Here is a 144179-nt window from a genome sequence, read left to right as displayed (position 1 = left end):
GATCAAGAAAGTTGATGATTAAGATAGTCGTAAAGATTGTCACAACCACAAAGACCAGGGAAGTGAAAGACACTAATGAGAACACAGTGAAGGATGAAGATAAATTCTATGGTACAACCACAAGCCAAAGTTTTGGTGACCATTAAAAGTGAGTTGAGTTATAAGAATGAATGTAGTTGTGATTGCCAAAAGTTACCAGTAAGAAGATTTAGTCACCAAATGTCATGAAGAGTTTCAACAAAGATAAAGTGATAGTAACAGGTCAAAGCATAGTAATATTTAGTTTTGAGCAACCATTGTCCAAATAAGATAGTCAAGTTGACTATCTTAATATGATTTGCAGTCATTGAAAGACCTTGCTGAGTCAAAATCATGAACAATAGAGATTCAAATCATTCCTAAAGCAAATAAAGAGGTACCAAGGAGCTACAAGTCACACAGAAATTGTTCATAGAGACAATCCTAGTATACAAGAATGTACAAATTGCAATGACTAGTAATGAGTAGTCATGAAGAATAAATAATATGGAACTGTCACAAGATTCACAATCCAATGGTAGGATGGCAGTCTCAGTCAACAACAATGGGCTACAAAATCATTACTTCATAGTTAGTACTCTTCACAACATAGTCTTCACAAAGCACCATCAATGAAGAATCATTGATAGAGGATCAAATACCAATGAGAGCAGCAACTATAACAATAAGAATCACTAGTCAAGAGCTATAGCAACCTACAGAGTTTTGCAAGCCTAATCAAAGTCACCAAAAAAGATTCAAAGAAGATAGCAGTCAAACTGATATGTGGAATTTTATGGGTAAGAATAACCAAAGATATCAACAAAACTCTCTTACATGTATTAAAAACATTCTTAATTTGCATCAACACAATAAAGGGAATTATAGTAGTCACAACTCCTAAGCAGTAATGAAAGTCACTATTATTGGAAACATGAAAAAGAGAGGTCAATCTAGATCAGTAAAGCCATAAGTCTGATCTAAAAATAGTTAGGATCATTCAAAAGAATCATTGTGGAGGTATATGCCATAGAATTACAATCAGTCATCATAGTGGAGTGACTTATGTTGATAATCATGATAGTGCAGCAAGCATAATGAGTCATTGTTACAAGTTCACTTTTGGTGCAGTCAAGATAGTAGTCAAAGAAAGGCAAAATCCTATTAACTACTATCACAAGAGTGATATAATAAAGATCATAGTAGCATACAGTAATAAGATAGTCACAATTCCCATAGAACGGTGAAAGGACAATATTTCCTCATCAAGTCTAAAGAGCAATGGTACAAAGGACTAAGTAGAAGAGAACATCCATGGCTCTCAAACCTACAAGGATAAAGGTCAGTCATCCTAGAAGGTAAAGACAGTGTCATGAAGGTTGACTACCATGTCAAAGATATTTGAATTTTCAAATTCTATTGTCATAAATGTAAAGCTCAAAATTCAAAACTCAGTCAAGAGGGGTCGCCAAAAGAGAAATCCCATGATTTGAGGGGGATTTTGAAGCAAGATCAATAGTCCTACCCCTAATTTGAAGGCCTCAAGGTGTGATTCATCAACCAGGGGGCGGTTTGGGAGTAAATCAACTCAAAATCTTCAGTCTTGACCCTAATTTTGTGGAATTTTCAAATGAGCTCGCCCAACACAATTGATTTTTAAATTCATAATCATTTAGCCTCCTGATTTCAAGCAAAGGAGTAGCTAGCACAACAATAACTCAGCTGAATCATCAAACCAAAAGGAGCCAGAATTTTAAATTCAAAATTGTAGGAGCTGCTTAAATAAAAAGGCATTTCTCACTCATTTGTAGAGTTAGTTCTTGCCTTTCTCTGTATGTATAACAGTGAATTGAGTATTGTAACTCATATTTCTAAAAAATTTCTTAGTTCTTCTCTAGTTTTAAATGCAATCAGCTCTGTTACAACTTATAACCTGCTTTTGATTGGAAATCAGAGTTGTAACTGCACTTTGTATGAGATTTTATTCCAGAAATCAATAAAAATTCTTGTTGCTCCTGCTTATATGTTTGTCTTTTCATAGTATTCATATGGTGATTTTAGAAATTCATTGTGATTACTTTAGATCTTTTGATTTCTTGCACATATGTGCAATGTTTAGACAAATATCCTTTGATTAGATTAGGGCATGTGTTGTGTTAATTTTATCTTTTTAGTTAAGTGTCATTGTATGGTCATTTCCATCTTTCAAGAAAATTGAAAATAAAGTCCTTCATATGTATTGTTTATGATCATCTTAGGAGGTGATGAGTTGTGAATGTAGTCAATTAGTTAAATCAGCTAGTAATACCTAAAACATTATTTCAAAACAAAACATATTGGTGTATCACCACTTGAGTATATTAGATTTTTATTTGCAGTCTGTTATTATGAGGATCTAGTAACTATTGAGAGGGGAGGTGAATGATTAGTTAAACAATTATGCAATACTTCAAAAAATAGTATCGGTAACTGCTCAAACATTCTGCTAAACTTATTTACCAAACCATTCACTCAAGTGTTCATCATTATGCAAACATAGTAAAGATATCAAATGCTCAAACCAATAATGCAACCACCACATGAATGCATAGATTTTTCACGTGGAAACCCAAATGGGAAAAACCACGGTGGGAATTAGCACCTACAAAATATTTGCATTCTTTCAGAATGTGCCTGATTAAAGGCCTAGCTCAGTTAGGACCTTACAATATGCCCGGATAAGAGCAGACCCTGTTAGGAGTCACCCGATCAAGGGATTTGCCTCAACCTTGTTAGGAGTAACCTTGTTAGAGGATTTAAAACTCAAGTTAATGAGCCACCCGGTGAAATGATTTACAAATAAAACATGTTAGGATCTACCCAGTTAATGGATTTCAAACTAATGTAACTGTTAGGGAACAACATGGCAAATGATCTTATTACAACACTCCCTTGCTTGCTAGTACAAATCCTTTTCAGCTCAACTCTGCTACACACATACAGACACTTCAATCTGGTTCGACAACACTTTCCCTCAAACTATCGACACACAATCTCTTCTCCAACTAGCCCTAAATACATTTTTTAGTTACAACGGCTACATAACCCTAACTACATTCTAAATACAATGAATTTACATTACAAATCATTACAACAAATTTCTAGACAATTTCCACCGTTGAATGATCAACTCACATTGTCACTTGCATGGGGGGAGAATACATATACATATACCTATATATGTATATGTATATGTATACATGCATACTCGACCCACACAACATGAGTACTCTCTCACTTGCATGGGGGGAGAATACCACGCCCAAGTAGCCGATAGGGCATTACGGCCAGGCTGAGACACCACGCTAGGCATCCAATCATCATGCTAGCCTAATAAGCAATACACCCCTCCATGGCATTCAATCCTATGATATATTTCATTGAACTTTAATGTTTTGGATGCTTGATTTGATTTTTGGTTTTTTTTGTCTAATATATTATATTAATTGTAATGTTTTGGTTGCTCGTATTTTTTTTATCTTAGGGTTTTACTTTATGTCCTATATTTTATTAAATCATAATGTCATGGACGCTTGAATTTCATTTTAGGGTTGATAGAGTATAGTTTTTCTTCCTAAACATTAGGAGATTAATTTCTAGGTTTGGGGCTTTCGTTGTCATTTCGTTTTGATCTGGATATAGAATTATGCACAATATATATGTTTAATTGTAAATTTGTCTAGTAATGTTTCTTAATTATATTTTGAATTAAAATTTAATGAAATTCAAATTTATTTATTAATATATAAAATGTTTTGGTTAAGTTCTTTATTATATTTTGAGTGAAAATTTTAATGTGATGTTGTCTATTTATTTATTTATATAAGGTATTTTGTAAAGTGTTTCAACCAGCCTAATTGGAACTAAACTTATAACAATGGACAATAGGTCTCTTGTATTTGCATAATTAAATAAATTTTGGATTAATGATAAAGTAATTACTGACATTTACTTTATATGTTGTAATATGGTTAGTTTAATTTAATTAAGTTTAACTAGTGTTGAGTAATTAGAATTGGGTAATAATTGTATATATATTCTTTAGGTAATTGGATTCTTCTATAGATATAGATAGATGATGATTAATATAATGCTATCTAAACTATCTCTTTATTTAGGTTAATTAAAACCATACCCTTGGTCAATAATGTTAATGCAATGTTAAATAAATCAAGGTGGTCATTGATGGTGATGTCTCTTAGATATTTTTGTTACATATTGAATCTTATTGCATAATTCAACAAAGTTTGTTATGATCTATAAATTGCCTTAGGGTATTATTCTTGATTGAGTTATAGTATTGTTAACATTATTTTCGGTTAAAGTCCACAGGCGAAATTTTGATCGGGGTGTCTTTTTCCTTCTTTAACTTTCCAGCTGCCCTCAACGTACGGGCCAAATGTCATCTCGGCATTGCCCCTGACGACCCGTGTTTTATGTTTGAAGTCTGAAGGAGCACGAAGGTGACAAATGGATCGGTTTTGGTGACTCGACATTTCTTTTGGGCCCCACCCTATAGCTTGAGAAAGATGGAGACACATGGCATCTTCGCGTTGTCGGTAATATTTATGTTGGGATTATTTTCCATGGAGGTTCCTCTAAGCTTCTGTGTGTTCTTCAGGGTGTGTTGTCTGCCAGGTTGCACTTAGCACAGACTTTTCTATTTAGGCGGGTATGAAGATCATCGCGGCTGAGTGGGAGTAACAACCTTGGGGGCCGTTTTGTTGGGTGTGAACCTGCGAAATGCCACGGCATGGGTTTTCTGTTTCAGGGGTGGTTGTGCATGACTGGTGGATGTTTGAGTTGGTAGCAGAGTCGTGGGCTCTATTTATGCATTATTTTTCCCTGTTTGAGGGGTTTGGAACTTTCAAGAAGAACAATTAAATTTTCGTAGATAGAATTTCAGCCTTTTAGTTGTTACTGTTTTCCTGAAAAAGATTAATCAAATTGTGCCTACGGCCTTTGTGATGCATCTTTTTAGTATATTTTGATGGTTTTTTGTGTTTTTCCCTGTAATTCTGATGACTTTAGAAATATATATCTAAGACTCTGCCGATTAAACTATGTTTTGCACTTTTTATCTAGTAGATGTGTGATTGATATTTCTTTATGTTGCAAAGGAATCTTAATTGTATCTTAATTGTGGCTCTGTTCGAATATGTAGATTGTTGAATGGGCTTTAAAACCACATGTCTTTGGGTTTTATATGTTGTTAATGCTTTTACAAAATACTCTTGTGTATTGCCTCAGTAGTTTAGATCTTGTTGTTTTCAGTTTTCTTCTTCCCCTTTTCTCAAAACCATAAGGAAGAGTCGGCTTCTTAAACCCAGAGGTTATTCAATGAGTCTCACGCAATTAGTCCCCCATCACTGAATTTCCCATAAGGCTGTCTGCTTTCAAAGTAAATTTTAGAGTCAACAAGTATCTCAAAGGCTCTTAGGGGTGCTTTGGTATCTCTATGTCTTTATCCTTATTTTGGATGTTGCTAATTGAGTATGATTGGATATCAGAGATGTGGCATAACTATCTCTTTGTGGTTTATCAGACCATGTGGTTATGGTATTGAAGCTTTACTATTAGGATAGTGAATTCCTTGGTTGATTTAGTTTTGTTTATGCCTAGATTTTGTCCTAGGTTTGGGTTAACCAGTGGGAAGGTTGTTTTGAGCCTTAGGGGGGAGTGGATCACAATGGGGCTCGGGGCCCAAAGTGGCCCATCAAGTAACCCATTGTGGAGTTACTTAACAAGAGATAACATAATAATGAACCGGGGTAACACATTAATCAAGATAATTAAGTATTCTCTTGCCCGTGTCCTGAGTGCTCGTATAGGCTTTGGATGGGTTGGAGAAGATGCTTGTCAGTCTATGTGACGTTTGAAGATAACATTGCTTGTCCATCTGTGAGACATATGGAGTTGGCATTGCTTGTCCATACATAAGACATTTGGAACTGCCATAGTTGACCGCCTTGTCTTCATGAAAGGTTATTGATACTGCATGTGTACCCTGGAAGGGGCCATGTGATGACACTCTTCCTCTAATGTATCCTAGCACCTTACCCAGAGTATTGTGGTAACGAGCCTTTGATGATAGATCTTGATGTTAGTGTTGGACTTTCCTTGGAATGGTTGGATCTTGATGACCTTAGAATGTCCGTTGAGACCTGGTATCTATCTCCCTAGCATGGTGGGGTGGACCTTCGGGTTCCACATGGTCGAGTGGTCATGGCCTACCTTTGGAAGTCAATTCCCATACAAAGCATGGTTGTGGTCTTCTCCAGTTGGTGCATCTTGTTCATGTTTCTAGTGGTGATGTTGATGATGTACCTATGATGATGTTTCATGTACTTTTTGTACGACTATAATTGTATCACTCCACTAAAGAGGAATATTGATGTAATTAGACAATGTAATATTAAACTATGTTTAGTGGATTTATATTGTGCAGTGTTGGTGTCAGCAATCCATTATGTGTTTATGAGTTATCCTTTTAATTCAATTGATATTCAACATTACATGGTTTAGATATATTAAACATATGCAATGGATTAATGTAGTTAAAATATAATACATATAAATACTTATGGTTAATACTTTTATGTTTCATGCAAAATTGAATTGTTATATGATATTGGGGAACCTCTTGGAAATTTATGTGTTATGAGCCTTAATTAATATTTATCATAAAGTGTTGTTAGTAATATTCCCAATTTAAAATAAAAATTACTACAATTATCTGTTATTATCTTTTACCTTGAGGTTCCTTGTCTGGGACATTACAACATATGCATCCAAGAGGTGCATTAACTCCTAGTCACCATAAAAAATGGAAGGTTTTATCTTCTTGGTAAAATGCCAAAACATGTGGCACAACCTCCTTACATGAAAATAGGAAAGGGGTTATGAAAGGCGACATAACAAGCCAAAGGAGGGTAAGAAACCCAACTGCCTAATAACCCACTTAGGAAATGATAAAATAATGGTTATGAGAGGTGGCACAACAAGCCAAAAGAGGGTGTGTAACTCAACTACCCATGTCTGGGAGAAAGTGACAAAAGTTACTAAAGTATTTCACCATGTGTCGTCATATTAATCACTCCTAATAACCTGAGCAGGCTTAAATAATGTGTATGAAAAATAAATACCCCCTAACATAAGGAAAATAAAAAACCTACATTGACAAAATGGTCATATTTATATGAGACAAAATCCAATCCAAACTTTATCAGCCATCCTGGACTCAATGTTGAGCTCAAATCTCCTCTAAAATGTGTCAAAAATAATCTAAAATCAAAAGTCTCTTATTTGAAAATAACTCATCTCTCAAATTCGAGAAGGATTTTACATGGCCATGGCTCTAATACCATCTTGAAATTGCAAACTTTAGGATTGACCAAGAAATATACCTTCCACAATAGATTGTCGCAACAATGAGATTTCTTGAATATAATGAGAAATGAAAATGATAACGAGATATGTTACAATGTACAAACACCTTGATTACATAGGCAACATGTGATGAGGTATGATAACTACCATTGATATAAACATTAAATGTTCAATGCAAATATTAAATGTCTAAGCGACTAAAATTAAATGAGGTGAACATGGCCCCATTATAACTAACTTCTAGACAATGACACCTAGGACCTAAGTAAACTTAACATGTGAATAGGTTCCCACAAATAACTAGTTATAAAATAACCACATTCACACTAACAAATATTACTTCATTTTTTGTTCTTTTCAACCATATGAGAATCCTATTCGGGTTTTCTATTTCTTTTCTATGATTCCACATCATGTTTCTCTAATTAACATCATTAGCTCAATGTACATGTTACTAATTTTAGCTATTTCATTCTAAATTGATATTCTTTTAAGCCTAAAATTTGAAATTTTGTAGTCATCATGCTCGTGCATTTTTTCCTATCTGCTATGGACCTCAACCTAGTTCCTCTTCTCTAAGGGTAGCCTCTACAATCACAAATTATCATATTTAAGTGTTTCTAGGGGCCTAAAATCCCTATTATTATGTGATGATCAAATGTTGATTTGGGCTTTCCCATTTTACAACCATGCCCAATTTCCTACCTTATTTTCTACTCTTAATTTTTTTCATTCCTTTCTCTTCTCTTCTTGTTGGAGAATGGTTAAGTCCTTGTCTAGATACATATGTGCATGCTTCTAAGAAATACTATGTTCTTTATTACCATATTTTTGTTCTTTATTTTGCACAAGAACTCTTAAATGCCTATCAATTCTTCCTCCAAATATATTTCTAATCCTATTTTCTTGATGGATATAACTCACCATGTACAACTGAATTTGAAGGGAATCTCTTTCTAGAATACCAATTTTATCCTTCGCAATAATCCTTCAATCTAATAATGATAATATTTACAACCTTTCCCCGAAAGAAAAGATGGCGAGCGAGAGTGGTGGCAGTAAATGAGTTTTTGGTGGTAGAAGCTTTGCAAAGCCAGGCGATCAGGAGCAGATCCAGCAGGGGCAAAACCTGCAGATTAACCACCAGTTTGATGGGAGGGGCGAATAGAAGGCAACTTCTTGGAGCAATGAGACCGATCACAAAATCCCTATGGAGTTTATCAAGGCAAAATTCAACAACAGGTGGTAGGCATATGGTAGTAATGGCCAGGCTTCGATGCACGGTGCCAGAGGAAAATTTTCAAATCTCGTCTCATCGTTGGATTAGTATAGACCGCAATGGGTCTTTGATAAGGGTCGTTGGGTCAACAAACTCTACTCTCTTGGTAGGAACAAGCAATTGACGTGTCTTAGATCAGGTCAGTTCTTAGGCCCTAGGCAGAGATACGACGACAAAAAGCCAAACTATAGAGGTTCCCCCTAGTCCAGGCGACGAAACCGTCATGGTCCCTAGCCTACCAAGCCCCCTCAAGGAGTGTGGTTGACCTCCTCGCAAGAATGGAGAGACAAGGGCTTCCAAAGGAGCAATAATATGTGGCTCAGGAAAATGTCGATCTCGAAAGCGGAGGCGACTTCTAATTGGAGAGCAAACTGGTATAAGGCAGGAACCTCGAATGAGCTCACCGACCTAAGGTAGGATAGTAGAGGCCACGACACTCAATCTAAGGGAGTAGGCCAGCTTCAAGGAAAAAAGCTTGAAACTGGTAAGATCCTCGCACCCCCCCTTTTAATCTCCATTGTAGGTAAGTTGGTCAAACAATGCAAGGCTTTCTTGGAACGAGTAGGGATCTTCATTAAGTGGGGAGGGTTTAGATGGAAAAGTCAAGATGAAATTAGATCATGGTGTCATGGTCAATGGGGAAGCAACATCATGATCAAACTAGTCACAAATGGTTTTTACTTGATTTCATTTACTTCCAATGAGGAAAAATTGAAGGCTTTGAACTTGGGTCATGTCTTCATGGAAGGGGCCCAAATGCATCTTTTTGACTGGAAGCCAGGTTTCAATCCCTGGACAGAATCAGCCCCATAAACTTCCATATGGTCTCGGCTCTATAATTTGCCGATGGAATTATGGGGGGATGAGATCATCAAAGATATCAGAAGGAAATTAGGTAAATTTATCTATTTAGATTGACCTATGGAAGACCAAAAAATGGGGTTGTGTTTCAGATTTTGTGTAAGTCACAATGGAGGCAAAGATCTCCTCAAAGATCGAATTGTTATCTAAAGTAGGGAATTAGACCCAATTGATTGATAGGGAAGACAATATGAGTTTATTCCCTCACTGTAAATCCTTGGCTCACAACCTAGAAATGTGCCAATCCTTGGTCTCGGTGAGAAGCCTCCATAGATTTGATATATCTTTTGTCAGCCTCAAAAAGATATACAATTGGTGTGCGGCACCACTTTCAAAGATGGAAAAGGACCTAATCGAAATGATCTATACAGAGAGATCGAGCTTGGAGGAAGGATAAAAATATGTGGATGGGAGAATAGAGGTTGAACAGGTGGGATCAAGCGAAGCCATAAAACTACAGGCTGATAATGGCAATAGCACCCCTGCGGATCATGCAGGGCAAGCTGAAGCAGCGGAGAGAACCACTAGCGAGCAGGTAGAACCAAATCAAATAGCCAGCAAGGAGGTTGGGTTTGTGAAAGAGGATCCCGAATCGTGAGGTTTTCCAAGCCTCTCAGAGATATCACTGTCAGGACAAGGAGAGACTATAGCCAAGTTTGTTCAGCCAACCAAGGAGGGAGTCATGGACTATGGAAGTCTTGGGAATATTCAAGCAGAGGATGAGGAGACTCATGTAATTGAGTCCCCTCCTAAAATTATGGAGACTGAAGAGGATCTCAACTCAGACTCAGATATGGATGATAGCTTTGAAGAATTCTAGGCTGGGATATTGGAGGAGAGAGGTCTTGAGCAGACTTCTTCTCTTCTGAAGACCCCCAAACTGAGAACAAATTGACAAAGGGGTAGACAGTCCAAGAAATCTAAATTGGCTATGGCCAGTTGTGCTAAAGGGTAAACCAAGTTCTTTTAAACAATTCTTAGAAATGGGAAGGAGTTATCCCTTCTCGAGGAGTCATGAGGATCCTTAGCTAGAATGCTAGGGCCTTAAATGCCCCTAACAAATGGCACCTTTTCAAGTGCCAAATTGATGCAAGGTTGCTTTAGTTCTAGTGCAGGAGACAAAGTGGAGCAAGTCAGAGCAAGAAAGTAAGATGAAATTTTGGAGGCAATGGGATCGTGTTTTTGTAGAATCAACAAGAGATTTAGGCAGTATTGGGGTGCTCTGGAATCCTTCCAAGGTTAGATGCCCTCTTGAGGTAGCTCATAATAATTGGATGAAGGTCAATTTTCACTATCTTCAGAACAATACACTCTAGAAGGTGATTAATGTGTATGGGCCTATAGCCACTTCAGCTAAGAGAGAGCTTTGGTAGGAAATTTCTAGGGAGCTCAATTCAGAGAGGGATGACAGGGTTATTATAGGAGGTGATTTCAATGCAACACTCAACAACTCAGAGAAACAAGGAGGCATTATGTCAAAAAATAGAATTTAGCGAGACTTCCAGGATTTTGTGGACTCCAACCACCTCAAGGAAGGGGTGTCAAACAATAGAAAATTCACTTGGACTAATAGAAGATAGGGATCCACTTGCATCAGAAAGAAGCTAGATAGATTCTTCCTCCATGGAGATTGGTCGAAGATTGCAGGATTGGTGGAGGCTTCAGTTTTACCCTATAGTGGGTCGAACCATTTTCCGATTCAACTTGTTTTCACCTTGGACCCATATTCGAGAGGATCTCCTTTCAGATTTGAGAAAATATGGATTAGAGATCCAACTCTTTAAGATCTCCTGGCTCAATGGTGGCAATAATGTTGGGTGGGAAATCACTCAAAGATGTACATTTTCCAAAAAAAGTTATCATACATTAAAACCAAGTTAAAGGAATGGAACAATGTGCATTTCAAGAACATTTTCTCAAAAAGGGAATGGATAGAAAGTGAGTTGAGAGCCCTAAATAAAACCATCATCACAAACGACATGAGAGATGAGGAATTCATGAAGGAGCAGAGCCTAGAAGCAAAACAAGTAGAAATCTTAGCTAGAGAGAAACAATTTTGGAGACAAAAGTCTAGGGAAATTTGGCTAAAGAATGGGGACAAAAATACTAAGTTTTTCCACAATTTAGCAATAACCAAAAGAAACAGAAACAAGATTTTGGAACTAACTAGAGAAGATGGGTCAATGGAAAGCACCAATGAGGAGATCAGTTCAGAAGCAGCTAGTTATTTCCAACACCTACTAAATCATAATAGCTCAAATTTAAATCAGAGAGCAATCAGAGAATATTTCCTTAGCCAAATCCCCAACATCATTTTATAGGAAGATAATAAGGAGCTCTCAAAAACCATTACTCTGGAGGAACTCAAAAAGGCAATTTTAAAAATGGCCCCAGATAATGCCCCTGGACCAGATGGCTTCCCAGCCAGCTTCTTCCAATCCTTTTGGGAGATTATCAAGGAAGACCTTTTGAAAGAAGTGGAGGACCAATCTAGGTGTGGTTAATCACACCTTTGTAGCTCTCATTCCCAAGAAAAAAGATGCAACAAGCACTAGTGATTACTATCCAATTACTTTATGCAATATTTGATATAAAATCATCACCAAAATCATGGCAAATAGACTCAATAAGGTCATAGACAAGATCATCTCCGAGGAACATAGTGGCTTCACTCTGGGTAGATCAATTGTAGAAGGTATTATAATCACTCATGAAGCGGTCCATACAGCTAGGAAACTCAAGAAATCTCGCATGATCATCAAGCTCAACATTCTTGCATGATCATCAAGTTGAACATTCTAAAAGCTTATGATATGGTAGATTGATGCTTTCTTCTAGAGGTTTTGTCCATATTTGGGTTTGGTAATCCCTGGGTGGATGCATTGAATCCCCAAGTTCTCGATACTAGTCAATGGGGTAGCCAAAGGGTATTTTAGTACCAGTAGGGGGATGAGGCAAGGGGGTCCTCTGTCCCCATATCTCTTCATCATCATGACAGACGCTCTTGGAAGGAGTACCACTCATGCTAGGCTAATGGGGAAATGGGGTGGTATAGAGATTACTCCAAACATAGAAACTGTCACACAACTGCAGTTTGCGGATGATACTATCTTATTCGGGGAAGATACAAGGTGTGAAGATCGAAACATCATATCTTTTCTAGATAACTACAATAGGGCTTCGAGACAATCCATAAACTAGTGCAAGTCAGAAGTCTTCTTCCTCAATGTTCAACCAGGACTACAACATGACATTGCTAGAATCTTGGGCCTAAAAGTTGCAAACTTCCTAGGAAAATTCCTTGGACTTCCTCTGTTTGGAGGTATCATCAAGAAATTTTATTGGGATCGACTGATAGAGAGCTGAAGACAATCTCAATCAAATTCTAAGGAAATCTTTCTGGACTGGTCCTCATGAGAATAAAAAACATACGTTAGTGGCTTGGGACAAGGTGTGCAAGCCCTAGGATGCAGGTGGAGTAAGGCTTAGGCAGCTCAACATCATGAACTTGGCTCTTGGAGAAAATCTTTCATGGATGATGTCCAAATCTAATTTGGAATGGGTCCTGTAATACCCTAAAAATGGTCATCTAAACCATGGGCCCCTAATCTCGGCAACATCACCAAGGTCCTAACCAAAGGCAATTAAATCAATCTTGAGCACATTATTGATTCTTTAATCATCAAATATCACATGGCAAATCAATTACTCAATATTAATTAAATATTCATTTAATTAATTGAATCATTTCCAAGAATATCATTTTGATCAATTATCCTATTTTAATTTATTAAATATCTTTGCATATTTAATTAATTAATAAAATTGCCATTTAATCATGCAAAAAGAATTAATTTATTACAAAAGAGGAATTAATCACAAACAAAGAGTTGAATTAAAAATTAAATAAAAGAATTGAATTGAGAGAGAAATCAAACTTGAGATATTATTTCTTTTTCTAAATTTAGAACTTGAAATCAAAAAAGCAATTAAATTGAATTATTGAATTATTCTCTAAAATTGAAACTCAAAGCTTTTCTGGAAAAAGAAGTTCAGTTGCATTGAAAAGACTCTTTTCTTGAATAAATAAAAGAATTATCTATTTTTATCACAAATGTATGGAATTGATTTATTATTATTTCCAATGCAACTTGGACTTCTAATTTGAATGCATTACAATTAAGCAATAATTGGAATCTATTTCAAGGTTAACTAAACCTGATTTCTCAATTATTTTCAATTAATCCTAAATTGAGCTTTTCTCTTGTGATTCTCTATAAATTCAGTCTTCAGCTCTCATTCCAATTTGCCCTAGAGATTTTTGAGAACACGTTTGGAGATTATTATCATGCTAATTTCGCTCTGGGTCATTGAAGATTGTTGTGCTTTTTAGATTATTTGCATCCATTTTTCATCCATTATTGCTTGAATTGATTTTTGCTTGAATTATTCATCCATCTTGCATCCATATAGTTAATATCATATAGATTAAATCCTTCGTCTTGGTGTAGTCTAGTCACTGCTATTGCTTATAACAATCTGAGAGCAATCTTATCCTCGCATCTTTTAGAAGGTAATTAGTCGCTTTGTTATGGTTTTTTTACTTATTGATTATTGATTACTAACCATGCATATAATGACTTAATTGAATTGTTGTGCTTGCAACTTACAGACCACTTTTTCACACACACACATATCTGGCGCCCATCGTGGGGTTCAAATGACATTTTTCGGCCTCCAAGACTGACTGCTTTGTTTTTTATTATTTTTCAGATTTCAGATTTTTTTTTCTTTTCGTCTGTACATATCGTACGACAATTCCCACAAACTGAAATGACAAACTGCAGGTGTCATACGAATTGTAATACTATCTCGTACGAGTTGGAATCTTGTATCGTACGAGTTTTTATACTGTCATATGACTATATTTTCTGGTTAGAAGGCAAATTTCATGATTTTTATTGATTATTATGACGACTGACCCTGACTGTTTATTTGTCTATCTCAGAATTTTTCACAGCCTAATCAATTTTTGTAGAATGCTTGGCAAAGAATATGCTTGTCACACAAAGACAATATGACTACTGATTCGTTGTCTTTGCAAGTTGCCTAAGGAGAATCGACTAAACATCGTGTATTCTTTAAATTCATTTTTAGGAACCTAACTTGCTATCTGGTTAAAGAACAAATCTGTATTTTGTGTTTTTAGAAGATTCTAAGAGGTAGGAGAGTATGCTCTTGTCTTTTTCTAGACAATCAGAAATCCAAACCCTTGAGGCTTTTTCTTTGTTTGAGATTTATACATCTTTAGCAGGCCTGCCCTCTCGAGGGGTTGAAAAACTCTTAAAGTCATTATGGCCGGTGTGAGGGGAACGACTAGACACCAAGTACTCCAACCCACTATAAAATAAACGTGATTTGATGAAAATCAAGTCAACGACAATGCTCGGGAATAGCTCTCCTTTGTACCTTTGGGTATATTAAACCTTGGTTTTCAAGGCTGGGAGACCTCTTAATTGAGTTTATACCTCGACGCGCCAAACGGATCCCTAACTAAATCCAATTCAAAATTAGAAGCTACCCGGTTCATCTCCGAAAGGGGGATAATCTTTGTGCAAGAGAGATAGTAACTCTCCCAAGATACTTGTCATTTCGTGCCCCCATTAGCATTTGGAGTCAGATAATACAACGTTGAGAATCCATTGCATGAGACTCAGTGGCCGTATTTTGATTAGCTATTGGGTGTGTACCTGAGTCTACAAGTAAAGGTTTTCTTTCCTCACCAAATTCCTTAGGGTTTGCATGTTGTGATTGGAGTCACTATACATACTACTTGTTTTCTGTGTTTTCATCCCTGAAACAAAAACTGAAATACCAAAAATTAGAGAAGACAAGAAATAACTCAATGATTTGAAACTCTATCCGTGTCAAAAACCAGTCCATCCTAAGTTGAAACTTTGTCCGTGTCAGAAACTAGTCCATCTTAAGTCGAAACTTTGTCCATGTCAGAAACTAGTCCATCCTAAGTCGAAACTCTGTCTGTGTCAGAAACTAGTCCATCCTAAGTCGAAACTCTGTTTGTGTCAGAAACTTGTCCATCTTAAGTCGAAACTCTGTCTGTGTCAGAAATTAGTCCATTCTAAGTCAGAACTCTGTCCGTGTCAGAAACTTGTCCATCTTAAGTTGAAATTCTGTATCCTGGTCCAAAATCAGTCCATCTAAGAATTGGTCATACTCAGTTATCATACTCAGCAATAAAAAAAACTCAGAATTTCTAGGCTCTGTCTTGTGAGCAGTCATATGAGTCTGATAATTTATCATGCTTCACCAAGTCTTGTCTCATACGAGTCTTCTGATTTGTCATCCTATGCCTGATTCTGTGTCATATGAAACAAAACTGCTCTGAGTCTTTTGTCATCCTGCACATACCCATCTGTCGTACGGTACGAGACAACAACTCGTACAAAACGAAAATTTTATCGTCCTGTAGCTACTAAATTGTCGTCTGGTTCAGAAAATCCTGTCGTACGAGTCTCTGGTTTTGCCAAAACAGAACAGTTAAACTTGCCTAAAAATAGCTTACAGTGAACATAATACTAGTTATCAATTTTCCTAAGCATAAACAGATCAAGACAGTGTACCTCTGCCATTTGCGCTGCATGATTTGGTCGATCATCTTTCAGCTAGTTCAATCAACTACCTATCAAATTTTAGTCACTTGGATAACGTTTTATACAGGATAGATCGTTCCTGAAACTAGACTGAATCTTACACTATGCTTAGAATCAACTTAGATAAACGTCTTATACAGGATAGATCATTCCTGAAACCAAACTGAATCTCAGTTGTTTCTCCCAAACAATACATTAACAGAACAACTAGCTCTGAAATTGATCTTGACCTCTGCATCACAAACAACTTTAGGTCGCACTAATCCATAAAAATGCCTATACAAACCAGGAGTTCTAGTAAGAAAGAAGCCAAAGGCAAAGGAATACCCTTTTCATACACTGACAATCCATTTTACGAAAAGGATCCACTGACATACCGTCGTCATCAGGCGAACCAATTTTTTATGAGCCTAAATCTCCCACTATATATGAGACAAAACACAATGATGGAAACAAGGACGATAATAACATTCCCGAAAATGATAATGATTCCTCATCATCAAGTGAGGCTGACAAAGACACTGAACCTCCAGAAAAAGAAATCCTTGACTGTCAAAAGGACAAAGACTTTAGAAAAATGATGAAAGCTATCATGACCCGAGAGAAGGAAGACTATTTCTTAGAACTAGCGAAACAAGGTGCTAAACTTCCTACTGGATATGATGTTCAGACGCTCATTACTAAAAAAAAAGAATCACCTATACTCATGGTACACAAACATTTACTAGCCTTACGGATGGAAGTCTCAGAACTGAAGAATAAGGACAAGTCCCCAAAACAATATTCTTTGGAAACAATAGGTCCCTTTCCATTTGACAAGAATCTATACATGCCTCCATTTCCTTCACGAGTGGAGATCCCAAAATTTGATAAGTATGATGGTACCTCAGATCCTCAAGATCATGTCAGAGAGTTTTGTGTTGCCTGTATGGAGTTCATGCACAATCAAACTTACCTCATGCGCCTTTTCCCGAGGAGTTTAAGGGGTCAAGCATTGGAATGGTTCTCAAGTCTACCCAAAGGAATAAAAACGTTCAAAGAACTAATCCAACTATTTTTACAATAGTATTCATACAACATTCGACATCTTGTGACTATGATCGAGCTTTGCAATACTAAACAAAAAACAGGAGAGCCTCTTCTTACTTTCCTCCAACGCTGGAGAAAGATGTTTTCTAGGTATTCTCAACCTATCCCAGACTCTGAGAAAATGGATATATTTGTCAATAACTTGGTCTCCTAACTGAAGTATAGTGTGCAAATGCAAGTACACCCATCATTTAACAAAATGGTAGATAATGCCATTCGAATGGAAGATGTGCTCATAAACAAGGGGGATATCACGCATTGGAAAGAAACACAACCAGGATCTAGCTCTAAAGAGAAGAACAAGTATTGGAAGTTTGGAAAAGACAATAACAAGAATGTTTTTAACGATGGAGTAGTAGACACTGTCAAAACCAACTCAAAATCCACAATATTCAACTTGGCTAGCGGTACACAAGCACTTAAAGTCGTTGAGGCTGCAACAAAAAATCCGCCAAAGAAAACAAAGGAATGGTTCAAAGAAAAGCCTTGGCTTTCCAAACCTAAGCGTGATTTTACTCCTCATATGAATCCACTTTCAAAACTCTATTGGCAAACAACTTGATAACACTACTAGATAACTCCAGACCATATGATCCAGATGTCAAACCAAGATGGTGGAGAGAAAATGAATATTGTGACTTCCATCGGAATAAAGGTCATAACATAATCAATTGCATGAAGCTAAAACATGAGATTCAAGATCTCATAGACGTTGGTAAAGTTGTTGTTGGGAATCATCCAACTAATGCAGATCATAAAGCATTTAACGACCCTTTGCCTGTTTACAAACAAGGTGATTCTTCAAAGACCAAAGGAGGTGCCAAAGTAAATTATACTTATGTCAGTCAGGACAACATTATCAACATGATTGAGCCTTCCCACTTGGAATATTGCAATGCGATTATAGTCCAAGATAAATCAAATGAATCACGTTATGCAAGAGCTCTCACCCGTTCTCATAAGAAAGTCACTCTCCAAGGAGCTAGTTCTTCCAATCCAGCTCAAGCAACATCAAACCCACCAGCCTAATCAAACAAACAAAAAGAATCAACCTTGGACAAATTTAAAAGGCTAACCTCACCATCATCCTCTAGATATAGTGTTGTTGAACAATTGAAAAGGACAAATGCTCAAATCTCAATCTTTGAATTGCTAAAACTATCATCTGCTCACAAAAAGATCTTAGATAAAGCATTGCTCACCACCAATGTTCCAAAAGAATTAGACATTGATCAGATTCAGTCTATGGTGGGTCATCTGACTTCACCTCACTATCTGACCTTTCCTGAAGAAGATGATAACTCACTAAATCATCCACATAACCAGCCATTGCATATTGAAGCCGTGATCCATAAACACAGAGTCAAACGTGTTTTGATAGATGGAGGAGTGGGGTTGAATATCTGTACTTACATTCTGCTTACACAACTAGGATTCTCTGAAAATATCATTGATCTTGGCAAGAAAATAACAATAAAAGCCTATGATAAAGAAGAAAGTTCTTCTAAAGGTCTGGTGTCATTACCAATCAGAGTGGGACCGGTAGAGAGAGATGTTCTTTTCCAGGTTCTTGATATTCCATTGTCATATAATATATTATTGGGCAGGCCATGGATTCATGAAATTAAGGCAGTACCATCAACATATCATCAATGCTTAAAGTTTCCTTATAACGGAGCTGAAGTCAGTATTCCTACTGATATGAATATCATCTGTAATGCATTGACAAAAGGTGCAGATACTTTTGTACCTCATAATAGGGCAGCCTCTCCAAATGCATATCCAGAAGCACTAATGAAAGACTTAGAAAAGAGATTGAAGATTACAAATACCAGCATGGATGGCTACAAGATAGAACCGGTACTTTCATTAGTTTCTCTTCCTCCATCACCAAAATAGTTGGGCAAGCCATCAAAGGATGTGAGAACACAAACTTTAGCTCCGAATACCATATATGATGGTCTCTTTGTACATTCTTCTACCTCCTTGGCGGATGAAATAGAAGAAGATGTTGTTCTTAACTGGCTCTTTAAGGAAGATAGTCAAAATGAGGAGGTACGACATTTTGAGATTTCCTCAAACCAATATGGTCCTAGCTACAAAATGATCCAATGCATGGGGTACTTAGGAACTGGTCCTTTGGGTAAACAAAAGGAAGGTATTACTGAACCAATTCAGCTACAAACCAAATCCACAAATGATAAGGCTGGACTGGGTTACGATCCGAAAAAGACATCAGACCAAAAACATGTTTCTAAGTCTAAGTGGCAGAAAAGAACATCGCCTTTAACATTACAGGAAGTAGACACTCAATAAACAAAAGCAGAGTGTAGAAAAGAGAAAGAGGAATCAACAGTCAAGAAAGAAGAAATAGTCAGTGCTCAAGCTTCGATGGTATCAGCTACAATAATATGGGAAGTTGAGGTCCCTGAGGATATAAGAGATGAAGTAGTAAGAATCAGAGAATTATTTGCACCATTAAAAGTTCCAGTCACATATACTGGCAGGCAGCAAGTAGACGATTTGGAGATTGATTCAAACGAGTATCAATGGGATCCTGACCACCTCTCAGACACATCCACTACAGAAACTCCAGAAGAGTCTAGCAGTGTCATAAATGATGCTCAAGAGCTGATGCGCATAAAACTAGAGAAAGAAATACAGGAAATTAGACAAAAGAGACAAGCAAATTATGAACAAGGACTGAAAGAAGGAATAATACCCGAAATCTTCTCATCTATGTACCCCTATCCTAAAACAGAATAAATCAGGTATAGCACTACACAAGAAGAGTTGGAAGCTACAGAACAAGAACCAATTATCAGTCCAAAAGAAGCTGAATGGAGTAGACGACAACAAATCACAGAAACAACAAAATCATGTCAACAGGTGTGTCAGATACAAGTGACAAATGAAACACAACATGAAGGAACTTCCAACATTAAAGATGTTGGTGTTGATACCATACATATGCTTACTAAATCACCTGAAGAAGACTCAAAAACTTCATCTGATGACTCTGACGACTCGGATGATAGTCTTATTCAAGACGATGTCTACTCAGCCTCAAATTTTGAATCATCTGATACAAACAATGAAAATCTATCTACTGGTCTTATTGTTGTTAAACCACAATATGAAGTCTAGTCTGGCGTAGTGAACGACGTTACAAGTATGTCTATCAGATTAGATCAATTAAATATTAACATGAACTTTAATAATCATGATCTGACTCTTCCTAGTCTCGAGACACTTACACAAGGTATCATTCTAGAACTTGACTTTTTGATCTGCGACTGTGATAACAATACCGTGAACACTCTTGAACCTATCCAAGATTTATCCTTAGTACATCCCAAATTGATTGACTGTACTATACAAAACCAACCCATGAGTATGCTTACTTTTTCCAATGACTATACATTAGCCTATTATCTCAATGCAGTCGAACCTATACACTCTTCCACCAGTGAACAGAGTGAAAATATGACTGAAGCAGATATCAAGTATCTTAGTCGCAAAAACAAGAAAAATAAAACTAAAAGATCTGATGGCAAAAACCACATTGTGGCGGTGTCAAAATCTAAAAAAGAGAAAATAAAGGACGTACCTAAAGGTGAAAACCTCTCTGAGGCGCCTGAAGGTGAGATACTTGATATACTACCAAGTCATTTCCAGGAAAGGTCCTCCATATTAATTGAGCCAACTCAGCCAGTGAACATTGGGAGTCAAGAGACACCACACATCATTCATGTAGCTCAATCACTATCAGCAGAAGAATTGAAGGAGTTCACTCAGCTATTCTTAGAAAAGAAAATAAATTTTGCATGGACGTACTCTGATATGCCAGGCTTGGATCCTGATCTCATTATACACCATCTTTAAATTACACCAGGAGTAAAACTAGTTAAGCAAAAACTTCGTAAGATGCACCTGCATGTAGCACTATTAGTCAATGCTGAACTAGAAAAACTGCTCAAAGTTGGATTCATCAGAGCTATAGATTATGCCAAATGGATTTCAAACATAATACCTATGTCAAAGGCAGATAAGTCTATCAGAGTTTGTACTGACTTCAGAAATCTTAACAAAGAATGTCTGAAGGACGACTTTCCATTACCAAACATTGATATGATAGTCGACATGACTGTTGGGTATGAAATGTACTCACTAATGGACAGATTCTCCGAATACAATCAAATCAAAATAGCTTTGGGAGATCAAGAAAAGATAGCTTTCACCTATGCATGGGGAACCTTTTGTTGGAACGTCATGCCATTTGGGCTAAAGAACACAGGAGCAATCTATCAAAGAGCAGTTACAACCATTTTTCATGACATGATGCATAAGAATATGGAAGATTATGTTGATGACACCTTAGTGAAGACTATGAAAAGATCAATGCATATTCAAGAGTTAGGTCTTATACTCGACAGAATGGAAAAGTTCAAACTCTGGTTAAATCCAAAGAAGTGTGCATTCAGAGTGACATCTGGTAAACTACTTGGCTATATCATTTCAAAGAAGGGAATCGAGGTTGATCCTAAGAAGGTCCAAGCTATAAGGGAAATGCCACATCTAAAGAACATCAGTCAAATGAGAAGTCTACAGGGACGTCTCCAATCCATCAGATGATTCATTTCTCGGTTAGTAGACAAAGCTCAACCTTTCACAAAGGTATTGAGAAAAGGAATAATATACAAGTAGGATCAGTAGTGCGAACAACATCTTCAGCAAATCAAAGAGTACCTATCGAATCCACCGATATTGATGCCACCGATTCAGGGTAAACCACTAATTTTATATATATTAGCAACTGATTCATCACTGGGGGCACTTCTGGCACAATAGGATGACAACAAAAAGGAACGAGCTATTTATTACATCAGTAGGACATTGGTGTCTGATGAAATTAACTACACTATAATAGAAAAAGCATGCTTGATGTTAGTCTTTGCATCACAAAAACTGAGACACTACATGCTAGCACATTTAGTCAAGCTAGTGGCCAAAATTGATCCACTCAAGTATCTTCTCAATAAGGCAACACTTACAGGAAGATTGGCAAAATGGGTTATGATCCTTACAGAGTTTGATATTGAATATGTGGAACGCAAAGCCATAAAAGGATAGGTAATTGATGATCAACTTGTTGAAGCTCTGCTTCAAGACTCTCAACCGCTTCATATAGAGTTTCCAGATGAATCAATAATGCACCTTACTCAACAACCTTGGAAAATGTTCTTTGATGGGTCCTTTACTCAAAATGGTTCAGGTGCTGGCATATTATTCATTACTCCTCAGAAGTATTCAATCCCAAAGTCTTATAAGATTTTATTCCCTTGCACAAACAACATTGCAGAATATGAAGCTTTGGTGAATGGGATAAAACTAGCTATTGAATGGAAGGTTGCAGAATTGTATATCTAGGGAGATTCTCAACTGGTGGTTAATCAAATCAATGATACATATCATACTCGAGATGAGAAACTGATACCTTATAAGAGAATGGTTGATGATCTTAAGAAGTATTTTGCTTTTGTATCATTCCAACAGATTCCTAGATCCGCAAACAGAGCAACAGATGCTATGTCTACCTTGGCATCTATACCTGAGTTACAGGAGTCCAATTTTCGCTTTGATTTCCTGGTGGAAGAGTTATATTACCCTGCTTATGATTCTCCTGAGACCCAAATAGTTTGTTTTATTATTGGACATGACTCATCCCGATACAGTCACATCTATTCCTATCTACAAGACCAAATTATCCCTGGAAATCTTACCCGAAATGAGAAAAGAAACCTAACTCGAAACGCTTTGCGATATGTTATCATAGCTAACGATTTATTTAGACGAGGTTTGGATGGTACATTGCTTAGATGTCTAGAAACTGAAGAATCTAAATGTGCATTATCAGAAGTCCATGAAGGTATTTGTGGATCTCATTCAAATGGTCTTACTTTAGCTCAGAAACTATTACGGGCTGGCTACTATTGGCCAGACATGGAAAAAGACGCCATCCAATTTGCTAAGACTTGTGAGAAATGTCAACTTCATGGAAATCTCATACATGCCCCGGCAAGGGACCTCATACCATTTATTACACATTGGCCTTTTCAACAATGGGCCTTTGATCTCATTGGTCAGATATATCCTGCTTCATCCAACGGGCATAAATTCATCATAACTGCCACTGAGTATTTCACGAAGTGGGTAGAAGCAGTTCCGCTCATCAAAGCAACTGGTAAACAAGTCGCCTTGTTCATCCTGAACTATATCATCTGCAGGTATGGGATACCTTCGTCCATCGTGACTGATAATGGAGGACAGTTTAAGAATAAAGATCTGGATGAGCTTTGTGAGAAATTGAAAATAAAGAAACACTGGTCATCAGTATATTACCCTCAAGGTAATGGACAAGCTGAGGCATCTAACAAAAACCTACTGACTATCTTGCATAGAACAGTGAACAAATCCAGGAAGGATTGGCATTTACAGCTCAATCCTGCACTATGGGCTTACAGAACAAGTATCATAACACCTACTGGGGCTACACCTTTCTCTTTGGTGTATGGGTCTGAAGTAGTATTACCTATTGAAGTAGAAATACCATCTCTAAGAGTTTCTTTGCAAGGTCTTGTTACTGATGAAGATCATAGAGTATCTAGATTGAAAGAACTCAAATTGCTGGATGAGCGTCGGTAAGTGGCATTTGATCATCTCAGAGTATATCAAAAGAGAATGTCTAGAGGATATAACAAGAAAGTTCGACAAAGAGAATTTTAGGTTGGTGACCTATTTCTGAGAGAAAATCCAAAAAATCAACAGTTTCATGACAATAAAGGGAAGTTTGAACCCAACTGGCTGGGTCCCTACATTGTTACTGCAGTATTCAGCTCTGGTGCCTATCAACTCTCAAACTCGGAAGAAGAACAACTCCATGAACCGATTAACACCATCCACTTGAAGAAATTTTTCACTTAGCATTCTCTGTGCCACCAACTTGTACAGCTAGAAAAAGTCCTGAAAAAAAATACAAAAAAAAAAGAGAAAAATCATCAAAAAAAAAAAAAGAAAAAGAAAAAGAAAGAAAATGCCCTGGTGAAAACCTAGTAAACAGGCACCTTGGTAAAAAAAAAAGAATCTCTTCCAAGCAGGTGAAAACCTGGCAAATAGGCACCTCTTGTACTCAAGCGCTCCATCTATCAACGCAACATTGGCATTTCCCGCTTTCATGCATCTTTGCTTTCGCTTGTACATAGTTTTCAATCACTTTCATGACATCCTGGTTTGTTGGAACCCTCATGACTTGAGACTGATCAACGTCCTAGTCTTAGGTTACCCAATAGAGCACATTACATATCCTAAGCAGTGTCAAACAAGTCATCTTTCCATCAGTGAAACCCGGTCATCCACTCTAAGTCAGTCACCTGTCTCCTAACTACCAACAAGTTTTTATCACTAAGTAAACAAGCAAAACAACATAACGGAAAAAAATCACTAAACAATTTGAGCCATGAAAGAAAATTTTCTTTGTGTGTTGTCTTTTATATTGGTTTTCGATTATTATCCCTCTGAGTGACTCAAGGAAGTCTATTGTGACTAAGAGGAGCAAGGATTGGGGGTATGATATTTTCTTCGTTTTCTGCTTGTAGGAATGATCCCAATGATCGGGAAACATATAAATTAGTTGGGTGTCTGTGATAAGAGCCTTCACAACATACCTCGACTCTGCTTATTTGTATGCTACAGGGAGGTCCATATCATTTCTTTGTCTGTTTTGAGGGAATTTCTTTATGATGCAATTCGGGTCCCTGCGAAATCTGTCCAAGGATATGAACAAAAAAAAGGGTCATTGCGGACAAGATAATTAATATTGCACATTGAAAAAGAAAGGAGCTCTAACTTGTCTGTTGTGTTCGTTATGCTTAGTGATGAATCTTAAGTATTTTAAATCTAGTGACTAGGTTTAGGATGCATTTTGCATATCATTTTGCATATCATTTTGCATATCATTTTTCATATCGTTTTGCATATCATTTTGCATTTTTGTGAATTTAGAGTGATTTCGGTATGATAATAATCTCTTTATCTTTTGAATGAGAGCTGAAAGCATCATCATTTCTTACACTAAGTGGTATCTTTATCATCATTTCTTCGATCGAGTACTTGTGTTTTGAGATGTTTAGTTGCATACATAACATTTAATATAGCTTCATACATTTCATTATTCACTCATCTGCATTCATCTTATTGCATAGAAAAATTAAAACATTGCATTACATTACACATTACTCATACTAATTCATTTATTTGCATATGAAAAGACACAAAAATAGACATCCATAATCATTTGCATTACATACATTCATATTGAAAAGAAATGCATACATATAGAATAAAGCATATAAAAGACATCTCATAAACAAATCAACACAATTACGATGAAGTCAAATCAGATCTCGTATAATGATATTATGTCAAGTATAAGTGTACAAAATGATGTCGAATGACATATACAAACTCCCATCGGAGCAAGAATCGCATAGGCTACAAAAAAATGGGTGTGTCTACAAAAAATATCTGAGTTGCAAAACAAAATAATCTAGCTAGCACCCTCTCCCTCATCGCCTGGTGGAGGAGGAGGAGCCTACTGCCCGGGATCCTGATGAGGTGCCCGAGCTCCCTCTGATCGTGCCATATAATGCGAGTAGGGTATCACCTGCTGCGTAACAGGAACTGCGACACTATATGTTGCCACATAGTAGGTTGCCCTACTACTCTGGAGAAGGACCTCCTGTCATAAAGCCTCTATCTATGCTCTCGAATCTGCCCTCAATGATGCGATCATGCTTGACCCTCACCTCGGCAAGCTATCAGTCTCACTCCGCCAGCTGAGTCTGAGCCACTGTCAACTGTGACTGCAACTCTGCAAGACGTGCACTCATCGATCGCCCTACGTCAGTCCCCTGCTCTCTCATAGGCTCTCCACCCCCATCTCCACCTGTAGCTCCACCCTGCTCATCCCGCCGCTGCCAGACCTGTCTCAGAGCTATTCGCTCCTCCTCAGTCCCACCCAATCTCACTCCTACATGCCCTAGGGATCCACCCTCACCCCTCTGCTGTCCAACATCAGCTGGCACCCTATTGCTGCTAGCACCAGGATCACCACCACTCCGTCGTGGAGCCTCAGCTCTCTATGCCTGTCCCTGCCTGTGGCCCTGTCCCTGCCCTTGTGCCAATGCAAGGGCATCATCCTCAACATCCTCAATATGAGGAGCCTGCTTTGTTGGATCTATGAATCGAGGGAATGGATGTTGCTGAAACCAATCTCTATACTGGGGCAATACCCCCGCATCCGCTACATCATCCATATAATCCCACCTCAGGCGATGTAAACCAGTCAGCTCCTGCATCGCTAAAGCATAGGACAACTATGGAGACCATCCCTATCTCTCCTCATCTGCATAACGCGCATACATTATAAACTCCTGCGAGATCCCCTAAGGTCGGCCATACCGCCTCATCACCCGCGATACAATGAACCACTCCACAATGGTCTGCGATCTCCCAACGAGAGGGCATGTAATAAAAAGGTCCTTGGGTACCATCTGCCAGTCATCCCATAGCTCCAAACCTCTGTATGGTCTCCATACAACGACTATCAAGTCATCTAACTATCGTCTCCAAAAATCGGTCTTGCCCAGATGGGGCTGCGTAATGTATCTGGCATACCTATATATAATCGGCTACTTGAGCTCTCTACTGTCATCCTACTTGAGCTCCCTACTGTCATCTACTATGGGGCGACAAATGGGAAGATGCTTCCAAGCCCAAACCTGTAAAATATATACACCTGCGGCCATGCTCCTCCCATCTTTATACATGATCTCATGCATCCCTTGATACATGTGGGCCAATGAACACGAACCCCATCCAAGTCTCTGAGGGGTCTTTATCAATCTCTCTAGCATCCGACCCCATCCGCACTGGAAACCCTGCTGCCCTTTGTCTGGCATCAGAAAATAGCCTATGAACCCTACTAGAACACATGCCAGAGGAAACTCCTCGTTGTACCTGCTCATCAATATGTCCCAACTAATGGAATGAGTCAAAATGTCAAGATCACTGAAGACATGCCTCACTGCCTGTAATCCTGGAAGGTGCCCTGAATCATAATCCACCTTATCCCCAGCAAAAGGGATACGGAGGATCCTATATACATCCTCGGGAGTGATAATCAACTCCCCCACTGGCAGATGAAACATGTTATGCTCTCAGTGAAAATGCTCAACCAACGTCGTGAGCATTCTATGGTTCACACGGATATCAAGTAATCTCAATAGACAAGTCAAGCCGCACAAGTCAATATGAGCCTGCTCAACCTTAGATAAATGTCGAACTAATGCCATAGTAGGAGGATAAACACATCTAAATAGTACAGGAGGTAATCGAACCTACAAAAACCCAACAACGAAGCATTAGAAAACATTCCAAATGAGCCTACAAGAGAAGTAAAACATCAAGAAAATCCAACTAAGTTAAATGCAAAATCAAAATTTCATGTTTAGACCTCCAAAAATGCTCATTGTCTCCCGAATGACAAAACACAGAGAGACAGAATTTCGTACGAGGCAGGAATAGCTCTAGCACGACAAAACAACCCCAAACAATAAACTATTAGCTCTCGCATGACAAAATGGTCTTTTAACAGACCTGTCATATGATACGAGGGTGCATCCCGAACGACAATTCTAGTGACCCTAAATGACAAAAGAAATTTTACCAGTTACTCGTACGAGACATGATCCTGTCTTGCACGATAAAATGTGAAACCCAACCCCACACATTCGAAAAACTTGAAAAATGAACAAAAAAATTCAAAATTGAAAACATAAAGAGGCTTAAGATTGATCACTTACCGCTGGCTCATAGTTTCGGGGTCAATTATGTCTTCTCTGGCGCTCGAATCGATGCTGACGAGTAGGGACCACCATTTTCTTCGCAGAAGGCTTTTTGAATTTTCAAACTTGGAGGCTTAAAATGATTTGAAAATGACCCTTTCGTCCCATATAGCCAATAACCTAATTTTTTAACTTGCTCCGAGGGACATGAAAATTGTACCCTTAGCTAATTTGCCCGTTCTGATTCCATTTTCGGGATCAAAATCGAAATACAAGATCATTTTCCTAGTCAATTTCACAATTTGAACCACTTAACGCTTTTTCATCAAATGCTCATTCTCACTTCAACTTTGCGCTCAATTTCTCATTAGTCAATGTTGAATCTCAATTTCATTCTACATATCAACTTTGCGCTTAATTTCTCATGAATCAACGCCGAATCTACAAAAATTACTCTGAATCAATTTGTGCTCAAATAATTATCATTGTTAAAAATTGCCTATAATCATCATGTACCCTCGCTATCTTTCGATTTCGTTCCCGAGGGGGCATACTCATAACCTCCTGATTCTTACATCTTCAAAGTCGAGAAAAATTTCAAATCTTCATCAAAAGTCGAGCAAAATATTTTCAACTAAAGAAAATGAATTCTTATTGCTAAGGGGCATCTCAGCTTCATCGCTTCACATCAAGTTGAGATCTCTCGATTATCAGAATTGAATCAATTGCTAGGGGCATATCAGTTTCATCGCTTCAAATCAAACTGATATTTGTCTTTCATCTTAATCAATCTCTTAACAATAATCAATTTCATCGCTTCAAATCAAGTTGATTATTCGTTTAAACTCAATCAAAACTTTAAAGAGTATCTTTGATCACACTCAATCTAATTAGGTGTTTAGTATTTGTTTCTTGATCAAGCTGGACAATTTATCTTCATCATATCTTGATCATTCAAGTTCAAGATCGATTTTTATCATCACTCACTGCATCTAAGTTCAATCAAGTTCTAGATCAGTAAGATCCACTTCTTGATCAATCAAGTTCAAGTTCGGTATCTTTGTTTTCTATCGTTCCTCAGTTCAATCAAGTTCGGGATCGGTATCGCTTTAATCAGACTTCATTCAACTTTATCGCTTTGAATCAAGCTAAACACCTTAATCTTCATCTAGTTCGTGATCATTCAAGTTTAGAACTGGCATCTCCTAGACATCACACATTCTTTGAACCAACATGCTACTCGCACATTAATTCAAAGAGGGGCAAATGTAATACCCTAAAAATGGTCATCTAAACCATGGGCCCCTAATCTCGACAACATTACCAAGGTCCTAACCAAAGGCAATTAAATCAATCTTGAGCACATTATTGATTCTTTAATCATCAAATATCACATGGCAAATCAATTACTCAATATTAATTAAATATTCATTTAATTAATTGAATCATTTCCAAGAATATCATTTTGATCAATTATCCTATTTTAATTTATTAAATATCTTTGCATATTTAATTAATTAATAAAATTGTCATTTAATCATGCAAAAGGAATTAATTTATTACAAAAGAGGAATTAATCACAAACAAAGAGTTGAATTAAAAATTAAATAAAAGAATTGAATTGAGAGAGAAATCAAACTTGAGATATTATTTCTTTTTCTAAATTTAGAACTTGAAATCAGAAAAGCAATTAAATTGAATTATTGAATTATTCTCTAAAATTGGAACTCAAAGCTTTTCAAAAAAAGAAGTTCAGTTGCATTGAAAAGACTCTTTTCTTGAATAAATAAAAGAATTATCTATTTTTATCACAAATGCATGGAATTGATTTATTATTATTTCCAATGCAACTTGGACTTCTAATTTGAATGCATTTCAATTGAGCTATAATTGGAATCTATTTCAAGGTTAACTAAACCTGATTTCTCAATTATTTTCAATTAATCTTGTATTGAGCTTTTCTCTCGTGATTCTCTATAAATTCAGTCTTCAACTCTCATTCAAATTTGCCCTAGAGATTTTTGAGAACACGCTTGGAGATTATTATCACGCTAATTTCGCTCTAGAGTCATTCAAGATTATTGTGCTTTTTAGATTATTTGCATCCGTTTTTCATCCATTATTGCTTACATCCATTATTGTTTGAATTGATGTTTGCTTGAATTATTCATCCATCTTGCATCCATACAGTCAATATCATATAGATTAAATCCTTCGTCTTGGTGTAGTCTAGTCACTGGTATTGCTTATAACAATCTGAGAGCAATCTTATACTCGCATCTTTTAGAAGGCAATTAGTCGCTTTGTTATGGTTTTTTTACTTATTGATTATTGATTACTAACCATGCATATAATGACTTAATTGAAGTGTTGTGCTTGCAGCTTACAAACCACTTTTTCTCACACACAGGTTCGGTTCCTCAAAAGAAAGTATTTAGACTTAGATGATCCAATCAACATCTCAAGGGTCAGAGATCCCCCTAAAGGGTCGGCCATCTAGAACTTCATTTGTGAGAGCAGCCCGATATAGTGTCGAAGCACATCACCTAGGAAATCTGCAATGGTATCTCAACCTCATTTTGGGAGGACTCTTGGGACAGATATCCAAAGTTTTATGTTAACCCTTCTTTGAGGAAAATTAGAGCAGAGACCACTAGAGTATGGGGATCCAAGGTATGCAACTATGGTGAAGTAGTCAAAATCAATGGGGTTGATAAATGGTGTTGGAAATCTTTGGATTTCATAAATGCCTCCCAAGATCAGAAGGATAGGCTTGCAAATATTCTCAAGGAGAGACCCATCCCAGTTGCTCAGGGAAATGACAAAATTAGGTGGTGTGCATCCAAGGATGGGGAATATAAGGTTAAACTTGGCTACTGTATAAAGGAAGCAGCAGAATCCAAGAACTAGTGACCAATGAAACTTCTATGGGGGAAATACATACTCCCTAAAGCAGGGGTATTTTATTGGCTCGTCATTCAAGACATAATCTCGACACAACATAGACTAGTCAAAATAGGTATGTGTAGCCCTAGTAGATGCTCCCTATGCAAGAGCAATCTGGAAACTGCAAATCATCTATTATTGACTTGCCCCTTTGCTCAAAAATGTTGTAAATATCTATTGGGGAAATTGGGTTTCCAACACGTGGAACCTCAGAGCCTGCAAGAATGGTTCATCTCATGGCCCAGATTTATGTACAAAGGAATGTTTAGCAACATTTGGCAGGTTCTTCCCTCAATAACAATTTGGGAACTCTAGAAGGAAAGGAACAAAAGGATCTTCAAGGATCAGGAACTGTCTCGAGAAGTTTTAGTGTCAAAAAAGAAAGCTTCAATAGTAGAGCTGGTCAACGAAGCGGCCAAAAGGAAAACAAAAAAATCTAATGTTTTCACTAACAGAGACAATGAGATGATGCAAAAATTTCATGGCTTGAGGATCCCAAAGGGACATGAATTGGCGCATCCCAAAGACTCTGCAAATTCAAGGGATGTCATAGTCTGGCAGGTCCCAAAAAAAGACTGGAGCAAAATAAACTTCAATGGTGCCTCTCTGGGCAACCCAAGGGATGCAGGGGCAGCCTGTGTGGCCCGGAATGATCAAGGCATCACAATAGGGAAATTGGTTGAGTACTTTGGAACAACAACCGATAATATAGCAGAATTCAGAGTAGCGTAGAAAGGAGTTGAGCTTGGTAAGAAATTGGGGGCAACAAAAAGACATCTTGAAGGAGAGTCTCTACTAATGGTTAATGTCATTAGAAGCAAATGGGCGGTCAATTGGTAGATTGAGAGATGGATTGCCCCCATATTAGAAACATTAAAAGGCTTCATCGAATATAAAATCAATCATATTCTTTGGGAGGGTAATGGGATGGCATATGATCTAGCAAAGCAATCAGCTGAACACAAAATCTCTTTTGAATCATTTCACATCGTAGCACGAGCTGGGGTTGATTTTTGATGGTTGAGGTGAAGATAGTGAGGATAGTTATAGTACCCAAGAATAATTTCCCACATGACCTGACAGGTCTGGATGTGACAAGGGAGGTCACATCACTCCATCACCCATTTTTGGAAATCTAGCCAAGTGGTGGGCTAATCATTTCACAACTTCCCAAGAAGAGGAGATGCTGAGTTGGAAGTGGTACTTTGCGTGATGGCAAAGTGCAAGGCCTCCATGTCACAATATTGTGATTATGAGTAGGATAGGTTTCAACTAGGCCTTTTATAAGGTCCAACTCAGATGGTGCAATCATTATGGCAAGTACTCATTTTACACCGCAACCTTCTCGGTGAAGAATTTATATACACAAAAATTATGGCAATAGAACCACATTATTTTCTTATATCTTCGAGTAGTCTGGAAGTGTTAGTGATGGACACTATGGTTCTCTTGGAAGCAACCAAGCAGTAGATGTCTTTCCTTGGAGAAGTTTTGGAAAATCGTCTGCATATGGTGATGGAGTGAAAGCATCCCCTGATTTTGCATGCAATAAAGAAGGTTTAGGGTTTAGATTTCTTTCGAGTAATGCATGAGTACAGATTAAACACAAACATAACAACTATGTTCTTGGTGATATGCATCCAAATGGGCATCTGCAAGCCCAGAACAAATAAAGTATGCCAAATGCTATTTTGACACTCATTTCTTGGGAAAATTGATGCGGTACTAGACAATATTGATGAGCAGAATTGCATTCTGTTTGACCATCAATACTACATGGCTCGGGATGCTTACTACATGGATTGAGATGCTGGGGGAGATGTGAGAAAATTCTCAATTGTGCAAACCATGGAAATGGAGAATTTCAATCACAGTCGTGTAGAGAAGAACATAAATCTGGTTTTTCTGCTCTTTGTGACAGATAGTCTAGCCAGGCCAAATTCATATGATTTGGGGAAGTTTGTGAGGGAGGAAGGATTGTAGGGTCATAGGGATAGGGGGGTGGATGATAATGGTGTGATTGAGGAAGGAAATGAATAGGCCCTTGGCAAAGGGAAACTGTGGATTCCGAACGACATGAGACTCATCAAAGAAATTGTTGCAAGGGAGGCACACATGGGATGTGATCGTGGCTGCCCGATCATTGCTAAATTTGTTGCAACTTAGAGCCTGTATGAGAATATCTTGGGCTCCTTGGAGAGTGAGTGACCTCGCTCTCTTCATCTCAGGTTATCAGTTTCCTTTTTGGGTTTTTTCTCATATTCTTGTACACAATATCTCACAATAGCTATGGAATCAGTATGGAAACTATAGATAGAAGTATAGTTGTAGGTAGATGGTACCTTTCTCTGTACCAAGATTTTTTTGGTTCCTTGGGTAGAAAAGGGCAGAGGAGCTCAGGTGGACATAGACTGCCCTTTTGTTTCCTTTTGGCTCTATGTCTATTCTTTTTTGGACAGGAGGGTAACGACACACAAGCACCTCCTCTAAATGTACCCATTTTTATTATCAATACAAGTGCTGGCCTATCCAACTATTTATTGACTAAAAAAAATATTTACAACCTTGCCCCACTAGTCGTTTTTTTTATTTGTATCTCAACTTGTTTCACTATTATTTCCCTTTATTTGCCCAATAATTTGCTCAATAATTTCCAGTTAAGACTTGACCTCTTTAACATGATGCCTTAACTATTTTTCTTCTATTTCTATGTTTTCAATTGTAGATTGGATCTCTTTTTTTTATTTGTATCTCAACTTGTTTCACTATTATTTCCCTTTATTTGCCCAATAATTTGCTCAATAATTCCCAGTTAAGACTTGACCTCTTTAACATGATGCCTTAACTATTTTTCTTCTATTTCTATGTTTTCAATTGTAGATTGGATCTCTTTTATTTCACTAGATTCTCTGTCAGGACAGTTAGAAGCCATATGTCCTATTCTATCATAGTTAAAACATTTTAAAGGTAACTTTCTTTTATACTTACCTTTGCCTCTCGGTAACCTTCTAGCTAATAATGCTTCAAACTCTTCTTGCTTTCTAATTTCTTCATATAGTTTGTGTACCTCTTCCATGTTTTTGCGAAATCTTTCACTTGCTCCATTGTGATTTCCTTTAGTATACTTATACATTCTATCATTGTAATCATCAGATTCACCAATATGAAAAGAACTGAATGCATATTCAACTTTATTTACCGAGGACCCACTGTTATCAAAATTACTTAACTCAAATGCATGCAACTTACCAATAGTAGCATCCAAAGAGACTGGCATGTTTGGCACAGACCTTAATTCATTGATTGCAGAGACTCAAATGGCATAAGTAGGTAGAAGTGTTCTAAGCAACTTACTTGTTACATCCTTTTCTTCAATAGTTCCTTGTGCTCCTTTGATTTGATTGATAGTTTCCTTTAACCTTGTATTGTATTGGGTTATGTTCTCACCTTCATTCATTCTCATGCATTCAAGTTGACCTCTTAGACTATCTACTTTTGCTCTCTGAACATGTTCATCACCACCATACACATATACAAGCTTGATCCACATCGCTTTGGCATCATTGCAGCCTTCTAGATCATTAAACTCTGAGTCGGTTAATGTGGATGTTATTTCAATCATAGCTTGAATATGTTCTTGCTTTGCCTTTATCTCTTCTATTGTCATCGGGTTGGTGCTAGGTGCTATGTAATCATTCTCTAGATAATATGTTGCATATTCTCCAATTCCTGATAAGTGCAGCTTCATCCTTTCTTGCCATGTGGAGAAACTTGATTTGTTCAACTTTGGTGCATCCATTTTATACATCTTCGGATCTTGCCTCAAGTACCTTTAAAATTTTCTTCCGAAGTCCAAAGATTTGATACCAATTGTTAGTTAAGATGAGAGGGGGGGATGAATCATAAAAAACACACAATACAATATATTCACCAGATTCAACCTTGGTAGCCTTTACTGATATGCAACTATGACTATAAATCATTCAATACTCATAAACAGATACACTTAAAATATCATAACACATTTAACACCATATTTAACGTGGAAACCCAAATAGGGAAAAACCACTGTGGGATTTCAGACCCACTAAGAAATATACCCTTCTAGAGTATGCTCGGTTAAAAGCCAATCCAGTTACAGATTACAAAAACACATTGCTAGATGTGACCCAGTTAAGGGATTTCCCTCAGACTTGTTAGAGTCTTGCACTTTGTTAGAAGTGACCTTGTCAAAGGATTTCAAACACTCGTTTAGAATGTTACCTTGCTAGAGGGTTTACAAATAAGACTGTTAAGTCCACTCGGTTAAGAGATTACCTATCATTTACAAAATAAATAATAGTAATAAAATATATTTGCAACTTCACGTCTGAAATGCTAAAGCAGATTCTATGTGCTCAAAACAATCTTGTCATAAGAATTATCTTGCTTCTTGTTGGGCTTCTCAATCTATTCTTCAATCAGATCTTCAATCTTCTGTGCTCGGTGATCACTACTGTAGTGTCACTGTTCTTCTATTTTGCCCGCATGTATTGTTCATCAACAATTTCTTATTTATGAACAATACATAACCGCTTAATCTCCTTGATCACATTTCCCATGATCAATCTTAGCCATCAGATCTTCATACGTGACTAGGTTCATTGTATCCTTCGATCTGAAAACGTTTTACCTCACCTTGGAACTTGTGCTAGGTTATGATCGTTGAATCTGCGTTGTAGATCTATCTCTTGTATTTTCGATATCGTAGATCCTCAACAAACTTTTTGCACGACATACCAATCATCTGATCAACTCCAACTCATTGGTATTCTACATTTAATAATGTATTTATCCATCCAATGCATTCTATTATTACTCGGTTGTTACTCGGTAAATATTGAACTTCACTCGGTAGATATTCTGCCTTCTTTAACCGATAGTGATAACCTTAGGGTTTACCGACTAGCATCTTGCTCGGTAACATAGAACAATATCAAGCCTTATCTAATTCTATAGCTTGAAATCTTTTCTCCTTTTTGTTCAGTCTTTGAATACTCATATATAGGATATCAAAACAATCAAAACAACATAATCTCATCACTGTCTAACTCGGTAATAGTTGCCCATTGAATAACTTATTGTTCCCTTTTTATTTCCACATTCATTTTGTGTCTCTTACCGACATCTTTATACTTATCAAAACATACTCATTAAGATATGGCAACATCATACTGAATCAGGAAATCAATTGATTGACATCAATGACAAAATAATATTATTAAGATAGTAATTGATAAGTCGATGCATTGACATGTTTTTTATCAGGACTCTTAGGTTTTTGGTATCTTTTGGGTTGCATTGTGATAATAAAGTATTGCGAATTGACTATATGTAATCCATGTTTTAAAACTGAACTTAAGAAATCATGTTTGAACTTTGTCGGTTAATTCCTATAGCCATGCCAATTTATCCTTGCAGCAAAAAGATTTGTCCCTGTCATATGTGAGTTAATGAATGTATTAATTAAGTAAAATACATATGCATGTCCTTGTATGTTGTTTTTGTTTTAGTGCAAATAATAATTGATGTTGCGGTGGATGATTTTCTTTCGCGCCTAAGGATTGGAGAATCACGTTCAGATAATTGGAGGTCAAACTGAAGGAGATTCAAGCAAGCGCAATGAATGGCATAATCGGAGTAGTTGTACTTCACCATGGGAGTTTAACTCTGGTGCATATTAAATTCGCAAAATATCGCTTTGGCGTGCAAAGACTATGGTTCGGTTTCAGATCCACGGTTCTTGCAGCCAAGCTCTCAGTTATCTCCTTCAGCTGACAATTATCCGCCTCTTCTTCTGGGCGTAACTTGAGTTGTCCATTGTAGTTGATCTTTTCTTTATAATAAGCTCTTCCTTCTTTCCGAGAGTTAGACAGAATGGAAAGGAATTGAGCAGAGTTTTGTTAAGCATTATGATTTTTTCTCTTTTAGAATATGTAATCATTTTCAGAAAGAAATGAATAAGAATATGTTGTTCTGATCTATTAATAGTACTTTGCTGAGAGTTTGATATCACTCATCCAAGGGGGCGCACTTGGTGAGTGATCTTGTGTTTATGATCACTGAAGTTAGTTTTTACTTAGTTGTAGTAGAAGTTCATGACTAGATTGTTCCTACAGCCACTGGAAATAGATCCGTTGACTATTCCTGCAGCCAAGACAAAACGGTGTGATTTCTGTTATTTTCATTAGATCATTTCAGCATTGTTTTGTGAAGCTTTCATGTAGCCTTCTATGATTTCCATTCCTGCCTTTCCTTTTTGCATAATGTTAGTCACTGCAGTAATGCAGAATAATCATTTAAGGAGCTTAGCGCATATATATTGCAGACCCATTTCAAGTTTTACGTTCCTGGATTGACAACTAAATGAACATCAACCATGAAAATAGTTAACTCTACCATATGAATGTCCAAACTTCAGATTGAGATTTCAATTAGAGGTATTATTATTGTCATTGTAGTTGGGGTAGACATTTTTGGCACCGTTGTCAAGGATGGTGTCAAGCTAAGAACCTTTTATGATTATTTTACTTTTTAGTTAATTGTTTGAAATTTTATGAATCTGCATGCATAATAGAAGAAGAGATGCCAGAGTTAGATTTCTGCCCACTCATACTACTCATGCAGAAGATAATTTTTCAGATATAAACCCTTTTGCTGAACTGTATCAAGTCCCACAAAATTTGAATCACCCTGAGTCTGAATTTCCAGAAGGTAGTCTTCAGTTCCTTTTTGGTCCACAAGAAGAAGAATTGCCTATTGTAATAACCCCCACAAGTCCAATGCAAGGGAACCCACTTCCTATTGGAAATAATCCACCACCACCACCTAGTCCAACATTTGAGTTTCCCATCTCTGACCAACATGATAATGCTAACCTCAAGAACATTCCAGCATCTTCACTTCCTAAATTCTATGGGTTGGTGACAGAGGATCCGGATACATTTCTGTTTGATTTTGATGTTCTCTGTAGGAGTTTTGACTATACTACAAATGTCCATAGACTCAAAAATTTTCCAGCCACTTTGAAGGAGTCGTCCTTGAGATGGTTTATGAGCTTGGGTAGTAGCACAATCAATACATGGGATGAGATGAAATGGTTGTTTCTTGTAAAATACAAATATTATTGTAGAGGCACTGATCGTCATGGGGATGATATCTTTAGAATGACACAAACTGAAGATGAGAGCCTTGAGGATTATCTGGAAAGGTTTTTGTTTAGTGTCAAGAAGTCCAAGCATGGTACTGTGAATGAAGATTCCCTCAAATTGATATTCTTGAGGGGTGTCAGTGATGAATGCACCGATTCCTTAGATCTTATGGGGGGAGGTGACATTACACAATCTACTTGGGCTGAAATAGGACAAATTTGCAAGAAGTATTCCAAATCTACTTCTAAGAAGAATAGGAGATTTAAGCCAGGGGCACCATCATCATCATCTAGAACTGGAGTTTATAGATTGGAACTTAGCCATTTGTTAAAAGATTTCAAGGACAACATTATAAACAATATGGCTACTCAGTTGGATACATTGGTAGCTAGGAAGAAGCATGCGGAAGCTGATGCATTTCTTGCAAAATTTTGTCCTCATTGTAAGCAACGGAAGAAAGATTGCAGATGTAAGATGGTTGCAAATGTTGAAGTACCTGATTTCAAACCAATTCAAGGTGAAGATGAACAAGTCTTCTATGTTGCTCAAAGAAGACCAAATTTTCAAAGACAAGGTATGCCACCTGATCCATTTTCCTTTTCTGGTTATAGTGGTAAGTCTTATGCACCAAATAACCAATGGCAACCATAGTATTCTCAAAATTTTGGTAATTATCCACATTGGTATAGATCAAAAGGACAAGGACAACAATTTGCTAATCAAATCCCCTAGTGGCAGCAACCACTAGAAAACTGGTATCCACCTCAGGGTGCAGGGAACCAGTTTCAAGGGAATTGGCAACCTACCTCTCAATGGAGGGGAAACCCATCATGGTCATCCCAATCTTCTCGATATCAGCCCCCTGCTCAATAGCCACAAACTCCTGCTTTAATGCCACCTCTTGCAGCTGCAGCACCACCTCCTAAGCCAACACAACTACCTACTCAACTATTGCCTAATCCAAATATCAAATCTCAGCAACAACAACAATCTTATTCAACTAATGCTAATCAATACCCAGCCTATTCTTTATCACTAGATGATATTCACCTTCAATCTGACACAACTCTACCTAATCCCTCTCAACTAGTTATTACTGAGTTACAAGAAGAGAAACCAATCTCTGATCCTAAAGATGTAATACCTCATAATCAAATATTACCACCATTTCCCCATAGACTGAAAGACAAAGAAGTTTCCACTGAACAACAGCAAAGGTTTGATATTCTTGATCAACTGAAGCATATTTGTGTTAAAATTTCATTGTTGCAAGCAATAAAGGATGTCCCAATATATGGTAAGGCATTGAGAGAAGCATGCCTAAAGAAACCTGGTAGAAAGAAAAAGGATCCACAAACAGTTCATGTTATGGGTCAATTGGCTGATATTATGTTAGGAAAAATTTCTATTCCAAAGTATTATGATCCAGGTAGTCCTGTTGTGAGTATAGTCATTAATGGCAATCAAATAAAAAATGTTTTAGTTGATCTAGGGGCAGCCATTAATGTAATGACAAGGGAAGTAATGAAACATCTAGAGATAGATAGTTTAAGGGCTACACCCACAATTCTCCAACTTGCTGATGGTTCTGCAGTAAGACCTGATGGTATCATAGAGGATATAGTAGTTATTCTAGATTCCTGGGAATATCCTGCAGACTTTATGATTTTATCTCCAAAAGCAACATTGGGGGGATATCCAGTCATTTTGGGAAGACCATGGCTTGCCACAGCCGATGCATATATTGGGTGTAGATCAGGAGACATGACTATTTCAGATGGTAGTTTCACAAAAATATTAGCCTCGTATTCCCCTACACAACCTCAGCTTGAGTAGTAGCAGGTTGTTTGGCCTATTTTGGGAGAGGAATCTGAAGAAATTGACTCTATTAATCACCCTATGATGATTAATCGAGTGCCACTCATGCAGTTATATGATGAAGAATCAATCCTTTATAAGGTCTTGATAAATGAATTAATAGAAGACCAAGAATTGCAGGAATTGGTTCCAAATATTGCAGGGTTGGACTTTCTTGCAGCCACTGATACCTTGCATACCTTGTTGCCGCAGGAATTGTCTTATTCTCATATTTCTTATATAAATCAGATTGATCTTACTATCAAGATAGAGGTTGAATTGAATAAATATTTGAACATCAATAAGAATATAGCATATACTCAAAAGGATAGCCCAGTGGACTTGCTGAAACTCCATCGAAATGCTTTTGCATGGGATTACAAGGATATGAATGGAATTGATCCAGCAGTTTGTATTCATCGCATTTATATAAAGGATGAGTGTTGCCCCTTCAGACAACCTAAAAAAAGAGTCAATCCTGCCTTGAAAGAGATAGTTAAAGAAGAATTGCAGAAATTGTTGAAAGCTGGGTTTATCTATCCTATCTCTAACAGTCAATGGGTATCACCTTTAGTGATAGTTCCTAAAAAGGGAGGCAAATGGAGAGTATGTGTTGATTATAGAGCCTTGAACTTAGCCACAAGGAAGGATCATTTTCCACTGCCATTTGTGGATCAGGTATTGGATTCTCTTGCTGGTAAGAGATATTTTTCATTCCTGGATGGATTTAGTGGCTATAATCAGATACAAATAGCTCCTGAGGATCAGGAGAAAACAACATTTACTCGCCCATGGGGCACTTATGCATACTTTGTTCTTCCTTTTGGGTTGTGTAATGCTCCAGCCACTTTTCAAAGGGCAGTGATCAGTATTTTTTCTGATATTTCTCAAGATATTATGAAAATTTACATGGATGACTTTACAACTTATGGTTCTGAATTTGATCAAGCATTAAGTAATTTGAAAAAAGTTTTGCAGTGGTGTGAAGACTAAAACTTGTCTCCAAATAGTGAGAAGTGTTTCATTATGATGGAAGAAGGAATAGTCCTTGGTCATCATATATTTGTACAAGGCATACAAGTGGATCCAACAAAGATTGAGGTTATTCAGCATATTAATGACCCTGTGAAGCAGAAAGATGTGATAAGTTTTCTTGGCCATGCTGGATACTATAGAAGGTTTATTAAAGATTTCAGTAAAATTGCAAGTCCCTTATATACACTGCTTACTAAAGATGCAGAATTTAAATGGACCTCAGCATGCAATGAAGTTTTTTTAAAGCTTAAGCATGCTTTGACTCAAGCACCAGTTCTAAAAGGACCTAATTGGTCTCTACCATTCCAAATCCATACCGATGCATCTGATTATGCTATAGGAGCAGTGCTGGGACAAAAAGTTGATAAGTTGGAAAATGCAATATATTATATCAGCAAGAATTTGCAAGGACCTAAATTGAATTATACAGTTATTGAAAAGGAAATGTTAGCTGTCATATATGCCCTTAACAAGTTGAGACACTATATTATAGGTTATCCCATATTTGTGCATACAGATCATACTGCAATTAGATATCTCATAAATAAGCCATCAATCACCGGTAGACTGGCTCGCTGGTTATTGTTGATGCAGGAATTTGATATCACAGTTGTTGATAAGCCAGGGAAGTCTAATGTTGTTTCAGATTATCTTTCACGTCTTCAATTGCAGGAAGATTCTACAATGATAGATGACACTTTTCCAAATGAGCATTTGTTTCTCATACAGGCTCATACTCCTGGTATGCTGATATTGCCAACTATTTAGCTGCAGCTAAGATGCCAATTTCTTTTTCTCCTAAGGAAAGAAGGTTGCTAGTCGATTTTTTTTTTAACTTTTCATGGATTGTTGATTGTCTATTTTATACTAGACCTGATCAAGTCATGCAAAGATGTGTTAGAGAGGATGAAACATATGACATTTTACATGCATGTCATGACGAGCCATGTGGAGGTCATTTTGCTGCCAAAAGGACAACACTGAAAATACTCAATACCAGTTACTATTGGCCTACATTACACAAGGATGCATCTCAGTACAGAAGGAAATGTGACAGATGTCAGCGAATGGGCAGACCTACAAAATCTGATGAGATGCCACTATATCCTCAAATATCTGTTACACCATTTGACAAGTGGGGATTAGATTTTGTTGGCCCCATTGATCCACCTTCTAATGGCAAATCTTATATCTTAGTATATATAGACTATGTGACAAAATGGGTAGAAGCTAGAGCTATGCAACATGCAAGAGATAATAAGGTGGTTGAGTTTCTCTATGAATAAATATTTACAAGGTATGGAGTACCGAGAGAAATTGTCTCAGATCAGGGACCTCAATTTACATCAACATTGATAAAAGCTTTGGTCAATGAATACAATATAAGACACAGGAAATCTACTCCATATCATCCATAGTCTAATGGACAAGTAGAAGTGACCAATAGAGAGCTTGAGGCTATTCTTACCAAAATAGTGTCTATCCATAAGAAAGATCGGTCTCATCGACTTTCAGAGGCAATCTAGGCATATAGAACAACATGGAAAACACCAATTGGATTCACACCTTTTGAGATGGTTTATGGCAAAACAACAATGATGCCTATTGAATTTGAACATAAAACCTTGAGAACAACTCTACAGCTGAATATGACATTGTCTGAAGCACAGAATGAATGCATTCAACAGTTAAATGCTCTTGATGAATGGAGAAAGATAGTTGTTCAACAGATAGAATTGATTCAAAACCAAAGAGTCAGATGACATGATAAATATATAAGAGAAAAGAAATTCAAAGTTGGTGACTGGGCACTCCCGTATGATTCCAGATATAAGGATGCTATGGGAAAACTCCAAACAAGGTGGTTAGGTCCTTATGAGGTAGAAGAAGTTTTTTAGAATGGAGCAGTCTGGTTGTCCACAATAGATCCTGTTTGATTTAAACTCTTAGTGAATGGACACCGACTACGACTTTATCACAAGCCAACTACTAGAGAAGAGTTCCTGCAATAGTTTGCTCCCCAAAATGAAATACAAGTTCCTATAGCAAATGGCAAGGTTCATGCAGCAACCGCCAATGATTCGGTATCAATTCATGAGCTTCTTGTTGCACTTGAGCATGTTGATAAAGGTGATGTTCCTGCAGCCTTTGCAGTGAACTTATTCACTGTATCATAATAAAATATTTCCATGGGAATATTGTTCTCCGTACATAAAGTTTCATCCACTACATTCCATTCCACTTTCTTACCTATCACTTCATTTCATTTCGCCATCATTTTCGCCCAATTGCAGGTACGTGTATATTGTACTTTATGTTAATTATGCATTTATTGGTTCATTATGATTTTTATCCTGTTTAAATCCGCTCCAAACCCGAAATCTCGTCAGCCTGTGTGGACACGTGCTAGGTTAAGTTGGGGGGGTACTTTATGGTCCTTTTTCCAATAAGATTTATTATTAGTTTTTTGATATCCCGAATTGATTTCCTAACTGACATTACTTATGATGATTATTATTTCACGCAAGTGAATAATAAGGTCTGCAGCCAAAATTAAGATATGTAGATTTTAGTTTTTTGTGAACTGTTAAACATTTTGGTGAAGCTGTGGAAGTATCAGAGTAAAAGATGGGTGGTGATCTATTTTGCCATGAACCAACGGTCCATGAAGGGTTGTTGCAAGATGTTGTCTGTGTGCATTATTTCCAAAACCACGGTTGGCTAGGTTATTTCTTCAAAATAAGGGATTTCAACGACGAAATAGCTGCGGAATTTATGCATTCCTTTGATGAAGGAGAAGCTACAGTTAAAGGGTTGAGGGTAATTGCTATGGAGCAACGAATTCCAGAGGTCATAGGGTTGTTGTAGGAAGGAGAACTCTTTCCAGAATCAAAGGATGCAAGGAGTGTTAGGGCAGAGTTCACAATTTCTACTGACAGACCCTTAATGTTGGATAGACAAGGCACAAGAAGGGCTAACTCAACGTTGAAATCATCTACCAGATCATTTAAAACTGGGAGAACCTTACTCATTACAGAATTTTCATGCAGCTATACAAAGAGCCTCCAAATACATACAGCTAGGTAGGGAGAAATCCAATAATTGGCTGCCATTAATCTTTCAGCCTTCGATCCTTATGTGGCCACTTTTGGCATGGCAACCAACAGAACATAATTATGATGTAGTTGTAGAGGAAACAGCTAGATGGTCCAGGTTGGAGAAAATGAAAGGATTTTATTAGAATTTGCCTTCCAAGGGAATCAGATAGGACACTGTTGGTGATTTCAGAGTTTCAGCAAAAATCATAAATTTTCCTTTTGCTGTAGGAGCAGCAAACCCTTAAAGTTGGGGGGCATGATAAGTCGATGCATTGACATATTTTTTATCAGGACTCTTAGGTTTTTGGTATCTTTTGGGTTGCGTTGTGATAGTAAAGTATTGTGAATTGACTATATGTAATCCATGTTTTAAAACTGAACTTAAGAAATCATGTTTGAACTTTGTCGATTAATTCCTGCAGCCATGCCAATTTATTCTTGCAGCAAAAAGATTTGTCCCTGTGATATGCGGATTATTTAGGATAATGTCATATGTGAGTTAATGAATGTATTAATTAAGTAAGATACATATGCATGTCCTTGTATGTTGTTTTTGTTTTAGTGCAGATAATAATTGATGTCGCGGTGGATGATTTTCTTTCGCGCCTAAGAATTGGAGAATCACGTTCAGATAACTGGAGGTCAAACTAAAGGAGATTCAAGCAAGCACAATGAATGGCATAATCGGAGCAGTTTTACTTCACCATGGGAGTTTAACTTTGGTGCATATTGAATTCACAAAATATCGCTTTGGCATGCAAAGACTGTGGTTCGGATTTAGATCCACGGTTCCTGCAGCCAAGCTCTCAGTTATCTCCTTCATCTGACAATTATCTGCCTCTTCTTCTAGGCGTAACTTGAGTTGTCCATTGTAGTTGATCTTTTCTTTATAATAAGCTCTTCCTTCTTTCTGAGAGTTAGACAAAATGGAAAGGAATTGAGCAGAGTTTTGTTAAGCATTCTGAATTTTTCTCTTTTAGAATATGTAATCATTTTCAGAAAGAAATGAATAAGAATATGTTGTTCTGATCTATTAATAGTACTTTGTTGAGAGTTTGATATCACTCATCCAAGGGGGGCCACTTGGTGAGTGATCCTGTGTTTATGATCATTGAAGTTAGTTTTTACTTAGTTGCAGTAGAAGTTCATGACTGGATTGTTCCTGCAGCCACTGGAAATAGATCTGTTGATTGTTCTTGCAGCCAAGACAAAACGGTGTGATTTTTGTTATTTTCATTAGATCATTTCAACATTGTTTTGTGAAGCTTTCATGTAGCCTTCTATGATTTCCATTCCTACCTTTCCTTTCTGTATAATGTTAGTCACTGTAGTAATGCAGAATAATCATTTAAGGAGCTTAGTGCATATATATTGCAGAGCCATTTCAAGTTTTACGTTCTTGGATTGACAACTAAATGAACACCAGCCATGAAAATAGTAAACTCTACCATATGAATGTCCAAACTTCGGATTGAGATTTTAATTAGAGGTATTGTTATTGTCATTATAGTTGGGGTAGACAGTAATCATCCTTTCTCAATTATATCAACAATCTCCAACAACCTTCTCAATATCCTCATACAACAAACTTACTGAGATGCTAACAATCTCCCTTTGTGAAAATGCTAACAGTCTGAAAATGTGGAACCTAGGGACTATGCTATTGTGCAGAATTTGAACTTGGGGGGTAGTAGACGAAGTGGTACTGCAAGCAATATATCCTTTCATGTTAAGCAGAGGATTTGTAGAGATGGGAGGTGGAAGCCTCCTCCTGTTGTGTTGGGTGAATATTTTATCACCAGCGTACTAATGACAAAATATATAATTCACACAATGCTATGCTGAGAAATTAATCTCTCCTCTCATCAAGGGGAGGTTCCCTATGAACTTTATCCTCTAATTAATAAGAAATTAAATTTGTGGGTTGGTGTTGGGCATATAACTCTCTTTTTTTAGAGTTTATGTATTCTCCCTTCACCTAGTTACAATTTCTCTACCTCTTCAGATACTTAAAGAAAAGAACTATTAATCTAATAAACTACACCAATAGTTACTATTAAGCAGCACAAAGTCTCCTTTAAAGTAACACTAATTCACATTGATCATTACAAATTAAACAATTAGAAACTTAGTTTAAAGCTCAAAGTCTTTGAGTATAGATTTCTAATCCATTAAACTACAAATAACTACAACAATACAAAGCTTACCACAAGTTACTTAATTTATTAGCAGATTTCTCAAGTATGCTAAGAGCACAAAGTCTACTTTGCAAGATTTGAGAGCTCTCTAACCATGTAGCAATATCTTAAAGATCAAAGAAGTAAAGATAATATATATTCAATGGACATAGGAACATTAAATTACATAAACGATTTCCTTGATACAACACAAAGTTTGTGATCAACAAAACTATTTTTTTTATTCGTTTGATAGGATTTTCACCACAAAAAACCCAAAGTCTTAATTGGGATGAAAAATCTGCAGAGCTTTGCTAAGCATGAAAAAGATAAAATATTTACAAAAGAGGTCCTCCTTATATAGGAAAAGAAGTTGAGAAAAAAGTGGGCACAATTGACTTATTCAACTGCATAGTCCCATTTTACTACAACTACTACATAAAGAAAACGTGCAGTTGCACAAAAATTGACAACATCTATCGGTGCAACTGCATGAAGAAAAGGTGCCAAAAGGGGGTACTTCATTCTTGATTTTCTTCTTCATTGGATTTCTAGCAGTCTTCGAATTTAGCAAGGAAGGTTTTCATCTCTGCTTCATTCGGCATCGAGGTAGAACTTGTGATGACTTGGACGCGGGAAATTGCATCTTGAATCTTCACATGTTTCTTTTTAACATCCTTCAGCATGGATACGAGGACTTCAAAACTAACCTAGATTTCTAACAGTTTATCAAATGTATCAAGTGAGAAATCTTGTCCTGTGCATTGATCCATCAAGGAAAGGAATTCCTACGTGACAACTTCAACGGTGATGAGATTTTGATCGCCATCATATAAATAGCATGGGAGATGACCAACTTTGGCAAAAATGAGGTCAACCTCATCATCACCTTATTTTTTCTCCCTATCCACCTCCGCAATCATTAACTTCATTGTCTCTTTCTTACGAGATAATAAAGATAAGATCTGGATGTACTTTTCCCTTGTGGGAATTACCTTATTATCAACCAGGACATCTATCCTGAAGTCCTCCATTTTTCTCCACAAGGTATTACTTTTCACAACTTCCTCAATCTCCTGTGATAAAGAGGTTTTGAGTCCTTGCATTTGACTCTAGATCACTTCATAATCTGACAATAGACCCACTGTTGAGCTCAGAAGATGAGAGCCTTCTGACCTTAGTCATGAGATCCACTCATCCATCACTCGACCTTTAGCCCCCACCTGTTCAATCTTCTTGAGGGCTTCAATATCTATTGAGGATCCTATGGGTTCAATCTCTTGAGAAGATTGTGTTACCTTTAGAAGAATGTTGGTCAGCTATTCACACTTTTGCTTCAAGATGTTTTTCTCATCCCTCTCCTAATCCAATCTTCTCAACAAGGAATTAAAGGTTGTCTGTGAATCCAATTTCACATTCTCATGTGTTTCCACCCCGAGCTCTACGACCTGCATGGTATAATCTTCAGATCTTATGTTGCCTTTGTCCTTGTTTGATGATGGCACCATAACTTCAGCATATTTTCTTTTAGAAGTCAGGTCTACTACCACCCGAGATACTGTCTTTGGCTTCTTTGTTCCCTTAGGCTTTGGAGGAACCAAAAGTTCAAAGTCAAACTCGTCTAGAGAGATCACTTGTTTTTTCCTTTTAGGTTCCACTACTTCCATCCAAGGGGGTAGTTTTGGATTGGTTGATGGAGTAGTAGATCCTTGTTGATTTTGAGTTGAAGCTTCGGGAGCAGGTTGACTGGAGCTTGGAGCAGTTGTGAGTGTTACTGATGGTGTTGATATTGAGTTATCTAGCGGGGCATTTGTTGTTGCTACCTCTTCAGTTACATATGGGAGATTTGAGGGTGTCGTGAATGTAACTTCAGCACTTACCAATGGAGGAATTGCTATGGTGGTGGTGGTAGTGACAGGTAAGTCTATTGAAACCTGTTCTGTAAGTGCATCTTCCAAGGTTTCATTAAAATCCATCATTGTGGATTCAAAAGTAGATGAAGGGATATCATATAAATTAGAGAAGTTGGTTATTATGAAAAAATGACCAATGGTGTCTGATTGCGTCATGCCCATACTCAGATCTCCATCTTCTCGAAAATCCTCATCCTCTTGGTCATAATCTGAGTCAGATTCAATAGAGTGGACGATTACTTGTGAGGGAATTGGGGCATCAACTTCAGCTGGGTGTGATACTTCTTTTGCCTGTATTTCCTCTTGTTGAGGAATTTCACCTTCTTCAATCTCTTTTCCTTTTCCGACTTCACTGGCAGGCGATTGTTCTGGCTCTTTCGCTACTACTTCCTGTGACGCGGATGATGATTCACCCTTCTTCAACCCTTTAATGGTAAATCTGATTTTGGGTCCTTTACCTTTCGATTGTACCACAGGAGCTGAGGATGGTGCTTATGGGTCCGCCCTACTCTTTGTTCTTGTTTCAGCTATAGTTGTCTTGCCTAATGGGCCATCACTGTTGTCATCATCTCCTGAACTAGCAGGAAGTTGTTTCATCTTGAGATTCTTTTTCAGCAACCAAGCATTGGTGTTTGCTAAGATAGGAGAGATCCTCTGAGTAATAGATTTGCTTTCTTTCTTCGACCATTGCACAAGTGGAAGTGGGGAGTCAGCAATCTTCTTCTCATAATAAACAGGGTCCACTATGTCATCTGTGTCTTCCATGGTCATTGGGATCTTAGCTAAATTCAAATTTTCAATTTGTTCCAAAATAAGACGACTGAAATCCATCCTTCTTATATCCTCCTCATTCTGACAATCTGCCCAAACATCCTCAAACCTATAGACATGAGTATAAATCCTCCTGAGTTTTCTCTTTATGCCACGAAAGTCAAAATTGTTTTGTGCCTTGAATCTTCGCATGGTATTCCATTGCATTTCTTCTTCCATGTTCTTGGCTTTAGGGTTGGTTAGTACTGAGTACCTACCAATTAATTCTCTAAATTTCAACCCAGTCTTATGTGCTTGTGATTGTTTCTCATGCACACTAATCAATTGCCTGCATAGCTCCATAAGAATGATCTTGTCTTAGGGAACCTTGGTAGAATAAAGGGCTCTCCCAAAAAAAATTCGATTCGGATGTAGGTGAATGTAGGAAATTGAAGAAAAACACAACCATAATGAGATACCCTGTTGTAGGCGGCCTCTGACAATCTCTGCTTTTGAAGGCCCTTATCAAACATACATTTCTACACAACAAAGAAAGCATCATTAACTCTCCTATAGTGGTTACCTTAATTCTTGATGGTAAGCTAATCATAATACTCCCAGACGGGCACCACTCTCCTGTCACCCTTGGTAGACAAGCCTAGATATTGCCTCATTGAAGCAGTTGCGTAGACCAGGTACGAGGTCATGTAAAACTTCAATGTCACCTTGACCTCCTTCAATTGAGCACAAATCGCATCACTGATCTGCTCTCCCCAATCAATTCTTGCGGCCCCCTTTTTGATTATATTTATGTAATAAGACATCCAGTTTTGAAAATAATGAGAGTCTTTCAACCCCCTCACTCTGGATAACATGATGACCATGTCGTTATATTCCTCATTAAAATCGCTCCTGTGGAAGGACTTAGGCCATCGTAAGGTGAGGGAACTCCTTACAATAGAGAGATAAACAATATCGATCACCTTTTTGCATTTATCCTCATGTTTCTCATAGTACTCTTGAGCACTCTCTTGAGAAATATCAGCTACTTCTTCAACTAATGAACCTCTGAAGACACTATTGAAGAATACACTATCTAGGGTCATGATGACATTATGATCTTCATCTTTTACTTGCCTTGTGTTTGGATCAAAGTGATCAGCTATTGCCAGTACAAATTTAGGATCATGAGCCGCAACAGGGAAAGATGCATACTTATGCAGCTCAGATTTGATCAAACTGGTTAGATGAGCAGGTGCCTTCTGAACTCGGTCAACAAATTCGTGCATATCTACATGACCAATTTTAGTGTCTCTGATTTCCTTGATATTTGAGTCTACTGAACTCTCTGGATACAGATTCAAGTACTTGTCATACTTGTATTTCATCTTTCTTGGTGATGCTTTACTTGGAGAAGATTCCAATTGACCTGAAGAAGACTCGGGCTTGTTGTGAGGAAGCTTTGACATTCATGATGATTACATTCACCATTGATGATTAGCTATTCATCCTTATCAAAATCAATTTTCTCAAACGGATTGAAAAACGGGACTCAAAACAGGCTTGGGAGTAAAATTGCCAAAAACAATAGGTCGGGGAAAAAAGTCCGACATGCTCTTTTGAAAACAAAAATTGCACATCGGACTTTAAAGTCCAAAGTGCAATTAAAAATACCTTGATTAGCACATCAGACTTTAAAGTCCGATGTGCAAATCCGAGATGGGTCATCAACACATCGGACTTTAAAGTCCGATGTGTCAATCCGGGGAAGTCAATAACACATCAGACTTTAAAGTTTGATGTGTAGGGAAAACTTAAAACAAGCACATCGGACTTTAAAGTCCGATGTGCGACCTGGGATAGATTAAAGGCACATCGGACTTTAAAGTCTGAAGTGCCTACAAAGGGGAAAACAACTGGTTGACATGTTGGGTTTTGAAACCCGACATGTCAACCTACTCCCCTTCGCATATCGGATTTTAAAGTCCCATATGTGAAGGTTAAGGTTCAGCATATCGGACTTTAAAATCCAATATGCAGAGATTCTTCAATCCAGCTGCACAGTGGACTTTAAAGTCTAGAATGCGGCTGGAGAAGGGGGACTTCAGAGGGCAATCGGGTTTTGAAGTCCGATTGTCCTCTGAAACAAGGGAGACAATCGGACTACAAAATCCAATTGCCCTCCTAAAACAAGACCCAAAAAGAAAAACAAGAACAAAAGGGAGGACAACAAAAAAAAATGCAAACCTAAAAGAGAAACCTGAAAAGACATAAAATAAAAACCCTACCTTGCAGCAATGGAGATGGAAAAATCCGGCAAAGGAACGATCTGAACTGAGTCGAGGTGAGCGAAAACGGAGGAGGGCGTGCGCAGGACAAACCAAAATGAGGAATAAAAACATGAAAATTAACTTAAAAAGCATTTAAATAAACCCTAATTAATCAATTAATGCGGCATTAAATACAACTCGCAGTTGCATGTCGGACTTTAAAATCCGACATGCATTGCCCAAACAAGCAGTCTGCATGTCGGACTTTAAAGTCCGAACTGCAGGTTTAGACCAAGATAAACGCACATCGGACTTTAAAATCCGATGTGCAGTTAATAAAGAAAGGACCTTGCAGTTTAGACTTTAAAGTCCGAACTGCAAGTAAAACTGCAAACTTAAAGGAACTAAAAAAAAATGTTAAAAACAGAAAACAAGAAACAAAACGAACTAACCGAGAAAGTCGATTAAGCTCTCCCGAAGACTATAAGGTACAAAATGGACCAGTTTCCTAGGGTAGCCTCACAATTTGGGCCGTGCTAAAATCGAGGACAACATGTTGGTGTCCTGAAGATTAATACTTGTGGGAACCCAAGTCATGCTGATGTTGGTGGTATTGGTAGGGGTAATGATGGTGATGTTGTCTTCTTCTTTTCTGTCTATAAAGGCTATTTTTTAAATAACTTGATGGAGGCCTTTGCTATTAAGATTTCTATAGAGAGAGGTTATTCTCTTGGATGGAGGAGGATTATTTGTGAGTCAGACTCACAAATTGTTATGTATATGTTGAACAATCAAAGTTTGGATGATGTTAATTGGCACTTAGCCTCTATGGTTAGACAGATTTTGAGTTTGAGTAGCTCCTTGGATTATGTTTCCTTCTGTCATATCCCTAGAGAATGGAATAGAGTGGTTGATTGTTTGGCGAAGTGGGCATCAGAGCACATTAATGGTTGGGATATTGCAGGGATGGATGGTTTACCCTCTAATTATCTTGAGACCTTGAAGAGGTTAGTTTTGGAGGACATGATTATGTAGTGCTGGTTAATGAGTGGTTTCTTCAGGGAACCTCTTACCTTATTGTTTATTCCTTTGGGGGCCATAGGCCTTTGCTTTGTACTCCTAATTTTATTTGAATAAAAAAAATATAAGAAAAATGTGGGACATTCTCAAAAAAATGGAGAAAGAGAGAAAACAAAGAGACCCTGATTTCAAGGGATTTTGTTCAAATATCCAAAATGATTTTATGAGAATGACTTGTAAACTAAAAAGTTTTGAACAAATTATTTTTGAGGCACAAGTAAGGGAGTCATTTAGCCAAAATCTTGAAGAAAGGCCTACATATGAGCCCCCAAAAATGCACCAATTGATAGGAAGAGGAATCAAATTATGACAAGGGAGTTCTCCAAGTCAACCCTTCCTCAGCCAACGCCACTGAGAAGCCAAATTCCCCAGAACAAAGAAAACATGTGGAGAAGGGTAAGGTTGTCTTGTTTGAATTTATACAGATTTTTGATGAAGAAGATGATTCTGGGGTTCATCCACCTTCTCCTCCTCAGGATACATTTCAAGATTCAGATTTTACATAGGAACCATTGGATGTGGAAAGGATAATTGTCCCAAGTACAGTCCCTGAGGAGGATGCCAATGATGAAAGAATTATTGTTGCCTTGAAGTTTTTGTCTGATGATGATTTCATCAAGGCCCTAGAGTTTAAAAGTTTTTGGTTGCACGTCAAGCTAAAGAACATGACAAAAGATGAGATGGAAAATTTTGATAGGGAGAATATAAATATCACTCTCGATGAGGCCAAAAAATTGGTTAAGGCAAGTGGCATGATATTGGTCTCGGGTTGGGACATAGAGAAAATTTTCATATTATCATGAAGCAAGAAGATCCTGTTTATGTTAGATAATTTGGCACACACGACACTGGGTTTAACCCCGATATAAAGGCATTAACATAGTGGTTAAAGGCTCCCAACACAAACAAGCCTAGACTTTTGGATGGGGTGGAGGAAAAGGTGGGAGATGCAATTGTAAGAACATTGAAATATACATCAACAATTGAGGCTGCTACAATTGCCTTCCACTTCTCTTATTCTGCCAAGGTGGTTGCTGAGGAGGAAGAAATAAAACTTGATGTATTGAAAAGGCAACTATAAGCTCTGAATGCCAATTTCATTGAATTGTATATTGAGAATGCCAAGTTAAGGAAGGAAATAGAAAAAAGAGATGTTGCTTCTGCTATTGTAATGGAGCAACAACCAGAGGGACAAATGGCACAAATTGGGTTTGGTGAGTCAGAGGACATTCCCTCTTCTCTAATTTTGGATTTTGAAAGAATGACTTTTGAGAATAAGGCATTGTCCACAATCATAAAAAATAGCAGCAAAAAGTTGAAACAAATTAAAGATGGAGAGGACAAATGCTTGGCTACAAGGAAAGACACAATTTTGCATTTGATTAGCCAAACGATGAATAAATTGGATGAGGCGCATGCATCGTACCAACATATTTTTGAAGTTCACAGATAATTACATGGCCTAGTTTCATTTTTTCAACCTCTTAAAGCCACGTGGCAGCCCAGGGCCCACAATTTTGAAAGAAATATTCTTGGCAGTGAAAAACTTGCCCTTTACTACTCCAATTATTGGATCCACATGGAAGAGCTATAACACAATGATTAGGGAGACCCCTCATGTGGAGATTCGAGAGGTAGCCTTGAAAGAGAAAATGAAATCTTTTAGGGGTCTTCAAAAATAGGATATTCCTGAGGTTTTGAATAAAGAAGATCAAGTGAAGGATTTGGAAGTGTGGAAGAGTGGCTTTGAAGAGCCACTAAGGTCATCATTGGAACATCTGGTATGGGGGGACCCCACAAAAAATGAAACATATTATTTGATGATTGACAAAATTTTGGAGATTGATTCATCATTCCAAAAATTTGTTGCTGAGGTAGGAAATGTGTTGGACAACAAAACATAGGAAGCACTAAATAAATTGCAGGAATCAAAAGCCTTCAGCTGACCCACCATCACACAAGTAGAAAGCTAGCATAAGGAAAACTGCATGCTCGAAGAAGAGCAACTAGAAGAAGAATATCTCTCAGTGTCAATTTTGTTTGCCTCAATTATTTTTCCAGGCTTCTTTTTGCAGGCGTGCACTTTTTCCTCACAATCAACACACACCTCTTGAGGACAATGCCAACTTCAGCATCAAATTTTGAATTTTGGACAAGGATGAGAGCTAGGACAAGCCTTGAAGCTTTGTTGCTCCCTTGTTTTTATAAAAAGGAATTCAAGGTCATTTGCAAAGGGTTATGAAATGTTGTATTTGGGCGGGTAGATGTAGAATTTAGTGTGTTTTTCATGGAGTCTATGTTGGATGAATTGTGAAATGGCATTTTGATAGAATTAATGAAAATCTTACTGTGGTTTGTCTCCCATATTGTTCTCTTTGGATTATATGAATTTATCTATTAAGAATGCATGAATTTGTCTTGATAAATTTCTCATGAGTGTGTATTGTGTGACGCACAAAACTAAAAACATTTCCCCGCTGCCTCGCACCATATTCTCTTCGTGAAAACAAATCCGTTGGGTAGACTAAAGGCCTTCATTTAAGTGAGACAATTTTGCATGTGGCCTTAAGACATGAGGGTAAAAGGGCTTGTGAGAATCATAAGTGCTAGGGAAATTTAAACTTTAGACTTTAGAAAAATATTAAATATTTTTAATTTCCTCTTTCGACATAATTAACTAGCAAAACACAAAATTCCTAACGAGCGGGGCCAGTTAATGAATGAAGATGAACCCTCTAGGTCGTGACTTAATTTAAACTGACTACCTACTCCAACTAGTCAACGACAAACTATCTGTGAAATAGAGACATGTGTGAGCACTGCCTAATTAACTATACTAAATTACATACTTAATTAACTATAATCAATTTCATGATCGTTGGATGATTGCAGATCAACAACATAAGTTCTATTTTGGGTCAAAGTTTTGAAGGACACAAGTTTCTACAAGAAGTCCACATAATAGAGACATGAGTGAGCACTATCTAATTAAATATACTAAATTGTATACTTAATTAACTATAATCAATTTAATGATCATTGGATGATCACAGATCAACAACATAAGCTCTATTTCAGGCCAAAGTTCTGAAGGACAAAAGTTTCTACAAAAAGTCTTTGGAATAGATACATGTGTGAGCACTGTCAGGAATAAAAGCTTAAAAAAAAAGAAAGAAAGAAAAAGAAATGAATTTTAATCATGGATTTGCCCTTTGAGGAAGCTCTTGAAATTAAGGGAGAGTGGACTTTGAAGTAACTAGTTAACCAGGGAGATTCAAAATCTAGATTTGATGATGCAATAGAGTCTATCTGCACCGGTATGTTTATTCATCATTTCAAATTCAAATTTTGGGTAAGCTCCTAAGAGAAATACAAAACACCTACATCCCACGTTTTTTTATTTTTTCAATCTTGTGGTTTAGATTGTAGAATTAGGGGACCAAGCATTGAGGGTTTACATTTTCAAGATTTTCTACTACCACTACCTTACCAGGCTACCTGCGATGCGGAAAAGGCAAAGAGAAACAAAAAATAGACTATGCCCAATTGGTTAAAACCCCAAGTTTAACTGATGAATACCATGATATTTATTATCCTATAATGCATGGTAGGCGAACCACAAAACTTAGGTTTTCATGTGAGAATAAGACCACAAGGGGCAGGGCACAAAATATTTTCTATAGTAAAATATTAAGACAAAACATAAATAAAACTGCAATGTAGGATGTTGGATTAGGATGCATGATATCACCTGAGATTTTTCCTTGCTCGAAAATTGTCATGGTTTGCACCCAAAATTATGATGAAAATGGAAAAGCCATTGTTAAAAAAATATCCAAAAGTAAATTTTATCCATTATCAAAGAAGAATTTAAAATTTTGTTGGACTTAAGGTTTGGAGCAGAAGATTTTGGAAACTCAAACGTCTGCATTAACCTAGAAAAGCTTGCCTATGACTATGAAGCAATCAACAAAGAGGGGAAAAATAATTTTCTTAGCGCTATAACAATGGATGGTATCCAATTGGATCAAAATCATAAGCCTCCTTATAAAGGAGATATTTTTGTGCCATGGGTTTAGGATACCATTTCCATGCTAACATTTTGCCTCAGATTTGAAAATAATAGGGAAGTAGGTGCAAGCCTCCCTGAAATGGTATTTAATATCTATTGTGTTGTTCAACTTGTTAGATATAATTTTGTTGAGAACATTGTTCAATCCATGCACAAACAATTTGTAATGATTAAAAGAGGTTCCTCTAATACATTTAAGTTCACAACCTACTTGTGCCATCTTCTTCTAGTGAAATATCGTGGAACTTTCAAGACCAACAAGATTCAAATTCAGGTGTACAAGGATGATGAGGTGAGAATAATGTGTCTAATATATGAATGGACCACTAAGATATGGATGTATGATAAGAGAAGGAACTGCAACCATTTTTTAGACTTCTTTTTGGTTCCAATGTATCATGCAATACAAATACTCCAATGCCTAGATTTCTAGAATCTTGTAGAGATTGCATTCAACTGGGACCTGAAATACAATTGGCTAACTAGTTCCTCATGGAAGAATATACTATGTTAAGGTTTTATGGATCGGGAGTATAACCCACAAACTTCCAATATGTGTGACAGAGAGGGTTTTTACATTAGAATATGTGCATTATATGGAGAGCATAGATCAACTCTACTTTGTTGGTTAGCAAAAGAAGAGCATATTTCCTTCGCAACATTTTTCATGTGGAGGGTTCACATTTGAGAGAAAAGCATTCAGTGTGGTACATGAATATTTTTAATTTTGAAGTTGACAATTACTGGCAGTATGATCCATGCAACGTCATTAAAGCAATGGTTGTGGCGAATAATAACTCTACAAGGAGAATCCAACATGAAAGTAAACTCTTGTTAGAAATGTTGAAACACAAGGATTCTTGGGATGAGGTCAAAAAAGTGATGGAGGAAACTGCAGCTAAGAAAAGTATTTCTCTAGAACAATTGTCAACACAAATTATTGTTTGCACCCACAGAGAACAACATAGCAAGAGATACAAATCAGGAGGTCTGACATTTTTTACAAAAGATTTGATGTTCCATAAACTAGAAAAAGTATCTTAGATTCTTTATCAAAAGCTTCTGTAGAGGTAAATTGGACACGAAACAAAACCAATGATTTTTGGTCTATGAGGAAAAATCTAGGTGAACTAAAGACTATTACATATTTTGAAGACATCCCAGAGGATTTTGAGTTTAGCCAATTGTGGAATATAAAGAATCCCTTTGAAGCATATCATGATAGTGATAATGATAGAGATATTGATAGTGATAATGAGATACCCTCGGGTCACACTCCAACAACTACCATAGACTTTGCAAAAAATATCTGTTTTGAGTGAGATCATGAAATAAACATATAATTCAGGGGCAAGCATATTGGCAAAAATGAGTTATTAAGGTAGTGGCCTGGGGTCCAAAGGACAAGGCCCTTGGACGCCACTAGAGGTAGAACCAAGAAAAACTATAGATCATCGAGGCATTGGAGTTGAATCAATAGGGAATGGTATTGTTTCTAGCTTTAACAAAGAAATGTATGAGTACAATTCCAATTCCATCAAGTTCCACCACGAAGGTATTGTTTCTAGCTTCAGAACAAACCCCTCAAACAAGTTTAATAACCCTAGGTGTAAGTGAGAGTGGGACATGATTAGGAATGGGTTTTGCAACTTTGTATAGACCTCATAATGAAATAGTTAGAGCCACAAGAATAGGTGGAGGTGCCTACATCACTGCAAGTGCTATTTCACCATTCAAACATTCAATTGTGTTAGCAACCTTATATTTTAATTACAATACTTTCGTTGATCAATTTAGAGGGAGAGAAGATAAAAATAAAGAAAATAGGAAACTAATGATGAAGGTTGCTAGTATTACAATTGTAGAGGAACAACCTGCAATGAACAAGGTATTTCCCACATACGACCCAAATAAAGAAATGATGGAGTACATGGTTGTTATGCCCCCAATTCCAAATCAAAATAAACTAGAGAATTAGATTGATCCCTCTCAATTTCACATTAGCACCATCCAAATGGATTTTTTTGGAGTTAAAAATGTGGACAAAATTAGTTTTTCAAGAAAGACTAGTAAAGTGGTGTACACATCATTGCTCAAGCAAGAGAGAGAGAGAGAAATAAGTTGGAGAGACAAATACAAAAAGTTATAGGCTAACCTAGAAAATGAGAAAGCAAAGAGGAAAGCTGCAGATAATAAGAGCAGTGAATTACAAAAAAGGATAATAAATTTTGCCTCTACATCTACATCTACAAGTACCGAGAATGAACAAACAAAGGTGGAAATGAATGAACTGAAGAAAAGCTTAGTTGAAAGCATAAAACAAATTGATAATGAAAGAGCTTCTTCAATACAACTATATAAAAAGTTGGAGGATGTCGTTGCCTCAACAAAAAATTTACAAAACCAATTGGACCATGAGAAAGAAAGAACAAATCGGTGGGAAGGAAAAGAACAAGAAGAAAGAAAAAACTATGAAAGCCTAACACAAGAGCTGCAGAAGGTATACAATGAAATTAAATCTTCCAAAGATAGATTGACCAGATCTTGGAAACAAACAATGAGGTATAGAAAACAAAAATTTTGGGAGCAAATAATGCAGAGGACTGACTAATTGTGTCAGTTGTTTGAATTGATTGGAAGTTTGACAATACATTATGGGAAGCTCACTAAATACATTGTTGAGAATATAAATGTGAATTCAAGAGAGAAAATTGCAAAACAAAATTTGCAAACAGTCTACAAAGCTGATGATGAATATTTGGCATCCAAGGGAATTCACGACTGCATTGATGTCTTAGTAAAGGCATCATTTGTCATTAAAAAATGTATGAAACTATGAGGAGCACAGGAATGTTTGGATAAGATTGCAAAAAAGATGAAGAAGTTGCATGGAAAGCTATAGAGATTGACAAATCTTGGTTTGCCGAAGAGTTTTGATACAACACAACAATACATTAGAAATGTCGCTTTAAAAAAAATGCTGGAGGAGAAAATGAAGTTTGATTTGGACTTGTTTCCTAAGGATGGAAATGAGGCTAACTTTCTGGGCTTCACCAAACCATTGATAACCTTGAATGCAACTTTGGATGAAACATTGGTGTCAAATTCCACTTCCAGTTATGAATTGCTGACAAATTTGCAAGTCGCTTACTACATCTTACAACAAATTGGACTTCCATTAGATGGAGAGTGGAGCATGCTACAAAAGTTGATACAACAATTTCATAATATATATTGTATAGTTTGTATTCTCAAATACTTTCAGGTTTTTTGCTTTACTTTGTTTGTAGTTTCAAGCATATTGTAATTTGTCATGGCTTGTATTAACTCAATTTTAGGAATGTGCAATTACTATTAATGTCTCCATGTTGTGATTACTAATTTAACACTTTTATGATTCTTGATTATTTAATCAAATAAATAATTTCTAATGCAACCTTACTCTTGAACACTGAAAAATAATAGTACATTAATTTATTAGCTTGTAAATAGAAATTTGAAAAATATATTTGCATATCAATATTAAATGACATTGATAGAAAAAAAAATATCATCAACCACATTTATGATTTTGTAATGTGAATGATGAAATACATTATGCAGTAAAAGTTTAATAAATACCTAATAACTGCTAGTGCGAGATCTCTTAAATTTGCCAAATCATCTCATCATCCTAATCATCAAATTGAGAGTTTCCTTCATTATTGTCTATGTTTTCTTCACGCTGCATACCTCCGGTTAATTGCATCTCAAAACTAATAGTACATGTGTCACCGGCATTCATTTTGTCATTGTCAATTGTCCCACTTTGGTTTGAAGTGTTGCCCAACCCTCTTCTTTCATGTATTTGGACTTCTAGATTCTCAGTGCCCTTTCATAAGGGAAACTTCCGACGTCATACCTAGATGTATATAGCTGCAAGCAATTTTCCAAATTCTTGTCTAGTTTGTTCCTTAATTTTTATTTTAGGAACCACAAAGCACTGAAAACTCTCTTATCCTCCATCGAACCCAATATCATGTTTTGACATAAATCAACAAGTGTAAATTTTTTTGATATTAAATCAACCAAAAGTTCACTCTGACCTATCTTTGTCTAAACCTTTGTTACTGATCTCTTTTCCAAGGGGTTCTCCATTTTTTTCAAATCTTCAAAATGATGCCTCATAGTTATTGCAAAATGAGCTAATTGCTCTCTAAGAATTCTTTCATTTAAAATTCCTTATATAGTTTATCCATTGATTTCTAAAGAAAATGGCCTAGCAAAGTCATTAGCCTCTGACGAAAATTAGATGGACTGTTGAGTTCCCAATATTGAGGAAACACAATAGATATGGCTTCAAGTAAATCATCACGAGGGAATCATTTTCTAATTTTTGAGGAAACAAAAGAGGCGATTTTCGTTAGACTAGCAATTACAAACTCAACAATCTTGCTAAAATCTTCCCTTGTGATACTTCTGTTGGCATTTTTGATGTTTATGTTGTGATTTTCATTGATGGACACACACTTGTATTGAGATCCCCTTTATATGTATGAGCTAGAGCTCAACCGATATTTGTTCCAACCGGTATGTTGTATTCTAGTCTTTAGACTATTGGTGATTTTGCAAAATGTGTTTCCCGGTCTGAACCGGTACGAGGAAGCAAAGAGGCATAACACATTCTTACCAGTCTTCATTTTTATCAAACCGACAACTGGTATTTTTTATGAACCGGTAATACTCTGTGATGAGTTACCAATCGGCATTTTATGATGAGTTACCAATCCACCGATTGATTGACGGTGCCGACACATTGACGGTGCTTTTTGTGTCATGTTACTGAGTATGTCTAGATTCATTGAACCTAGGAAATTGTAATGTAATCCTATTGGATCGACATGAAATCAGATTCCTTTAAAAGGACATCATGTCTAGGGTTTTAGGTTGTTGTTGTTGCTGAAAGGGTTTATGTTGTGGCTAGGGTTTAAGGTGGTTGTTGAGTTATTGTAAGAGCGATCTTATCTGAGAAGATCAAGTTGTAACTGAGAGAGAGATAGAGAAGACTGAAGTAATGCTGGAATGCATTAGCAGTGAGCTATACTAGATCTAACCAAGTAGTTTGTGCTATTAGATAGATCAAACACTTGTTGATTAGTCACATCTTTGACAAGTCTGTAGCCCTTAACCGGGTAGGCCCAAAAGCCTATTGTAAAATCCTCTAACAAGGTGGTTCACTTTTGTGAATCTAAAATCCTCTAACAAGGTAGTCTTTAATCGGACTTATCTCCTAATAGAGATTGAGATTCCTAACAGGATCTATTCTGGTGAAGAACATTGTAAGACCTTAACTGGTCTGGTTTCTATTCTGCAGATAGTGACTTGTGAGTTCCATCTCACCGTGGTTTTTCCCATTTGGGTTTCCATGTCAAATATCTTGTGTTATGGTTGTATTGTTTTTGTGGGTGAATCCTTTATTTTCATTTTGGTTTGCATGTGTGATAACCGGTCTGTCTGTTAAACTGTTTTACCAGTTTATCTTCAGACTGTTTAAGTGTCTAAGGAAAGAGATTTTTTTCATACTAATTCACCCCCCCTCTTAGTATTCATCAATTGGTATCAGAGCCTACCTTTCTATAAGTTTAACCACTTGGAAAGAGATACGGGGGAATACACCTTGAGGGAACTTACTCAACGACTCACTTAGTCTGAGCAAGCCTATGATGATCTTATGGTCAAATACAAGGCATCTCAAGCAAAAAGGAGAGAACATGCAGAGAAGCTGATGGAGCTATCTAAAAGTAGTTCTGAAGATGAAGCAAATATGGAAGCCATGATTGCAGAAGTAAATAAGCTGAATGATTCAAACTCCAATCTGAGAAAGGAGTTGGAAGGACTGACTATCCGGTTTAGTCAAGAGCTTGAGAACCGGAGGAAAGCTGAAGATCGGGTAAAGGACAGAGATCGTGAGATCTCCAAGTTGAAACAAGAGATTATTGCCCTAAATGCTCAACTCCATGCAAGTAGGATGGAAAAGGAAGACATGCAAGGAGAACTGAACATAGCCATCTCTGAAAATGCAAGCCTAATGGAGTCAAATACTACTATTTCCAAAGAACTCTCTGAGTCAAAGGAAATACTTGCTAAGTTCAGCAAAAGTACTGTTAAGCTAGAGAAAAAGCTTGAGTCATCTAGACCGGTAGAGAATACTAATGGACTTGATTTCTTTGGACATGAGGAAGGAGAATCCTTAGGAACAAATGTTGAAGCATCAAAGCAGCAACCGACACTCAAAGGAAAAGGTAAGCAAAAATTTAAACCTGTTTGCTTTAACTGTCTTAAAGAAGGACACACTGCCAATGTATGTATGAGCAAAGCCTACAATAATTTTCCTTATTTTATCAACAATGTACCTAGATCCAATAAGTTCAATGGTCATTGTTATGCATACAACAAGTTTGGGCATAGAGCATCTGAATGCAGGTCTGTCATGAACAATACCAGAAGATATCCTCAGAGGAACCAAGGAGCTGGTCCAGAATCTTTTGTGAACCAGAACCCTAATTGGTTTAATGCTTACAATTATCAGTCAGGGAACGATGGTTATCAACAGGTAACCGGATGGAGAGCAACTGTTGGATTTGTCATGGACATGGTCACACTGCTGCTACATGCAGAAGGAAGAATGGAAACATGAACAATGGACCTTGGAGAGCACCTGGATTGGTTTGCTATCACTGTAACAAACCAGGTCACATTGCAAGATTCTGCAGAAGCAAAAAGAGTATATCTGATGATATACCAGTCACTCAGAAAGGAGAAATTGATGTTGAAACAGTTCAAGCGGACATGAACAAAATCTGGAGGAAGAAACCAACAATGTTGGAAGAGGAACTGGTTTTTGCACCTAGTGTGGAAATATCGAAACCGGCAAACTAAGCTCCAAAGAGGCTTAGGGGGAGCAAACGGCAAAATGATTGTGAACCCCCCGGTTACACCAGTAAAAGACCTTAACCGGTATGTAATACCTGTCGCTTGGCAGAAGACCGGAAATGGTAAAAGAGGCAAATTAGGGTTTACGCCCTAATAGAGGAGCATTAATGGTGGTAGGTGAGAGACATGTATAAAAGCATATTTCAAATCATTTCTCACTATCTGTTTTCGAGCGAAGTAAAGTTTTTCAAAGTGCAGAGCGAAGAAAAGGTGATTTGAGCTAAGATTTCAAGAAATTGACAAGTCTTGAAGGAGATTCGAATTTAGTTTGCAAACGGTCGTGGAGAACACAAAGCGGTGATTTGGCAACTGACGGAGAGTGGAGTGAAGCAGAATTAGGAAGCCCTAAAATCACGTTGTAAAGGTATTTTTTGTGTTCTTGAAATACTCTACAATGGCTTCCGCATCTCATACCAGTTCTAGTACATCCATTGAGTCAAAAAGTTTCATTCAAAGGAAGTCCAAATATAATGCCCTATCACAAGTTCCGACTGGAGTAATAGTTGAAGAGGGAATTTCTGATTATATTGATTGCAAAATAGAAGACCTAGGGTCTTTAGCTATTCACACCCAGTTAGGTTTATTTTGCGGCAAGGACAAGAAAATCAAACCAGAGTTTAGTATCCTAGAGAAGAAGAAACTCCATAATGTAGTATACTTTCTGGAAGACTTTACGGAGGATCATATCATGATCATTTTGAGCAGAGTCCATGGTGACAAGATGTACCCGAAGAGGACACATGATATCACGCCACAGGCAATTCATGCAGTCACCGGTTTCTGTAACACAGGGGAAGTGTCAGCCCTAAGAACGGTAAGCAAAATAGAAATGGCCAAGCTCACCAGTTCAACAAGTGACTCATGGGGTATGACAGTTAATCCTATCAAGGATGATCTGGTGAAATACGCCTGCATGGTGATAGGCTACAAAACATTCTCAGCCAACAGGATTAATTCTATATCTGTTGCAGCGGTAAATGCCACTTACCGGATGATTAAAGAGGACGCATCATTTGACCTATGGACCGGTATGCAGAGGCAACTCCTGTCTAATTTGAAGTCGATTAAACAAGATAATGCACTGAGATTCAAATTCGGACAACTATTAGTTGGGTTGTTTTTCTATTTCCAAGGCTACTTTCCTGGAGTAGGAGATGTCCAGTGGTCCCCTGACCAACCGGTAACCAAGCAGATCAAGGAAAGCATACAAGCCATTGGAACAGGTTACCCTGAAGTGCTAAACAAATATTTTGATGAGTTCAGAAGGAAGATGAGTCAAAGGGTAAGGATCTCAGGTGACATCATTAAGAAATATGAAGATGACATCTGTTTCACCATCCAGGTGGACAAATGCTTAATGGAGGCTGTTGAGCCTAGAATGGAAGAAGTGGAGCCAATGGGCTATGAGGTGATGTATGATATGCTGGAAGGGTATGCCTCAACCCTTATTGCCTCGCTTCTTGATCCTAAGGCTAAGAGGACCGGAACATATTTGGAGAGGATTGCACCGACTGAGGAACCCTCTATCAAGAAAGGAAAAGAACCGGCTGCAAAGAAAGCAAAGGTAGTGCCTGCAGCATCGGCACCAGTTACTACTGCAACCCCAAGAGTGACCGAGTGGTCACCTGCAAAGAAGAAACCGGAAGTGACACCGGCAAAAGTCTTTGAAAGAAAAAGGAAGACTAAGACAAATGAACCGGACTCTGAAGAGACTAAGTCTGATGAAAAGCCAAAGAAGGCCAGACAGACAAAGAAGATGAAGAAGAATGAACCGGCAGCATCCGCACTGGTAAATATTGATATCTCCTCATACAAACCTTTGACACATTTTCAAAGGATAATTAAGAATATTAGGAGAAAATTACTTCATTCTTTAGTAGATTAGTATGATGATTTTAGTGATGAGGAGAAGGAAGAAGTATTATAGGAAATCATTATTTATTTGTGTAAAAATGACCGGTCGCCATCAGAGATTAAATCTCAAACACCAGATTCTTTATATAAAGCATTAGATAATAAATGGCGCATTGTCATTGAAAAAGAACAAGAGATTAGGGAAAAAGTCTTTGCACAGTACTTTCCCGACCTCTCAAATTTAGAATTATTTGATGTTTTGGATCAAAATAAAGGACTCTTCTTCACAAGGAGAAGAAGACTCTAGCTGTTGGAGGGAAGAGTTGATGATGTTGAAAAAGACACTCATCAGTATATGAATCATGCTATTCAAGCTCACAAAGCACAAATGGTCAACCGGCAAGCAGAAAAAGAACCGATCATATCCAAACTGGATGAAGTTTTTGATGAAGAAGGAAACCTGGTTGTAGAACCAATCGACACTATTAATGTCGATGCCCTGGACGCAGAAGATGTCACTCAGGACATACCTTCTGAGGGAACAGAATAGGGGCAATAAGCCGAACAGGGCGGTGAGCAAGCCAAGGACACGCAGGAAGCGGCTAAGGAACAGGAAGAGAAGAAGAAGAGGGATGAAGATGAGAAAAAGAGAAAAAAGGAAGAGAAGAAGAAAGAAGAAGAGGACAAGGAAGAAAAGAAGAAGAAGGAAGAGGAAGAAAAGAAGAAGAAGGAAGAGGAAGAGAAAGATGAGGAGAAGAGGAAGGAAGCAGAGAGGAAAAAGAAAGAAGAGGAAGACAAGGAACAAGAACAGAAGAAGGAAGCTGAGAAAAAGAAGAAGGAAGAAGCAGACAAGGCAGCAGAAGCAATGAAGAGCACACAGATGGAGACTTCGAAGGCAGCCGGGAGTCAAGCCAAATCGGCTGATATCTCCAATCTTATCGATCTCTAGTCTGCAAGTGAGTCGAAGCTTATGTAGAGCATCAAGGTTGCTCAAGAGCGCCTTGAGATCATTCACAAGAAAAAGGAGCAAGACATAATTCAGGCGGCTGTAGACACCCTTATCGGTTTGATCCCCAATACCAATCTTCCTAACACTGAATCATCACTAGCACAACTCAAACTACTATGTACTGTAGTGGATGATCAAGTGCAGAGCCTGGAAGAAGCAACTGAGGCAAATGTCAAGAAAGAGCATCAAAAGGCTCTTAACATTGCTCTGGTGAAAAAGTTGAATGAGCTCCGGTCTGAACTTTTGAAAGACCAAAAGGATATAAGGGACGCTTTGGATGAGGGAAACTTGCTACTAAGCAAAATCTGTCAACCCCATCTATTTTGCGATGATGTGCTAACTCAGAAGCAAAAGCTTCAAACGGACTTACAGTCATACTTGAGTACATTTAAGCCACCCTATGATTGCTTTGTGACTTATGGGCAAACCGTCCACCGGTTCCAGATCTAGTCAACCAAAATGGAGCAAGAGATCAGTAGACGATCTAGAGATTTGCAGGAGCTACAACTGGTTTTACTTCCACGTCTGCAAATTCTTCAGAAGTGTTATATGAACCTGGATGCCTTGATAGTTACGCAGGAGCTGAGCACAGTTGATGCCATGGAGGAATAGGTATCCCGGATGCAAACAGAGAAAGAAATGGCCACCTCCCTACTTGAGTCCTGGTCTCTATCCATGAAACAATTTTTGCAGGACTATAAATCAGTTTTTGACAAGTATTATTCATTGTTGTCATAAACTTTTATTAATTCATATCAAATGGAAATAGGGTTGTTCAACGGTACTTTGTCATTGTTGGCAAAGGGGGAGAAGTACTCTATCTATTTTGGAGACAAATAGGGAGAAGTATCTGGTTTTAAAATTTTGATATATGTTTTGATATATGCTATATGCTTTGATATCTCAATGTTTATGCTCTGTATGAAAAATTGCTATACATTGTGTTGATCAAGGGATAGTGTATATGTTTAGGGGGAGCAATTTTGTTAATGGCATGTTTTTGTTGTAAAACACTTAGATGTCAAAATTTTATTTTCCTAAGTGTTGCCATCAATGCCAAAGGGGGAGATTGTTGGCATTTTTGATGTTTATGTTGTGATTGTCATTGATGGACACACACTTGTATTGAGATTCCGTTTATATGTATGAGCTAGAGCTCAACCGGTATTTGTTCCAACTGGTATGTTGTATTCTAGTCTTTAGACTATTGGTGATTTTGCAGAATGTGTTTCCCAGTCTGAAGCGACATGTCAACCCCAAGCGGTTCATAGATCTCAAGTGGTACGAGGAAGCAAAGCGGCATAACACATTCTTACCAGTCTTCATTTTTGTCAAACCGGCAACCGATATTTTGTATGAACCGGTAATACTCTGTGATGAGTTACCAATCGACATTTTGTGATGAGTTACCAATCCACCGATTGATTGACGGTGTCGACACACTGACAGTGCTTTTTGTGTCGTGTTACTGAGTATGTCTAGATTCATTGAACCTAGGAAATTGTAATGTAATCCTATTGGACCAACATGAAATCAGATTCCTTTAAAAGAACATCATGTCTAGGGTTTTAGGTTGTTGTTGTTGTTACTGAAAGGGTTTATGTTGTGGCTAGGGTTTAAGGTGGTTGTTGAGTTATTGTAAGAGCGATCTTATCTGAGAAGAGCAAGTTGTAACTGAGAGAGATAGAGAAGACTAAAGTAATGCTCGAATGCATTAGTAGTGAGCTATACTGGATCTAACCAAGCAGTTTGTGCTATTAGATAGATCAAACACTTGTTGATTACTCACATCTTTGACAAGTCTATAGCCCTTAACCGGGTAGGCCCAAAAGCCTATTGTAAAATCCTCTAACAAGGTGGTTCACTTCTATGAATCTAAAATCCTCTAACAAGGTAGTCTTTAATCGGACTTATCTCCTAACAAAGATTGAGATTCCTAACAGGATCTGTTCTGGTGAAGAACATTGTAAGACCTTAATCGGTCTGGTTTCTATTCTGCAAATAGTGACTTGTGAATTCCATCTCACCGTGGTTTTTCCCATTTGGGTTTCCACGTCAAATATCTTGTGTTATGGTTGTATTGCTTTTGTGGGTGAATGCTTTATTTGCATTTTGGTTTGCATGTGTGATAACCGGTCTGTCTGTTAAACTTCTTGCTTCTTAGGGCGCTTTCCTAGTTCTGTGATTATCACAAGGTAGTGCATTGGTATCTCAAATCCACATACACTAACACATAACTCCCCATTTTCATTAAACTAAAAAAAATGTTAGGATTGTTCAAATCTGTCATTGTCTACTACCTACCAAATTTTTTATTTCCAAATGTTTGTTGTGATTGATAGGGATTATAGAGGGCCATGCATGTCATTTTACATAGCTTAGTATATTCTGCAATATACATAACTCTTTCTTGGGCTTTTTTCACAGGAAATTTCATTTCCTCTAGCATGGGGAGAAGACCTGCTAAAGTTAAGATTGTCTCTATATCACTTAACCTGTGAAGCAGGTCAGGAGATTTGTCTACTATGTGGCGATTTTCATACATTACTCCAATCAAGGATCGATATTCTGAATAAACTTGATGTGTTGGACCATGCAAGGAGATCCGTCTAGTATCAAAATCATTTAGAATCTTGTTCCCATCGGTTATTCCATCAACAAAATTTTGAAATTCCAAAAACCTTTTGGGACTTCGACATAAGCATGAGTAGAGCTCTCTAACTAAATCTTCAACATTTGCTACTAGAAGATACTTGCTCACAATTTTAAAAGATAGTTTCATTTTGTGGGCCATACAGTGAATGAAAGTCATGTAGGGTGAACAAGAAGTTTGTAGCTTTATGCAAAGATCATTTCTATGACCTTGCATTACCAACATTCCATCCACTCCTATACATACCAACTTTTTTGCAATTGTCAAGTCATTCATACCCCCATATTCAATTAAAGAATTCTTAACTAGTTGAAATAGAGTTTCCACTATCACACTGTCCTTCAATTTAGAAACACACAGTAGATGAGGTTGGCAGACACAAATTTGTACAGTATAAACATACATACATACCCAAGACATATTATCTATTGCCATAACTTCGTCCAAAGACAATGCAATAAAGTTTGACTCTCTTATTTTTTTCCTTTTTATCTTGTTTTTCAACTTCAACAAGACAACTTACCCATTCCCATCCATCGTTTACTAATCAATGACTGTTAGGAAAGTTAGGAACCCCCAAAAAGTATAACAAACTACTAATTTATGGGTAGTCTTTCATAGGACGCCCTTTGGTCAAAATATAAAAAACAACACTTAATTGAATAATTTTTCCTAGCTGTGCTACTTTCATTGCCTTTGCAAAATAGCTTCAAGAGAACCTCCACATTCAGCAAGCTTTGCCTGTCTTTTCAAATGCGCATCATATTCCAGGGCACTCTTAACATGCTGACATTGCTCCTTTGTTTTCCATCTTATCATTTATTTTTTAATTCCATCTATGATATGTTTTTCATAAACTTTCCCGATATGTTTTTCTATGGTGTCAAGCTTCAACTGCAACCTCTTCTCCTTTTTATATCTCCAACTATAAATCTTACACTTGCATTCTATTGGACGGTCACCTTTCTTAGAATTTTCCACTGGTTTAATGAATGGATACTTTAACACCCAATCAATTTGAAAATGCCTCGCCATCTCCCACTCCCAACCTGTTTTAGATTTGGATTTTTTTCCCCCTTTCATGTATCATCACCATTTATGACATTGTCAACCAAGTCGATTATCTCATTCCTGCTACCTTGGGTATCTACTAGAACATCTTCTTCATTGTCATATGAGGTATCACATTCACTGCCTTCTTCAATATTTGGTGTAAGTTGTGAATTTGGTAGTTGTGATGATGTAGCTTCATCTTTTTGATAGTGCAAACATTGCCAAAGTACGAAATTAAGGTTCTTCATTTTGCTAGCCTCTCTTGGCTTTCACCACATTTAGGAGACTTACCCTTCTTCCTGTTTGACATCTCCAACACAATAAAAGCTGTAAAAAACTATCTACTTGTTTGATAAACAACAATAGACTATAAGATTCATTGCCTCTAGGGCCTAGAATCTAGATGTCTGAGGTCTCCCTACTCAATAAGAATGAACTAGAAATTGCAAACAAATTGAGATAAATAATATTATACAACACTTCAAAAAAATGATCACTTACAGTTACCTTTAGATTCTCAATGGGTAGCACTAGTAGTTGGCAATGTAACAATGGTTGATCCTAGTCTGTAACTTGGCTATTGATCCGAATTGAGAGCTCATAATTGACCAAATTGTGTAAAAATAAATATGATCTTTCATACAATCTTATACCAATCCATATTTGGTGAATTCAACGGGAATTTTAAATAGTATACAAATATTTGGCGAATCTGAGTTAATTCTAACACATCTTATGAAAATGTAGGGCGAATCAAACTTCGACAAAACATATACGTTATAATTTACTAGGCAATTATGGACCGTTGATTAGGATGGACTTAAAATAGAATTGGTGAAATCAATCCTCCTACAACATTGAATGATAAATGGCATTGGCAAATATTATGGAGAATTAAGACACTTCCAAAAATGTCGGGCGAATTGGGTCCTCATGCATATTGAACTATTGATGGCTATTAGCGAACATGGTGGTGAATTAAGGCACACTTCCAAAATTGTAGGCGAATATATTAAATAGACCGTTGTGAAAACATAGACTCTATTGGTGAAATCTTTAAATCGTTACAAATAGTTAATAGAAATGAAGGCAAATTGAAAATTGATAAAGTTGGGGCGATCCAGCCACCTTGTTTGGTCCAACTTATTTGCCAATTTTGAAATGGCCCATACAAACTATTCGCCACTAAATTTTTCCCTGTCTCCCTCTATATCTCTTTATTTATTTCTCGCCATTTCTCTAGATCTTTATCACCCCCTCTACCTCTCTCTAATATTATATCTATTTGTTTCCCTCTTCCTTTCTCGCTCTATGTTCATCTTGACCTCTTTCTTCCTCTCTCCCATTTTCCTAGACCACTATATCTAGATTTATTTGCCTCTCTATCTCTACCTCTCTATATTTCTTTTTCCATCTCTCCATACATTTCCATCTCATTATCTCTCCATCTCTCTCCACATTTATATCTCCCCCTCTCTAATTCTTTATATATCACTTCCTATCTCTATCTTTCTATGATCTCCCCCCCCTCTCTCTCTCCCCCTCCCCTTCTCTCCATTTCCCTTACCATTTCTATTTCTATTTAGATCTTCCTCTCATCTTCACCTCCTTCCCTCTCTCTCATTCTTCCCCCCTTCCCCCCTCTCCTTGTTGCAAACATAACATGAGCTTGTTGGCGATGAAGCCTAATTATCTTCTTGATTTATAGGTTTTATTTCAATCATGTTTGTAAATAACATCATTTTCTATATGACTTACTTATTGATCTCGTATAATTTTTTATATTAAATAAAAAAATCCACTTCATATATTACACAAATATATACAAAAAAGTTTCTAATTAATCTTTTTGGACATACCTATTACACGCCAAGGTGCAATTACTAGTTTTAATTTTGCAATGGGTAGTTTTAATTTGCTATTACCTTAATTTGCGCAATTTTAAAAATTAATATTATATATAAATATATACATAAACAAAATCCCGTGTCACGCGCTGTATGGTTAACATTTCATGCGAACACCGCTACCTGTTCTTGCTTCGCGCCTGTTAGCTCTCTGCTTCTTGCCCTGCAATCCCTGCTAACCGTGTAGCCGCACCTTCAATCTCTGCTACGTGCTCCGCCTTCTCTACGCGCTATTTGTGAAATCAACGATATATATTTGAGGGAAAAGACTCCTACTTGGATTTGATCTTCTGTGGCCCAGAAGTTTGGAGACCATGAATTATTTTGTATGCTGCCCATAGACTTGCGTTATTATCGGCTATATTTTCAAATGTTCACAATGAAAGGACTAATCGCTGCAGATAGTTGTTAATTTATATTTTCCCTGTTATCCTAGAATAGTTCGTCTCTGGGACAATGTACTGAATGAAGTTGCTTCTGGAAATCAACCGCAGTTCTGGATGTCAAAGAGATTACCTAGGCTTCCAAGATATCGAAAGTACACTATCCGGCCTGCGAAAATTTGCCAATCAGCAGTTTTTATAGTCGGCGGGTGACTCTCGTAATTTTGTGAGATTCAAACTCAATTATTATTTTTTTTTTTGGTTGGATGTCCTGGCATACCTGGTTGGTCAGAGTTTTCTATTTTTGAATATGGGCATGTAATCTTTCAGACTTATTTGAAAAAATACAAAATCCCAAATTCGAGAAAACCCGAATGCCGGGACCGAGTAAAACCCTAAAAATTAGTTGTGTCAGCCAATAAATCTGCAACAAAGGTTAGCATTCGATGTATGATGGTTTTGTGCTATCTCAAATTCTCAATGAATCCTTTTGTCTACATGATCATTCAATATGACTTTTATGAGTGAATTTTTAAAGAAAATATGACTTAGAATGCAGTTGTTCAAGAATTGTACATCTAAGTGGCTGCTGTGAGTGGGGTATAACTTCTTCTCTTCATGTATTAGGGTTTTTCTGATTGGAACAACCAAAATAGTTTTAAATTCAGATGTCTTAAACTCATGCTTTTCCTGGTCTGCCATTAATAGTTTGCAATTGGAAGCGATGAAGAAAGGAAATGTGAAGTTGGTGAGAGATAACTTCTTGCAAAAAAATGAGGATGATTTTGAAGCTCAAGATTTGGCTTCAAAGGAGGAGAATGATGGAACTTCTTTAGAAGAAGAGGAGAATGATAGTTCAGAAGAAGAGGAAGATGATATTTCAGAAGAAGAGGTGACCTTTTTGATTGTATTCACTTTTTACTATAGACTTAGACAGCTCTGCAAATGCTAATTTCTTTAGTTTTTTTAAGAAGCTTTCCTGTTGGAAGCTATGCGTGTTGTCTTATTTGTGGTTCTTGTCTTTATAAGGAGTTACAAGACCATCTAATAGATATTCCATTTGAAGAGCTCCAAAGAGTGCGTTCTGATGGTCGAGAATCAAGCCATGGTAAATTCAAGAAAGAGACTAAACCCTCAAGAGCTAATAAAAATAGGTTTGTTGCTCTTATCTCTTGTTGAATATTCAACATCGCCATCGACAAAGTTCTTGCGGTCCAACAGTTTTTATTTTATTCATGCAGGCCAATGGAGATGAGCAGTAAGAAACCTGTTGGAAGACTTAGGGAAGTTGTTCAAGCTCCGAAAAAAGTGAGCTTGCATTTTTTATTTTGTGGGAAATTATTTCTTTGGATTCATACGAGTTATTGTTTTGTCGATGATGAAATTTGTTTTTTGTTTGTTATGTTTTTTTTTGCTATTTACCTATTTGTCTCGTTAGGGTGGATTGTCTAACATAGGAATTAGTTGAACAAGTTATGAAAATCACAAACGATAGGGCCATTTGTGTTAGAAAGTATTTGAAAATTCAAAAAAGAAACTGAAAGGAACCTACATTTTTTTTGCCTAGTGGAGGTCTCTTTGTTGTGGCCAAGCAGGCTCCTTTACTTCCATTGCTGCTTCCCTTGTTCTTCGTCTAGACCTAAGCCAAGGTTTTAAATATGATTCCTTGTGTATTTCAATTTTTGCTCAAGCAATGATTATAAAGGGTGAACCAGTCCTGATTTGGTGCATCATTATTGCCAAAACTTGCCATGTTCTTATGACCTACATGTGCTTTGAGGATAAAGTCTTTACAAATATGTAATATCCTCTATTGGGACTTAACTCAATTTGCCCTAGAATTCCCAAATAGGGTTTGGATTGTGCTTGGGAATGCAATGTAACTTAGTTTCTTGATTTAGTGTAATGTCCCCTACTAGGAGTATGCCTGTTTTCCATAATTAAACATACTTCATCATACTTATTATGCCTTACGTCAGATTATTAAAACTAGAGAACAATTAGTATTCATAATACAATTGATCTATTTTTAAGCTCCCTATCCTTGCTTTTTTCCTAATCATCTACCCTAATGGAGGATGGGGAATTACTATGTTAGGGTGCTAGAAAATCATTCTCCACAAATAGGCCCAAGGGTTTCAAAAACACCCGTCCATGCCACCTCTTGGTCCCCCTAAGGGTTTCAGGAACACCTGTCCATACCGCCTCTTGGGACTCACCTACCTTGTAAGATATTAATATCGCCTTTCCCTAACAAAACCAACCTATCCTCATGAGGAGCAATAGAGAATGATTAAGGATTAGGTCATTAATATACTAATCTCTCATGTATTATGAATGTATACTTAAATAAATGAAATTAATTTTTAAACATAACTGTCATATAAATGTTATTAACAAATATAAATCTTCTTGGCATTATTTCTGTCGTATGTATATATAAGAATAGATGAGACAGCTTATCTTATAGGCCATATATCTGCCCCTTATTCCTAATAAAATTCAAATATAATATTACTGTAAATAAGTATTTAGTTCATGAGTGAGATACAGCATACCAATCTGCTGTTACAACAATGATTGCCAGTAATGTAATATGATCTACTCCTTCGATGCTCTTCTCTTTGAGTGCCCATCTGCTATATATATTGCTCAATTGTTAATTGGAGGGTTATGTCTTTTCCATGGTCACAACCTTCCCAAGAGTGGCGTCTCTTTCTTATTGCTGTTGACCCTTCAAATAGTGGCTGTCTGCCTTAAACCAATAATTATAATTATATCCTTCTATAACCATGCCTGTTAACTTATGAGCATTCAATGGTTATTGTTAATGTGGTGTTCGCAGCTTTTCCTTAATGATAAATATTTCTTAATTGTTACCTAAATTGTAGCATCATGAAATCATTGACTAAGGCAATGCTCAGTATATTAATGTTTATTGCCGCCTTTAGTAATCGCTGATCCTCTGCTTTCTCATTTGTCCATTTCTGTTTCCTTCTTCCCCAGAGATGGTATGGGGATTAGATTTAGTGCTTTATTTCTATTGGATTATAAAAATTGTGAAGTCTTACTTGTAAGACAACTTTTCTGATCAATAGTAATCAATTTGTGGATTTATTTATAGCGTTATCTCTTCTAGGTTACAGACGTGAGAGTGTCTATAGTGGGGACATGACAAAATAGAGTTCATGTTATCCACCTAATTTGTTATGACTGGAGACCTTGTAAGGATATGTCCCTTATCTATGCATCCATTGTACTGTATATTTAATTCATTCTCATTTTCTCCTATACTCACCCATCATATTATAAATTAAAAATGTATTATTCCACATTTTTGCCTGTATATAACATAACATGTCAGTAGGCTAAAAGGGAGAAGTTTTTGGTGTCAGTTTTCCAAATTAAGAAAGCTTTGGTCACAACAATATTTGATTTAGGAATCTACTGCAACTTGATCTCTAATGTAGTAGTCAAATTATATAGCTTGGCAACAATGGTGCATTTAATGCCATCTTTTTGTGTATAACTACTATATACTCGTGCACATGGGCACACATGCACATAACCACACATTTCAAATTTTTAATATTACCAACAAAACATATGCTTACGATATAACCTCAGGCATTCTAATTTCTATCTGATATAACAAGTTTGCATCTATGATTAATTTTTAACCTTAATGTACATTCAAGCAAACATCAATATAGTTTTTATTGGTCAAGACACAAAAATCATGGCTAATAGCAATGGAGTTCCAAATCAGTATTGTGTATGCAATTAATCAACAGTGACACACAACAACTTACAAATTTTGTCATATTTAATAACGTTAGATGTTTAAAAAAAGGCTACAATAGCTAGGAGGCATATGAAGTTGAACTATGACAAATAAAATAAGAGCTACCATGTCTCCTGGTAGTTATATTCAAAATCATCTGCCAACTGTACTCTAGAATGGGATACTTATTCAGATTTTCAAACATTCTATTTTGCCTCTCATCTTCCTCCGATGATTGATGTTCGGTTGAGAAGCTATCTGTATCTCCTTTAAGGACTTCAATGAGTGACTAATCATTGCTATTATTTTGTGAGCCCCTTTAATGCCACATAATACGATTGCCTGATTGGTTTTTTGAGTGCTTCTTGGGAGAAAAACCAATATTTGGCAGAATAACTAGCAAATTCTTTGCCATTTGGCTTCCTAGCCTCTCACAATCCACCATACGGACAAAAGTGTAGTATACGAGAGCTTAGAATGAGAAACAAGACACCAGAAATTGGATCAAAATGTGACAACAGCCACGCAGTCAGATTTGATGCAGCATGGTTGGTGGAAAAATACAAAGCAATACTAAAAATGAGATGGGGAAAATGCTGCACACCATCACAAACTGAGATGAGGAAAATACTAGTCTTAAAATTGTAAGAAGCTGGCCCAAATTTGCTTTGATACTAAGAACTAGTCATATAGCCAGACTGCTTAAGAGAATAGAAGATTGCACAAGCAACTTAATGACTATTCCATATCAATGAGGATGCAAAGTACAATTGCGACAATGTGCAAGAGATGTACAATCAATATGCCAACTCACTATGCAATCCACGTGTAAGGGAGGTTGAAGTCATGGGCAATGCAACTAAGTGATGAGAAAATATTACCCATGCAGATGAGGATGAATACTCACTAAGCAACATAGGGAAGACATGCTCAACCACCTTTATTAAATGATCCAACAAAGCATCCTAATAAGGCAATAAAACATTAAATAAAGGCTTATCTAAATATAACTCTATCTCTGTAAGCTTAATCTAAGGTGTAGTTGATGCATTAAAATATGTATTAATTGCCTAAATGCACACATACACAAACACCCCGTGTTAAGTGAAGTTTAGGTGGGAAAGATGGCTCTTGACAGATGTGTAGTCGTGCTAGGTAACGCTATACAAAATGATTTCCCCCAATAGAGAAAAAGAAAATTTCCTGTACTAGAAAATAAACTCCTCTCAAGAAGAGAGAGAATAAAAATCTTGGCAGCTCTCCAAAAAGAATAGCCTCCTAAATTCCCAACAATGCTTGCAAATGAAAACCCCACCAAAGGAGAGAGATAGTGATGATGCAAATTTTTTTGTAATGACTGCTAAAACAGGTCCTTCTACATCAAACAATGCATCTCCCATTTGGAAGAAAGAAATCTTGCGTTGTATATTTGTTGAATTCCCACTCAAGAGTAGGGATAAGGGAGGAAATAAGATTATCTCTAGAAAATGTTAAATGTAGGAGTTGAAGATTAGCTGAGCACCCTAGGATCATCTGCAAAAACAAAGATAACCTTCCACAAGAGAGTATGCAAGAAATGAGCTTGATTGATATTCTAATCTATGATACAAAGTGAACAATAGTCTTGCTTATAAAGAAAAGGTTAGAGATAGGTTTAGATTAAAAGATTACACGTGTCTTAATCCTATAACATGAGACGACATAACATATGAACTAGGACAAGAAGCAATTAAAAGCCAAAAGATAAGATTTAATTGTAGCTAACACTTCTAGAAAGATTCCTAGGACCTAAGTAAACTTAACATGTGAATAGAACACATTTAGTAAACTAGTTAGGTAAAATACCTCATTCTCATCAACACCCTCCCTTAAGTGCAACTCAGGGAGGAACAGACCAAAAGGCTGGGTCCCAACTATGAGGCCATTTTAGGTACCCATTTACAAAAGATTTCTAACAAGCAGAGTCAAGGGGGAAAATCCCTCCAAGAAATAGAATGCAAGAAACAATCATGTACAAGTGATGAATTTAGGACTCATCAATGCCCCCTAACAACTACATCCATCATGAAGACACAATCAATAGCGCCCCCCCCCCCCATACAAGGGAAAGAGAGAGAGACTATGTAGTCCCCCATAGAGGGAAAGAGAGAGACTATGTAGCTCCTCCACAATGAATAATCTTCTTCAGAAATGGTAAGTGCTTGAAGACAAAACATGATCCAATGTCTACAAAGAACTTGTCTCCCTTTCGGAAGAAACAAGACCAAGTATAGATGCAGAAATGCTTCCATTTTAGATAGGAATTAACAAGAAAAAGCATGAAGATATATGATGATATCTTTGAAAATTACTCATATGTCACCTTGTCCATGGTGACGAAGATGCCACAATCCAATCAGGTGTATGCTCAATCAACGAAGAAGGTGACAAAACAAGACTTTGCAGATTTTGATGTAGAACAAGTTCCAAAAATGATGATGGTTTGACAATAGTAGTGCAATTTCTATCATCAACGAGGAGAAATAACCCCTCAAATGTGTCCTCCAAATCTGAAATGTGAGACTCTACAAACAAGTCTGAAATGGTATGTCAAGAAGTCATCCCACAAAGATATATTTCACAGATAATGATGGTCTTACTAAATAGGAATCACGAAAGTCTCAATCAATGACTTTGCCCAAGGAATCACTGAAGGTGAAGGTACAACAATTGTCTTTGAAGGAGAAGTATGAGCTTTTGAAGAAACCTCGTCCTCATCTTTTGAAAATTCAAAGTACTGCAAAGAATCAAACTATTGAATGGTATCACAATTGTAGGCTATCCTTTTTAAAAAATGAAGAGGCACAAGATAGTTCGAAACAGGATTGTTTAGGTATGGTTGAGTATCAAGATCTCCATATAATTCCCAAATTTTAGTCCATTGAGCACAAGGACATTGAAAATAAAGAATAGAATTCAAATATCATCATCAACATGCATAACAATGACTCCTAATACATGATCCTTTTCTTACTAGCTGTACTCGAAGGAGGAACAAGACCATACAAATGTGGCAACAAATGAAGCCAATGGAGATGTCTATGATGCCATCTTTCCATTGTTTACGATTTCCCCTTTTCAAAATGATTAGAGAAGGATGAAATGAAAAACACACAATAGACTATGAAAGTCTCCAAAGGATACAATGACAGAAACCCTCTACAACAAATAGGAACTCCCAAATATGATATATATTGCAAATGAAGCCTTCCTTAAAAGACAAAATCTCTCCAAGAATCCGGTTGTCCAAGTAATCAATCATTATGCCAAATGTGCAAAAAATTGAATAAAATATACCTAGGGTTGAATATGGAAAAAGTGCATAAGCACAATGATAGAGCTCTTTAGTACCTTTCCAATATTGTTGGAATTGCAAAAATTGGAGATCGTGGCAAAAACTTATGAGCTCGGAGGTCCAAATTGGTAAAATCTGACTTTAGATAGCAATTAAATTCACCTACAACAAATTTTGGCAAAATGATTTGAATGAGTTGCACCATTTTGAAGTAATGGAACCAGCTTTCCGTCGATATCTTGTTTGCCTAATTTCGACACATTGGTAGAAAGTTATGAGAAAAAGAAAAAAACAGTCCTATTTGGGTTCCTGAGGGGCCAAAAGTTAGGCTTTTGGTGCTAAACTCGTGGTCGCTAATATGATCGCTTGCAAAAGAGTTTGTTTAGAAAATTTGCATTGTTGTTGATGACGAATGGGCTAGGCAAAAGTGTCGGGGGTCGGTAGTACTTCATGGACAAAAATGATGACATGGGGCTATAAAAAACCTTAAAACAACATTCTTCGACTCTCTAAACTCAAAAGTTAGGTTAGATTTGCTCCTACATGGTATTAGAGCTCTAGTCTTGCAAAATCCTTCTCAAATATGAGGGTAGAGTTATTGCTAGATGAAAGATCTTGATGGATCTAATAAAGTTGAGTATGCTCTTCTCGTGCATCATATGATGACTTAGAGAATCAAAAAAATTGAAAGAAACACTAGATTTGGGGTTTCCTCTTTGTGGGTTTCTTTGGAGATTATGCCAATCAGAGAATATTCTATTAGAATATTACAAAAATTCTACCGACCTACGAAGCTTATGACCTTCCACGATAGTATGATTTGATTGTACTATATGATTGGTGCACTGTACGGATTCTATACAACTGTACAGGAAGATGCATGTTGAATCGGGCACAAATTTTCTGTTGCCCAAAATCCAAGTATTTTATATGAAAATAGGGGTTTTTGGGCCGTTTGGAGTTAACTGTGAGGTTTGTTTCAACCCAGAATGCACCTAGAAAACCTCATACCCAAATCACCCTTAGACATGAGGAGATTGCAAATTTGGAGCTTTGATACAATGTAGGAGCTAAAGGTTAGTTCAACAACTTAGGATCACTTGCAAAGACAAAGATAACATTCCACATGAGAGAATGCACGAAATGAGCTTGCTTGATATGAAAATCTATGATACAAAGTGTACAATAGGCTTGCTTATAAAGACAAGGTGAGGGATAGGATTTGACAAAATGATGACATGTGTCTTAATCCTATAACATGAGACAACTTAACATAACAAATATTAAGTGCCCTAGGACAAGAAGTAAATAAAAGCCAAAAGAAAAGATACGATCGAATTGACAACAAAGGCTTCTAGAAAGATTCCTAGGGCCTATGCAAACTTAACATGTGAATAGGACTTACTAGTAAACTAGTTAGGTAAAATACCTTATTTACACCAACATTAAAAATTGTCAATGCCAATTTGAATGGAGATTGGATCTGATACGAAGATTAAATACAATTGCAATATTTGTCATGATGAATCCATTTGGAGATGGAGAGAGAATATGATGGTTTACATGTACCTCATTACATTTGGAGAAGGTGATGAAACTTCATAAAATTTGTCATCAAAGAGGAGAAGAAACTCCTCCATAGCACCATCAAAATCCCAAAGATGAGATTTTACAAATGAATGCAAAATATCTAGTATATGTTAATACCAATGTGATGGATTGTGTACACATGTATGATCTCGCTGAAGAGAATCATGAGAAAAAGGTAAGACTAGTGTAACAACAATAATAGAAATCTCAATACAACCCATGAGTGGAAGACCATGTTAGAAAATGTCACAACTTAAGACCATTTGAGAAAATGTCACAACTTATGGATGACAAAGTTGATCTCCAAACAATTGTGAGATGATGGTCCGAGCAGTATATGGGCACTTAGTGTGTTTGAGGTGATGCTTTAAATTCCCAAGATTAGTACAACATATTAGTTTGTAGACTTTGTATTCAATTTATGCACATAATCACTTGGCTTAGGACTGATTTCATGGAGTATGAGTGAGAGGTCCTCTTGTATGCAGTGATTTTTGATCCTTGTGAACTTGGATATATAGTTCTATGATTCAATTTTGACAACTAAAGGGTGGATTTGATACCAAAACATGATGGAAGCGCCCCCAAATTCACTCAATTAAAGGAATTCCCATTAAAACATAATCTTGGTACTTTATAATTAGTGCATTTACAATTGTTTCTTGCTAGGAATTTTAGAGTGGTGGCGATCTTGGATTTTATAGTTCTAAAACAAGTCAAGAACTAAAAGTATTGAAGCAATATGAGAAGAAGCTAAGATCTGGATTGCAATGCACATGGAAAGTCCTTTTTAAAAATAAAAATCGAAATAGAGCTTGTATGAGCAAGAATAAAATCATGAAAGTTCCCAAAACAAGAAATAATTAGTAGAAGTTTCATAAAATTGGAAAATTTGGAAACTAAGCATTCAAAATCTCAAAGATGATCTCATCACTATGTAGCCATAGAAAAATAGCTATTATTAATTTTTTTCACCTTCATTAGAGGGAAGAGTAGTGTTCTTGCAAGCTTGTGCTAACATTAGCATGATGTGGCATTTGTTGAGGTGACATATGGCAAGTGTTGGCCTATGGGTGACATGGCAAATGAGGACACATGGTGCTAGTTGGTCATGACATGTACAAATGATTGTCACGTGAGCACACTAGTGGGTGACACATAGCACATTTTGAGTATGGACGAGTGGAGGCTAACACAAGCATGTGTAGATTAGCGAAGAGATGAGAGATCACTGACAAATAAGCTTTTAGTATGTTGCACCTTGTTGCAGGTGGGAGGTACTACGGATGTGTTATACTTATCGATAAGCTTTGGGGAACCATTTGCCCCATTGTGGAATAGTTGTGGTTGTTTGGAAACCATATTATAGAGCATAAAACTACTAGTAATTGTAAAAAAATGTCTGATAGGGGCTCAAAACCATTGGTATGTAATCAGTAAATCATCAATAGGTTTGCAGTCAATTGGACTAGTGGAGTGGGGTGGAGTGTAGGTGTTGCGTACTTTTGACCTTTTCTAGCACCTTGTGCTGATTGTGCAATCATACATGAGAATTTTTTTTGAAGGTCTTGGGAAAGTTTGTTTGATTTGGATGAATGGATAGGTGATCTTAGTATTTTGGGTGCTCCAAAAGCAATTGATGAGGCTAGGTTTAACCCAAGGAGGTCCCAAATGCTTATGACTTGCAAAAAATTCTGATAACATAGAATAAACACGAAACAAAAGGCAAAACCAAATTTTTAAATTTTTTGGATATAATGATGAATTTAAATTTGCTCATTGATTCACCTAAAATAACTTGCAAAATAGTGCCTCTATTAAGATTTTTGACCTTAACAATGGAGTTGAACTAGCCTCTGAACATAAAATTCTCTAATATCATGTAAGAATTCAACGCATATTTGCTTTGATACCATGTAAGATTTGCATAGATGTCTATGAAGTCAACCAAAACATGAAAAAGGAACTAGTTACATATCTAAATTACTCAAGACTCAAGAGAATAGAAGATAGAAGATGGAACAAACAACTCAATGGCTATTCCATATCAAGGAGGATGCAAAGTATAATATTGCAACAATGTGCAAGAAATATACAATCTAATGCCAATGCTATATGCAATTGCAATATATGTGCAAAGTGGGATTTATAGGCAATGCAATGAGGTGATGAGAGAACTTACTAATGTGAATGAGGATGAAAACCCACTAACCAACATAGGGAAGTGCATAATCAACCACACTTATTAAATGATGCAATGAAACATTCAATAATGCAACAATGTATCAAATAAACACTTCAACCTTAGTATAACTCTACCTAAGTAAGCTTAACTTACAGTGTAGTAGATGCATGAAAATACATACTAAGTGCACAAGTGCATACATACACTAACCAAAAAACCTTTTTTGGGGGGCGATACTAAACATTACACATATGAAGAAAAATGTTCCCTTTTGATGTAAAATGGTTGACAAATCGATAATAAAAAATGCTTCTTGTCAGTATGTTAGATTATATAGATTATTAGTGGTTTACCAGAAATAGTAATAGAATTAATAGACATGAAGTTTTAGTTATAGATAAGAGGCACAAAGGAGATCGTTTAGTTCTTGCACCTATGGGAAGATCAAATGCCACTGTATTATTATAAAAATGGATTGATTTGTTTTGGAAGAGGTTTTTGTAGTCTTGGTGGGATTCATTGTTAAATAGAGGATATTAAACATAGTTGGGCGTAACCAATGGATAAATTCTAATGTTGAGTCTTTGCAAGTAGGCCTAAGATTTGTAGTTGGGGTAGCATAGGTTAGTCGTGTTCTATACATTTAGGAGTTGCTTGAGGCTTGATGTCGTGAAGATTCTGTAGAGAAGAGAAGAGAGAAGATGTTGCCACAGAAGAAGCAATGGGCATTGACTTTGATGACAACTCATTACAAAAGATAGGTTTGCCAAAAGCCATAATGAGAGGCCAAAACAAATTGAGGTTTGATCTACCAACCTATTTAGAATTGAATTAAGAAGAATTGATAAATTTGATGGCAGAGTTCTACGTTGAGTTTGTAGTAGTCGAGGATAGTAGAGAGTCAAGTATGCAAGCACAAAGTTGAATGGTCATGTTGTATTGGGGTGGAACTTTATGCGAAGCAAGTAATGGATGAAAGATTAGTAAAGGATCTTTGATTGGGATCACATATGATCAAGAAGCTTAAGGGAAAGTTTATGCTGCAAAACTACACAATGGACTTATTCAAGAATCTCCAAAATTTGTGTAAGGAGACATTTATGGAAGAGTTCATGGAAAAATTCTATAGATCCAACATCTGGTATGGTCACATAGATAATGATGTAGAGAAAATTGTCAGGTATGTCAATGGGTTGCACGTCTCAATCCAAGATGAGATTATATAATATAATATAATTATCTTATATTATTATTGAGATTATATTATATTATTATAATATAATAATATAATAATATTATATAATAACATAATATAATTATTGGGCCAAGAGTGGTGACCCTTAGTTAAGGGACACCACCAATATATATATAATTGAAGTGATGAACACATACAATCAATTAATGGATAATAGGTAGATGGGCACCCATATGCAGCTATAAAAAGAAAGAATCAATGCCTGTGGTAAAATCAACAGATTTGTGGATGTTCCAGCTAGGGTTTGGACACAATAATGGAGCCACATTGCAAGTTGAAGGTTACATGAATTTATATGATATTTCTAGTTTAGGTGACCTCTTGTAGGGCATGTTTGGAAATGATTGCAGAATTGGGTATGTGTTGCATGTATTGTTTGTAAATTTCTGAGTAATTGCAGCATCAAATGCTATTTAAGTGTAAGAATTCACCATTCCAATAGTAATATACAAGGGCTTACAGTTCCATTGTGAAAATTCTGTTATTTATATTTATTGCACGTTCTTATCGTTGCATGTACAAGAATATTCAAGATATGAAATAAACACCTAGCATATATCTAAACAAATTCTTAAATTCCATCAAAGTTCAGGCGATGGAATATTTCAGTGGTATCAGAGCTGGTGATCTTGCCAGTCTTTTAGGGTTTCAGCAGTGCATGTCAGATTTTGCAGTTGCATGTGTGTTAGATGCTATTGCATGACAATTTGGTGAATACCTAGATGATTGCATGTCAGTTTAGGAGCATTTTATGAAGAGGGTTACCATTGCATGTTATTTCCGAGCAATCCTGATTAGTGGATTTGCGTTGCATGTAACTTTTGATCAGTTTGGTGGATACCCAAATGATTGCATGTTACTGTTGATCAGTTTGGTGGATACCCAGATGGTTGCATGTTTCTAAAGATTAGTTCCATTGCTAGAATTAAGGATGAAAGATTGTCATCCATCTTCCTTCTTGCGCCACCGAAGAAGGAAAAGGCACCTAGCCTGGAGAAAATAATGGACCCTGCTCAAACACAAAAAAAACAGTTCAGATTTTGCAGCATTTTGAAGATTCACTTTCAAGGAGTTCTAGGCACTCTAAGGTTTCATCTCCATCTACAAGTACAAGTAAGAGACCTCATGCCATGACAACAAATGATGCAATTATGAGCAGCTACCATAAGTATTGCTCCCTTCCTAAGGAGATACGTGACCTCCTTTCCTTCACACAATTTATGGGTATACCGGAAGAGGATGATGATGATTTGGTATTTACAAGTCCATATCATCAGCAAAGGAAGAATGAAGAATCCAAAGATAGCAAAGAAAGCATTGGGAAAGAAGAAGAGCTTAAGGTGCAAGAACAAGGAAAGAAAGAGGAATCACTTGTTTGTGATTTGCAGCCCACAAGCGAACACAATGAGTGCAAAAATCAGTCATCATGTGGGAGGCCTAAAGAAGAAATAACTTTGGATCAAGAGGAGACACATAACAGACCATTGAGCCATCAAGTTGATCACAAAGTGGAGGAAGAGATTACAATAATGGATCAGCCCATTATAGATTTTGAAAGCAGGACACCAAGGTATGATTTAGAAAATTCAGCTTGGTCTAGTTTGCATCATGAAGTTTATGACTTTCCTCTCTTAGAGAGCCCCTTGAAGGTTCAAAACAATGATGCTATTAGATACACACTTGATAAACCAGCCACAAGTTTTATTTTCATTTGTGTGGAATGGAACATCATTGATTTTGATTTTGTTAGTCATGCCTCATCTACAATGGAAGACCAATTGTTAAGATCATATGAAACATTTTGTCTTGAAGAGCTGATTAGGGAGGCTAAAAGGTTGCTTACTAAGAAGATCTTGCATTTTGATAATGTTTGGTTTGTTTTGCATTCTACACCTAGGAGTTTGCTAGTAATGGAAAACATATCAGTTATGGAGGTGATGGTATGGGTTAGAAGATGGGACAACAATTTCTTGATATCTCATGAGCATAGTGACTTTTGGGGTGTTACTCTTAGTGGATCATGTTGAAACATGATAGCTTCGTTAAGATAAATGATTGAATGAGAGATAAATGAAGTCTCTCATTCAATCATCTATCTCATCGATGAATAATGATAGACTTCATTTATATATATCCTTTGTAATCTTCATTCAGATTTCTTGTAATTGCAAATACATTTCATGATCGGTCTGCATATACCGATATGTATTTTCTCGAATGATCGAGCACATGATCATATTGATATACTTCTGCTTAATTACCATTCACGATCATGAAGAGATCATAGTAGACTTGATCGGGTTATCGTGTATAAAACCATGCAACAATGTCAATACTCTTAACATCCCGATTGGTATCGGGTTGGATAACAAAAGGTATTTAAGCACCGATTAGTATCGGGCATTATCTGTATTAAACCGATTGGTATTTGTTATGCGCTAACACCAATTCATATCGGTATGATCATATTTGTTATCAAGAGGCACGATCAAGTGTTACCTTGATTGGCCATCTCTAAAAGACATGTCCGATCAAGTTAACACTTGATCAAACAATATCATCATATATATGCCAATCGATGGATGAGTGATAAGACATCGAAATTTATTAATGTTCTATCACAGCCACCTGCACAAAAGAAAGTATAATCAGCAATATTCATTGAAGCAATATATATACAATTAGAATTTAAAGACAAATAAATATGCCTTTGAGCATTTGAACATAGATTTGAATACATTTACAGATCAGCCACTCATGAATTACTTTCGGGTATTAAAGGAGACAACTACAATACAACTTTGTATTTGTCACCTATTTCATATGCTTATGCAGCTGTTTATTGGTTGAGTTGTGGCATAATTTTCATGGATTCATGGTTAACACATGGCTGTCCTACATGGTTGTACATTACATTTTCAGAATTGTTTGGGTCTACATCAGCTATGGGTATGCATTGGAGTGTGTGGGAACAAGATTACTTGATGGGAAATCCTGATGAGATAAGTCTTCTACTTTTGCCTTGGTATGATGACACCATCGCCATCCTATTTGTTGCTGGTCTGAGATTTAACAGCGGTATTGATCGGTTGGGTGTATTGTTTCACATGGATTCCATTGCGTTGCTTCACGGTTTGTGTTTATTGGCATTGATATGAGAGTAGTGCAGCGTTTTGGTGGAGCAGTGTTCCTGAGGTTGATATGGGATCCAAGCTTTTGGTTTCAGCATGCAGGTGCAGATTGCTTGAGGGCAAGCAATCTCCGGGAAGGGAGGATTGTAATGTCCCCTTCTCCTCAGTGACCACACGAGAATTGATTAGCCTATTTCACGTTATCTTGATAGGCTAGCTAATTAGGAGATATAAGGGATGATATGCTGGTCACGATATTAATTTCTATTGGTGGAGAAATAAAAGGTGGAATATTGTTTAATGGGATATTATATTATAATTTGGTGAGAAAAGTTACTTTATGTTATAAAATAAAACTATAAAAGTAAAGTGACTTTATTTATAAACATGATAATAAAGTCATAAAGTGACTTTATAAGGAGTAAATAAAACGAAGTGATTTTTAATCCCACATGCAAAGTGGAAGCTCACCAACGGTTTGGGAAGTCTTTATAAAGGAGCCTCGTCCTTCTCCAAGGGGACATTATGTGATTGTTTGATACTTGATATTTCTCCTTAGTTGCTGGTGTGACAGTGAGTCATTTCTGAGGACGAAACCCCTTGGATATTTGTAGGTTGGACGGAAACCCAACTCCACTTGTGAGGTGGATTCATTTGGAGTTCATCATTGAGTTTATTTGTAGAATTGTGAACAGATTTGTGGAAGTTCCAGCTATGGTTTGGACACAATAATGGAGCCATGTTGCAGGTTGAAGGTTACATGAATTTATATGATATCTAGTTTAGGTGACCTCTTGTAGGGCATGTTTGGAAATGATTGCAGAATTGGGTATGTGTTGCATGTATTGTTTGTAAATTTCTGAGTAATTGCAGCATCAAATGCTATTTAAGTGTTCGAATTCACCATTCCAATAGTAATATACAAGGGTTTACAGTTCCATTGTGAAAATTCTGTTATTCATATTTATTGCACATTCTTATCGTTGCATGCACAAGAATATTGAAGATATGAAATAAACAGCTAGCATATATCTATACAAATTCATAAATTCCATCAAAATTCAAACAATAGGATATTTCAAAGGATGCCATTCTAGATTTTGTATGGGACATTGTTAAGGCATGCGATAAATTTATTGAAGATAGGAGGCATGCACATTAGTGTAGAGGATGGGGACTTGATGTGACAAATCAAGGATGTTCATGCACAAGTCAGAAACTAGCTAGAAGAGAGCAATACCAACTATAAAGTGCTAGTGGATGTTTGTAGGAGGTAGAAAAGTTACTTAGAGAGAGTGGTACATTTGAGTAAAGAGAGGTTGCCTAGAAGAATGTAGAATGAGTTAAAATTAACGAGAATTGGCTTGTGCAAGGTTTTGTGCAAATTCCTTGAAAATGCGCAAGACATTGAGTTGTTGGAAGGATTAGAAATCTCATTGGTATTCAATGCATTTGATCTCTTCAGAGAAATACAATTGTAGGACAACATTGATTGGAATACGAAGATGTCAGAAAGGCAACAAGACAGAATACCTATGATTCTCGATGAGCACATGTCAGAAGGGTATGGGGGTAGAAGAGGATTTTCGGAGACTTGATAGAGTGAGCACAAGGAGTATTTCATTCACTCAAAAAGTAAGGGGTTAGAAGAGGGTTTGTGGATCTTTATAGCTGAAGTAAGCCAATTTAAGTTGCCTAATTAGTCTTTTGTGAAGGCAAATTTGTATACACCAAGCTCACAAACTATTCAATCTGGTTGTTTGATGCAGGAGAATCCTAGTGCTTGAGAAATCTTTTGTCACTTAAAAAGATTTTCTCTTCTTTTTGTGTTTGTTGTGCATGTCAGGTGTTTTGCTATGTGTTCTTGTATGTTCTCTTTTTGGGATCTTGCAAAATATACCATGGTAATGTGAAGAGCAATACTTGACACATAGGTGTTGCATGGGAACAATGACTGATGTTGACTCTTGCCTTTTGTAAACAGTGTATGAATTCCCATGGAATCACATAGAGTAGAATATGCCACTTGGGTGTTGCATAAGCTAAGGCCAAATAGTGTCCAATCAACATCTTGGTACATGAGGAAGCCATTTGATGGCAGATAGGTGCATAATGACAAGCGTTTGTTGTTGTTATATTAGATTGTGCAAATTGTAAGGGGTGTACTATTAACAATTAGAGAATTAAGATTCATGCAAAGGGAACCGAATCTCCAAGATTTCTTGGAGCTTCAGTTGTATATAAGAGGTACACGAGTTGCTTTAGTTCCTACACTTGTGGGAACATTCACTATATCAGCATAAAAAGGAAATTTATTCCTCATAGAAGATTAAAGACATCATATTTCCACAATCTATGAGATTGTGCCAATGCTTTTGGTTGAAACTTTAGCTTTTTGCATTAAAGCTGCTGAAGTCTTCGTGATGTCACTGTTGAATAGAGGATCCTAGGCATACCTTATTATGGAAAGTAATGACGCAGAGAATGATTACCAAGATATTCGATATTAACAAAGGAGAAAAGGTCTCCTTAAATAAGAGATACAAATGATTTATCCAATAAGGATATGATTGACAATAGAGAAAGCAAATGACAACTAAAAGATATAGAATTTTCCTAAAGTCTATCCTAACAACTTACTCGACCATTATAAATTAATATTGCAATATTACTTTAAAACCCTCCCTTAATGATCAATTTGTCTACTCCAAGCTGATCTCAAATTTTTACAAATTGTCAGGGTTTAAGGACTTGGTAAGAATATCTATAGTTTGACCTCCGTGAGAACATATTGAAACATCAACGATCCATCTTCTACAAGTTGCTGTATTAAATTCCAATGAAGCTCGACATGTTTTGTATGCTCATGGAAGATTAGATTCTTGGCAAGCTTTAGCACCCCTTAATTGTCACAAATGAAGGTTGCAGGCCCTTCTTGAGACATGTGCATGTTTGAAAGCATCCTTCAAAGCTAGTGTTAGCCTTCTTTAATGGTTCAATAACTAAGCCCTTAAAGCTATAACTGAGAGATTACACATCTATACTAAGTAGCTATCAGACTCTTTATGAAGGTTCATTTAACTTATCAACCCAGGGATGTGAACTTGAAATGGGTCAACACTGGATGTGCACTAAGACTCTGTTGTGGCCATCATAACTTAAGCAAAGAACAATGCTAGAATTGAAATGCTGTAAATAACTAATGAAGGAATCTGAATTTAGATTAACAACTAATCTGAACATGCAAATCTTAAACTATCACAAACTACAAGAATGAAATTCCAACAAACAGATAGGAAGCTACTCTGCCCGCTATGGCTACAGGAACAAACCTCGAATAGAGTTCTGTGGCTGCAAGAATAGTCAACTGTTGGAACGATACTAACTACTGAATGAAGAATAACTACTAAGCTAACTGAACAGAGTTCTCACCAAGTGGGCCCCCTTGAGTGAGACTTCCAAGATTAACACAAGTGCTGAAAACTCAAAATATCATTTTATTCATCAAAATAGAAGTACACAAGATATGACAACATGCTCTTAAATTGTATTTCAAAGCTGAAAGTAAACTTACAAAATTAGAATATTCCACCTCCACAAGAGATCATCTGATCATTATTTATAGAAAGAAAAACTAGCAACTAATTCTAACTAACTGGGTGACCAACTCCACAACATAAGGAGGGTGCCATTTATTGATAGCATGAAAAGAGGAAAGGAAAGCTCATGCATGCGCTTAGCCAAGTCAGATGGGACTTCCTCAACAGAGATATAGCGCAACATGGCCCTAAATAGACCCAACTGATTGTACATATGATTAGTTAAAAAGGTAGTTGCAACATTAAGTAGAGAAAGCTCCTCTACATTGTGTGAATAACAGATTCATTGATAAAATTATCTTCATCATTTATAAACTAGGAAAAGATTACATTTTATAGAAATACAAAACACTGTAGATATTTAAGAAGACACCTACTTCTAACTACCTGTTACTGTAGACATTTAAGATGTCTAACAGCCAGTTACATTATTGACCATTAACAGTAATAATATTAAATATTATTCTAACACCCTCCCTTAATGGTCAATCTATCAAAAACACCAAGTTGCCCCCTAAATTTTACAAACTTATCCGGGTTGAGAGACTTGGTGAGAATATTTGTAGTTTGATTCGCTGTCGGAACATACTGCAACTGAACTGATCCGTCTTCTACCAGCGTGGGGATGTAGTGACAATGAAGCTTGACATGCTTGGTACGTTCATGGAAGACTAGATTTTTGGCCAGTTTGAGCACCCCTTGATTATCAGTATACAAGGGAGAAGGACCTGTCTGTGGCATCTGCATGTCAGAGAGCATCCTCTGGAGCCAAACTGCCTCACATGCAACGTTGACTGTTCCCAAGTATTCAACTTCGGTGAAGGAAAGAGTCATGACCTGTTGCTTCTTGCTGCTCCAAGTGACGACACCAGTACCCAAACTGAATACATACTCAGAAGTGGATTTTAAGTCATCCATTGATCCTACCCAATTTGAGTCAGTATAACCAATCAGCTTTGGATCGTTGCACCTGCTATACAGAATGCCATAGTCGGAAGTGCCTTTCACATATCGCAGTACTCACTTCGCTGCAATCCAATGATCAACTTTTGGGGCTGTCATGAAGCGAGAGATGTAGCTGACAGTGAAACAAATGTCAGGTCTAGTGGCAGTGAGGTAGATGAGGCTGCCTACTAATTGCCTGAATTCGGTTTCATCTACTGCAGGTGAATCAAACTTGGCTGATAACTTCAACCCTTTCTCCATAGGTGTGGAAGTAGGTTTACAATCCTGCATTCGAAACTCGTCAAGCAAACTGCGGGCATACTTGGATTGTGAAATAAAGATACTATCACCAGTTTGCCACACTTCGATACCTAAGCAATAATGGAGAAGCCCCAAATTTGTCATGTCAAAAGCTTGGCACAAGTCCCGTTTGATGGGTGTAATCAAATGTGTTGAATTGCCAGCAATGATCAAGTCATCCACGTTGACAACAAGAAAAAGGATATCATCACCAGAAAGTTTGACATACAGATTAGTGTTAGAGGGACTGTGCTGAAAACCATGTTCAACCAAATACTGATCAATCTTGAGTTACCAAGCCCGAGGGGCTTGCTATAGGTCATATAGCGCTTTTACTAATCTACAAACTTGATGTTCCTTACCAGAAACCTTGAAGCCAGGAGGTTGAGTCATATAAACTTCTTCTTGCAAGTCACCATTGAGGAATGCACTCTTAACGTCCATCTGGTGAATTTTCCATCCAAACTGAGTTGCAATGGTGAGAAGAAGACGAATGGTACTCATCTTGGCAGTAGGAGCAAAACTCTCCTCGTAGTCAATGCCCTCCTACTGTGTAAAACCCCAAGCAACCAATCTGGCCTTGTACTTATCCAAAGTACCATCTGCATGATACTTGACTTTGTAGACCCATTTATAGCTGATAGGTTTCTTCCCAGGAGGCAAATCAGAAAGAACCCAAGTTTTATTCTTCATAAGACCATGCTATTCTGTCTCCATAGCCTTTTCCCACTCAGGAATGCCTTTAGCCTCGGAATATGTCTGAGGCTCATGGATGCTGTGGATGTTGGCCATAAGTGTAAAGTTGACTGTATTTTGTTGCTTTCTCTTTCCGCGAGCGGATCTGCCCTCAATAAGCTCATCATCATGAAAATCTCCGATAGTCTTGGCCCACCATTTAGGCCTGAGGGTAGAAGTACCAACATCTAGCATTGGTGGAACAACATCCTCTGGAGTTTTCGGAACAAAGTCATCTGGATGGAAATCCTGTGACAAATCAGGTGGTGCTGGATCGGTAGATTCCTCATTTTCAGAGTCAGAATACTCTGAAGCCCTCCCATCTTGGGAACTAAGAGGAAGACGAACACCAATATCAAGAGTCTTCATAGACGGAGTCACAGGACTAGGAGTAGTAGGAGGCATAAATGGACTAGTAGTCTCATCAACCACAACATCACGACTGAAAATGAGACAATCTGTCTCCACATCAATCAACCTGTAGGCCTTGTGGTTGTCGCTGTAACCAGTAAACATAAGTGTTTGACTCTTTGAATCGAGCTTAGCACGCTTGGCGTCTGGAATCCATACATGAGCGGTAGAACCAAAGACTTTCAAATGGCCCACTTTAGGCTTGCGTCTTGACCAGGCTTCTTCAGTAGTCATCTTCTTAACGACATGTGTAGGTGACCGATTCAAAAGGTAGACTACAGTGTAAACTGCTTCAGCCCAACATTTCTTAGGAACATGTCTATGCTCTATCATAGAACGAGCCATTTCAGTAATGGTGCGATTCCTACGTTCAAGGACACCATTCTGCAGAGGGGTGTATGGTGTGTTGAGTTGGCGTTTAGTGCCATGTGTAGCACAAAGTGTAGAGAAGTCATTGGAACAAAACTCCCCCCCATTATCTAGACCTTAGAGTGACAATTTGAGAACCGGATTCTTTCTCAACTAAGGCCTTAAACTGCTGAAATGTATTGAACACATCTGATTTATTTTTCAAAAAATACACCCACATTTTCTGACTGAAATCATCAACAAATAATAAGAAGTGCCCGCAACCAATAACACATACATCAATTAAAGGACCTTGGAGGCTCACCAAGAATCACCATTCGAGAATGGTGTCCGATGCTGCTTCCCAGCTTGACAAGCTGCACAAACCCCATGATTTTGAGGTTGGATCTCAGGACCACCAGCAACCAAACCCTCCCAATATAATTGAGAGATAGTGCACGTTTAAGTGCCCATAACGTTGATGCCAAAGTGTTCTGATGGATGTACTCCGAACAACCAAAGCTTGCTCCTGAGAATCGCCAGAATCAACAAGTCGATACGAACCGTGATCCTCAAGTCCCATAGTGATTGTAGTACGAGTCTCCCTATCAACAATGCTGCAGATGGACGAACTGAATACACCATCTAATTGAGGAGAATGCCTCATGATCTGACTGACGGAGAGGAGATTATGTTCCATGCCTGGAACATAGTAGACATCAAGAAAAAATAAATTTCTACCTCTTGAGTGAATGTGGACAGTGCCATTACTAGCAACTGTGTACTCTTCGCCTCCTCCGAAGATTATCGAATCCGAGAATGGTTCAAATTTCGTGAACCAATCCTAACGATGAGTAAAGTGCCGCGAAGCTCCTAAATCAATATACCAGGTAGAAGAGTGGATTGGATCTGATGTTCTCTTGGCCATAAAAGCATAGAAAGCAGATTCTTTTTGCTTAGAGTGTTCGACGACATTTGCTTTCTGTTGAGACCCTCCTTGCTCCTTTTGTTCAGAAGCCAATCGAATTCGACACTTGGCCTTCATGTGACCAAACTTATGGCAATCATTGCATTGGATGTTCTTCTTGCTGTCTTGAGAAGAACTAGAGCCCTTCGGTTGAGAAGATTGAGCCTTCCCTTTGTTCTTAGCAGAAGATTTGGCAGAGAACGCTTGCTCAGTGGAGGAGGAACTGGTACTGCTTCCAAACTGCTTCTGCCACTAATCTTGTTGTAAAAGCTTGTTACAAGGATCGGAAAACTTCAATTCGATGTCAATGGAAGTGATATTGAGCGTTTCGATGAAATGCTCAGAAGATTTGGGCAAACTTTTTAGTGTGATGACGACCATGTTCTCTTCCTCCATTGTGCGACCAATCGCCTCAAGTTGGTCACAATATGTCCTTGATCTTGGTCAAGTGATCTTGCAGAGGTATCCTCTCGTCCATCATAATCGAAAAGAGCATGTTCTTCAAAAAGAATGCTCGACTCTTGTCAGAGGTTTCATGGAGACTCTTCAAATGATCCCATATCTCCTTCGCTGTTTCACGGATGGTACCTGAGGTAGCTGCTCATCGGTGACGGAGAGTTTAATGAGCATGACGACTTTGCGGTTGTGCTCATCCCATGTCTTGATCTTTTTTGACAGTGGTTGGACGTTGAGACGTGCCTAGAACAACTGCATCAAGACATCGGTACTCAAAAATTGTTAGCATACGCTGCTTCCAGGTGTTGTAGTTGTGGCCGTTGAACTTCTGGTTGCTTTCGAGCATTATATTCGTCAGAGATGCCATCACGTACCTTGAGGTCGAACTAGTGAAGGTACAAATTCCAAGGGACAAAAACCAACAGATGAAAACAAAGGGTTTTTAAAGAATTTTGCAAGTCAAATTCTCGAACAAAAATTGAAACCCTAGCACGGTTTTTAGAGGCAACTTTTTTTCGGAAGACCCATAAAATTTTGAAAGCAACCTAGTTGAGGTTTCAAAAAATCCACCATGAATCTGCAATCAGAATAAAATTTCGCCTTGAAACAGAGGGTCAAAACCCTAGGTGAAAAAAATTATAGACCCAAAATTTTTTAACAGCGACCCAAAAAATTATGGGAAAAACCCACAACGATTTTGCAACCAAAAAATGTGAATACCCTGATAGCACCAAGAAAATCGTGATTTTTCAGTGCCAAACCCTAGCCGCAATCACGCGAAACCGAAAACTTGTGCCACGAAAAACATGAAAGGAAATGTGTGTGTATCAGGAAAATTGCGAAAAAAAAGCAGTCGGGCGCACAAATCCACAAAAAAAATGCAGAGAAACCCGAGCCACCGCAAAATCACAGAAAAAATGTAAAAACTAAGGGTCGAAAATCGCGTCGTCTCGGAAAAAAATCCAAAAATCGCGCGCTAGAGAAATAACAGACATGGGTAGGGTCGAAGATAGCAAGTTGAGGGTGCCAAAAAACACGAAAATCACGATTTTTGTGTTTTCAGCAAAAAACAAGGAACAGGTCGCAAAAAAAAACTTTACGAGTGCGATTTTTTTCATACAAGACATGGACGTGGGTAGGGGAAAAATGCCCTCGATCAGACCCACGAAAACCGATGCGAAAACAGGAGCCAGGCACAAAAAACCTTAGATGGGTTTGGAAGAAATTTCAAAAATATTAGATAGGACAGGATTTTCGATTTCCCTTTACCTAGGCTTTGATACCATGTGAATAACAGATTCATTGGGAAAAATATCTTCATCATTTATAAACTGGGAAAAGTTTTCATTTTATAGAAATACAAAACACTGTAGATATTTAAGAAGACACCTACTTCTAACTATCTGTTACTGTAGACATTTAAGATGTCTAACAACTAGTTACATTATTGACTATTAATAGTAATAATACTAAATATTATTCTAACACGTTGGTTACTCATTGACTTCTTCAACAACTAGCCAGCTGGTAAGAGTCTTGCTTCTTGTTGCAAGCTTCATCATAACACCACTTTCTTAGACCTGCAAAACACGTTAGCACATACAAACAACCACATTTCCCAAATCATCTTGAAACAACATTCTTTTCAACACTTGCACATTTAATAGATAATTACATAGCATATGCATTAGTATTCATGAATTGTTTCAAGCAAAGATGAAAAACTCTTACTCGACAATAACTCTTTTGGCCCAAAATTTTTGAAAATTTAGGAGTCGGCAAAAAATCGGGAAAAAATCAGCAAAAGCTCGGCAAATTTATCGAACATTTGAAAATATATAATTCTTAAAATATTCTTGAAAAACACACATATACACTAAATTTGTAGAACATATTATTGTTTTCCATCATATATGAATCAAAGTTTGAGTTAAATACATATCATATACCAAAAAATGAGTGGAATCTCTAAATGAATTTGAGTTCAATACATGTTATAGAGGATTTGCATTCCTTTAATCTCCTTTTTGTAGAATTAAATTTCTCCTCTGCTTCACATCTTCCATAAAATAAATGCTTTGTTCAATAGCTGACATTAGCATGTGCATGCAAAGCCTTTCAAATTTTCAGCTCATTTCATACACATTGATGAAGTTTGTCAGCCTTCACAACATACCTTCAGCGTCAAGAACATGGTTCAAGAAGCATGAGACTTCCATATGAAACTACCGTATCATGCAAAAACACCATATTGAAGTTTTCCTCACACATAAACCCAAAGGATTCACATTCTTCCCACAAATGTGCCATATCCCTTGAAGGCACCTATTTTAATTTGTTGTGGATAGGTACACAGTTACACTAATTGATTCGCAAATGGCGAGGTGCGAGGTTATGTAATCAATTTCATGATAGTAATCAGTAAAAGAATACTTGACAAATCATTACTACAGATTTATTTGAGTTTTTCTCTCTTTTTTTTGTGATTTTTTCAAAAAAATCGTTGCCATAAATGATTCGCAAAAAATCGGGAGTTAAAAGATTTTTTGCAGATTTTTTCATCTATGGTTTCAAGGTTAAACTTAAGCCCAAAAGGTAGTAGTTTCTAAGGAAATAGCATAGTAAATAGTGACATCACAGTATCAAAGTCTGAAGTATCATCATGAACAACATAATAAATCCTTAGAAAACGGGACTATAAACTTGGCTCACCATTGTCGCCAACCTAAGGTCTTGCTGGTCCTCCAACAACATTATTCCTTAGTCGGGTCAAGGTTCTCATATCACCAACTGCTAACTCTCCTACAACATGGTCTGCATCCTTTGAATTAGGATCCCAATAAAATCCATGCCTATGTTCCAACCTATTCTACCTTGGCCTTTCTTCTGCTATATCATACTGATAGTATCTGTAGTCTGGCATTGGCCACAACAGGATGGGTGGTTGGAATATTAATGGGAACTAGTAATGTTTCTGTGTTCTACCAAGCTGCATATATTTGGTACATCTTTTCTTTGCTGCAACATAATTTTGTAGTGAGTGTGGCTCGACTTGCCTTAGCTGATCAGTCAAGCTATCCCATCTCTGTGAAAGGTACCCTGCTACCATTCTTCCTGTACTATCCTCCACTTGTTCATATTCTACATAGGCTTCTTCCTGCAGAGGCAACACTCTGTCCTTAATATCCTGCCTGTATATAACTTGGTGCCATTCATAAAACATTGCTGCAGGATCACGAGATTCAGCCCTAAGAGGCAAGGGTTCTCGTAATTCCTTCTCTCTGTAAGCTCTGAACTGCACACCCCAACTCTTTTCATTCTGAATCCAGGACATAAATGCTCTCAAATGGATATCTCCAATATACATCAGTGGGTTCCATTGATGGTCGTCTGGGACAACATAATTATGTAGGTACAATTCACAAAGTAAATTCTTAATCTCTGTTGGAGATTCTTGGTAGACTTGAAAGAATTCCTTAGGGGTTTTGATGGAAGGGTTTAATCCTGAAATTACCCTAGAAAATCGGAAAGAAAGATACCTCTCCTTTAAATGCAATGTGTAAACCCTTGGAGGGATCATGCATTCCATTAATTGTGGCACTAATTCTACCACATCATCCACTTGTTTCTTCAATTTAACAATCTCCTCATCTTTCTCCCTAATTTCATTATCCTTTTTCTCAATTTGTTTCTGCAATCTAAGGTTTTCTTCATCCCTTTTTTCTATTTCATCCAACAATTTCAACACTACACTATTCCATGAAAATGCAGGGGGTCTATGAATACCTACCAAAATTTTCCTGGCAGCATGCTCCAATAGAAGTACTGGTGGTTGCTTGAATTCCTACTGAAAGGGTTCATCCTGCTCTTGATGTGGTACTTCCTCTTCTTCTGCTTGCTTTGCAATGGCAGCAAGCCAATCCAAGCCCATTTCTACATTTTCCTCAAATACATGCTCTTCAAATATGCTCTCCTCTTCATCATGTATCTCTTCCTCCGAGGCTGCTGGCACTTTTCCAGCTGCTTTCTTAAGCCTAGGGCTTTTTCTTGGCGTCCTACTAGCATCTGGTGCAATTGGCTTTGTCTTCTTTGCAGGGGTTTCCCTATTTTCTGTTGTTGCAAGAGGAACAGTGTCTCCAATTTTCTGTTTGCCATGACTAGGGCTAGGTTTTGCTGTTTCAGGAGTCTCAACCCTAACCTTTTTTTCCCTTTTTCCGCTTTCTTTTGCTGTTCCTCTGCTTTTCTAGTCAATGTATTGCTTGATCTCCTCTATTTGCATATATATATATATATATCGATCGGTGAAATGTGGGAAGAACATCGAAATTAATAAATGCCCTTTTTCCATCTGCAACATACCATATAATAATCAGATTTATTATATTGTGAATTGACAATTACATGAAAGATACAATAACATTATATATCTTGCTCATTGAATAGAAAATTGAAATACATTTACATGCTTTACAATAAGTAACAAGATTTTCCAATACTTACGGAGTTGACTCATGTTGACTGTTTGGAGAACTAGACAAAAGATGTTCAAAGCTATACCACTTTTATCAAACATTTAAGGACTAGGAAAACCTTAATTTGGCAAAGAATACATAAAATACGCATATCTTTTATGAACTAAGCATTTTAGTTAACAAACCATATCTTGAGGAGTCATTATTGAGTTGATATTGAGTTTAATTTGCCTTGCCATTGTTGAATTTTAGTGATATAAATTTGTCTTCACATGGTAATAACATAATCCAAAAGGTTTGACAGTCATGCCAAGTTGATTGTGTTCAACAAATGCAAAGGGGGGTCTAATGAGAATCACAAGGAGACAAAAATATGAAGCATACCATGCAATTGTATGTATATAAGATAAATGCCATCCTTTAGGACTTCAACACAGAGATTCTTACTGGCATATGTAATGATGGGCTTTAATCTCAAAAGTAAGTTGTGCGAGATTGTAATATCCCCTGCTGATATAAGGCTGAAAAGTGAAGGGAATATTATCAAACAATTGTCTGATAACCTGCTGTTCGAGTTTCAGACTGTATAAGCTGCGTGTTATTGACACTGGACAGCCTTTACTTGGCACATGACTGATATTAAACTTCAGACTTGCTGGTATGAATTATCAGACTGATATCATTTCGTGTTATTGTCCCCAAAGCACAAATAATGTTTGCAAGGATCTAATCTAAAGCTTCTTTTACCCCTTCCTATGAATATACATGAATTTCAAAGGTGAAATGTGCAGTTACAGCCAACAGACATAAAGACAAACATTTGGCATGTGATCTACAAACATTAAGAATACGGACATATGATCATGTAGGGAGCTGCAACTTGTTCTCTTTAATTATTGCAATCACCAAATACAAATAGACAAATAGAGGCCTTAATTCGTGTCTTATATTCAAGGATAAATTCTGATTTATGGCACCTACAACAGCAATTTGTATATATGATCCATGCATTACAGATTCATGAAAGAGCCTGGTAGATTAAGTCGCCTAATGCTGGTCTTGAAGAAGCAAGCAATAGCCATCAAAATGTAACCTCCTTGTTGCCAAATTGAATGTCTTCAAATGCCGCCCCTGTTATGGAATACTCCAGACTGTAAATAATTGATACCAAGCTGAATGCTCCCTTCTAAGCATTGGAAGGCATCATAGATCCCTCCCACATTGAGCACTCCAGTCAAGGAGTGAAAATCACAGCCCAAGGAGATGTTATGAGCAAAAATCGTAGTACCATTCCAGCAGGTACGAAATCTGAAGATGACTGATCTGGGACTCAGAATTGATAGTTGCTATCAGCGAATGGTTGTGACTCCTTATACTCCAAAATAATACTTCCAATACTCTCCAATTTGAACCTCATCATAAATTGGCCCTTGGCCGCCAATGAAGCACTATCAATGAAATTCTTCCATACCAAAATGTCTCCAATTACTTCACAAAACCGAACTTAAGTTGAGTTGGCCTTTGGCCACAATTTAAGCACAATTGAGATGACTGAAGTATCACCTCCTTAAGTGCAACCCTTCAAGAGATCTTTCACTCCCTCAGTTATTCTATCAATGAGAGTTTTTGTTCCCAAAGACAAAAGATCTGCAAAAACCCCTTGGCTCTACAAAACCCAATCAATACAAATATCAACTCCTGGCTCCTTGAAGCTCAACTAGATCTCCTTTTATACTTTTTTAAGTCCATCTCCAGAAGCTTCTAGTAATATTATTTCACTTAAGTGACTTTATGATATAATATTAAATTAAGTCACTTTATTAAATTAATTAAATATAAAGTCACCTTTTAATTTTAATTTATTTGACAACTTTATAAATAATTAACTTAATACTATTAATTAAAATAATTAATTAGGCTATCCTTAAGAAATATCAATAATTGGGACAACTTAATTAATTATCCTTCCTCCAAAAAAAGGGGACATCACAGAGATATGATCAAGGATCAAGTCATATGAAAGTGGTCTCAAGTCTACCTCGTAGTTGGTAGAACTCATTACCTACAAACGGATTACAAGCAGTTCTTTCCTGTTACATTTTTCTCATATTTGTAATTCCAAGCTGCAAGCATAAGTTTTCTGTTGTATCCATATTTTTTTTACACTTTGATTTTTATAAAAGCATAGGAAATCCAAGAGACAACAAAAATTGCACTCATTAACCAATACCTTGTTAGGTATTTAGTAACGTTTCCAAGCTGTCCTGCATGTTTTGATTTATGTATATTTTTTAAATACGGACAGTAATTCCTTTTGCAAAATTCTTGTAATGGCAACACAGATTGGTAACAAGATCTATAGTCATAACATTAACAAAGCATGCTGCTATTATAGAATATTGGAAGATGAATAGTAGAAATATCTTTTTTTTAAAAATTGAATATTTATTTTGTGTAATGGATTAGATTGCCGTCTATAAGTGCAAAAAGTTATAATTAGTGGATTTTAGGTTATGCAAATGAAAGGTCTGTAGCAGATTTCAATTTAATGCTGTTTTTGCTAACTTGATAATAGTGCTCATTTTTTTTAACATTGTTAATATATGACAGTCTATTGTCTTGTTTGTTATTCAGTTCTATTATTTTATTTTTTGAGTAAACAATAAAAAGTTAAAGGAATCTCTTCATGAATCACTACTTTTATCCTATAATGGGTTATTATTGTTTGTAGGTTTTTTGAGTATTGGGTTCCTTGGATAGTTTTGGTCCTTTTGTTCATATCTTATTTTTTCTTTTGTTTAATTTAGCATAATTGAATTGTTTGTTGGCATAATCCATCTTCTATTTTTGTATGATTTATTAGGAAAAGTAAGAAACAAGTCTTTATGACATTGGCCAATGCTATTGGCATTTATTTATCCTTACTAAGGGATTATACCATGTTATAACATTTTGACTTATGAATTGCTTTCCAATATGTTGTATAGGTAATTCGAGATCCAAGATTTGAGTCTTTGTGCGGTAATTATGATGAAAGCAGGTAAGTTTTACTTATGAAGATATTGTAATAATGCATAATAATATAGAACCTTGCAATTTAGCATGATTGTGGTAGGCAATTGAAGTACAGTAGGATGAAAGGAACTAATCTTAAATGAAAATTCTAAATGTTTTTAGATTTTAACAGTCTTTAATGATAAGCTAAACAAAAATGTCAAGCTATTATAATAATGCATAATAATATAGAACCTTGCATTTTGGCCCAATTGTGGTAGGCGATTGAAGTACAGTAGGATGAAAGAAACTAAGCTTAGATTTAGATTCTAAATGTTTTAAATTTTAATGGTCTAACAGAAGAGTAGTTTTATAGAAAAATTCTGCATACTCTTAAAGAAATTGATAATGGAAAACTCAAGTAGAAATTTCTGCACCAATCCTTGGAATTTTGCTATATTGGTAAGATTGAGGGTAGCTTTTAATGGGTGCTTCATCTATTAGAATTGACATTAACAGAAGTTTTGGAATTATATTAATTCCAATGGTTGGGTTACTTTGGATATGTGTTCTCATGCTTTAAATTGTGTAAAAAAACAATGGGGTGCTTCAATGTTGTATTTGCACTTGGCTTCTATTTATTTGAGAATGAAACAGTTGTTCATCTCCCCTTGACAGTGAATCACCTATGTGTCTCCTTTGAATGGTTATTTTATTGGTTTATCAGATGTGAGATGCATAAAATTCAGATTCAGACCTAGTATAGATATGATTCGTCTGGCACTTTAGGAAAGGAATAAATATATTATTTTTCTTCGTATATAAAATTATAAATATATACAGAAATGAGGCAAATATGTGGGCTATTTTACAGTTTTTCAGCTGTCAAGGAGGTTGCTTTCGTCAGGTATAATAGCAGCAAAGGCTTTTGGAGCTGCACCAGTGGAAAAGAATTAAGTCACAAACCCCACTAAAACCAGCTGAAAATATAAGTATAGAGCACCAGAAATCAAGCTGCACATTAAAGCCAATTAATGACAATGGATAAGTAGGGAATGAAAAACAAAACAAAAGTACTGAGAAGGGGGGTGAATCAGTAGTTTGAAACTTTTAGAGAATAATTGCCAAAACTGATAGATACATATGAAAAAAGAGAACGCAGGGATTATCTCGTGGAAAACCATTTCGGGTAAAAAACCACGGCACTGAAAGTCTTTCTATTAAAAAATGGGCTCCAACCCTAATGCAAAAGTGAGCTACAACTCACAGTATGAGCACCAACTGAACACAGAGACTTACAACCTTAATGGGCTACAACCCAAACATACAAAGTATAAAATCAGAAACTGGTAAGTGCTTTCAGACTCCATGTTATACTTAGAAATGAGTCAACCCCTCAATGCTAAGTAATGTCACCCAGAACATTATATAGATTTAATACAAGGTGTTCTACTTAGCACAAAAAAACACAACTAATCAGTTCATCATATTGAAACAACTCGAACCACAATTTGCTGTACAGAGAGTACGCTTTTCACACAAATTGTCTACGCAACCTCCTTGCTAACTTCAGACCTACTGTTGTAATACACAGAAAAGTTAGCTGCGTGGAGTCTTCTCAGTATTCTTCAACATTCATCACACACCACTTCGAATGTCTACATTTTCAACTGCATTATCAAACGTGCATAATATAATATGATGCATGCACACTGTTGCGGACTGACTGATTTTGAAACTGTCACAAACTGAATTCCTTCATCATCGTTTTCAGCACAATACACTCCTGTTGAAAGGACGTCTCCACTTTCAAAAAATAATACTTACTCTTACTAAAAAAAGAGAGAGATTTTTTAAAACTACTGAGAGGGGGGATGAATCAGTAGTTTGAAACTTTAAGAGAATAATTACCAAAACTGATAGATACATATGAAAAAAGAGAACGCAGGGTTTATCTCGTGGAAAACCCTTTCGGGTAAAAACCCACGACACTGAAAGTCTTTCTATTAAAAATGGGTTCCAACCCTAATACAAAAGTGAGCTACAACTCACAGTATGAGCACCAACACAACACAAAGACTTACAACCTTAATGGGCTCCAACCCAAACATACAAAGTATAAAATCAGAAACTGGTAAGTGCTTTCAGACTCTATGTTATACTCAGAAATGAGTAAACCCCTCAATGTTAAGTAATGTCACCCAAAACATTAGACAGATTTAATACAAGTTGTTCTACTTAGCACAGAAAAACACAACTAATCAGTTCGTCATATTGAAACAACTCAAACACATAAAAGTTAGCTGCGTGGGTATTCTTCAACATTCATCACACACCACTTCAAATGTCTACATTTTCATCTGCATTATCAAACTTGCATAATGTAATATGATGCATGCACACTGTTGCGGACTGACTGATTTTGAAACTGTCACAAACTGAATTCCTTCATCATCGTTTTCAGCACAATACACTCCTGTTGAAAGGACGTCTCCACTTTCAAAAAATAATACTTGCTCTTATTTAAAAAAGAGACAGATTTTTTAAAACTATTGAGAGGGGGGGTGAATCAGTAGTTTGAAACTTTTAGAGAATGATTACCAAAACTGATAGATACATATGAAAAAAGAGAACGCAGGGATTATCTCGTGGAAAACCCTTTCGGGTAAAAAACCACGGCACTGGAAGTCTTTCTATTAAAAAATGGGCTCCAACCCTAATACAAAAGTGAGCTACAACTCACAGTATGAGCACCAACTCAACACATAGACTTACAACCTTAATGGGCTCCAACCCAAACATACAAAGTATAAAATCAGAAACTGGTAAGTGCTTTCATACTATGTTATACTCAGAAATGAGTAAACCCCTCAATGCTAAGTAATGTCACCCAGAACATTATACAGATCTAATACAAGTTGTTCTGCTTAGCACAGAAAAACACAACTAATCAGTTCGTCATATTGAAACAACTCGAACCACAATTTGCTGTACAGAGAGTAGGCTTTTCACACAAATTGTCTTACGCAACCTCCTTGCTAAGCATAGTCTTTCATCTACAAACTTCTGAAACCGTAACTATCTTACATAAAAACTTCAGACCTCCTGTTGTAATATACAGAAAAGTTAGCTGCGTGGAGTCTTCTCAGTATTCTTCAACATTCATCACACACTACTTCAAATGTCTACATTTTCAACTGTATTATCAAACTTGCATAATATGATATGATGCATGCACATTGTTGCGGACTGACTGATTTTGAAACTGTCACAAACTGAATTGCTTCATCATCGTTTTCAGCACAATACACTCCTGTTTGAAAGGACGTCTCCACTTTGAAAAAATAATACTTACTCTTAATAAAAAATGAGACAGATTTTTTAAAACAAATTTCTGTGATCACTTTTTTAACCTGAAGTTTTTTCGAATCTCATATTTTTTAAAAATCCTCACAGCACGACTTCTTTTTGTCATCTCCTATGTTTTGAGATCAAATCTCTCATCTAACCCCCTGACAGCAACATCTCTGTAAGAGGTGTAAGAGAAATTTGCTGAGCCTCTACTCACTGCACAATGATTACACGTTCAGACCAATAGAGTATTGATATTTATCCTTACACAGGAGACGCAGAATTTTAACCCAATAACATATTCTGAAAACAAAACGTCCACCACTGTTAAAACGGTTTGCATGACTGAGAATAAATCAAGGGCGATGCTTCTAAAAAAGTAACTCCTAGCATCTGTCAAGATAGAAAATCTGATATTTTGCTCAGAACAGTCTAACTGATCCGAACACATAGAATACCTTCTGACAAAGCACAGAATATTGTTCTGTGAAAACCGCCACTTGACATCTGAGAACAAACTGTGGCTTCATCTGAACTAAAACACACAGATTTACAAAAAGGTACAAGTGTCTCCAATCGAACCAGCAAATGGTCAGCAACCCACAAAACCACAGATTGAACAAATCAGAGAAAAGTTGACATCAATGACACAATATAACAGGGAATAGGTTGACATGGCTGAAATATGTGGAAGAAACCTTTTAGGGATTGGATTAAGGTGAGTTTTGATGGATCTGCAAAAGAAAACCCTGGATTACTAGGAATAGAAGGTATCTTTAGAGATGATGATGAACATCGTTTATCATTGTTTTAAGTCCACTTGGGAGTCTGGGACTGAATGGAAATAACAAGGCAGAAGCAATGACTGTCCTAGAGGTAATAGGTCTGGCTATGGAAAATGGATCGCAGAAAGTTTAGGTGGAAGGGGACTCGGTGCTAATTATTAAAGTGATCCAAATACACAGAGCAATGATTTGTAAACAAAGAATATCATTCAATAAATCAAGATGGAAACTGAGAATTTCAAGATCTCGTAGCAACATATTAGGACAATAGGAAATAAGGTGGCAGATCAGGCAGCCACAGGGAGGGTGAAAAGATGTAAAGATGTTTTACGCTCATCCTTTTCCTTTCATGGGATTAAGTCTAGTATCAAAAGCCTGCCATAGTATGATAGCTTGCTTTTTATTCAAAATTGTAAAACTCAGGATCAAAAAGAGAAAAAATTTATATGGGTAAAAAATTGTCTTTAGGCAAACTGAGTAGTGCAATTTTATGTGTGAGTCAAATAGAGAAAGATAGAAATCGTTTAATGATCAAAAGGCACTAGGATTTTTTTTGCTAATCTTCTCACAATTGTTATGTGCTTGGTGCTGAATAGGAAGATTTTTCTCGTGGAGGAAGATGATGTATTTTATTTGCTTGAAATTCTCTCTTATTTTTATATTTCCTGATTAGTTAATACCAATTGCAAGTTGGTATCTCAGTCAACAGTTTTTTATGAATGCGAGCTCTTTGCTAAGTCTAAATTTTGGTTGTGAGCTCAAATGTTATGTGTCGTCATTCTAGGACTGCTCTGTTAGGACTGCATTACAGGCTATTTGTTTTCCAAATTCCATTATACCTTTCTGAATATGGCATAAATTGTAAAGCTTTTGGAAACAACTGGGAGTAGCTTTTTTGCATCAACATTTCAGATCACACTTTGTGAAAAATAATTAGGAAGAGTATGGAAATGAAGCAAAATTACAGAGCAAGTTCTTTAAAAATAGAGAGAATGGATTGACAAAGAGACTAAGAGTACACGGGATCTAAGGGAGGACCTAGGGTCAAAGAGACACAAGAACCTAGATAAAAGTAGGAAAAGTCAACAAATTCAAGAACATAAAGTAAAATGAAAGCAATCTAACAAGAACAAATTACAAGATAAAGAGGGCGAAAAAGGAATGGACTAAAATGATACGAAGAAAAGTAAAAGCAAAAGTAAGGAGAGTGTTCAAGGGGAAAAGATCACAATGAAGAAAAATGTAAAAATGATAGGTATTATTACAATCGTAGGAATGAATTGTAATAATATTAAAATAAAGAATAAGAATTATGAAGATAAATATAAAAGATTAAGAATAGGAATGGAATTAATAGAGAAAGATAGGTGATTTCAAAAATATGGAAAATGTACAAATGAAAAGGAAAATAATACAATAGAAGATAATTTAAAATAAAGATATTCAAAAAATGTCAAGAAAAATGAGGAAATGCCAAATCTAAAGAAGAGGCCAAACTGAAAAGAAGAGGAACAAGGAACATGGAACATGGAACAAGGATCAAGGAACAAGAAAGGAGCTAGTAGAAGAACCAAACAATCAAAAGAAGGATCAGAGACAAGGGGAAGATGGGGAAGAGGATCTTGTAGAAAACAAAGAACAAGGTGGGAAGGTATGAGAGGGTGATCGAGACTAGGGAGAGTCCTAGAGAGATGGTTGGGATGCAAGGAGAGGAAAGAAGTGGAGGATAGGGGAAGGAGAGAGATTGAGTGATGGGGAGGATAGGGGAAGGAGAGAGATTGAGTGATGGGGCTGAAAGAGGAGGGAAGACTGAAAGAGACAAAACTAGAGAATACAAAGGGAGTGCAAAGAGATATCAAAAGGAGGGAGCTAAGCTTGAAGGGAATTTAATAAGGAATTCCAAGTGTTGTTCAAGTTCCACCCATCATCTTGGTTCAGTTTGGTGGGATTATTTCTAATAAAGGTTTTGATGGGTTGGAGGTCTACAAGGGTTCAAAGAGGAGGCTACTTTCTTCAGCTCAAGCAATTCGAAGGAGGGAAAATAAAAAACATAGGTAAATAAAAATTACATGAGGGGGGAAAAACAAAATCATAGGTAAATAAAAATTATCATTTAAGTTTTAGCTTGATACTATAAGTGGTAACTAAAAATTTGAAAGTTTGAACAAGCCCTAAATTTTTTACTTAACTTTGTTTATTGCCATATTCGATAAAATACATGAATTAATGATAGAGATGACTATGCATACTAGATACAAGAGTAAAATATATATTTATTTTCATGTGAAATTATTATAGAAGAAGACCATAGACGGTCAACCAAGGATTAGATTGGATCCAACTAGATTGCACTACTTTCCTTGACAATACACAATCTACTAAAAGATCGATCCGTCAACCGACACTTATAACTACTTGACGGTTATAATTACCCTAAGCTGACAAACACTTAATTCAATTAATTAACACATAGTTGGATAACCAATATTATTGATACTTTATAGTAGATTTTGGACGCTGATTACATTATCCTCCCCAAAAGAAAAGGTCGTACTCTAGAAGACAATTAAACATCAAGTAAATATTAAAGAAGATTGATGACAATATTGTACACAAAGACTTGTACATCAATGTGGTAGTGTACCTTGCAAACTCGAACATAAGAGTACTAATCAATTGTGTGCAAAGGGGATCGAGGTGTAGCAGTCCTCGTGTGATTCAGAGACAACACCCAAACTAAGACCTTCAAAACCACACAAAACCTCATGGTGCACATCATTTTCATGATTTTTTAAGAGGCAAAAAGCAATGTTGACAAAGCCAAAAAACAAAGATCGAGTTTTTAGCCAATATATGATGTCAACGGTGTAATTGAACACCTTTAAAATTTGTTGGATCATGTGCGTGTTTCCATGTGATAAAGGATTTTAGTTGCCTAGTGATGCTACCAAGTTGTACGATGCAACAATTTGTCTTTTGAAGGGTCATATGAGTAGACATTGAGAATGTTGTAGGAGACAATGGGAATGTCATATGATGAGGAGACACTATCTCTGAAAGGATTGGCATCCTATGCAAATGAAGTACTATGATGCAAAAATGGAAATCGTCGTACGATGAAGATTGGAGTAAGGATGCCTTCGTACGCCATGGGAGGTGGCATGATATTGTATGGTTGGAGCATATGAGGACAATTGTAGGTTGTATAAGGAGAACACTTGACGATCTTATGTTGCAATTAGGGATCCATTGTACGATGAGAGGGGAGGGCTGCCATGCGACGAATTGTGGGAGTTGTATAGTGTGTGAGGGCCAAGTGACTCTTACGTTGAAACTATGCTTGACTCTAAAAATAATGCCGTTGTTGAATGAAAACAATTTGCTATACAATGTGCTAAAGTGGATAATGATGTCGTGCGATGGAGAGTTTTTGTTACCGCCAAACAATACAAAGGGAGTGTTGTATGGTATAAATAAAATGTCATTGTATGCCTTGTCAAACCATACACTGTGAAGAAGAACCAATACTATCCGATGGTGTTGTATGGTGTTGTAGGTGAATGTTTAATGCCCCCAATTTTTTATAAAATGGCTGAATTGAATTAATTGATTAAGTTGTCCAAAACTTAATTTTTAATTCTTAAGGATGACTTTAATTATTAAATAAAGTGAAAATATTAAAATAATATTTTAAGTCACTTTATTAAAATAAAGTTCTCCAATTATGTCAAATATTTAAGTTGGCATAATCTTCTAGATGTTTCTTGGAGCTATTTATAAGGAGGCTGGTTGGGAGAAGTAAAGGATGTTTTGGATTTGATAAACGATTTAAGCTTTTTGGAGACGAAAACCTTTAGGAGTATAGAAGGGCTGGACGAAAACTTGGTTCTTCCAAAGGGGTGGATTCATGACAGAGTTCATAGTTGGGCCAAATTTGTGAAGTCTCCATTGGAGACAAATTTGTAAGGGATTGTTTTAGAAGTGGAAATATTTGCAAATAAATTATATTTTGAATATTGTATGGTGTATCAAGATTATATTTTGGGGGTGAAAATATTATTATTTAGGAAAATAATAGTGTTGTTGATTTTATGAGTGTGGTACCCTTGTTGAGCACAACTTTAATATTATGAGTCACCAAGGTTGTGGATTTTATTATTATTGCAAGTGTTATTAAGGAGGCCAATTCATTAAAGGAGAAAATAATAAAGGTCCCGAGTGATTTAATTATTTTGGTTGAGCTATGTTAAGTAATAATAAACAGAAAAATTTGTGGATCGCCTAAAGTTCATTGAAATTATATTTGGTTGCCGTTTTCATTCTGCTTGGGTGCACCTTATTCATGACCGGTGTTGGCTATTGTCGTGTGCATTAATTCCTGTGTGCAGCTATCATACCAGGGTTGCTCTGAGCTTTGTGGCGTGGTTCCAGTTAAGTGGCCTTCCATGAACTTTACTATTTTAACATTTTCCTCTTTTCTAGGCAAATCACTCTTTGATTGGCATGAATTTGTTAGGTTCTCTATAGAGACAGCACAAGTTGTTATTAATTCTTTGAAAATAATGATTAACACGTTAATTGGAATGAGATATAAAATGAATTTGTTCCTAGGTGCATCTCTTGTTAGTCAAAGGATGCAAAAGGCAACATAAGGGAGAAGGGCGAATCAGAGGGAGCATTTATGAAGGGAATTGGTCTGAAATTAAAAAAAGTTATGTTGTTGACAGAATGCATGGTGAATTTGGAATATATCAAGTTATATTTGGGCTTAGGCTACAATTTTATAGTGTGCCTTGTATACAAATTGATTAGATGAAGCACATATTTATTTCTCTAATTTCCTCTTGGCTGAATAAACAACATTAAGTAATAAGACAACTTGTACTATTGCTAGAAAATTTGGAAGTGAAAGATACCTCATCATGTTACACTTATGCAACAAGAATTTATTTGAATGTAGGAAGGACTTGATGATGAGAGAATAAAAATATTAATATTGACTTCTATTGTATTCTAAGTCGCAAGGGTCTTAGGTCTATATCTCCAATGTGCTGTCAAATTTTGAAAAAGCCCATGAGCAACAAGAAGCATTGACATGTGGCGAAAATATTTTAGAATTTTTTGTATTGTATTTTTCCTGTTTAGGTTGTCCTTGTAAAACTTATGGTAGTTGGGTTAGTTGCTGTAGGATGAGGCAAAGTTTTTTGGTCAATTCGTCATCATATCAAGGCTGATGAGGTCACACCTCACATTGATACATATAGAGTTTGTGATCAAGCTGACATGTAGTTGTATAATGACGTTTGATAACCATTTACTTGTATAAATATGGGATAATGTAGTAAGTAGCAGGAAATCTTCCATGATTCGATGTCTTTCCTTTATTGTTAATATTTGACTGCATCTTTGGCCTTAACTTGTTATCCTTTTTGTGGCAAGGGTGTGTTGTATACATCCTTTCTTAATGATTTAAATGAACACAAGGATCTTTAAGTATTGGGCCCAACGGAATATGGCCCAGAGGGATATTAACTTGAATTTTGTTTACTTTTTTGCCAGTAACTAAGAACCTTACCTTGAAGTTGACCTTTCTGGATTTTAAGAGTGTATGAGAGGTCTTTCCATATATATTGGAAATTCTTCCATCTTCTTTGTTTGTTTTTATAATGGAGCTTCTGCTTATCTGTCTCCAAATGAACAATGGTGCTGTTATTCTTGTATCTCAATGTTTCTAAGTTAGCCTCTTTGTAAGCATTGTTTGCTATTATATTGAGTTTTTAACTCAACCATGAGAGGAAATACTGTTTAGAAAATGGTTTATCTTATTCTCATGGTAAATGTTACTCAAATGATTCATTAACGTTTAAGATGGCATTGCAAATTTTTAATCAAATGATCCATATATCTAGTATAGAAAACAAATTTATGTTTTATTTTGGGTAGTTACTTTATACCATATGCTCTATTATGACAAACTGGGAGCTGCAAGGTAGTTTTAGTAGTGTCGATTTACCTTTGAGACTGTTGTCAAGTGCATTGATTTCAATGTAAGAAAAATTTGCTTACATGGCTTTTCACTCATAGGTTGAATGATATAACTGTACATGATGAATAATTGTTCAAAATGATAAAAGATGATAAAATGTTGCAAAATATTGATTGTACCAGTAATTATTGTCTTCTAAAATTCAACTTATAGAAATTGCAATTTGGCCATTCTTCTATTCTTGTATCATGGTGAAATGATAATCATGTCTCACATTAGTATTTTTTGTGATTGCAGGTTCAAAAAACTTTATAGTTTTATCTTTGATGAAGAACTGCCAATGGAACGAAAGGTGGCTAAGCTTCATTCTATTACTGCCTTTCGGAGGACACGCCAAATTTATAATTTCTTTGTTTAAGCATTTCATTTGGTATGAATAAACAGATAATGAGAAACAAGTTCCAAAACTATCAAATTCTTTGCTTGCAGAAACTTCAAAAAACCTTGGAGAAATCAAAGGACCCTAAAGCTGTTGAAGAAATGAAGAAACACATTTCTTGGATTGTAAGTTGCAGTGTTGAAGTTACCTTTTCCTTGTAAAATTTTGCAAGTGTAGAACAACATAAAACTTTGCTGAGTGTTGTTTAGTTAGATGTGCTGTTTCTGTCCTTCGTTTCTCGAGCACTGCATCTCCCCACTCTAAGGATAAATATTTATAGAAATATACTTTTTGTAAAAACGAGTATATAGATGGGAGTACATATAGGGGCCCCCACCTAATAAAAGTTTACTACAGTACAAATATAAATGGCTAAAAAGCCAGAATATAAGGTTAAAATTACAAAGATTGCTCAAAAACAGCCACCACCAGATAAAAAATCCATCACCATAAGCCAAGAGAAAAACAAGCAACATGGACTAGATAATCACTGCATAGGGACAAGATTGACCATGGCATTTGGAGTACCAAAAAATCACTAATTACACTCCCGGAGGCCCCACTCTAGAAGCCAAACCAATACTATAGTTCATTGTTTCCTCCATTGGCATTGCATTTGCAGAGCTCCCAGGCCTAGCTATCAGGCATCAATGGACTGATGCGAAACACCGGAATAGTATGGTCACTGGTAACTTCTTGGTGGACTTTGGTATGAGTTACCATCAAGTCAAGCATCACGTTTCCCATATCTGGATAGTAGATCTGTAGCCTGTGAACCTCTCACTACAAGGTTTGCAGCTGCTCCAACACACCGTGCATTCAACAGCCATGAATGCTAATCAGCCCCTCACCTCAACTCCGTGCCTTCCATAGCAACTACAGAGTGGAGCAATAAGATGCTCTCAATCTGACTCAAAAGCAACAATTGTAGGAGCCAGCCCTGTTGGGAGGCATCTAGAACCTTCCGTGCCAGCTTAGCTATAAAATCTTGATGACTCATGGTATTTGAATGAAGTCCTTGCAAACCCAAATCCACAACTGCCAACATTGGCTTGGAAAACCCCAAGTTACTGATTGGCAATTAAAAGTCAACTCAAGATGATTATCAGCAATAATTTCACATAACACCTAGAGATTTCTAGAAAGATTTCCATGTGTACCCTAAGTAAGCTTAAGTGAATAGATGTGAAAGGGACCTAATAATGGATCTAGTTAGGTAACATCCCTATTCACACCGATAGATGGGAATATGCTATAAAACCAAATGCAATCAATGACTGAATCGAGGATTCATCCTAATATTGTTTGCATATTATTTATTTGTGAATCATGCTGTAGTTGAATGTAGTGTCAGTTTTGTGCTCTCCATCGTAATCATGATATAAACTGCCATAATTAGTGTCCACACTTTCAAAAAGCACTCTTGGCTGCTGCCCTGTGAAGTTTTGAAAGCTTGATGTAAGATAAGATAGTGTGTGGGAAATCGTACGTTGGGCTGTGCAAATAACATTGCTGCCTAATCATCTTTATTTCAATGTGGCTGTAGAAGACATTGGCATTTGATTTGTGAAAGAGAGAAGTTGAAAACTAAAATGGGAGAATAAAACATGCCAATGAAGGAATAAGTTTCCTGTGTAGGAGAGATTAAAAAGAATCCTGCATGTGTAATCCTTGCCAATTCATGTGCAGTTTGCATAAAAGTCAAATAACTGGCAGATTTGCCAAAAGGATGTGATCTGCATAGAAGAAAACATAGAAGGGCATAGTTTCTCAAATTGCATATCATATCTTTCTATTGTTTTCCTGTTAATGCTCTTCCATTTGACCATGGTAGTTTGAATACATGCAATGGATAGATTTGGATATCTAGTGTTGTGATTGAAGGGACTCAATAAACTTTTTCTGCTTGAGATCGAATTTGTTTCCAAATCTAAGGGTTGGATTTTCTACATCCTTGTTAATTGGAGGTTCTGTTTGAAATATCGAGTCAAAGTGGTCCACAGGGATTGGATTGAATGTGAAACATGTCTATTTGTGCATAAAGAGGTGTGCTTTTAAAGCTTGGAGCTGTACATATGGTCAAAGCCACTTGTTTGTTTTTCGCTTGTTCAAATTTCTTTCATAAAATATTTATTTAATTATTTATTAAGGTATGGAATTTTTCGTTAAATGGGAGAGGAATGTGGGATTATGTGGCACTTAATTATGAGAGTTTGAAAAGCTTGATTTGGGACAAATCTGAGTGGCCACAAACTTATGATTAAGGGGGTTCCATAACAAAGTTGGAAGTTGAATTTTAGTTAACAGCATTAAAATAGGAGGTTCTAAGTTCAAATCCCACCTCTCCTACTTGTGTGCTAAAGGATGTAATTGTGATCAAGTGCAAAACTTGTATATTGTTTTTTGTAAATTTTTTGGTGACGGTTTATGTATCCCATTGTAAATGGTGCATTTTTAGTGGAAATCAACACCTTGATAATAATTTTTTTAATCATGTCTCCTTGACCTGATGCTTGTGTTTTTGAAGTTATCCATGCTTTACATGCTACATCAAATGACAATTTCAGAGTTTTCAATTTGCATCTGATGGCTAGAGCATAAAGAGGTCAAAGAGGATTTTGGAGGCACCAGAGGTTAGAGGAATTCATCCATCTCAAGCTAGCTTCTTGCTTGAGATGGTAGATTGCTTGAGAAGCACCACCTTATTTGTGCCCCTTCTTGGAACAAGGGGAGGCTTGGCAGTTCTGGGTTTAATCATTGAAAGAGTTGTGGTTAGTGTATCTACATTTACTAGTTTTGTGGATAGATTAATTGTTGAGAAATGTGTGATTAGTGTATCTACGTTTATTGCTTTTGTTTCTATGATACAATGGAGGAGGGATTTTGACACTCTTAGATGAGGGTGGTCTCTTAACAGAGAGTTGCTTTCTCATTGTGCATGGAGGTTGGGTTTTATTTTTCATGTGGTATCGAGGATATGTAGGTTTGACAATTAGGATGTCCACTGATGCAATCGGTTCAGTGTGTTTTGGGTGAGTGAGGAGATTTTGTGGAGTTACTTCACTGGATTTCCAAATGGTCTGCTATATTTAGTCATATAGTGCTTCATCCTTTGTTTGGATTGAATAAGGGGGGAACGCTGGAAACATATTACGTCTATACATCTATAGTATTAGATATGTGAGTAATTAAATTAAAGCTAGGTGTTGTATGTGGGAATTTTCCACAAGGTAGTTGATGGGATGAGGCTTTTTTAAAGCCAAATGCAATAAATTAGTAAATTCCCATAAACTCATAATATATTTTGGTGTTATCTTCTCTATGCGACCATAGTTTGGGGTTTAGTTTTCAACATCCAATGATCCTAACCATTTCAATAAATCCTCAGAATAGTGTTTGAGCCAACATTTAGGACACAAGCCCTTCAAGAGGGCATTGATAAACAACGAAGAATACCCTTCTACAATTAGTTTTTCCACTGTTTAGAAGCTTCGACAACCATACTTACTACTGCACCTTCCCATTCTTCCTCATTGTTGGTTCTAACACCAAAGAGAGAACCATCATATAAATGTCCCATTATATTCTTTTATCAAACCTTGCATTGGCATTGCTTGGATTACCCTGGGATGCTCCATCGAAATTAAGTTTTACAAAATTTTCAGGAGGGGGCTCCCATCCCTTATTCTACTCACCAATATTAAAATCCCTTCACCCTTTTAACAGAGACAGAAATGCTTTTGTTAACATATTGTATACATTCAGCTTTTTACTTGGATTTTTCAATTGTTTTGACCTTGTGTATATGGAGGCATTTGTTTTTAATCTTTAGACATCAATGTGATGCTTATTTTTATAGCTGTTGGTTTGTACTTTAAAAACATGTGTTATATCATTTTCATTCCCATTGTGATCTATACAGTCATTGGTTCAACATTTGTACTGTTATGAGTTTCTCTTATTACCATGCATTTTCAAGTTAATGCTTGCAATGTGTGGGTGCCTTGTGTTTTGAACAGTTCAGTTGCTGTTTTTTAACATCATAAATGTACTTTGTCCTAAAGTGTACATACATACATACATACATACATAGTACAACTACATACATACATACTTGTGAAGCCTATGAATATATTTATCTTTTGATAAGTTATTTCAAAAGGCAAGGGACCCATTCCCTCATGAAACTTATGATGTATGTATGCATGTGTGTGTATGTATGTATACAGTATGTTAGTGTATATGCATGTATGTGTGTGTGTGTGAAGGAATATAACTCCCTGTCATATGTGCTATAATTTAGGACAGCCTATTTGAACAACTTGGAATGATAGCAAACTGCTCTTCTTCCTTGCAATAGAACAACCCCTATAACATAATCACTCACATCAGTTTCAAGTTTCAACTTCAAAAGGCTGTATACATGTATGTATAAGAGGGAATAGAACTCTGTGTCATATATACTACAGTTTAGGACAGCTTTTGAACAACTCTGAATGATAGATCACTGGTCTTCTTCCTTGACGCAAAACATTCCCCATAGCATAATCACTCACATCAGTTTCAACCTCAAAAGGCTGTTGAAGTTTGGGTAAAGCAAGCATGAGTGCATGAATGATTATATACTTGAGTTCTTGAAAGGCATGCTGCTGTTTTATATCCTCATGAAAACATTTTCCAGCCCCTTTAATAGCATGCACAGGAGCAGCAACATGGGAGAAAGATCTCTCAAACTTCACACTTATTGTAATTGGACAGCCCCATCAAAATTCCTAGTCTTCCAAATAGATGTGGGCTTTGTCCAATTAACAATGGCCTTAGCCTTATTAGTATCAATCTTGATTTTACCATTCCCCACTACATGTCCAAGATGGATGAGTGTTGTTCTTGCAAACACAGTTGTACCTGCCTAAGATGAACACATTCTCATATATTCTACGTAAATCTAAGATATAATCCAAATACAGGACCAGGCAAAAATCTAAGAGTGGTCCAAATTCCAATTACCTCATTCATTAAGCTCATACAGGTGGCTCAATCATTGCACAATCCAAATGGTAGAATAAGCCACTCTTAAAATCCTTGATTAATTTTAAATGCTGTTTTCTACACATCTTCATTTTCTATTCAAACTTGATAATACCTTGATCTTAGGTCTAGCTTTGTAAAGTACTTGGCATGCTGAAGTTTAACCCAAGAGATCATCAATATAGGGCAGCAGGTAACTATTTTTTATTGTAGTTTTGTTTGACATCCTATAATCAACTCACATTCACCAAGTCCCATCTGTTTTTGGCACAACTACAATAGGAGAATTACAAGGTCAAGTAAAAGATATGATCGCACCTTCCTCAATAAGTGCCTTCAGCTGCAACTTAACACTACACAACATTTTGACAATATAGCCAATTATTTGGAAGTAGGCATTTGGGAAATAATTGTATCTCATGATCAAAGTTCTCTTTGGAGGCAGCTGTTTAGATTCAAGAAACAATTTTGGAAAATGATGAAACAATGGAGTTGCCTCTTCTGTGCTTGATGAGTATGCAGCCCATGCACTGTTCTTATCTCAGATCCTTTGTGCTCCTCTTTCCCATGTAGCAACAGAAGAGTAAATTTCTTATTTGCATTGATATGCCTCTTGGTTTGGGAAGTGCTAACCATGTAGATCTTGATCTTTCCAACATTTAAGTTCAAAGTGAAGTCTTCTCCATCCAAATGGGTCTACACTGAATTTTCCTTTTAAAGTAGATTGCATCTCTCATATAGAGGTAGGGACTCCCAAAAATAACACCATGTTGATCTGAATGTATTATATCAACTAGCATTTCATTATTAAACTCCAGGTAAAACTCAAATGACTCACATTCATGATTGAGGCATTCACTTCTTGTTTCAGCCATTCTAAGTAATACGGATGAGGATGTTCTAGGATTGTCAATCCTAACTTAGAAATCAGTTTTTGAGGGATTAGGTTAAACAAATCATCAGTTTTCTTTCCCTTGACTTGGGTCTTGATGTGGAAGATTTTAGTGAGATCTTCATCTTGAGTTCCATCACCCACAACAAATGCTCCCATATAAACCATGTCACAAGACAATCTTTCATCCACCTTAGAGCTGCAATCAATCTCATTTCCTTTTCTCACATAAGTGATGTTCTTATCATCTTTCTTCTTCTTTTTCTATGAAACTTCTAACATCTTTCCTCTAAATGCCCATCTTTTTCAGGATGTTAACAGTGGTATTTCTGCTTGCCTTTTCCCTTGTCTTTGGTATTGACTGTCTTGTAGCATTTTTCTTAATTTTACCTTTGTTCTTGCCTTTATTTCTAATCCCCACCTTGCTGCTTTTGTTTGGCTCCAAGTAATGTGGTTGTGCACACGCCTCATCAATGTTTTGGGTTTTAGCCATTAGGACAGGTATTTTTGGGTGTCCAAACTGGCCACCTATGTATTTCATTAGGACCTTTTGGTCCATGATTTTCAACAACTATAATGCTTACCTCCTAAATTCATTGTTCTATTGTTGAACACTTACTCCTTCTTGTTTCCTGAAGTAGTGCCACTAAATAACCCTTTCTTCTTTATGGCAAATTGGATAAAATTGCTTCTGGAATAGCCCTTTAAAATCTTTCCATGTTGAAATTGGTGGTACCTTTTGGTGTTCCAAAGAATGATTATAGATTTCATACCACATGAGAGCATGCCCAGATAGTTAAAGTCTTGCTAATATAGTTTGCTTATGTAGAGACAACTTATGGAGACTAAAATAAACCTCCAGTAGTGAAACCTACTAAAGCCAACTTCTTAGCACTTATATCACCATCAAAAGGTTGTTTATTAATCTTGGCTTCAGCATTGAATAGTCTTCCATTAGATGTTTCACCTTGCTCATACTTGGTTCTCTGGCTCTCTTTCTTCCTCATTGTTTTCAAGTTCTCTATTAATGCAAGCAGGATGCTCTCAAACCTATGAATCTTACTCAGTGTGTCAAAGATCCTTGCAACAACATCCTCTAACCTTTTAAATTGAGCTTCTCCATCATCCTCTTCTCTTGCCACTGGTGTAGCTGCTCTTGTCCACTCTTTTCATGCTCAAAAGGGATTAACTTGATCTTGTTGATTGTATAACCTGTAAAACATTTGCAAAGTCCCCTACAACCTTTCTTTAATACCACTTGGTTTGTATATTGCAAAAATTAATAAAATGTATTGTCCCTACTTTGTGTTGAGAGAGTGCTCGTTTAACCACATGCAATGACTCAGATCATAGTTGCCTTCCCAATCATAGACGATATACTGCTACCGTCTCCCCCGAACACTACTCTTCTGGATAATGTTGATCTCTTATGTATTCGATCTGCCTATGTGTGTATATATATGTGTGCAAGAGTGATCCTTATCAAGGGTTGTCTCTCTTCTCAAGAGGGACAACATGTAGAGAGGCGTCCATATAATGGAAAAGGGATGCTTCCCTTAATTAAGTCGGCCCACAATGATAATTGGGCAGTGATCTTCATATAGTCTCCCGCCGCTAACCCGTCAACACTCCCTCTTTAGCTAGGGAGATATTTTCTTAGATACTCATGTCATGGAGTATGACACTCACAATGGCTACACCCATTAGTGAGAAATGTACACAAGTGCCCATCATGGAGTCACTCAACGTGATGTCGTCATCTCATCATGACGTTCACCATGGCTACTCCTAGAGGGTGAACAAACACAAGTGATGTTGTCATGGAGTCTCTCAACATGACATCCACCATGGCTACTCCTAGAGGGTGGAACAAGGGCATTCACCTCAAACTTCTCTCTCACAGAGAAGAATGCATTAACAAGGGCTTGCACCTCAAACTTCTCTCTCACAGAGAAGAATGCATTAACAAGGGCTTTCACCTCAAATTTCTCCGCCTCAGAGAAAAATGCATTAACAACAAGTACCACAAATTACTGATGCTAAGTCTCCCTTTCAGCAAGGGCTTTAAGTACTAGTATCAACCTCCTGACCTTCTCGTCCAAGGTTGCTTCTGTTGGTTTGTCAGACTCCCTCTAAATGTTAATTCCTCCTCTTCGAGGAAAACTGATTGCAATCTATATAGGCTCTTCCTCTTCGAGAGATGTCTCAACTCAGTCCCATGAGACTACTGCACATTCAGACTGGATTATTTATCTCTCCATTTGTCATAGTAAGGTCACATGCTCACGTCTCATAGTATGGTCTGGGATTATCATCTAATAATTCATTAAATCCACTCTTTCCAACTTTACGCCTGACAAATACGTAGCTCAAGGATAAACTGTCCTTTCCGAATTTGGTGCAGTCTCTTAATGACAGCATCCTTTCCTACTCCACTGATGACAATAACAAGTGGTATGGCAGGGGGAACTTGCGGTTCTGAATCAAGAGGGCAGCCTAGAGATGTCTCTATCTCTCTTTGTATTTTAGCCTATATTTTCTGTTTGGTTCCATCCAATTCCAGTATTGTTCTCTGCACCTCATCCTTCAGAGTACGGTTCTCGGTATCAAGAAACCAAGCTCTCCTTATAAGTGGTCATTGAAGATGGCTCATCCTTGACTTTAAATATGCTATCCTCCGTCATGCTCTGAGTATGTTAACTCCTCACAGATGAAGCAAGTGTGCACAGCAATATCTATACAGTCAATGTATATATGTACACCAGAGTCTTGATAAGTATTTATACAGGTATAAGCAGTGTGACCTTCAACAAATAAATTGAATATTTATGTTTGCTCACAGTAGAATGCCACAGTATGTATAAATCGCATATATCGCAGTATGTATTTATGTCGCAGTATGTATATATCGCATTCAGTATATATATATTGCAGGATGTATCTCTTGCAGATCGGATCTCTTAATAACAAATAGATTTGTTATTCAAATCGTAACTCTTCATGATGATTGGTTTACCTGATAATATTAATTAGTCTGGTATTATCGTTGTCTATTTACTTGCATCTTCCCGAACATTGTGTCTTCTGTGCTTAGTTAACGGTAATTTTACTGTTGCTGGCTGTTGATGAATTGCTCCACATAACTTTGTCTTTGAATGATTAGACACAGGTTCGGCAATCATTCCCAAGCATTCAATATCTACGAAGGGAGTATATTATTGTCCTATTTCATATAATGATCGATCTTGTAGAATCACCTCCCGTGAATGTTCAACATATAATCGGTATTTTTATATGTGCCTACCTTCTAATCGATGCATGAGTTATTCCTGATTTTCTCGAGCGGTGAACATCTCCAATCATCTTTCCGGTCGTTGTAATCGTACCCCTCCAATTGAGCAATGATTATATATGAATCGATTTCTATATCGGTGTAGTAATCACTGCATGTATCATATTCTCTTTTGGGAGTCGCTGCAATTATAATTGTATGTTTCTGTCCCTTATTGGGTATGTTCGATATTCATTAATAATTATTCATCACTTGGCCATTGGTACCATAATCTATGTGATTCTTACCCAAGTCCCCTGTCGTTATCATATCACAGCAACGATACTGTAATGGATGCTTATGATCACTTGATGTTATGAATCGCTTCTCCGCTCGGTTTGAACCCATCTTATCACTAAAGAGAAGGCACATGAAAGAATATAGCTCTGATATCATGTTCAGAGAGTGCTCATTTAACCATAGGCAATGACTCAGATCATAGTTGCCTTCCCAACCATAGACAATATACTGCTATCGTCTCCCCCGAGCACTACTCTTATGTGTTCGATCTGCCTATGTGTGTGTATATATATATATGTGCAAGAGTGACCCTTATCAAGGGTCGTCTCTCTTCTCAAGAGGGACGACATGAAGAGAGGCGTCCATATAATGGAAAAGGGATGCGTCCCCTAATTAAGTCGGCCCACAATGATAATTGGGTGGTGATCTTCATATAGTCTCCCGCTGCTAACATGTCAACACTTTGAAATTTAATTTAATAATAAATAATAATAATAATAATAATAATAATAATAAAATACAAAAAATTAAATTAAAATAGAACGGAATATAATTAAATTATATTTGAAATTTGGTCTCTAAAGCGCTTTGGTAACATACATAGACCCTTCTCCCATAAAACTGAAGTAGTAGTAGGGTTTGATATCTATATTAAGAACTATGAATAATGGAATTAATCATCTAATGAGGAAAATAAATAAGCACTTGTTAATAACTGTTGAGACATGGACCAGCTAGGACTCGAACCTAGGACCTTCCAAATGCTGCTGGAGTTCTCTACCACTGAGCTACTGGCCCCTCTTGGACCAGTCCATCGTCGGTCTGGGTGGGGCTTATTTCCAACCCCAACACCCCCCCTTAAGCCACACCTCTCGTGTGCTTGGGGCTCCTAGCCTGGACCTGGCTCTGATACCATGTTGAGACATGGACCAGCTAGGACTCGAACCTAGGACCTTCCATACGCTGCTGGAGTGCTCTACCGCTGAGCTACTGGCCCCTCTTGGACCAGTCCATCGTCGGTCCGGGTGTGGCTTATTTCCAACACCAACAATAACTAATAATTTGAAGAATGTCAATGACTGGCTTCATGATTAGTCTCTCAATCAATTTTAGTACATTGAAATGGATTAATTATGTATAATCAGGTAGGGGACATTACATAAAACACTATATTGTAATATTCTATTAATTGACAAGATTCATTTACAAAGAGGTTCATCTCCTTATATAGAGATTGGAGAATAAAATCATTTAAATGGATAAACATTACATGACTCACTTAAAGTTAAAGCTAAAAAGTGAACTAAAAAAATAGAAAGAAAACACTTGCCACTAAGGTGGCTTTATTACAACTATAAATCTTTTAACAATTTAATATTATTCTAATACCCCGCCTTAAGGCTTACTTAACAAACTAAAAGCACCTTGAACAAAGAATGTGCCGTTCTTCAGAGCCTTTCTTTGAAAACATACCATACAACAGGTAGAACTCCATCAAACTGCCTCAAACCTTCGTAAAGGTGTAGCTCTTGAGCTGAATTCTCGAGTTCTTGGATTACTACCTCTCTGAACTTTGAAATCATAGATCTCTAGAACCATTGGACAACAATCCATCTTGAAGTACACTCATTGAGCTCCAACAAGTTGTCTCATAACCCTTGGAAGGGTATGATTCACAAGATCATAGACTCCCAAGCTAACTAGGCAACCATCCATTTCAAGCTGTCTACACTAGCTTCCTACCTGTCTACAACAATCTACAATTCCTTCTAACAGATTCCCACCAGCTAGCACATGCAAGCAAGATGCAAGTTCATGCAACTACACGCAACTCACATATATGCACATGCAAGTTATTTAAAAAAAATTCTTACATGATTCTTTGAAAAAAATCTGCCCACACAAAAAAGCCAACCCGCGATTTAACCGTGAAACCCTCATTAATTTTTCTGCAAGATTCAACTTCATTTCACTTGACAACCTGACTTTGATACCATATTGCAAAAATGAATAGAAAACAATATTTTAATATTTTATTAATCAATTGAAAACTACCTTGGAGAAATATTGAAAGGGGAATTGCTCTAGCAAGAATGAACATTTTTCTCCTCATTCTACTATCAAGAATCCTATGCAGGTGTTTGCAAAACCTGTAGGGTGAAACAGAGCCTTGACAATGTTTACAAACAACTAAACAACTACAACATGACTTTGCACCTTGTAAATCCCTATTCTTACACTTACATCAGTGAAATGAGCATAGAATGAAGATCCCCATGAGAACCAACCCCCAACATGTGCTTTACAATGTTTATAATACATTTCCCCATCCTTGGTGTGAAAAGGAAGATTTAATATTGAAATATTCATGTGAAACATCAAATTTCCTTCATATACCACACGTCATCTGCATAATGATGAATTTGTTGCTTTTGTGAGCAAGTTATTTCGAAAATGTTGTGGTTGAGACAAATTCACCAGTTTTGATAAGATATGAATCACAACTGCCATGGTTGAGATGATTTCACTGAAAGTGGAAACTGGTGATTTCATCAAATTTGATTTTGTACTTCGTTCTGTGAACTGTGGCCCTGTTCCAAGACATCTCTGCAATGCTCTAGATCATCACAAACACACCTCTTGGAAAAGTACAAGCTCGCTGATGTCAAAATCAATCAAACTCATGTTTTTAAGGCTTCTGGATTTCTCTTCAGTTGAAAGTGGCATCTTTGACTCTATGGTCCAGCAATTTAACCCTATTTTTGGATCACTAAATAAAATAGAAAAAGTTCTTAAAGACTGAAACTGTGGAGATTTATTGGGGTCACAAGTTTTATGTTTTGTAGGGTGAAAGCATGTGTGTTTTTTGTATAGGGTTTTTTTGGAGTTTTTTGTTTTATTTTATTGTTTGTTGGTGCAAAAGGATGTGCCATCAATTCTAGTTTGATTGGCAAAGTTAATGGTTTGAAGATATTATCAGTTTCAATTGCGATCATAAGTTAATATATATATGAGTTTCATGGATCATCTATAAAGTTGGGGTATTTCACATCATATTGTCATTGTTAGGATAATTAAAAGATTTTGTTTGTTTGTATCGTTTTTTGTTTTAAATGATGTGTTGTTGATTCTAGCTTGATTTCTAAATTGATGGGGTTGGATAAAGTGTTGAGTCGAATCATGATTATGGTTTCACAATTGTGAATTTGACAGATCATTTTTGAAGTTAGAGCATTGTTATATATCAGTAGTATTATTCATTCAATATTTGGTTTGACTTTGTGCATCATATTCGATACTTACGGTTTTGTATAAGTATTCTTCATTTTCTAAATGTCTACAGTTTTATTTTGGTTTGAAAATCTACTATTCATTTTGGTTTTTTTGTGGTCCCTGGTAACTCAAGATTTGGTTGTGGTTTGTATTTTTTAAGTTAATGTTCCATTTTATTGCTATATTGCTTAGGTGTAAGACAGTTTTTTGTGCTTAATAATTCTCATTTACTTAGCATAAGTGGGGAGTTCTGGCAATGTACACATAGCTTGTTATGATACACTATATCATACTTAATCATTCTCATTTGGGTTTGACTTGTTTTGTCTGTCTCTTGGGTGGTGGTTGGCATGATATTGAATGCTTCAGTTTGCATGATTTGCATCGCTTGGTTGAACATTTCTTAGTCTGTTTAGTGTTTGTTGTCCTCTGTTGTGGTGTTGGAAGTGTCCCGAGTAAGGGGGTAGTACAATTCTCACAAATTAGTTACCCTTTAATTTCCGTACCCAACATTACTATGCCAGTTAGTATATTTGTTCATTTTATTGCTTATAAATTGAGTAATGAATTTGCTTCAAGGAGAGATTATAGAGTTATCTACCAGACAAATGAGGATTTATGGGATACAACAATATCAATCCATCGGTAGATAGATGCCCTTTGATAGTCATAGCCGTTGTTTCATTCAGACTTTTTAGGACTATGTCACGTCCAACTGCATTTTATATGAGAAAGGGTACTGCCTCATCATTGGCTACTTACAGACCCAGGGGTTGTATTCCAGTAATAGATTTACAATAGACAGGAAAAGATGATATCTCACTGGCAGATTTAAGGATGATATCCCATCTGCAGATGCACTAGGAATTTTGAGGGTGAAGAGCTAAAACCCTCTGGAAAGTTTATAACATACGAAAGGAAGAATATTGAACCAATGACAGATTTACCATATACTTGGGGATGAAATCCCACCCCTGGATTTGCTACAAATCTGAAGGAGAAGAGATTACATTCCTGTGGTCAGTATACCACAAAAGCAGGTAGAAAGATATAACTGTAAATACAGCAGAGAAAACAAAATGGTGGCAAGAAGAACTGAATGAGAAAATAAGAGCATTTCTCTATAATTATTATCTGAAATATAACAGCAACTTAATTGTGCTTGCACTTGCGCAGGTTACTAGTCCGGCCAGTGGAGACACTCACCGATGTACTACCATGGTTTACAATCTCTTGTAGGTGGATATGCACTGGTCTCTTGCAAGCAATCCCAATGGTCTAGGGAATTCTCTCTTTGCAGGGGGAAATCATCCTAGTTTTGTGAATGTTAAAGGCCCAATGGTTTATCACCTCTGAATACCCCTTACAGATTTTGGAAAATATTCCAAACTGGGTGAAGATATGTCTTTTAGTTTTAGGTTCTCATGAATTGACATGAATGTTAGTATGCTTTTATTCCTAGCAGGTTGGTCAGGAGCATCCAGGTTGGCTGTCCACTGACATATCAATAATAAAAAAATGAGTAATATTATTTGTCTTATTGTGTAAGGATAAGTTAATGATAATGTGACGTTGGTCTTTGATTATGCCATGGAGGGAAAAGGTTCTTCTCAGTTGCCCAAGCTTTTTGGTTTATAACTTTATACCCAGGAAGATGCTGTTGACAGCCTCAGTGTCCAGAATAATTATTCTGTTCCTCTCAGAAACATTGTTCATTAGTTGCATATTGTATACAGGCCTAACACATGCTTTGGAACTTTCAATAAAAAAATATCATAGTTTTTCACTTCGAACGCCAACTTTTAATTTGCTGTCCTATCCTGAAAGCAACATGTAAATTCACTGGCACTAATCTCTGCCTTCATTTTTCCAGCTTCTTCCTGGATTATTTGTGAAACTCTTGAAAGGTTTTCCATTGTTTCTGTGAAGGGAATTTCTAACTTAAGCTTGCTCTTTCAGTACATGGGGTGAAAATTTTTTATTTGTGCTAGATATCATTACAATTATGATTATTTAGGGTTCTCATTGATCTTCCTGGCTCACTTTGACCTTGTGTTTTTATTAGGATAATCAACTGCGAACTGTTCAAGAGGGCAATAAATATAGTGAAAAATTGTCCGAGCATAAGAAGAATGAGAAAGAAGCTGTGAAACAAGGGAAACGACCCTTCTACCTTAAAAAATGTTTGTCTAATAGACTTAACCTTATTTATTTTTAGAGGTTGCTTTTCATAAAGTCAATGTGATTGGTCTGACCAAGGTATCTATATTTCAGCTGAGGTGCGGAAGCAGCAACTCATAGAAAAGTACAAGTCTCTTAAGGTTTGTAACTTCTTATCAATATGGTCAAGAATGACATCTGTATCATAATTATTTTAATTGCTGACTTGTTTGCGACAGAAGGGTTCTCTTTATTGAATAAGTTTTACTATCTGCAGGCTAGTGGCAAACTTGAAGCTTTTCTTGCCAAGAGAAGACAGAAAAATGCAGCTAAAGACCATCGTTATGTGCCATATCGAAGGCCAGACACTGTGCATTAGTTTCATTTTTATAACCTTTTTGCGGTTTATCTTGGATTTGGATGAGCATGGTGGTAATCTCCTATACAAAAGTTTTGTTCTCTTTATGAGTTTATTTCAGAATTTTGTTGAATACAATATAGGATTTCTAATGTTTTATGTGCTACAGAAACAATGTATTGTTTCTCATATATTCAATTTAGTGTTCCTTTATCGGTCCACAAAGTAAGCTTTAAACGCAGCTTGTGTGTATTGAGATAGATGGATGAAAATGCACGTGATTCGTTGCATTCATCTATACTGATTGACATTTAGTACATCCTCGCGTTGGCTGTCAATTGCTTGAGAGATAACTTTTGGGATTTTGTTCTATATATTCTTGTTATCTAAAAACATTGTAGAAGGTTTTCTTTATGGCATCTTTATGTTTTTTTCCTTCACAACTCGAGAACACGATGCACTTTGTATTTTTAAGGTCAATAATTTCAATGAGGAAGACATCTTCATAAGAAAATGTAGAGGTCCAGTGCAAAATATAAGGAAGGATAAAAAACCTTTATGGCTAGAAAAAAGTGGCATTCTGGTTTTCTGGGAATTGCAATGTTCTCCTGTGCAGTGATGTTTATATTAATACTAAGTTGAAAAATAAATAAGATATACTATGTTTAGTCTTGTGGACGTTAAAATTGTCTTCTTCTTCTACTGAAGAATGGAGTAATATGATAAGTTATGAAACGATTACCAAAGTAGAATGGAGTAATATGATAAGTCATGAAATGATTACCAATAAAAGTGGATGCAAAAGATCATAATTGTCAAATACGAGAGCCTATAGTACACAATGAAATGATAATTCGGTTGGTTTTTTGTATTTGACGATTATTTCAATAGAAGTAAATTGATTATGGGCTTGTCCAAGAACTGAAGAGGCATTCAATGATTTTAGTGAAACTGAAATTATGAGTAATAATGCAAAGAAGCACCCAGATATTATGGAGAAATAGCTAGAGACTAGCAACTTTTGAATGGTTTAGAATGTAAACCTGTTAAGTGAACAAGTGGCGACAATGAGTCATAATGTTGTTAGCGTTTTAATTTGTACTTTCGGTACAATATAAAACGAAGAGTTGTGTAACGTACATATCCTTTCTTTAAATTTGTAAAGGAGGTTCCCTTTTGAAGATTGAAAGAATAAGGTTTCTTGGACAGAATTACAAGAAAGATTTCCCTTTAGCATGCAAAATAGACAAACTGGAAGTAAACTTAGTTAGGGCACGAGATTAATCAGCAATAACGCAGAAAAGAGTTTTTTTTTCACTTGAACTGGATATAGGACAGTACACACAAATCCTTAAATTGAATAAGACTATTGCATACAATGTATAATTATCTTAGTGAACACATCAATACAGTGTTTGCAGTATTTCACAAAATTATTCAATATGCAATGCATAATAAATCACAAAACAGCTCTTGGACAATAATCTCAGCAGCAAGTAGGCATAACTTTACTTTTGGAATTCTATTGTAAATTATATTTCTTTATAATTTTTTAAATGAGGGTTTGTGTTTGATTTGTTCAAGATACATAAAATAATTGTTTTAAAAATTAAAGATAGTTTGCTTGCACACAAGTCAAATTTAAAATACAATATGTTTTGATTTATAAGCTTAATGCATATATCACAAAAAATTCAAATGGATTTTATGAGGATTATTACACTAAAAAAGAGGGAAATGGCTATGGAGGGACCTAAAAGGGGACATATTCCGATGTAACTTTTCCCCCTTGTATAAGTAGTGTTTTAGGTCCCTGCATAGTCGTTTCCAAAAATAGACCTAAAAGATCACCCCAAAATCGGTGATATGCAATACTTATCCCAAAATAGAATAAATAATAACATAGATCTAGTTTAAAATCATGGTAGTAAAAATAATTGATTTGGATGACACCCCTAGATGATCTTGGAGCAACAACACCCATAGCCTACAATCTTTTCAATCCATCAATGAAGTTTTGTGCTTGTGATTTGTTAGGCAATGACATTGAATCCAATTGGCTAATTTGAATGTCTAAGGTAAGATTGTTTTGTGTAATCAATGGGTCAAACTCAATCGCTTCTTCTTGAAAGTTCCTCATAGGCATAGCCAATTTGTCTATCTTCATCTTGTTGAGCTCTATCAAGTATAGCCATCCTAACTTGTAAAGCTCACCCTACACTTTGTCATGTTCAACTTGACTACATTCTAATCAACACAATTCGAAGAGGGATGCTATCAAAGAGGTTCTTTGTTACTTCATTTCTCCCAAACTTCACTTTAGGCCATTGAATATGGTGATGAATTTGTCGTGAATCATAATTAGAAACTTGCAATAATACAACTAAGATAATGTTTGTTCCTGGAAAACTTGCTATCACTTGTGTTAATTTTGTAGGGTCAAGAATAATGACGAGTTTTAATTTTTCTATGAAATCTTCATAGAATGGATGCTTCATCTTTGAAATCTCCTCGTATAAGCCTTGACTTTGGCCTTTGTGGGCTGATTATGCTTAACCATTTTTCTACACTCTTTCCATGTACTAGTTAATTTAGTTGCCTTTGTTGATTTGTATATTGCAAAAGGTGAGATATTAAGTCTATAAATGTTAGTGTGACTTCAAGAAGGTGAGCTACAAGCCATTTGAGCTGCTCGTTTTTAGTTCTTAAGGCAACCTGGCCTTTTGCATCCTTGAGTTTTTTAGTAGCAACATCCAAAATATTCATGTCTTTTTGGCATGTTCCTTGGCCTAAACCAATCTCAACTAACTAGAAATCAGTTAGCTCAATATGACATGCTACTTTTTCCCCTAGGATGGATAGTTATTTCTAGGATAGGGTGACCATTTGTATTCTTCTTAACCCTAGTTAACCTTTGGCATCTTAGGCTCTTGCTTTGAAAGAGTTGAAGCAAGCTCAACAAAATCAACTTGATTTGAGCTAACAAGTTCCATCTTTATATTCACAATGGATTTTACCCATCTTGACACTCCTTTCTCATTATCATGCTTTCTAGGGAGACTAGAAGGAATAATGATAATAGGATTGAAAAAATTAGGTTGTGGAAGATCCTGTAGACATGATGGAGAAGGAATGGTAAGAGATAGGAGGTAATTTCGATTTGGATGTTGAGGCAATGTCTAGAAGTATGAGTGAAGGGGAATGATTGAACAATTCCTAGGAGGATAAACTTGAGGAGAGGTGGAAAGCAAAATAGATGATATAATGTTTGGTTCTATACCTAGTTAATGCTAAAGATATATTGTACTCTTAATAGCAGCAAACTTTTAGCTTTTGGTTCCTTTTGAACTATTCAAAGCACTAGTAGCTTGAAGAACTCAAATCTCTTCTTCCACTAGATCTCTACTACTAATTTGAGCTATCATGTCTAAAGAAGAGGGAAAAACTTTCTTTCGAAGATGCCTTGATGAGTCTATTGAATTTCGCCCTTTCTATGATCTTTTTCTGTATAAAAAATATTTTACTTCTACTATTGGTTTGGTGGAAGTACTTCTTGAGGTTCCAATTTACCATGGTTAAGTGTTGTTCCAAGTTTGTTGCTATGAAGTGAACACAAAACACTTTGAATTTGATTTTGAAATATATTTATATGCTTCTTAAGTGATGAAATCAATTGTTTTTTATAATCATTAGATTACAAGTTCTCTTTCTAACCTTATGCTCATTTATGTAGTTTGTCCAAATGTCTTTATTTAGGATGCCTCTAGATCACAGGCATGTTTTTCACAAAATGACCTCTTGATTTTCTCGTTACAAAGGAAAATTGAAAACACCCTTGATAGAATTAGAATTGAGTTTATAAAGAACTTGCTTATTTAATGTGTCTATCTCCTTATTCATTGGGATGCAATGATTGGGATTGGTGATCATGAACTCTTGATGTTGCAAAGGAACCGAGAAAGAGGATATCTCAATCAAAATGTTGTCCCACAAGATTTTTGCTCCTTTATTGCCATTGCTAATGTGTTCACTAATTTTATTGAAAATAGGGTTAAACAATATAAAAAGGTATGTTGAACAATAGTGCATCCAAAGTCATAAATAATGACAAGTCACATGGAAATGAAAATCAACCATGAAGGAAAAATACAAACAATAACACAATGTTTTTGTGGAGAAACCCTCACAATAAAAAACAAAACATTCAAAGAGACTCAATCTTTATTACTTTTGAAAATAGTTACATAATTATGTTGGCCTATCCTTCTAAAGTTTGGCAGCATAATAGTACTCATATAACTTGTAAAATAACTATTACATCCTCTAACCCTAATGACCAAATTATTGGATAAGAAGGAAACACAAACCATCTCATGGTTTTAAAAGGGACGATGACCAAAATAATCAAGGCATAAATCCCAATGCCTCTTTGGTCTTGGTCTTCCTAACTATTTTTAGCATATTCCTTACATCTCATTTATCATAAAACAAGAATAATTGATCATTTGCTCTAATTTGTCTTCATTCAACCGATTCAAAGATGCTCCTTGACAAGTATCCACATACGTCATTATGCTGGCTAGGATTCTAATGTGACCACTACCTTACATGCTCTTATTTATCATAAGAATATTTCATTAGTAACTCATGTCATGATGAGTGAAGATGCTCTTACACACTTTCTAAGATGTTGACACATGGCCAAACATACCAACCTCAATGTGAGATATGTACTTTCTCATATGAGGACAAAACCATTAAAGACATTAAAAGTACCATCTCAATACGAAACATCAACTTTCCCATGGGAGGATAAAAATATACTAAAGTCAAAATAATAACTACAAAAAAGTTATTAAATATGAACATTATGAATGCAAGGTTGAGACACCTTTTCCGAATGAATTCATGCACATTCATGTGTCTCAAGTCAATGCCTTTGACCGAAGAGTATTTAGAGACAAGCTTCGAAGAAGTTTCCAAGGGTTAATATAATATTGTCGTCTTTTGTTTTGAAAATTTTCTTTTTATAGACCCTATGTTTGTACTTTATATGATCAACACATTGTTTTAAGGTTAAAACAACACTCTATTATAACTTACAAAATATGAGTTTTTAATGAAACAAATATATCCCTACAATATCTTGTGCTCAATGCTTTGTGATATGTTGACTATCACTTTTGTCACACAAAAGACAAGTCGAAGAGTACAAAAGTGGAAATGGAACATATGTTAGTACATTTTTTAAATAGTGAAATACCACTCTTAATAGTGAAACTTTTGTTGTTCAAGAAAAGTAAAAACTAAAATTTTGAAGAAATGATAGATGTTTGTGCAAATGAAAACTATTTTTATTTTAAAAGATGAATATATTGTTTTTGATTATGGATAAACTAGGTTTTGAAGGGGTCCTAAATCCCTTTACAACAAAAGACATCCAACACAACTGGAATATATGAAAAAAATAGTAAAACAAGATAGGCTACTATGAAAGAACAACCAAGTTGTCACACACTAAAAGCAACCAACAACACACATACAATTGTGATCCCTCTTCTAACAAAATAGACAAGGATGAGCAACTACACCACCCTTGGACCATTTCTAATGCTTTGAGAACCCAAAACATGGATGTGGGTGGCTCAAGTATATTTAGGATGACCCCTTTTCCTTGTTTAGATAATTTTGCAAAAAAATCCTCTAAAGAATAAAATCAAGGAGAGAGGGGAGGGATATCCCTTGTTTCCCACAAAAGGGATGAAATGGGAGCTATTTGCTTGATTGAAACATTCAATAAAACATGATCCATAGATTCAATCCTTGTCATTGAAGGGTCCAAAGGTGGATCAATTAAAACAGAGCTCATAAAAGACAACCCATCAAGAGCCTCAAAAGTCATTGCAACCTTTGAAGCCAAGTCTTCCAGTGCATCATCCTTGGAATTAGTAAAATCACTACCTTCAAATTCTCATATTAGACATTTTTCACTAGGCGACCTTGCCTTTTTTATCCTGAGAGCCAAGGCAATCCAAAGATAGGCGTTCAAAAGTAAAGCATCGCTGGCAATGAAAGGGGAGACCCTCATAGTATGAAAGTGTTTGAGTCCATGGTCTATCCTCAACAAGCATGACAATATGTGTAGGTAGATCCTTGGAGGTGTTAATTTCCACTAGAATGTGGGCACAATTAATATGACCGTAGTTTAATATTTTGTCATCTTTCTACAAAATGACCAAGATAATTCCTAATAGATTCAAAACAAGACACTTCCCAAAATTGAAGAGGAATATTCAAAAGTCTAACCCAAATAGGAAAGTACTTAGGGGTTCCATAAGAGGTTTGAAGGAAGGAAATGAAGGTTTTAAAGAGAGGGAGTGCTTTCCCCACATCTAAACCCTACCTTCTATCATCCTTGTTCTATCATTCCCTGATTGGAAGTACACCACAAAAGAACCCTAAGATGAGGATAAAGTGCAATCTTACCTCGAGTTAGAGGCCTACAAGATGAATGTATCGTTTCTGAAATTGATTTTTTTGTAATCATAACATCATATGTTGGTTTATGATTTCAAACCCTAATATGCTTTCATTGTAGTAAGGTTTACAAGTTGAGCAAAACCATAAAAGCCTTCAAAACTAGAGAATAAAAAGAGTACATGTCAGTGTAGATTGAAAGAAAGAGAAGTTCAATGTTGTAATTTAGAAATCTTGCTTCAATTGGCTCCTAAATGCTCTTCATATCATACTTCTCTTCATAATATGAGTGGATGAGAAGAGCCAATTTATAAATTTTGAGGTGTGCACCTTTCTATTTTTGAACCCATTGTCACTCTTCTCTCTATTAGGGAATCTCTTTTATCTTCTAAACTTATGCAGTCATTATTTTAAGTTATTTTTAACCTAAAACCCTTCTTGGATGTGTCTAGGGGTGTTGGAGTCACTTTCCTTTTTTTATAAAGTTGATAGCTTGATAATTGGATGTCTAAGGATGATCTAGAGACACGGGATGCAATTTTCTCCCACATTTTCATTGACAACTTAACATGCAGAACTCCCTGGGCATGCCTAGAAAACTTAAGATGTTTTTCCTTCTATTTTTCAAGTGACACTTTGACATGGTGGTCTAATAAGTCCCACTTGAAGGCACAAGAGCACTTTTTGGTTTTCTTGTTGTCATTTTGATCTCTCATAATTTTTGGAACCATATTTCACTTACTTAAATTCACTTTTGTCATGTTTTCGCATTATCATTTGGATACTTAAGTATATAGTTGAGCACCAATGAAGTGTAGTCTTACTTCTAATTTACAGTTGATATTTGGTAGTAAAGTAATCCTAATACCCTAGCTACTTAAGGATCAAAAAGTTAATTTTCCTTCTATTTATTTTTTAATATTTCTCTTTAAGTTATAAAGTGATTTTTGTGTCACCTAGTAGATCTAATTTTCCATCAACATTTACAAGTACAAGAACCTTATTACTCAAGTGGTTTTTGACTCAAAACATGATATTTAACCTCTTGAGTGTATATCTATACACTTCGATGTCACTTTGAGTTATTTTAACCTCCTCCCATGACATTCTTTTACTTTGGCATGATTCAAATCACTTTTATACCTTTTATCAACATAAAATTTGTCTTAAAAGACCCTTTCCTTTATCATTATGAGTCTTGGAAACCATGACAACTATTTGTTTGCATTGACACTTTAAAAACATATTCAAATTTGTCATACTAACCTTGAGTGACTTGCTCAAAATTCTCCTTCCATAGAGCCTACAAGATTTTATCTTAAATTGATGGTACCAATATTTTGACAATTATAAGGAATGAGGACTTATATTTGAATTAAGAATGACAAACAACTAAATTATAGCTCACAACTTGAAAAATACAAAAATTCCATGTGAAAAAATAGGCCTTGTTTAGGGAAAATGACATATACTTGGGGTGTAAGAGGACTTTAATAATATTTAGGTTATTAGATGACTTGCTCCTTATTAGTTGGGTACAAAATTAATCATTTTTTTAATTACATAAAAGAAAGATAGTTAAATTCAAGGGAAGATGAAGCACAATGCCACATTATGAGATGGAAAACACATTACTACATAAAAACACTTCATAAATGGGGAAACACAACAGAACATGGCTACATGTATAAGGAAGAAATCCCTTCAAAACTTGAGGAATGAAGTGTTTCAAGTATTTCCCACTATAGAGAAATGGTAGATGTATACTATTAAGATGTGATAGGTAGGTCTCCACAAAACCAATTGATATTAAATGGCCTAAGACACAAAGGATCAATTTTTTATTGCATTCATTTTGACTCATGCTGATCATCCCAAAAACATAACAAGATCATCGATACTAAAGACTCTCTAAAATGCCTTTATATTACTTTTTTAATCCTTTCCTAATGTTTTATAATCTTATCTACAACCTTTATACTATCCCCTTTGACTTTTGTGAGATACATGAATTTCTTCTAAATCAAATCCTTTAACTCACTATTCTCCAATACCAATCCCAATTATAAAGTAGCAAGCTCGAGGATGATAGACAACACTACTTTGATACTGTACATAATTATAGAAGTCATATTACAATTACCCTCTTAGGATTGACTGCATTTTCCCTCTAGCCATCATAGATTTCTTATACCAAGCATTTTGACCTCTTTTGACCAATTTTTGAATGATATAAACAATATTATTGTCATAAGAATTGACTTGTAAATTTCCTTGTGGATATTTATTAGAAGACTGAGATAAGTTTATCCCATAATTGTGGCAAAACTCTCTTCTATGAATAAAAAAAATGCATTATTGGTCACTCCGTTGCATGCTAGTTTAAAGTATGATAAAATATTCCCTTTCGAGAAATAAAAAACCACCTTGCATGCCACTTTAAAGTATGATAAAATATTCCCTTTTAAGAAATCACAAACTACCTTTGGAGTTGTTTACTTTGTTTGAATCATGTCAACCTACTTTGTGAAATAGTTTGTGGTAGTGAGAATATAAACATATCGGTTATTGGAATTTGGTTTGAGGGGTCCAACAAAATCCAATTTACATTATTGAAAGGGTATTCTAGAATGATTGACTTAATAAGAATAACCACCAAATTAAGCTTATAAAAAAATTAATGACAAGCTTGAGATCTTTGCACGCACCCATGTACATCACAAGACACAATATGCAAATAGTACTTTTCTTTTAGGTTTTGAAATTTGATGCCCTTGAAGATAAAGCTTATCATGAAATCCTTTCTAGATCTTGGGTTGTTGTTTTTTACTTATACATCTCAAGAAAGTGTAATCAATACCTCCCTTACAGAGCATGAATTTAAAGAAATTGAACTTGAGTGCTTTTAATCTAGAGTCCTCTTTTGTTGCTTATTCATATGACTTAGATAATATTCATATGCCAAATAATAGGTTATGTTCGCACACCATTCATTTAAAGAGATAACAAACAATACCAATGGTTGTTAATCTTCTCTTGTATCCATAACTTTTCCTTTTCTTCTATCATCATCTTCTACCATGAATTGACACAACCCTCTTTTGTATATCAATTTGGTTGGCTTGATTTTGTTAAATCATAATATTTATTAAAGGTAGATAAATTGATAAGTATGTGTAAAATAAATATTTTTTATTGATAAATGTTTTAATATAAGATAGAAAAATTTGTAATATAAAAATGCTTTTAAAATATTACAAACAATAATTAATTAATATAAAATAAATCTTTTTTTATATTTATAAATTTATTAATTAATATTAATGTTGTTTGTGAAAGGTATGGTAACTTTTTTGAAATGAAATCATCTACTTTATTCTCCTATATTTATGGATTTTCATTATAAATAAAAATATTAAGGGATAATTTAAAATTATGAATATTAATATATTCATTTTGTAATAGAGGTTTATCTTAATCTGTTTGGAAGGAGGAAGGGACTCTCTTAAGTTTTATAAAATTTAATATTTTTTATTTTTTAACGTGAATGGTGACATTGGTACAACATATCCTCTAGTACCAAATGGATCTCGGGTGAGAGGAAAACTAGACCTTGTCACCATTTTCTATTCTTAATTAAAATAATTTAATAATTTTTTCTTAAATATTTATTTAAAACGCTATTCTTAAAACACAATTTAGACATATAAGCAACACTCTAAAGTCAAAACACACTCTATAGTCAAAACAACTTTTATTTTAACTCATAGAGTGACCTTTTAATCTTTTAAAGGGTGAAATTTTAATATTAATTAAAATTTTAGTTTTCATTTATAGGGTATTTGTTTAACTCTAAAGTCTTATAAACAAACGAAACAACTTTTTAATTATTCTATTGAGACATGTCAAATAAATATTTAATAAATATTATAATATTTTAAAAAATGGGACGCAGGTGTCAATGGCTCTCAAAGCCGAATGTAGAGGAATGAAGATTAGTGGGCAAAAAATTCCAGCGTTATCATAGAAAGAAGGAAAATGGCTTTCCTCATTTCCCCCAGTCAAGAGCTTTTAATCATCAAAGTTTGAAAAATAGTATATTTAGGGGATCCAGAGACTATCCGTTGGCTCGAGAAAGTAGAAATCTGCAATTACCCTTTGGAGGAAAGGGTCCTTGTTCCTTTCCAAATAATATTTTTATTTCTCCATAATGGCATTTATGGAAACCGATTAATCCTCCTCTGCCAAAGAAGGCATGGACTACCGAGCATTGTAAAACTTTCAAATCCAGAAATGAGATTTTGAAATTTTCTACAGATAATTGGAAAACAGCTAGCCCAAAACTAGGGATACTCTCATTCCGTATTCCTCTGGGACAGGAGATTAGGAATTTTTAATCTACATCCTTCTCCCCTTCATTTCCTAATAATATTCCTCTGATCCAGAAGACAGAGACTCGCCAAAACTTTTAAGTCGGAAGCATAAAGACCTTGGATAGTAGTCAGTTTCAAAAGGGAGTCTAGTATGACAATCCTCATAGGAATAATGAAAGAAAAAAGAAATAGATGTATAAACATCAAGATATCACCAAAAAAATCATAAATGATGGAAACACCAAAAGGTTTTATTCTCTGGAGAAAGGGAAAGCTAAAGTGGGCCAGGATGGAGTGGTGACAAGTTTGCCCTCTGGAGAGGTCACAAGTTCTTCAACAAACATTCAGGTAGAAAGAGAAGTCATGGATAAAGAAGTGGATTTAAGGATGGATGATAAAAGGATGTGCAAATGAGGTGAATATCACCCGAGAGTCAACTCTCTCTCTTCATATAGTAGAATTCCGTCAAAGAGTTATAATATGTAAGTTTTGGCGCTATAATATGTAAGTTTTGGCATTTATTTATAGAAAGAAATTTTATTTCAGTGGGTTTTAGAAAATTGGGTTGGTGTCTCCGAAGTATTTCTGATTGACAATGGTAATGTTTTTTAATTTCTATATTTGATTCCAAGGAAAGCAGAGACACTATTTTTAAGACAAAATCTTGGTTTTATAAAAGTTTTGGATTGCATATGCAAATGTGGCAACCTAATTTCGATCCTAAATCTGTCAATATAAAATTTATCCCTTTTTGGATACATCTTCAAAGTCTCCCATTAGAATATAGAGAAGTGGAAATATTAGAGATACTTGGCAATCTTGTGGGTATTTTCTTAAAGGTAGATTCAACCTTTTTTGAAAATCCTAACTTACCGGTAAGAATTTCTTTGCTCATGGATACTTCAAAGAAATTCTTCTCCTCCATAAAGATTACCTCAAAAAATGGTAGTTGGGTTCAAAAGGTGTTTTTGGAAGAACCTTCTCTGGTCTGCGAGAACTATCATTTATCAAACCATTTAACCACCTCTTGCCCAAATTTTGGGAGCAATGGTAGTTTGGAAACTCCATTTTCTAGTGATGAGGAAAGTTGTTTTTCCTCTCAGTTCTTTCTTAGTGGAAAGATCTTCATCAACAATTTATTCCCGTGAATCTCTCTTTCTAGTTCTCAAAAAGATATTCATAAATCTACTAATGGAAGTTTAGATATAAGTGGGAGTAAGGGCCCTCTGAAGGAAATAGAAGGTTTTTTTCATGAATGGATTGTGGAAATGTAAGAAAAGATTATAGATGAAATTACAGATCAAGTGTTAAACAAAGACCAAGAGTTCAACTTTGATGAAAGTCAAAGAAGTGATAGTCAGAAATTGCCCTTTCAGCTAGAATTATCTGAATCATTTATGAGACCCTTTGTGAATATGCTTTTGGAGCAAAGGAAAAGTCAAAACTCTTTATTCTCATTACTTATAATAAAGAGTTGTGAGATTGAGTTTCCTATTTCTTTTCCCTTAACAACTTCTAAGGATTGGTTTGGAAAGGTAGTGAGGATGTTGAGATTTTTCAATAAGGAGTCAAGAATAAATCAGGATATGGAAATCGTACTCAAATACTTTTTATCCAAGACCAAGATTGTTGTGTATTTCAGAGTCTCAAAATGTCAACAAGAATGTGAAAACAATGTCTTTGATCAAGAAAAGTTTTCTCATAATTCAAGATTGGAGTTGTTGAAGCAAGGAAGAGATTCCCTAAATTAGTTAAGCCAAAAAGTATTCGAAGGAAATCTATTCAACAACTGCTACCATTTTTTAAATTTCAAAGAAATTGCTCTAATTTTAAGGATTGAAATGGGGCACATTAACTCAAATGGGGAAAATAATTCTCAAAATACAGAGATAGAATCTCAAAATGGAGAAATAAAGTTTTTTACTCCAACCAAATAAAAAACAGGTAGACCCTTGGGTAGTTCTAAGAAACCAAGAGAAAAGATTATAGGGGAAAATATATGTTCAGCTGTCTAGAGTTTAAAGGTGGATAGAAGAAGATCACTCATCCTAACGGGGAAACAAAACATGAAAGGATCTCAGTCAATGCTAGAAAAGAAATCATCTATTCTGTCTTCGTTGATTTACATGGATAATGAAGAGTTGATTTTATCCTTTGCTGATTCTTCAACTCAACAAAATGAAGGAAACTTAGGAGAATCTGAATATCTAACTCCTTCTTAGGACCCACCTTTCCATCAAATTTCTGTTAGAGAGGATTCACTATCTCCCTCTCCTTTAACCAGGGAATTGGCTGTTGTACGTGATTTCCTAGGTATATCAAAACCACAAAATGAGGAAACAGAGGATTCATGGAGTGAAAAACAAGAATTGATCAAGAAAATATTAAATCTGGATGACTCTGTAGAGGAAGAGAGTGGATTACTTTATTTTATTCTTCAATTTATGGAAATTTTATCTGACCATAGTGAAAAGGAGTCACTTGATCTTCTCAAGAACTCTTCTAGTAAACTCAAACCAGATTGTGGGCAATCACCAGATGGAAGGAGAGGTAGAAAATCTTCAACAACATTAAGGTTTTTGGATGGTGAAGATAGGAATCAACTAAAAATAATTGCACTTTGGAGCACAGGGAAGGGGATTTCCCCTGTTAAGGATTCATGAAGACAATATCACAGAATGTAAGGGGCTTGAATGACCTAGGAAAACAACGCTTGGTTAGGCGTTGTATCAAAGGTTCAAAACCAGAGGTGGTTTTGCTTCAGGAAACAAAATTGAATAGCGAACAAATTTTAGCTTTTACAAATAAATTGGGGTTTTGGGAAGTAGAATCTACTAACTCCATGGGCTTAGCTGGAGGATTTGTCCTGCTATGGGACTTAAGGAAATTATCATATTCACATTTGTCATCAAACAATAATTGGATAACAGGCTTTCCCTCTAGTTTTCAGGAAGATATTAAAATCTCAATTTTCAATGTCTATGGACCAGTGCATAACAACATGAAGTTGGCCTTATGGAGAGATTTAGAAAGGATTCTTCAAACTATTCCTCAAAACAATGTAGTATTAGGAGGAGATTTCAATGCTTTTCTACACCTTTCAGAGAAATATGAAGGTATTCAGAAGGAATCACAGTCTCAAATTGATTTTCGAGAATGGGCTTTTAGAAACAATCTTTTGGATAAAGCTATGGAAAATGGTGTGTTTACTTGGAATAAAAATATATTAGGTTTTAGCTATATAGTTGAGAAGTTGGATAGATTTTTATTTAAAGGGGATCTTTCCTTAACCCCTTTTACATTAAAATCTTTGAATTATGCCAATATCAGGGCCAAACCATTATCCGATACAACTTGAACTCACCGGGGACAAGAAACCCTTAAATTGTCCATTTAAATTTGAAAAAATGTGGATGAAGGATTGAAACTTTTTTATTTCATTTCTAAATTGAAAAAAATCAAACAAAATCTCCTTAGTTGGAATAGAGAGAAATTTTTAAATATCTTTCAAGTCAAGTTAAGAGTGGAAAATGAATTGGAGCTATTAAACATAGAGGTTTTAGCTTATGGGATAGATCAAAACAGGTTCATTAAGGAGAAGGAGCTTCTTCAAAATTATGATGAAATTTTAGCAAAAGAGGAAACCTTTTGGATGCAAAAATACAAGAATGTTTGGCTTTTTGAGGGTGATAGAAATTCTATGTTTTTCCATAACAATACTAAACATAGAAGAGCAATTAACAAAATCCAGAGTATTAAAGATGAGCAAGGAATTATGGTTGAAGATTCGAAAGTCATCTCAGAAAAATCAGTGTTATACTTTTCTAATATCTTGAACAATTGGAATGAGTCAGTTTTGGTTTCTCAGATTGAGATATTGATAAATATTCCAAGTATTATATCTGCAGATGACAATTTAATGCTCAATAATAAATTTTCCATATAGGAAGTAGAATATGCTCTCAATCAATTTCACCTAGATAAATCTTCAGGGCTAGATGGGTTCTCAGCCTGCTTTTTAAAAAAATATTGGCATATTTTAGGGATTGAGTTAACCGAAGCCTTAGAGACAACAAGGAATTCAAGAAGATTTTTGAAAGAGACCAATAACACTTTCATTTCCTTAATTATCAAGAGAGAAAAGTCACTGAAATTGGAGGATTTTAGGCCTATTTCCCTTTGTAATACTATTATAGTGTCATAAAATTGTGACCCCTGCAATTTTGACCATATTTTAGGTCCTCACCTCGACGACGACATCTTCCTTCCTAACGAAGACCCCTTTTTTTGCATTTTCATCCTTAAACCCTCCTTGTCTAGACTCTAGACCTTGTCTGGGCCCTAAAATAGGGTAGGACCATGTGACAACCTTGTCCCCCTAGGATAGGGGCGTGGTGCCCCTGTCCCCACCCCTTAGGGTGGCCCTAAGTTAGGTCTGCCCGGTCTCCTATGCATAATTTGCCTTCGGGGTTTGTAATTCCTCCTTGTCGGCCTTCGGTGGTTGAAAATTA

The 144179-nt window shown here is 36.4% G+C and overlaps 1 protein-coding gene across 6 annotated transcripts; it reads left to right on the top strand.

Annotated features, from left to right (window-relative positions):
* The first annotated feature begins 72161 nt into the window (after nt 1–72161).
* On the top strand, nt 72162–129232 carry LOC131041777 (uncharacterized). Of its 6 annotated transcripts, none has more exons than XM_057974983.2 (11): nt 72162–72412; nt 72581–72687; nt 73178–73361; nt 73499–73623; nt 73711–73777; nt 102969–103021; nt 113395–113449; nt 113587–113661; nt 128366–128483; nt 128575–128621; nt 128738–129232. In XM_057974983.2, the coding sequence occupies exons 3-11, from the start codon at nt 73194–73196 to the stop codon at nt 128837–128839; spliced, it is 810 nt and encodes a 269-aa protein (XP_057830966.1). In that variant the 5' UTR covers nt 72162–72412; nt 72581–72687; nt 73178–73193; the 3' UTR covers nt 128840–129232. The 6 variants fall into 6 exon arrangements, with proteins under 6 accessions (XP_057830966.1, XP_057830963.1, XP_057830964.1 ...); XM_057974980.2 differs by having other exon boundaries at nt 72581–72695; XM_057974981.2 differs by adding an exon at nt 72800–72904 and having other exon boundaries at nt 72162–72695.
* Nucleotides 129233–144179: the final 14947 nt, after the last annotated feature.

The sequence above is a fragment of the Cryptomeria japonica genome, chromosome 10 (genome assembly GCF_030272615.1).
Source record: "Cryptomeria japonica chromosome 10, Sugi_1.0, whole genome shotgun sequence".
NCBI lineage: Eukaryota > Viridiplantae > Streptophyta > Pinopsida > Cupressales > Cupressaceae > Cryptomeria > Cryptomeria japonica.
Note: the sequence above shows the minus strand (reverse complement) of the source record. Positions and strands in the feature narration are given on the sequence as shown.

Coding starts and splice junctions, on each gene's coding strand:
- LOC131041777 (XM_057974983.2), top strand. CDS start 73,194: ATGAAGAAAGGAAATGTGAAGTTGGTGAGAGATAACTTCTTGCAAAAA. Junction 73,362..73,498: donor ATGATATTTCAGAAGAAGAG/GTGACCTTTTTG, acceptor TGTCTTTATAAG/GAGTTACAAGACCATCTAAT. Junction 103,022..113,394: donor GGTAATTATGATGAAAGCAG/GTAAGTTTTACT, acceptor TTGTGATTGCAG/GTTCAAAAAACTTTATAGTT.